Source organism: Cynocephalus volans, chromosome 7 (genome assembly GCF_027409185.1).
Source record: "Cynocephalus volans isolate mCynVol1 chromosome 7, mCynVol1.pri, whole genome shotgun sequence".
In the NCBI taxonomy this organism is placed as follows: Eukaryota; Metazoa; Chordata; class Mammalia; order Dermoptera; family Cynocephalidae; genus Cynocephalus; species Cynocephalus volans.
Window position 1 is genome coordinate 46911687 of NC_084466.1, and position 144179 is coordinate 47055865.

A 144179-nucleotide genomic window follows, 5' to 3' on the forward strand; every position below is an offset into this window, starting at 1 on the left:
CATAGCTTTAAATGCAATTCACAGACCTATGATTCAAGAATGTTTAGCATCACCCTCCAACTTCACCTCATGTTGTCAATTTCTACATCTGCCTTATCATCACTTCTACATGGATATCTAATAGGTAGGAGAAACAAAAGTCGCAGTTTTCTATGAACAGTCCCAGTTTACTCCTGTTGTCCCATGATAAATTACAGTGCTCAATTTCCTTTTCAGTGTATTCAGATTTGTCTAATAAATTATATGGTCACTCTACTAAGCTAATAGGACTTCAAAGTTTACATGTCGACAACCAAAGTCATAAAAAGATTAATGTCGTATTTATTTGTATAAAATATACAAAGATTGTGTTTCATATATAGGTAGATAAAATATATTTATTTTAATGAAAAATAATTAAACACTTATGAACCTGTTATGTCAGTGATGAATTAAAACATTACCAGTACCTTTGAATTCACCTACATGAAGTTGACAGAACTCAATCTTCTCTATTCTTTCTGAGATGTAACTAATATTCTGAATATGCATATGTCATTCTCCTGCTTTTCTTTAAGGTTTACTGTTGAGACTCTGAAAAGTCATTAGTTTTGCCTGAGTTTGAGATTATGCTAATGGAATTATGTTTTATTAAGTTGTAGAATAGCACAATTTGCTAATAGTAGATTTTTATCATTCATTCTGGCTGGTGCAGTTATATCATTTTCACCTATCTACAGTATCTCAATGTATACTTATACATACATATAGGTGTATAAGTATGGGTATTTCATTAATGTTAATCATTTGAATTATTTCTAGTTTTTATGCTATCATGAACCTAATACAACAACATATTGTAAATGTCTCAGAGTGTCTGTTTTCAATTTTTTTAGATCATATACCTAGGAGTAGAAATGCTGTGTTTTATAGGCTATTCTTGTTCACCTTTATAAAGCAATGCCAAACCATTGTAGGAAATAATTGTAGCAATGTATTCTCTTACCAGCAGTACTTTATTTTTTTTCTTTCAGAAACTCATGTGCATCAAAAATGTGGGGTGGGGGGCACAAATAGAGAGAGAGAGAGAGAGAGAGAGAGAGAGAGAGAGAGATTTTCCAATCAGGATGAGTGAAATTGTGTTTTAGATAGTACATTTGCATTTTCTTAATCAAAAAAAATGGTCAAGTTTCCTCTGTGACATGGTATATTTATTTTACTGACTTTTATATTGAAGAGTGTTTTCTTCCTTATAAATAATCAAACTTCATTTTTTTTTCCTAAATAATAAACCATATCAGGTATGTACGTTGCAAGTGTCTTCCAGTTTTGTTTGTTTTTCCCTTCTTTTCACTATATTTCGATGAACAGGAATTGCTCATTTTAATACAGTTGTTTTAGCCACGTTTTACTTTGTAGTTTTGGCTGCTGAAAAATATTTAAGGGCAGAGCTTGGGAAGTTGGGGAAAGGGGACTCAGAGAATAAACAGTTACTTATCAGTGACCCCATTCCTGACATTTGTACCGGAAAGAATAAAGAGATCTCCATATTATTGCCAGCTCTCAGACTCATAGAGACATTAACAATACACAAATCTGACAACATACTTGCATCTGCAAAACATTTGATTCCATGTGAATCAATAATAATAATACAAAACCCAAATAAAGATGGGCAAAATCTCACAAGAGCACATAGCAAAGGTTTGAATATGAATAGCTAGTACATATGTGCATATATGCAATGAACATTTGGAAATGAAATTTATAAAAAGTACCATTTAAAATAATACAAAAATTAAAATATTATACTCGAATCTTACAAAATATGTGAAAGATCTGAAACATAAAACTAAAAAACACTGATGAAGGAAAGCAAAATATTCCTGAATAAATGGAAAGACAAATTGGAGGACTAAGCCCTGTAAAAACTGTCATATCTCCCCAAAGGTGTCTACAGATGCAATGCAATTCTAATCAAAATTCCAGGATTTGCTGTTTTTACAGATAAGCTGATTCTAAAATCTATTTTGAAAGGTAAATCAACTAGAATAGCCAAATTAATTTTATAAATGAAGAGCTAAGTTGAAGGACTTGCACTGCTTGACTTCTATACCTACTATAAAAAGTACTACAAAAGGTACTGTATTCAAGACAGTGTGGTATAAAAAAATAAAGCTATATAATGAAAGGAACAAAAGAAAAAATCTACAAATGTGCAAACAAATATACGCTCAATTTATTTTTGGTGAAATTTACAGTAATTCTAATAAAAAAGTTATATTTGACAAATGGTGATGGAAAAATTGTATAGTTGTATGCATAAAATGAACTTTATGCATACTTCATACTTATACAAAATGTAACCTTATATAGATTACATATCTATATATAGTATATGTTATCTGAATATAAACATGACCTTATAAAAGTTACAGAAAAAATATGGGAAAAAATTTTGTGACATTAAATCATGCAAAGATTTCTTAGATTTGGCACCAAAAATATAAGCACTGATTAATTCGTATTCATCAAAATTAAAAACTTCTAAAACTGGAAACACCATGCTAAGAGAATAAGATTAGACAAAAACTGTGAGAAAATATTTGGAAATTACTAATTTGATAGGAGACTTTTACTTAGAATATGGAGTAAGTTCTGAAAACTCAGTAATAAGAAAACAAATAATCCACTTAAATAATTGGGTAGAAGATCTGAACAGACATTTAACCAAAGAAGAAATATGGATGACAAATAAATACATAAATACCTGAATATACTTAGGAAAGTTCTAGTTTAAAGCACTAGTTTCAGTTACAAGTTCTAGTGAAATACCAATGCAAACATATTAGATTGCCTAAATTAAATGAGCAATCAAATAAAAACTCACAATACCAAGTGGTCTTGAATATGCAAAGAAACTGAAACTCTTCCACTTTTGTTGTGGATGCTAAATTTTATAGTTACTTTGGAAAACATTAACATTTTCGTTTTAAGGTAAATGCACACTTATCATAAGACCCATCGATTACATTCCTACGTGTTTACTCAAGTAAACTGAAGACCTATGTTCACAGAAAAACGTGCATAAATGTTTATATCAGCTTTGTGCCTAAGGTTCTCAAATTGGAAATAATCCTAATGTCCCATAAATAATAAACTGTCGAACAACATATAGTGGATGACTACTAAGCTATAAAAAGAATAAACTGTTGTTACATGCAACAGCATGGGTGACTATTGAATGCATTATGCTAAATGAAAGTTGCTGAATTTGAAAGCCTACCTAGTTTCTTATTCCATCTTTATGTCATTATTTCAAATACAAAATTATAAGTACGAAAAACAGAAAAATGGTTACCAGGGACCAGGGGTGGAGCTAGGGCTTGACTATAAAGAAGCATGGAATAATTTGGAAGTATTTTTCCTTTTCTGTGTCAATATTTTTAATAAGTTTAATGGAGACATAATTTACATACAGAAAAACTTACTATTTTTTATTTAGATACTTCGATAAGCTTTAACGAATCTATAAAGTAGTATAAACAGCAACACAATTGAGATGTAGAACATCCCCATCATCCCAACAAGGTTTTTTCTTTTGTGCAATCAAATTCCCTCCCTCAACACTAGGTGTTCCTGACCACTGATCATTATTCTATTCCTGTCATTTGCTTTTTTCAGAAAGTCGTATAAATGGAATCATAAGTATGCACCATTTGCATCTGGCATCTTTCCCTTTTCATAATGCTTTTGAGATTTATTCTTTTTTCCCCCAGCTCTATTGAACTATAACTAAAAAATTAAAATTATATATTTAAGATGTACAATGTGATGTTTTCATATATACATATGTATTATGAAATGATTACTACACCAAGCTAATTAACATATCTATCAATTCTTTTTTTGTGGTAAGAACACTTAAGATCTACTCGTTTAACACATTTCAAACATATAATACATTATTATTAACTATAGTCACCATACTGTACATTAAAGTTTTCTGTATCTTGATTGTGATGATGGTTACATGACTGCATATGTCCTTGTTTTTGAAAAAGATGCAAAAATTTCTGATTTTGTAAACATCTACGTAATTTGAGAAAAAGAGATAAAGAAGGAAATTTATTTTTCTACTTTTTTTTCAGACAGGAATTTATTATTTATTTATTTATTTTTTAATTGAAACATAATTTATTGTACATACCTGTGGGGTCCTACATTAAAAATACTTGTGTTCAATATGTGATACTCAAATTAGGATAAATAGTATACTCAGCATTGGACAATGTAATTATTTTGTGTGTCCCTTTGCCAGTTTCTTGCTAGCCCTCCCTCCTCATTTTCCATCTCTGATAACCTCAGTTCTGTTCTCTCTTTTTGAAAGATCAACAATTACTGTGATTGTTACATTTTTACTTCTTTTTTATGTATTTAATTATTTTTTACCTCCCACTTATGAGTGAAGATATCCAGTATTTCTCTTTCTGTCATTGGCTTATTTCACTTAATTTTCTATCAATAAATCCATGTTGCTGCTAATGGCAGATTTCATTCTTTTTTATGGAAGAGTAAGTAATATTCCATCGAGTATATACACCACATTTTCCTTATCCAGTCATCTGTTGATGGACATTAGAATGGCTCCTACTCCTGGATATTGTAAATAGATCTGCAATAAACATCGGAGTGCCAGTATCCCTTCAACATGATGAAGGGTATATACCCAGAAGTGGAATATATTCCATTCCTTTGGGTATATACCCAGAAGTGGGATTTCTGGGTTGTATGCCAATTCCATATGTATCTATTTAAGGCAATTCCATACTGTTTTCCATAATGGCCACACTAATGTACAGTTACAATGGCAGTACAGGAGGGTTCTCCTTTCTCCAAATCCTTGCCAGAATTTGTTACTCTCTGTTTTTTGGATAATAGCGAGTCTAACTGGGATAAGATGATATCTCAAAAGATTTGCACTCAAACTACCAAGACTGAACAAAGAAGACATAGAAAACCTTACCAGACCAATAACAAGTAATGAGATTGAAGCAATAATCAGCAGTCTCCGATCAAAAAATGCCCAGGAACAAATGGCTTTAACTTTCAATTCTACCAAACCTTTAAAGAGCAATTAATATCAATTCTCTTCAAACTATTAAAAAAAATAATTGAAACTCTCCCAAACTCATTCTATGAGGTCAGCATCACCCTGATACCAAAACCAGACAGAGATACAAAAAGAAAAGAAAACTACAGGCCAATATATTTCAGGAACATAGACATAAAAATCCTCACCAAAATATTAGCAAACAGAATACAGCAACACAACAAAAAAATTATACACTGTGACAGAGTGCAATTCATCCTATAGATGCAAGGATGTTCAACATACACAACTCAATAAATAAATACACTGCATCAACAAAATCAAGAACAAACACCGTGTGATTATTTCACTAGACACAGATAAAGCATCTGACATAATTTAACATTGCTTCATGATAAAGACTCTCAGAAAATAAGGTACAGAAGGAAAGTATCTCAACACTATAAAAGCCATATATGACAAAACCACTGCTAATATCATCCTGAATGGGGACAAGGTGAAAGCTTTTCCCGTAGGAACAGGAACAAGACAAATATGCCCTCCCACCACTACTATATAACAGTATTGGAAGTACTAGGCAGAGAAATCAGGTGAGAGAAAGAAATAAAGGCCATCCAGACTGGAAAAGATGAGTCAAATTGTCCCTGTTTGCAGATGACATAATCATATATAGAAAAACATAAAGAATCTACCAAAAAAAATTCTTAGAGCTGATAAATTAGTTCAATAAATTTCTGGATACAAAATCAACATGCAAAAATCAGTACTGTTTTTATACTCTGTATCAGTTCCTTTATGTTGCTTATAATGAAGTACATGGAACTGGCTGATTTATAAAGAGAAAGAAATTTATTGCTACAGTTTCTGAGGCTGAGAAGTCCACAGCCCATCTGGTGATGGTGAAAGTGACTCAGGAGTCTCACATTGCAAGATGGTGGAAGCAGAGAGAGCAGAAAGAGAGAGAGAAAGACAGAATCCCCTCTTCTTTTAAAGCCCAAAGAACCACACAACTGACTACCATTTTTAATCCATTCACTACTACATGGCCCTACAATCCAATCACCTCTTTAAAGCTCCACCTTTCAACTACCATTATAAGAATTTTGGCCCTCTTAACAGTCACAGTGGGAGCTGTTTCTAATACATAAAACTTGGAGGACACAATTCAAGCTCCAAGGAATTTTGGGGGACATAATTCAATCCACTACATACTCCAACAACAAACTAGCAGAAAAATAGATAAATAAGGCAAGCTCATTTACAATAGTCACCAAAAAAATAAAATACCCAAGGATAAATTTAACCAGGAAGTGAAAGATTTCTACAACAGGAACTACCAATCACTGCTGAAAGAAATTAAGAAGGATACAAAAAGTTGGAAAGGCATTCCATGCGCTTGGATTGGAAGAATTAACATTGTGAAAATATTCATACTACCTAAGGTGATCACAGATTCAACACAATCCACATCAAAATTTCAAGGACATTCTTCACAGAAATAGAAAAAATCAATCTTAATATTCACATGAAACAACAAAATACCCCAAATAGCCAAAGCAATCCTGAGCAAAAATAATAAAGCTGGAAGCATTATACTACCTGACTTCAAATTATACTGCAAAGCTATAGTAATCAAAACAGCACGATATTTTCATAAAAATAGACACTCAGATCAAGGGAACAGAGTAGATAACACAGAAATCAGCCCACATCTTATAGGCAGCTGACCTTCAACAAAGGCACCAAGAATACACATTTGAGAAAACACTGCCTCTTCAATAAATGGTGCTGGGAAAATTGGACATCCATATGTAGAAGAATGAAACTAGACCCTTATCTATTGCCTTATACCAAAATCAACTCAAAATGGATTAAAGACTTAAATATAAGACCTGAAACTATAAAACTCCTAAAAGAAAACATAGGGGAAGCACTTCAGGTAGTAGAATTGCACAAAGAATTTATGAATATGACCCCAAAAGCACAGGCAACAAAAGAAAAAATAAACAAATGGGATAATATCAAACTAAAAAACTTCTGCACACAAGAGAAACAATTAACAGAATAAAAAGACAACCTACAGAATGAGAGAAAATATTTGCAAACTGAATTAATATCCAGAATATACAGGAAGTCAAACAAGTGAACAGTAAAAACCAAACCAAAACAAAACAAAAACAACTAATCTGATTAGAAATGGCAGAAGAGCTGAATAGGCATTTCTCGAAGGAAGGTATATAAATGGCCAAGAGACACAAAAATACTCAATATCACTAAGCATCTGGGAAATCAAAACAAGGAGATTCCAATCAGTATTATAACTTAATTTAAACTTACAATATTCACTTTTTTTCCTAAAGAGTCATTATAGAGAATTTGGAAAGTTATTAAAAAATTTCCTTGAAATGAAAATCTCCCATCGTCTCATCTTTCATTAAGAATCACAGTAAAAGTATATTCTGTTTTTTCAAGTTTTTTTTATCTCCCTGTGTGTGTATCTAACTATGCAAAAACAATACATACATAAGTATTACTTATATATGTATTACTTATACATATATTACATATGTATATATAAATAATGTTGCATATTACATGTAAATTATATAATACAAGATGTCTGGTAAGTAATATATATGTCATATCACTCCCCAAACCCGCTCTCTCCCTTCCCCCCCATCTCCAGTATCTTTAGGTTTGTTCTCTCCTGAAAGTTCAACATATTGTTGGGATCTTTTATTTTATTCTTCCTCTCTTCCTTCCTTTCTCTCTTTCTGTCTTTCTTTCTCCCTTTCTTTCTGTTAACATAATTTTCTCCAGACTCATCCATGTTGCTGCAAATGGCAGAATTTCATTCTTTTTCATGGCTTAGTAGTATTCCACTGTGTATATATATCACATTTTCCTTATCCAGTCATCTGTTGATGAACACTTAGGTTGGTTCTATATTTTGGCTATTGTAAATAGAGCTGTTATGAACATGGGAGGGCAGGTATTCCTTTGACATGATTATTTCCATTCCTTTGGGTATATACCCAGTAGTGGGATTACTGGATCATATGGTAGCTCTATCTGTAGTTGTTTCAGAAACCTCCATACTATTTTCCGTAATGGCTTGCTAATTTAAAGTCCTACCAACAGTGTAGAAGAGTTCCCCTTTCCCTGCATACGTATCAGCATTTGTTATTCTTGGCCTTTTTAGTAAAGGCCAGTTTAACTGAGGTGAGATAATATCTCAATGTGGTTTTGATTTGCATTTCTTTGATGATCAGTGATGCTGAGCATTTTTCCAGGTACCTGTTGGCCATTTATATATCTTCCTTTGAAAAATGTCTATTCATTTCCTTTGCCCATTTTTAATTTGATTATTTGGGTTTGTTTGTTTGTTTGTTTGTTTGTTTTTTGACTGTGTAGTTGTTTGAGTTCTTATTCTGGATGTTAATCCCTTGTAAGATGTATAGTTTGCAAATATTTTCAACCATTCCATAGGTTGTCTTTCCACTCTGTTGATTGTTTACTTTGCTATGCAGAAGGTTTTAGTTTAATTAATCCCATTTGTTTATTTTTTCTTTTGTTGCTTGTGCTTTTGGAGTCTTATATATACAGTCTTTGCCCAGTCCTACTTCCTGGAATAATTCCCCTATGTTTTCCTTTACTAATTTTGTGGTTTGGGTCTTATATTTAAGTTGTTAATCCATTTTGAGTTGATTTTGGTACATGGTGAGAGGTACATATACAAATTTTGGTTTTAAAAAAATTTTATTTGTATGGGGACAAATAAAACCAAATTAATCAGTTTTTAAAAAGAGACATGTTTAAGCATCTTCTAGAAGTGCGTCAAATAATGTTTATTTTAAAATTTTCTATCATTTGTTTGTGAACAGAATTATAAGATTGTTTTGTAAATAACTAAATTCTGTTACAGCTTTATAATTAGTACTGCTTTCTGGTGAAGAACTAAATTTTGCAGCTTGTTTTCTTTCCTGCTATGTAGAATTTTTTAATGGCCACAATAACAAAAAAAATTCAAAAAGTTATATTTGTAAATCTTTAAAAATAGGCCTATAGTAATGCTACTTTGAAAAGTAAGAAATGGAATTTAAATTAAGTAAATATATGCTTATGTAATTACATTTTAAAGGTATTTTCCATCTTTTATTTTGCCAAAAGAACTACCTGGAAAATAGCTAGTTCCAAGTGGTTTAAATAAAGTTTAATGCATCAGCCCTCCAAAGAAACATTTAATTTGTAGATGCTAAGAATACAAATAAAGACTTTGCAAATAAATGCACACACACACACACACACAAAGAAGTCAACATGATTTTCTTTTTTATTTATTAAAAGATATGGTAATGATTATTTAAACGCATGTTTATGTTGAAAGGAGTCACATTATAAATCAATATGCTTTTTGTTTCAATATTAAAAAAATTGTACTGGCATTTCTGAGTCTGTTCAGCCTGAGAATTCCAACAACACTGCATTTCAATCTTCAAGTTTTCAAGGTAAACTCTAACGAAAGAGACAAAAACAGACAAATACTGCTTCTTAAAGTGACTTTTAGTTATTCACTTCTGTATTAGAGGGCAACTGGATAGACAGAAAGTTAACAAATCAACAAAAAATGTAGTGAGTTCATGCATTTCAGTTTCCATAACAGCCAAGCCCTAGAGAACCTGATTAGATCAATGTATAATCATTTCCATTCACATGAGTGCCTACATAACTAGAATGTTCATTTTGTGGTCCAGTAATTTTGGTTGACTTAATGACATAAGTAGAACAACTATGAGTAACTACGCAGCATCCAATTAATTTCTTGGTGATAGATTTTCAAAGAGTCAATCTAGTCAACTGAGTAGCACCAGATACTTCCAGATTAGTCCCGCTTAATCTAGAGAAATTTATTGCAAGAAATATTTACAGCAGATATTTTGTCTTGTTTGCAGACATATTTATTTATATGTGAGCTCCGTGAAATCACTTTTATATAAATTAAATTACTAGTTTCATTTACCTAGTGACATTAATTATGCTTATTTAGAGAGATCGATCCATATTTAATTTGCTGATGAAAATAGCAATAGTATTAAAACTAAATATATTGGTGGATGCAGAAAGAAACATGGCATAGAAGTCTTGAAAATCTGTGGAACAAATCGGTGTAAGCTGACATTCTTATTGTTATTATTAAAAGAATTGAAGTCTTTGTCCACAGACAAAACCTTCCAAACTTAGGTATAATGTTTAAGAAGACATGAGATATTATTAATTTAATAACATTACATATTTAGAAAGATATTCCTGTGGAGGATTCACTACCCTAGGCATTGATGACATAAGATAAAAATATTAAGTATTTTATTTCCCTTTCAATCTACTGGAATGTAGCACTGACCTACATTAACGTGTGAGAACGGGTAATGAGATTAGCTAATTCTTACCAATATCCTCTAAGTCCTTAACAAAATGGAACATGAAACAGAATATATTTTTAATTGATGGAAGAGGATTTGGAGAATGATAAAGCTTTAAGTTCAAACTATAAAGGGCGGATTGGGTGGAAAGAGACAAAAGGCAAATATGATACAGCAGGGTAAGACAGGAAGGAGTCTGAGTAATTCACAAAATTTATATTGTTGCTATCAGTCATCTTTAAAATATTAATCCTATAAAATAATGATAATCTTATTTACATACTTTAGATGTAATATTCCTTTGAAGGATCTTTGAAGATACGGTAATGTTCACATTATTTTCTCTCTGGAAAAGTTACAAAACAAGGAATAAAGAAATAATTTTAAAATCTACTTTTCTCTAAGAATGTAAACATCTATTGGAAAAAAAGCCAAACATCAGATTGGCTTAATATTAAAGATAACATAGTGATATAAAATAATTATACCACTGTAGTTATTATACTGTATCTAAATTTCTTATGTTGAAAATAACAAATAAAATTATTTTATGCAATTTAAATCATGCAGTGTTCAATTTCATCCTTTATTTCTTCTAAATATAACATTGTTTTATTCTAAATAGAACCATGTTTTAAATGTAAGATGACTGAGTAAGTTTTATTGGAATGCACACTTTTAAGGCAATCAATTACTTTTGATGAAATATGACATTGGAAACCAACCACTCTGTTGATATTTTATCAAAAATCAAGACAGCTCACAATCCATAATTCACCATTTTTACTTTGATCTGCTTAGGAAATAAAGCAAAAGAAAATAGCTTTGTCTATGTTTTACACCTTAGAAATCAATATTAATAAATCAATGTCAATAATATTATATTGCAAAGTCTATCATATTACTCAGATATGTGACCTGAACATGTGGCATGTATTTCATTCTTTGTGGTAGGAAATGTAAAAGTGAGGTTTGTGAGACATCTTTCATTACAGGCCACTGTTTCCAGTCAATCACACTTTTTTTTATAGATATCATTTAGGTTGAAATTTTTATTCTTAGATATAGCCTGCAGGTTAATTTTTTTTTTTTTTTTAGTTGAAGAACATTATTTTCAGTTGTTCCTGAGTTATTAACAGAGTAGAAAAGTACCCTTTTCCATTTGTAAAGTTTCGAAGATGACAACTCCCACATTCATCTTTTAACCAAAAAGAAATTCCAGTCTGAAAAGTATGGACTGGTGGACTGGAGCACATAGGCATATGATATCTGTCTTCTAGAATTTTAGAATAAAAAAAAACACATTGTTGTGAGCAAATATGCCAGGTTTCTGAGATGTAAAGCCCGTAGCATTATCATAATTTATTTCATCAGTGGCACTCACGTAGATAATATACATGTGGGTGTGAACTGATGATTTCCTGCTTCTGATCTCTCCTTTTGCCCTCATTGAGTGAAGGACAGACTTACAATAAATGAAAAGAATAGCACGGTTTGATTAGAATTTTATGGGGGAAATTTAAAAATACAAGAAGCAAGGGATAATTCCAGACTGTGTAATGTATAAGAATGGTAAATTTAAAATCTGGAGAAGTAAAATAGAAGCAGAGATATGAGATTAAAAAATCTCCATTAGCAATGATTTTCTCTTTCCATATCTAGAATGACAACTTTATAATGTCAATTTCTATCTATCTATCAACTAGTATCCATTTTTCCCTTGAGCCTAGAATATAGCTTCAGTAAATATTTGCTGAATAAATGAATGAGAAGAAAATGCTATAGAAGATATTGCATGTCATGAAAAGATACAATTGAAGATACGTAAAAGTTAAGACATTAAATATTCTATTATTTTATTAGCTTCTAAATTAAAAGCTATAGGTAAATCCATTTTAATTATCCATCCCAAATACTTTTTCTGCTTAAAGCATTTTAAGTTCTTCTCCATATCAACACCCATTATCTAGTTGTTTATTTAACACAATTCATATCGCACACAGCCTTGTCACTGTCTTCATTTGATGGCTTGTCTATATGATCCACTGGACTGTGCATGAGGACCCTTGTCATTTTCACCATTGTTTAAAACTATATCGCACATATAACTACATCTAGAGCTACAAATGCCAACTTTAATTTATTTGACAGCTAAGGATACAAGCAGATTGAAGAGATTCAGGTATTCTAGTGACTCTGTACTCCTTACGAATGATTATTTTATTATTTTCACAATAGTATATTATAGTATTCTTTCCTGAATACCTCAGCTTTAGGTTGCATAAAGGAATTCCACCAAATGGCTTGGCAGACTTTTATTAATTAGCAAAATTGTACACTATTTCTAATTAATTCATATGGTTATAACTTTTATTTTACAAAAAAATCACTCTGAGCATATTATTCTTATACAGTAATTACATGAATGCATAATTGCAGACCTGTATTGTAGCATCACTCTGTATCTTCAAATATCCCAGACAAGAATGAAAGCTCTCAGTTACAAGTAGACCTCAGTACATCAAATACAGCAGTAGGTGACACCACAACTAAAGTAATTAGAAGAAAGCTTGGAAATGAGTAATATGTAAATAAATGTAAATAGTAAAATTTTAAAATAAATTAAGTTGTCAATTAAATTTAGTCAATATAAAATGCAATATTATAAAGATGAAAATGATATTTGCAAGAAATTATGAAAACATGTTTATAATACAATATTTATTTAAAATTACAGATTATAATATTATATATGGTAAAATTTCAATTATATTGTACTGTATAATTGAACTATATTATAGATAACATATAGTTATCTGGAGGTGAGAGGATTATGAAGATGTACAGAAAGAGATATCTGCTTAGTGATTAACATAAGATTAAATCAAAATAAATATCATTGTGATCACAGATTTTGTAGCAAGATCATGTGAACATTGTATTTGATTGGTTATAATTTTCATTTTCTTTTTATTTTATTTATTTATTTATTTATTTATTTATTTATTTTTACATTTAAAAAAAATATTTTATTTTAATTTTTCAATATACATTGTTGTTGATTTTCCACTTACCTGGCAGAAGAGATACCATGATCACTTTCTTTTCAAATATAATTTTATTTCCATAATTAAAATATTTTATTTGCTTGATCAAATATATACAAAAGTGTTAAATATTTAGAGAATAAAAAATTATCTGAGGAAATTAAAGTGTAAGTTAAGAGTACATAAGATTAAATTGAGGCATGTGGTGACTACTTTTCTTTAAAGTATTAGGGGAAAATGAGAAAAGAAAAATGGAGAGCTACAACAAACATTTTGTTATAAAACTTGGCATTTTTATGAAAATAATATATTGACAACTTTGTATATGAGCAATATTTAACTACAGTAATAACTGGATTCTGAAATTCGTCTGATATCCCTTTCAAATCAATATAATTTCTAGCAGTAATTTTTCATGACTTCTCTAAGCAGGTTTGAGGAGAAAATATGCCAATAAGTAATAAGCCTCTGCCTGGTGTATACGATGATGTCAAGTAGCTTTAACATTTTTGAGTATAAGGTGGAATGAATGTAGTTGACATGTATCTTTCATGTTATGATGATGTGCTGAATTCCCTTCACATTGTCTGGACAAAAGCCTTTGCAAGTACCCAGAAACCTCAAGTCACAGTTGAGGAAGAGTCGGTAGTGTCACCTCTGCCTCTACTCACCTGCCTCTCTGTGACTATACAGGTCTTTGAGAGTCAGGGTGAAGTCAACTCTTAGGGACCTTTTTTTTTTTTCATTTACTACACACAAATAAAGAGGCATCTTTTTGTTTCTGTTTTGTTTCTTCATCTTTCTTTCCTTTTCTTTCTTTCTTTCTTTCTTTTTTTTTTTTTTTTTTTTTTTTTCACCTGGCAGTTAGGGCTCAATTTGATTAGTCTTTGCAGGTAATTTTGTGCTGAGCTACCTCTTTCATTCTTTAAATTATCTGGCTAATTCTTAGTATTCATCCAGAGGATTATCCTCAAAATATACTTGGCAGATAGGATTCAAAATATTGAATATTTTAAAGAGAAAGAGTTGAACTGAAATAAGGCAAATTTCACATCTAAAATAGTAAGTGGATGATAGTGACTTTGCCAAGTCAAAAACACATGACTCGAATGAGGGTTTTGTTAACCTGCTAATATCTGAGATAAATCCAAAGCATATACACTGACTCTCAATTTTAATAAGCCGTAGTTGGAAATATTGCTAATACCTAAAATTTGAGGAATTTATTTTTTATTGGATAGAATTAAAACTATAGATTTTCCCATTATTATTCACCTGTAAATAAACACTATATTCACATAAGTGTTGAATAAATGGATAATAAAACTATTTTCACAATTAAATCTCCATTCATGTGATCCAAGACATGGATACACATGCCCAGGCAAATTCAAATATTAGAGCTTTTAAATGAAAATCAGTTCAACAGATATTTATGGAATGCTTATTACATATAGATATAGGCTAAATAATGCTACATTTATACCATATAGTGGTGCTATCATTACAATGAACTTGTCCATAGTGAAAGCAAAAATTGCACTGGACAAAGTTAAATATGCAAGGAAGGCTTTTTTCAAGGCTATTATAATAGGCTCCTACTCTGCCATGGAAACTGGGAGATAAATGTAATCTCAACAATTGTATTGGACAAAGTTAAATATGCAAGGAAGGCTTTTTTCTAGGCTGTTATAATAGGCTCCTACACTCCAATCCAAGAGAATAGGGACATTCTCTTGATTGATAGTTACATTTTTAAAGGGATGCCTACCAAACCTTGAGAAAGTCATTCCTGAGTTTTAAAATTGGCGAGAAGCTTTGTAAAAATATTTACATACCGAAGGGGAAAATAATAAATTTACAATGGCAAGTTTTCTAAAGTAAATGCTCTAAGAAAAGGAGGGACTGGGGCCTAGAGTCAAAAGAAGCATCTCTAAAGTTTAGTCAGCCCGAGAAGACCATTAATGCTGTCTTGGTCACCATACACCATAAAACACCTTGAGAAGTCACTACTGCAAGCTATTTTGAAGAAAGGGAGAGAAACGGAATTCTTCATTGACTCCAGAACAACTTGCACGTGAAACAGCCAATGAAGAACCCAAAATTTTATATAACAAATAATTCAGATTTGAATCAGACTCACAAGAATTAGAACTTTTACAGAATATCAGACCGTATTGCTAACTCAAATAATTTGAGCAATTGTGGGATGTATTTGAAGCATGGAGAAGTCTGAAACTGCCAGTGTACTTCCCCTAGATCCTCCCTTATCACATTATGGTGGATTTTGGTATACATTTAACACACGTAATGCTTGCAGGATATAATCTGTGCTAAAAAAAAAATCTACCTGGTCTTGAATTACCTCTATTTTGTACTCATTATTACATAGATTGCATGACACATTTTAAGAGTCATAGTTCTAAGTTTATTTATGATAAGCAATTTACATAGATGTTGTGGTCTGAATGCATCCCTACAAAATACTTATGTTGAAATCCTAACCCTCAAGGCGATGGTATTAGGAGGTAGAACCTTTAGGACCCCTTAAAAATGGAGTTAATGCCCTTACAAAATAAGTCCCAGGGAGCTCATTTACCCCTTCCACTACATGAGGACACAGGGAAAAGATGCTTTCTGTGAACCAGGGAGATGGGCCCTCACCAGGCTTTGAACCTGCCCTCACTTTGATCTTGGACTTCCCGGCCTCCAGAATTGTGAGAAATAAACTTCTGTTTTTAACCTCCCCACTATATGATACAGCAGCTCAAATGGACTAAGACCAAAAATGCACTAATCCCTTCCCCAGAAGAGGAGGTAATGTCCTTGAATGATGTTTACTCTTCTCCTGGGATCCCGTAACTTGAGTAAAGTAGTCAGCCCCATATCAGCAGTTTCATTTTCCATGCTTTCAGTTACCTGCAGTCAACAGTAATCTGAAAATATTAAGTGTAAAATTCCAAAAATAGACATTTAACAAGTTTTAAATTGCACACTCTTATGAGTAGAATGATAAAATCTTGTGCCATCCCACTCCATCCATTCCTGGGTATGAATCATTCCTTTGTGCAACATATCCACACTATATATACTATCTGCCCATTACTGTATAGGAAAACAAACAGACAAACAAAAAACTGTGTGTACAGGGTTTGGTAACATCCACAGTTTCAGGCATTCACTGCGGGTCTTGGAATATATCCCCTGCAGATAAGGAGGGATTATAGTACCATACTGTAAAATTAGCAGTACTTAAATACTAATACAATATCAATATGTCCTATGTCACATGGTTAAGGAATAGGAGAGAAAAAATAAAGACATTTGTTAAATATATGTATATGTATATATGTATACATACACAAATATAGTCACACCAAAAGAAGAAAGAAATACTCATCATAATTTCAGTCCTCATTTCTGTAACGGATCATGTGGTCATAGCTGCTATTTATTACTACCTTCTCCTACTACCCATTTTGCATTCTCTTTGCCTTTAGCAAGCACCTCAGCTGGTTGTGGTACTTTACCTGATGGGATAACCCAAATCTTTGTTCCTAAAGGCTGTAGGCTATTTGTAGTTCTTCCTGAACTGAGGTCTTATGGTTTTTCATTGACCTTAGTCATAGGTCATAGTAATATGAGGGTGCTTCAAAAAATCCATGAAAAGATTTGTATTATCTTTAATTCTATTTTTCCACAAACTTTCTAAAGCACCCTCTCACTAAAAGATGCCCTGAGGTATCTACTCTATTCCAGACATACTCTTCCTTACCCTCATTACAGAGTCATTTCCTCTTGGTAGTCTAAATAAGTCACTTCAGCAAACACAAGAACTTCTTTCTTCTCCTGTAGATTCAGAGGCATGAGAAACCTAAAATGACCAGGTAGCAATCTTCACATCAAGTTCAATGGGATCACTGTTGTATCTCCTGGTGACAGCATTTCTTTCTCTGGAGTTAAGATTTGTAAGCTAGCAGAGCATAAAGTTTCATGAACAGAAAGCAAAAATTTTGCTAGTGGGTCACTAGGGATAGTGATGAGTGGTGCCACTCCTTTTCCACCCCTTGATTCTTAGATCTATGAATCCTGGATATTGGAGCAACTGCATCACATATTGGACACTAATTTAGAAAATACATAACCTTTGGGAGAACTCTGCCCCAGCACTCCAAAGTATTGCCACCTAGCGGACACTGTAGCTAAGTCTTCCAAAAGCTATTACACCATTTTATTAAGCCAGCTGCTTCAGGATGCTGAAGAAAATGGTAAAACCATTTAATTCTATTAGCAAAGGTCCATTGCTTCACTTCTTTGGCTGTGAAGTGAGTTCCTTGGTCAGAAGCAATGCTGTGTGAAATACCATGACAGTAGACGAGGCATTCTTTTAGTCTACAAATGGTAGTTTTGGCAAAAGCATTGCATGAGTCAAAGACAAAAACACTTTCTGAGTAAGTGTTCGTTACCTCTTCCATGATGAAAGCAGTCCATTATAATCAATTTGCCACCAGGTAGCTGACTGATCATCCCAGGGAATGGTGTCATACTAGGGATTCAAAGTTAATCTCTGCTGCTAGCAGGTTGGACAATTACCTGTAGGGGCCTGTCAAAGGCCCCAAATAGCATTCCTATCTGCCACTGACAGTTCAGCACAATTGAATCTGCTGGCTTCTTTGGGTCAAGTGGCAGAACAGCTTGCACAATAGCATGGTCCAGTTGTAGGACTTTCATCTTTTCTGGGCCCCACTCAAACAACATCTTTTTAGGTCACTCAGTATATGAGCATGTAACATGTCATATGTTGCCTCCAAAATTCAAGTAGGCCCACAAGAGTTTGTGACTCTTTCCTGGTTGTAGGAGTGGCCAGATGCAACAGCTTCTCCTTCACCTTAGAAGGAATATCTCAACACACCCCTTACTGGACTGCTAGTAATTTTACTAACGTATAAAGCTCCTGACTTTTAGTGGTATTTATATTCCATCTCCTGCCATGCAAATATCTTATCAATAAGTCTAGAGTAATTGCTACTTCTTGCTCACTAAGTTTAAATGGCATAATGTTCAAAATGTAATGGACCAGTGAGATATCTGTGGAAGCAAAAGGCAACCAATATCTCCGTGAACTAAATTGTGATATAGGACTGGAGAGTTGGTTACCCATGAGGTAGGACAGTGAAGGTGCATTGCTGGCCTTGCCAGCTAAGAGCAAACTGCTTCTGGTGGACAAGTATAGTGAAAAGGGCATTCTCCAGATCAATGACGGCATACCAGGTATCACAGAATGTGTTAATTTTCTTAAGCAATGAAACCACATCTGCTACAACAGCTGCAATTAGTGTCACCACAAAATTCTTTGACATGCGATACTCTTAAAAGTGTGAAACGTAGCATGTCTCATATTAATATCTTCATTAACTTCCTGATATACAATCTTACCTTAGCATTTATTAAACACAGACTCTTATTTTTTTTTTTTTTTTTTTTTTTTTTAAATTTTATTTTGTCGATATACATTGTAGCTGATTAATGCTCCCCATCACCAAAACCTCCCTCCCTTCTCCCTCCCCCCCTCCCCCCCAACCATGTCCTTTCTGTTTGTTTGTTGTATCAACTTCAAATAATTGTGGTTGTTATATCTTCTTCCCCCCCCCCCGGTTTGTGTGTGTATGTGTGTATGTGTGTGTGTGAATTTATATATTAATTTTTAGCTCCCACCAATAAGTGAGAACATGTGGTATTTCTCTTTCTGTGCCTGACTTGTTTCACTTAATATAATTCTCTCAAGGTCCATCCATGTTGTTGCAAATGGCAGTATTTCATTCGTTTTTATAGCTGAGTAGTATTCCATTGTGTAGATGTACCACATTTTCCGTATCCACTCATCTGATGATGGGCATTTGGGCTGGTTCCAACTCTTGGCTATTGTAAAGAGAAACACAGACTCTTATACTTAAAAATTCAACCTACCAAATCTACTCCTGAACCCTTGCACAGTGTCTCTTGCAACTCCAAATTAATTCATAAGCAAATTATTTTATGTAGTCATGCATTGTTCAGTAGCATGTTCACTGAGTTTTTCCCTTATGCTTTCTTCTAAGAATTTTCTAGTTTTAGGTCTTATGTTTAGGATTTTAATCCATTTTGTATAGGGTATAAGATAAGAGTCCAAGTTCATTCTTTTGCATTTGTGTACCCAGTTTTCTGACCATCATGTCTTGAAAAGATATGCCTTTTCCCACTGAGTAGTTTTGGCATTACATAGACTTTTGTAAAGCTTAAAAACCAAACCACACTAATAATGCAGAATTAAGTGGTGTTGCAGAAGCTAGTACTACAACTAGAACAGTAAAGACAAAAAAAGATTGGGAGAATGTTTTTCTTTTCTTTCTTTTTTCTTGCAAGTCTAACAATGTATGCCATTTGCAACTTGCTCTAGCAAAACAAAAGAAAAACTTACTATTGGGTAAAAATATTCTAAAAGATAATAAAGTGGACATATTAAGAAATGTCTTATAGTAAAGGTATAGTAAATTTGATTAGATTTTTTTCTCGAATACAAAATATTGAAATAAATTAATTAACTTAAAATCAGAATTAAAGGTCCAAGAAATAATTTCAAACAGTTTTAAGAGATTCTGAGCTTATATCTATCCAGCTATATAATGGACTTGGATTCTTACAAACATACATGCATGCACATACATACATGTATGCACACATACTTTAGTTGGAGACATGGTAAGTTGTCATTTTAGTAACAGAAATTTTGTTATCAAATTGTGAAAAATGTAATAAAAATGATATGTTAGAAAAAGAGAAGTATCATAAATTTTCACCAAATACTTGCTCCTCAAAAACATGACCTTCCTAAAATGAAAATTTAATTAATTTAAAATTTGAAAAACATTTTTATTTAGCTTTATGACTTATGTGATAAAAGATGCTATAATTAATAATTTGTGTTTTGTATCAAAGGACTTACAAATTTATTAAGAAACATATATTTGTAGCCTCAAAAATTAAACTAATTACATTAAAATATATTTTACATCTGTCAAAGAAGAACTTTAATCTGATATATTAAAAACAAATATTTTCTGTCCTGATGTGCAATGCTCCAGCTATGGTAAATCAAACATCCAGATTTACTGAAATTTTAAGACAAGTGCCCAATGTTTTGATATTCTCCTTATTGCTGCTTTCAGTATAAAACATCTTGAGAACATTTTTCCTCCTTTTTATAAAGTGATATCAGTGAAAAGTATCATGCATATATTTGTTATAACCTTTCAGCCCATTTGTATAAATACTATAAATTACTTCCAGTTTAAAGTTGTTGCTCAATTTATGAAATGCCTCTTTGAGTTTAATGCTTATATTTTTGAGATTAAATAACATATATGCTTTTCCTCCAAAGTCAAACCAATTCTTGCAAATAGATGAAACAACTGTGTATGGATAGAAATGAATACTAAAGAAAAAATTCTGATAGCTGATTTGGTGATTGGAATATTTTTGAATATTTAGAATGATTTTGGCATGTAAATCTACTCTTTCAACTTTAAAGATTATAAAACCAAAGTATAGATCAAGTATTTGTGATACAAATTTATTGTCTCAATTGAGATGTGTTATGAGTATAAAATATACCAAGGATTTTGGAGAGTTTGTATGACTAAGAAAATGTAAATTGTTTTATAGCTTTTCTATAGATTGAATATTGAAATAATATGTTGACATATTTTTAATATTGTATTCTTAAACTTAATTTCATCTGTTTCCTTTTCTTTTTTTAAATGTGGCTACTAGGAATTGCAAAATAACATATGTGGCTCACATTACATTTCTATTGGACCTCAATAATCTAGACTTTGTTGTCACCAAAAACTGCCCAACCCCTGATGTCTTGTTTTCCACATTCTGCTGTAAAAATACACCCTCAATTCCACTTTTCGCCTTATATTCTTTTGTGCACCACTGTTACATGACCTTCTTGAGCACTCAAATTCAATGATCCCAAAACTGTCTCCAATTAAGTATGAGTCTTCACCGTCCTTCTTATCCAACAAGTACATGGAATAGTTTGTTTATAGCAATTAACTTTCAGATAACCAAAACTCTTCTCTTTCCTTCCCTTTTTGCTCTCTTCTCTCCTTCCCTCCATTTCCCTCACCTACTCTTCCCTCCCCTCCCCTTCTCTTCTCTCCTCTCCTCTTATCCCTTTTTCTTACTTTCTATTCCTTCACTTCCAATTACTTTACCTGGATAATCTTCAATGTCAGTTGAAGCTATTTGTATACCTGCTCCATGTGTTATCAAAAAAAATTATAACCTAGATGACTACTTCACACTTACAACATTTTCTAGAAAGTTCTTTAGCTTTTTTTCCTGTGATGACTACTTTTCATTCTTTCTTTCCTCTACACTTACACAAAACCCCATATTATCAATTGCACTTGATAAATCTTTACATTCATACTCACACAAAAAGACGTCACCAGATTGGAACCCATTCTTCTTCCCATTACCAGGAGCAAAATTACATTAATGTTTACATCCAGCTTCAAAGGTACATGTTCCACTTTTGCTTTTGATCTCATCTACTCTCCCCTTCAGGAACGCTACTCCTTTAGTTATCTCCAGATTCATGTCACCAAATTCTTCTCCCTACTTGAAAGAGATATTTACACTCTACAACTCTTACTACAACTCATAATCCTTAACAAACAACAAATTTATTTTTTGTTTTTGTTTTTTGGGGGCCTAACTTTCCATTGAAATTATACTTTCCTAAGCTGCCACTTCTCTTCCTATAATAAATTCATAGATACATTTTTCACTTTAATTAACATTTCCCCCTTTTGATTCCTTAAAATCACACTCTATGGGTTCTCCTAGATTTTCTTTCCTGATTCCTCTTCTACTACACAGCTCTAAATATAAGACCTCCTTTGGTTTAGAGCTGTGATCTCTTTTGCTAACCATGCTCCCAAAGAGGCATTATTATTTTTACTGCTTTTTATATCTTCTCCATTTAGAAAGTTCTGATTTCTGAGCTCAAGTGCTTGATTTGAGCTCCGATTCAAATTTTCAACTACTTTATTTAGCATAACCTCTTTGATGTCTTATAGACATTTTAAAATTGAAGTATTTATTAGAATTTGGAATTTTCCACTTTTCATGTGTGCATGTGCAGACACACACACACACACACACACACACACACACACACACACACACACACGCACGCACTTCCAGGTATCACAGTTCAATTATTAGTGACCATCTTCACCATTTACCACATCCAGAAACCTAAAGGCCTATTGATTCTTCCTCTAAAATATAACTCAAATATGTCCACTTATCTGAAAATAAAGGACCTACATACTAGCACAAGCCTATATCTTTGCTTGACTACACTGATTTAGATACCTAATTAGAATTACTGACCCCTCACGTGTCCCTACTTTAGCCCTCTTTCAAACTAGCAGCCAGGGAGAATATGTTTTTCTAAGATGGAGTTGCAATACAAAATTCTCTGCCTTTTTCCTTGAAAAGAGATATCTGTACATTTCTGAAACATTTCAGAAGGCTTACAAAAGCTATTTCTATTTCAATATCTTCTAAGTTGAACCACAAGTATGCAATCTACTTCTTTCTTATATAAACGGAGTCAAAGATGTTAAAATGTTGACCAAACTGAAGTTAAATTCATTAATCTTAGGACAAAAAAAAATGCAATTGGAGTTTAATTCAGACGCTTGAAGAATTATTGTGTTTCTTGAGAAAGAGTTATCCTTGCCTTGATTAAAAATAAATAAAATTCTAGAAGTTTTAATTCTATTTGCAAATATATATATAAGTATGCATGTATATATATCATATCTATGTTAACTTTTTATTAAGGTATATTTTACATAAGGTGGAATTACAGATCTTCAGTGAACAAATTTCATGAATTTTGACAATGTATGTACTTTTGTAACCACCCAATTAATAAAGATATAAAATATTTTCAGCACCATGGAAAGTTCCCTTATACTTCTGAGTTAATTTCTCTGTCCCATAGCCAACCACTGTTCTGATACCACCACAGAGTAGTTTTGACTGTTCTTGAACTTTATATAAATGAATCACTGGATAAATACTCTTCTGTGTCTAGCTTCATTTGTACAATATTATGTTTTGAGATGATTGTGAATAAAGCTGCTATGAACATTCAAAAAACAAACAAACAGAAAAGCAAAACAGCAGCGAAACTAAACTTTTAAAAGCACAAATCAGATAAGGAAACTCAAGACAAATATATATGTTTAACAATTTTTTTATATGTTGGAAGACAAAGAAAAAAAACATGCACCAAAAGCCCCACATAAATATGATTCTGCCTCTCGATAAGCCTTATCTCAGCATACTCCACTTCATAACTTGTCCTATATATTAAATATTAACTTTACATATATTTCTTCAATCTCTTACACAACCACTTGGAAATCTGGTCTGGCTAAAGTAGTGTCTACCAAAAGTATATATATTAATATTTGAAAGATGTTTCTGACAACAGTGCTTGCCAAGAACAATACAATGAATCATGATGATATGGAAACTTCATCACTTAAGCAGCAAAGCCAATATATTTTCAAGAATACCTGTTATTTTTTCTGCAAGTAGAGTTGCAAAACTGCTATCCCAATCACATTTTTGCTCAACAAATATTTCCCCCAATTTTAAATGTCAAAATCTTTATACTTCCAAAAATTGCTAAAAAATGGAAATAATTTTTTAGTACCAAAATTCATATAAAATTGAAAACCAGAAAGTGAATGTGAATAAAGTTATCAACTATTTTTTGTTAGTCACTACAAATACATCTTCCAACATTACATGTTATGCAATATCAATTGAATGTTAGCAATTTTACATTGGGTGTCATTAAACAGAGAATCTTCTTCGACATTTTTTTTTCTTTTGCAAGTCAAGTCATAAATAAGCTCAGATAGTTTTAGCATAGATGGTTTCTATAATAATCCTCCAATAGGATTTAGGCAAATAAACAATTCACAATTTATTTTCAGAATGCAATTTATACAGTATAGGGCATATAGCTGCTGCTCAATAAATATTTTGTAAATAAAGAACTGATCATCTAAATGTCTTCAATTGTCTATCAAAAATATGTTGCAGAAAACAAAACTAATGGTCTCATTCATAGTTGTCAAATCACCCTTAATAAATGATGTCTACAATACTAATTACAGAACATAATTTAGTTACTAACTAACATAATATTAGTTACTATTAATAAGAAACTATTATTGAAAAAACAACAATAAGTTATAGATTAACAATAACTGTTTAAAAGCAATAACAGTTACAGATTTCCTAACCATATTAAGTAGTATTCTATGCCCTGTAGAACTCACGTGTCTTTATCCAGTCATCGTAATTTTACTGAGTAGCAGAAACATGTTGAGGTGCTAAGGGAAAGAAGTTAATATGTAAATATATTTCTCATAGAAATCTTACAGTAAAACAATGTATTGATAACATAATTTGCAACAAAATGTATTTTGCATTGTCAAATTTTTAAGGGCTTATGAAAGAAATAAAAAGCACAAATGTGTTTCACCCATCAGAAAAATGTTTTAGAGCTAAAAGTGGTATTTAAGCATTGGGAGGGAATTCGATATAGAAAACCTTTAATACCCTTTGAAATTATGCTATTATATTATTTCATTGCTCCTCTTTTAGCAACCAATAGGTAAATGTAATTTAGTACATGTAAAAAATAAATTAACCATGTGCTTTATTAAATTGATAACAACATTCCATTGAATGCATTTGGGAAAAAGAACAACACTTGCTTTTTGGATTATCACAGATAATTTCAGGTTAATTCAATGTCATATATTTATGATTATATTTTAATATTTTAATAAAATTATTCATAATAGATTATTTAGATTTACTCCTTCATAGGAATTTTTTAAATTGTAAAAGGAAAGAGAACCCAAATAAATATTCTGCTCAAATAAAGTGCACATTATATAACACATCTCTCTGCTATAGCAACTAGTAGCAAATCCCAGCACCATACCTTTTCTCTGTAATGTTTTCTATTTCCCTTTCTTTCTGCTTATTTACAATGAGATCAGTTCTGCATAATACTGAAAAAAAACCTAAAATGTCCAATTTTATAGGAAAGGAGATATCTTCAATGAGTATTTTGTAATATTTTCTTTTCAAGATTATTCATTTGATAAAAATTTACTAATTTATTTCATATAGTATTTAAAGAAATTTAAACATTATATAATTTTAAAAATCAGTTAGTTAATAATACCACAAATTATACTAATAACAGAACAATTCTTTTTTAGTATATTCGCCTACTACATTCCTCTTAGATAGCTTATAGAAGTTTTACTCTGCTATCCATCTACTTTAATATCCTACATTTTATGTCATATGCTTTGCCTCAGTGATGACAAATTTTTTCTCATAGTTCACTGGTTAAAATTTTAATAAAAATTCATATAATCACCCATGTCTTGGGTTTGTTTCATGGAGCTTAGAGGTGCTATTGAAATGCATTCAAAGTTCAAAGCAAGATACATATTTAATAACAGCTTACAAAATGGAGAAGTAAAATCTTCTGGATTTTTAACAAATGGTTAGTAAAATTTAAAAGCAGTAGTATAAAGCTTTTGAGGCCTACTTTTTAAGGTGAGATGCTTCCCTGTTTCAGCCAACAGCCAGAAAAATAAATAAGTAGTGAGATACTGATGGATCCTTTGTTACGGCACATTTAACTAATAGTAAGGAAACTGAAAAAATACCACTTATTATGAAATATAAAAGATCGTTTTAAAAATAAGAGTGAAAGTTTGTGGATAGCAAACCAAGTACTTAAATAAGATTACAGTGCAAAATATGAAATTAAATCATTAGCTGACAAATTTGGGAGTATGGATTGGGGAAAGCAATGTGGGTGGGAAAGGAGGGTCATTAATATTCTCCTTTCATGGAATTAACAGATACTGTCAAACCGATAGATCTCCAAATAGGAGCTAATAATAATATTGTAAGATTGAAATACGTCTAGTAAATAAAAAAAGATATTTGAGATATTTGTTGTAAAATATTGGAATAGGTGAGAGAGAAACAAAATCAAGGAAAGCATAAGAACACTGAACACTCTTTTTCTGTTTCTTTTTTTTTTTGCCTTCTGGGAAAAAATATACATAGTGTAATGTTTACAGATAAGTACATTAAAGAATAAATACACAACTTAAAGTTTGGGGGATCACTTTATGAATCTAAACAAGAATTTTTTAAAAGTATTTGTATCTTCTAAATGTGTCTATAAGGCAGGGGAGGTGGTTGAGATTAGTATGTTCTGTACTATTTAATTTTGTTTCAAATACTTTGATTTTTTATGAATTCAAAGAACCTTATTTCTCCAGATAATTAAATAATACAAAGTCATACTCTTTGGCTTTGTGGTACAAAAAACATCTAAGTACTAGAGTTTTATTTTAAGAAATTCCTTCGATTGCGTAGTGCGATTCAAAACGAGTAACCAGAGACAATTCATTATTCTTGAGCCATGATGGGAATGTCATCAGAAGGCTCACAGTAATCTTAAACAAACTAAACGAAAGAGATAATGTATAAAAATTATGATCTGTAATTTTAAAGACACATATTTAGCTTAATTTGCCTTTGAATTAGAGAAAGCAACTATATTTCATTTCTCCTACATAAATAACAATTCATGTCAAGGATATATATGCCATTTTGGCATTACCTGTTCACAAAATTTTAATAATAATTTTACTATTAAATACTCCATGAGTATTTTTTTTCTTGTTTAAAATGGCATTTAAAAGTTTTGTATACATTTAGAGTGCTCTCTTAAATGTTTCCTTATTACGAGAGATTATAAAATCGAGTCCATTATTAGAAAGAAAAGAAAATGTCAGTGAAAATGACAGTAGAGCAAATAATGGTTCAGCATGACAAAATTAAAAATTGAATATGAAATATATTGCAACATAAAACACAAGTAGATATTTCCATTATTAAATTTAATATTGATAAACAATTTTAACAAGAGCACGTTAATTTAAAAATAAATAAATGCTGTGAATTATTTAACTGGTTTTATAGTTTATTGCATTAAGTTTGTAAGTTTTACTTTTAAAGTTCTATTTATAAGCCTAAGGAGGATGTTAAACATTTATTTTATTTCCACATGATTTATTAGTATCACATAATTATTGATATTAACAATAGTGTTGCAATAACTATGTTTATTTTTTCATTTTATAACTGATCTCAAGTTTGAGAATCATTGAATAAATTTTTAATAATCTCTAAAAAAAAGGAAAATTAAAGATAATCTGGGACTAGAATATTGTGAAATATAAAAAAGTAATTTTTACTGTACAAAAATAATTAACATTTATACCTTTCGTAGTATTGGCATTAAGCTTTTTGAGAATAACTTGAACATAATTGGAATTTGGAATATAATGTTTTCATTATATACCAGCAGAATTATACATAATTCTTATTGCAAATACAAACTAATTTAGCCTACCTCAATGAAGTCAACTTTCTGGTTGTATAGCCATGAGTTAAATAGCATATACATAGTGTATATACAGTATGCCAAGATAAATCATATATATGTGTGTATTATATATATATACATACATTTCAGGTCTAGACAATTTTACTATTGTCATCAAGGATCTACTGTTCAAAAACATAATCTGGTAGGAAATGTACCTTACTTTATGCTTCCTGGATACATTATATGTACAAAATTATTCTTGTCACAGCATTATAGTAAGAAGATTAAAAGAAAATGGCACATATTAACATTTTCTGTGTATAAATTTAAACTAATTTACACAAAATTCTCAATTGTTTGAATATTTGTTGCTTTGTTGTTTTGAGATGGGCTGTGAGTGTTTTTTCCTTTTAAGCACTAAAAGCAGAAATTTATTTCTGGCTAACATCACTAACAAAGGGAACTTCAGTTGAGGTCTATACTATCTACACTTCTGAAATTAACAGAACGGTCTGGTCTTAGGATGCACCACCACCTGGAGGCTGATCAACCAACCTTATAGTTAACCCTGTGGATTTCATGCTGAACTAGTGCTTATTTTATGGAGAGGTGGAAACATTGTCATGCCCTTCTTGTCATAATCACCATCTGTTTCTCCTATTCCCCAAATGCCACTTGCTCTTCTGCCATCAAGCAATCCAGATTCTCCTTCCTATGACATTTCCTTCCACACCATTAGCATGTAAGGGCTTGCAACTTGGAGTTGAGAAATGGAAGGGGTCAATTAGAAAAAGTGCACCACTTCTTACTGGACTAAAGTGTAGGAAAAGAAAAAAAATAGACAATAGGCAAATTGTGAAGCTAGGATGATATGATTATTCTTGGAGGTCATAATTTTCTCCGTAAATTAAGTGGAAGCAAGAGAAAGCTCAAGTGTATTAATGAGAATTTAATGAGTATACTTTGTAATACTCTAAAGATTCGGAGAGAAAATAGATAAGCAGCAGAGAGACCTGAATTTAGCCATAAGAAACTATAAAAATTAAGTGTGTTGATTGTTAGAGAATTAAATAAAACAATGGCAGTTGGTTGAAATAAAATAGCCATGGGGGGATCTGGTTATGGAGTGCTTTATCATATGGAGAATTTACAGTTCATCTGGAAGATAATATTTAAAACTTCTGAAGATTCAAGTGCAAGAGACATACACAATAGCAGAGAGCATAAAAATAACCAAAAAGAAAAAAAGAAACTAAAGTAATTTTGGTCATGGATTTTACTACAACCGTAACATTAAGTATATATTATTTTTCTCAGCAGTTATTCAGGATTAGCGTCAGAGTTTGTTAAGGCTTTTTTTTAACAGCAGTCCTTGACTGAACATTTTTGGATTTGAGCAATCAAAATGCACCATGATATGATTTTGACAGAACAAGTCTACTAAAGGATGATTACAATTTCAAATAAAGAAATATGAAACACAGAGCACTGAAAGCTTACTCTATGGATGTATATAACTCCAGTTTTACATTCAGCTCAGAAAGGATGGCTTATTTGCTCTTTTATAATCTACTGAAAGCACAACTGTCAAATTCAAGGAAAATTATGACATACCCACACAAACCCTAAAAGGATAGCTATAAAAGTGACATTAAAGTTGTGTTACTCTCACATGTGATTATATATTCCCTGTATTTACCTAATACATTAGAGTTGAAACACCCCTACTGAAAGCACCATACTTGAAATACATATGTAGTTAAATAATTTTTAGGAAAACTATTTACCATTGCTTTTCAACAACAGAAAAAAAGAGAAAGAAATAAAGCAAGACAACCTTTCCTTTTTAATCCTCTAGTTTTCCAAAAACATTGAAAGAATTTCCAATGAGTCATCTTAGTGCATTTTCAACAAAAGCAGCTCTGGGGACAGCCTGTTTACATTTTTATACTATAAAGGGGCATCACTAAGTATCTTAAAAGATCAACTGAACTGGAATATACAAATTGGTATATGTGTTTTCTTGCACTGGATAATTATGTTTGAAAAATCGGAATGAAAGAATACTATTTAGTTGAAAGTAAAAGGGCATAGCAAAACAAGAATGTACACATGAAAAATAATTAATAACTAACATCAATGCTCACACACATCCCAAATTAATCTAACATGTTAAGAAGAAAATTTCTTCATATCAGAAATTTCTTTTTTTTATATGTAAGAATTATATATAATGGAAATAAATTTGAATGCCTCAGAATCAATAGCATGCTGGCTGTTAAAATTATGTGTGTCTATACATATTATTATTTTTTGGATATAAAAGAGTTGAGACACAATTTCCAGAAGATAATAAAATACTGTATGCAATAGTATTTACTGTGAATTTCACTGAATAGATTCTCTCTCGTAGAAGGTTTTTATTATTTTTTTGATAAACACTTCCCAAATTATGGATGTGATTCAGGAATGAGTATAGTTCCAACATAAATAGTGGTTAATAACTTTCTTTAATACTAAAGAATAAGACAAAAGTGAAACAACGAAGACGCACACTTGAACTACATTTATTTTTCAATGGTGCTAGCCTCTTCTTTTTCAAATTGGTTAATAGTTTTCAAGAACTGGAAGACTAGCTTCTAAATTTTTTTGTGCACTCACAAATGTAACAGCTACAAAGGTGACACATTTTTAAGTTACATTTGTTTGTTAGTATTTTATTTTTATTCTCTTACCTATAGACAAGACAAAAATAAAAGATTTTAAAAACCCTGAATTTGTAGTTTTTTCTAATTTTTATGGTTTAAAGATTCTTACCATGGACAATTGAAGCTACCAATGCAATCATTAAAAACAGAGTCTGGAAGAAATGTGACACAGAACACCATCATATAATAAAATGTGACACAGAACACCATCATATAATATTTCCACCCAACAGACACATGATGGTAATAACCTCGAGACTATATATAATGGTAAACTTTTTGAAATAATTAGGAAGTGATAAGTTTTTAGTATTTGTTTCCTCTGTTTTAATATAATTTATTTGGCTTTAAACTATATAATTTACTTTTTAGTAATGGTTGTTTAACAACTGCTAATTAAATTTCTGAAAATTTAACAATTGGCTGTTTGGGGCTAGTTGGAGCCAGCAGCAGCATACCACTGGTCAGTGATATATTGGTATATTTTTGGTGGAGAATTTAGGGTTTTCTCCTGCTGGATAAACTAAAAAAAGGCAAATGACAGCTGAGATCTACACATGTGTGGATCTTTCACAAAATGTCCCTGACTCTTATTGGAATTTTGTCACTCATTGGCTTCAGATATGCCCACAATTTATACAAGGGTGAGCTCAATATCATATATATATGAAATACTATTATGATGCTGTCTTTTTAAAGCATTTTTGTTTTCATGTTAACAATCTGCATATTTCTTAGAGCAAGGCATCCAGATTCTTTCCTACCACAGGGACTGGCTTGGAGTCAGGCGGAGAGAAGGTAATCTCAACACAATAAAAGCCATATGTGGCAAACCCATAGCTAACATCATCCTGAACAGAGAAAGTTGAAATATTTTCCTCTAAGAACAGAACAAGACAAGGATGTCCACACTCACCACTCTTTAACGTATTAGTGGAAGTTCTAGCCAGAGAAATTAGGCAAGATAGAAGAACAAAGGGTATCCAAATTGGAAAAGAGGAAGTCAAATTGTCCCTATTTGCAGATGACCCTGTCTTATGTAGAGAAAAACCTAGACTCTACCAAAAAATGCTTAGAACTGATAAACAAACTTGGTAAAGTTGCAGTATACAAAGAGCAGAAGCATTTCTATATACCAACAATGAACTAGCAGAAAAAAAAAATCAAGAAAGCAACCTCATTTACAAAAGCCACCAAAAAAATAAATAAATAAAAGTACCTAGGAATAAATTTGAACAAGGAGGCAAAAGGTCTTTGCAATGACAACTACAAAATACTGATGAAAGATATTAAAGAAAACACCAAAAGATGGAAAGACATTCCATGATCCTGGATTAGTAGAATTAATGTTGTGAAAATGACCATACTACCCAAAGCAATCTGCAGATTCAATGCAATTCCTACCAAAATACCAATGACATTCTTCACAGAAATAAAAAACAATTTTAGCATTCATATGGAACTTCAAATAGCCAAAGCAATCATGAGCCAAAAGAATAAATCTGGCAGCATTACACTACATGGCTTCAAAATATACCACAAAGCCATAGTAAGGAAAATAGCATCATACTGGCATAAAAGCAGACACAGCACAGCAAAGGAAATAATTAACAGGGCCAAGAGACAACCTGCAAAATGGGAGAAAATACTTGCAAAATATGCATCTGACAAGGACTAATATCCAGAATATACAAGGAATTCAACAACTCAATAATAAAGAAAAACAAATAACCCAATTTAAAAATGGGCAAGAGAAAATTGCACCCTTATACATTGTTGATGGGACTGTAATTAGTACAGCCATTATGAAAAACAGTATGGAGGTTTCTCAAACAACTACAGATAGAATTGCCATATGATGGGCCGAGCCCGTGCACGGCGACGCTCCCACCGCGGGTTCGGATCCTATATGGGACTGACCGGTGCACTCACTGGCTGAGTGCCAGTCACGAGAAAAAAAAAAAAAAAAAAAAGACAAAAAAGACGGATCCTATATAGGAATGACCAGTGCACTCACTGGCTGAGTGCCGGTCACGAAAAAATGACAAAAAAAAAAAAAAGAATTGCCATATGACTCAGCAATCCCACTACTGGATTTACACCCAAAGGAATGGAAATCATCATGTCAAAGGGATACATGCACTCCCATGTTTACTACAGCTCTATCCACACTAGCCAACATATGGGAACAACCAAAAAGTATATTGACAAAGAAAATGTGATATATATACACAAAGAAATACTACTTAGCCATAAAAAAGAATGAAAGTCTGCCATTTGTAGAACATAGATGAATTTGGAAAAAATTATGTTAAGTGAAATAAGCCAGCGTCAGAGAGAGAAATAACACATGTTCTCACTCATATATGGAAGGTAAGACAAAACAAAAACAAAAACAAAAACAAACTAAATAAATAATAATTTGAAATTTTAAAAGGAGAGAGAAGAACTGAAGTTACTAGAGGCAGGAAAGGGAAGTGGTAGGAGAAATAGTGAGAGGCTAGTTAATGGATGCAAAATTACAGTTAGATAGAAAAAATAAGTTTCATTGCTGTATAGTCAACCCAGGAATTTATAATTAATAATGATTTACTGCATGTTATCAAATTACTAGAAAAGAGGAGATCAAATTTTCACAATGATGAATATGCTAATCACCAATTAGAACATCACACATTTTGTACATGTATTGATATATAACTCTGTACTCCATAAGTATGTACAATCAATGTTTCAATAAAAAATTAATTAAAAAACTCCATATTTCTGAGTTTTTAGAAGAGTTTGTGCATGAGCTGTGCATGATTTTCCTTTTGCATCATTACTTAGTAGTACTCTTAAAATATTAATAGCACAAAAACTAATGGTGTGTCTTCGAATCAAAGGCTCTTCTATTCAATGACAAAGACAAGAGCAAAACGTGTTGCTATACTGTCTGTTTTATTTGCACTTTTCACACATTTACTTTCCACTCTTTCCATTTCCCTGTGCTGCTCTGTTTGATGGCAGGTATGTCTACAGTGGCCCTCATTTAAAGTAGACCCTTTTCTACTGGGAAGGAAAAAAACTTTCCAGTTTATTTCTGGGAAGGGGATCTGCTTTGTGGTATTTAAGAAACATTGACCCGCTGTATTCACCAGCCTACTTCTATCATATAGTATCAAAGTCAAATCTGCTGGTTTGTGGTGCTCACTACCACAAACTTTATTAGGAGCATGCATGAGTTTTAATGAATGAGTAAACCTGTAAACAAATTTCTATTTGCATCCCACAATTGATATATGTACTTTTTAATTTCTATTCATTGATAAATATTTTATAATTCTTCATTTACTCATGAATTATTAAGATTGTATTTTATTGGTTTGACATGTAAGAATTTCTTAAAGTGATAGCTACTTACTTTTAAAAGACAAATTCTAATCTCTTTACATTGATGATAATTAGCAACATATTTGATATATTTCTACCATTTTGACTTGAGTTTTCTATTTGGCTTATTTTGTCTTTACTTTTTTCTTTTCTCTCTTATCCTGACATATGCTGGATTTACATAAAATTTCTTTATTCAAATCCCCTTCTTATACTGGATTGGAAGACCTAGATGCTATTTCTTTTGTTCTTTTATTTTCATTTTGTATTTCAGATCAAAAACTTCAGTAAACATTAGACGTTGTTATTGTGATTGTGTTGGTGTTTAAATTTGCATAAATAGAAAAGCTCTTCATATTTCATATTGATACATAAGCTCAGTTTAAGAAATTGAGTGAATTGCTCTTCAAATTGCCAGGTTGTTCTTCACTATTTCTAATCTAATTAAGAATTTCATCTCTTCTTTTTTTTTACATCTAAGCAAATATTAAGTAACTAACAACTTTATTGTTATAGCAGTTATTATGGTTATAAAGTTTTGTATTTATAAATATAAAATATAGATATGAAAATATAAATTTTGTATTCATGTTAATCTGATGACTAGAGATATTTTCTTTTCTTTATATACTGTTTATTCACTTGTAATACCCCTTCTGTTACACGCATATTTATTCATACATTTTTCCTATTTTCAAAGCAATGTTTGTTTATATGGTTGGTGGTGATAGTATTGATGGTGAATTTTCCTGTGTATTCTACCACCTTTCCCATACAATGTTTAGTTATTGATAAAAACTATTTGCAGTGCACCACCTGTGTATTCATTCCGTCCATAATATCTTTATCTCAGTACGAATACCAATTTTTCTTAATTTCAAGAAACAAATTGAGAATTTCCTCATAAGTTTTCCTTCTTAGGCTTTATTTTTAGAATAATTATTTTCAAATATATAATTTACTACATATATATAGCTAGGATCTTTATATTTGGAATTTTAATCCACTGTAGTGCATACACCTTTGCATTTTGTATAAAGAAGGAATACACTATAAATTACTGATCAATATTTTCCAAATCATCTACTTAATGATGCATAATTTCTCCAAGGGTTTCTGACTCTAAATTTGTTTCTGAGTGTCCATTTAGTAATTAGTTTGTTCCTACAACATTGAATGAGCTTTTTTTCTTTTTTAGGAAAAGGTATTTTATTTATTAAAAAAGTCATCTGTGAATTACTGTAGTTAATTTAGTATGTTTGACATTAACACTTGGGATTGAAACATGCCTTCTTTCAAATAACAAGTGGACTCTACAAGCAAATGCCAAAGGGTCACCTCAAACAGCACTCCAAGAGCCCAAAGGAACATACTGGGGAGAAGACGACCATCATCTTCCCAGTGCAACAACCACATTTTTGTAAATACCTGTCAGATGCTAAAAATGCGGCCTTACAAACGACAATCACAGAAGTTTATAAGCAATAAGGTCAGAATGTGGACAGCCTCAGTGCCTCTGACCATCTAGGGCTGAAGCGCTGAAAGTGCATTTCCACGTGGGGTCTCCTCTGGCCCATTCCTGGGGAGGCTGCTGCCCAGTGGGACAGTGCCACCTACATGCAGTTCAGAGTCTGGAAAATTCTAGAAATCTGCGGTTTAACCGGCCGGTTTCTGGTTCGTTCATCCACTGGGTGCTGTTCAGTGGGTTCTCCAGCATGTGGGGTTGGTGAGGCCCAGCTGCACCTCCGGGTTATGCAGGACGGCCTAGACCCTGAGAGGGCTGCTAGGGTCGATGCCACCACTTCCTTCTCGTCGAAGCCCATCTCCATCAGGGGAACCACAGCCTCAGCGTCAGCCCGGAATTCCCTTTCCCTCAGAGTCTCCTGAAGATTTCCACGAGCTCGTTTCTGGCGTCCTCGTCCTCTGCGCTAGTTCCAGCAGCAGCCTAGGGGGCGGCCTGAGGCAGCGACAGGTGCTTCCCCTGAGGGCCTCGACAGGTCTGGTCTCAGGGTAGCCCCTCACTGTGAGCTGCTGCAGAGCCACTTTGTCCACGTGCTCGTCCCCGTGCTCGTCCTCCTCCTCGTCCAACACAGCGTTTGACTTCTTAAACCATTCCTCTGTGCGGGGTTCAGCGCTAACAACGCTTGCACCCCCTTAATGAGAAAGACCGGATTCTCCGGAGTTGTGTCTGGAGGTTGCTCAGGTGGGTCTGGCAGGGCAGGAGGTTCGCTGTTGCTGGCATATAGGGCCTCTGTCTGGGGCTTTCTGCTCGTGTTTTTTTCTTTTCTTCTGCGACATCGGCCATCTTAAGGAGATGGAGCAGGCTTTTTTTCTATTTTTAATCAATAACAGGACATCTGTGTCCTGGATGTTCTCTTCTGAGACTGTTTTGGCGTCACTCAGCACCCTCTCCAAAGCCACGTGTATTAATTTGTGGTGGGTTCCAATGTGGGCATCTTCTAAGCTCCCATGAGCACAGTGCTTGACGCAGGGTCCTTCAGCTGCTCCACTGAGGTGTCCTCGGTCACCTCCTCGGCCACTTGATGCTGCACGGGGGCAGGTGGGCAGAGGCGGGGCCAGACCACCCACGTGCTCCCCTGCAGGGCTGCTGCCGCCCCGCCCCCATCCTGCCGCTGTGACACGGCCTAACTGTCGCCTCACTCCAACTGCCACAGCCGCGGGGTAGGGCAAGGGACGGGGACGTCTGAGCTATTTTTCTTAACTATGACTTTGGAAAATGCTTTAAATTTGTATGCCTAAGGCTTCTCTTTACCATTATTGGTTAAAGTTATATAATTCTTATTAGAAATTTAAACCATATTCTAATATAACTTTTAGAATCTGAAGCACACAGTAGAGATTTAAATTAGAATTGTGCTAGATTCATTATTAATATTGGCATATATTATATTTTATAATATTGTGCCATTTCAGTCATTAACATAATACGAACCTTCATTTATTTGGCCACTTAAATTTTTTCTAATTGCAATTTAATATTTTTCATAAAATTACTGATCTTTCTTTTCAGATCAGTTCTTAAATACTTCATGGTGATTATTTCTATTGTGAATGGATTATTTTTTCATTATACTTGTTACTGTGATAGAAAACACTAGTGTTTTTATATTGACCATATATGTGTGTGTATATCCTGCATCTATGTTGAGCTCTTTTATTAAAAAAGTTTTGATTACATTGCTATTTCGATGTATAATAATATGACATCTGCAAAGAGAAATAAATTTCTCTCTCCTGTTACAAAACTTCTCCCTCTTGTTTCTGTTCACCTTTATTGCATTTGTTATAATCTCTAGTACTGTAGTGAACAGTAACAGTAATAAGCTCCATGTCTTGCTACTGAATAATTAATAAAATAAATCCAGCCTTTCGCTATTGAATATATTTTTAAAAATGTATTCAACGATACTCCTTATAAATGAGCAAGTTTCTTATTATCCCTATTTGGATGAATTTTTTCATACAAAAGATGCTGAAAACTATCATATTGTATATCAACTTATTGTTAAGATAATTTTACGTTTTTTTTCTTTAGTACTTCAACATGGTGAATTTGCATTTACAGATTTAATGATGGTAAGCCATCTTTGAATACCTGAGATAAAATCTCCATGTGAATGTGTAGCATCAGTTTCATATTTATTATTTGTAGACATGTTTTCTTTTGGCTGTTTTTAAGGTTTTCTCCTTAATTTCTGTATTTTGCAGTTTTATTCCAACAGGTCAAATTTGGATTTTTAATCTTTTGTGTGATTCTAAGTATTTGTGGCTTCCATAGATTGTAGAAAATACCTATTTAAGTATTGATTATCCTGTATTGCTTATTTCCTTTTTCTACAAATAAAGCATATATCAAAACTTCTCACTCTATCTTTGATGAATCTTTATAATCTTTCATAACATTTCATCTATTTTTCTGTTATACATGTAATTTTTAAACTTTATTTTAAGATTTATCTAATCAATTAAACTATTCTATTGAGGTCTTGTTAAAACCACTGCTATTCTTCATTAATAAAAGTTTCATTTATTTTTCTTCGATCAGTTTCTGGTCACTTTGATAATCTATAATTCATTTGTTTTATCTTAGAATATTCTATACCTATATATACTCAAATATTTGACATTTGTGTTGCTAAATTTTTATATTGTTCTATAGGCTGTTGTACTTGTGATTTTCTTTTTTCTATAGAGACTTATATTTTTGGAGCTTTTTCTGTGGGAATTCTTTGAGGTTTCTTCCTCCCCCCACCACCCACCACCGTGTATCACACACCCAATTTTCCCTATAATAATATCTTAAATTAATATAGTACACTTGTGACAATTAATGAACAAATAATGATGCATTTTTATTAACTAATGTTTATATTTTATTTATATTTCCTTAATGTTTACTTAATGTCTTTTTTCTGTCTATAATCCTCTCCAGTGTACCATATTATATTTTGGCATTTGCTATGACAGTTTCTCAGACTTCCTTTAAATATCTGTAAACGCTCACTTTAACATTCAAAACCCTTGTTCAAACTATCCACCATCCTTGAACCTGTGCATTAATTTTCAATGTACATGTATAATATCAGAATTGTTAACCATAACTCCTGTGTGAGACTTTATCAACTAGAATACTGTGCTTACATAAAGTTTGTAATTGCCATTAGTCTTAGAGATTCTACTCACTTACAGTTACTTAGGCCAGCACCTATTTTCCCCACCACCTTCAGTTACATACAGTTACACTGACTTGTAAAATTCTACATTATATCCTGTGTTCCCCAAACTTTCTAAATAATTTTTAAATAGAATACACCGGTTCACTCTTTTTGCTCTAAAGTTTCATCAATTTTGATAATCATGTGTTTTTTGTCCTTGATTTTGTTGATGTGATATTATCACATTCATTGACTAGTGTACGTTCAACCATCTTTGCATCCCTGGGATGAATCCCACTTGATCATAGTGTATAATTTTTTTTATGTGTTGCCATATTCTGATTGCTAATACTTTGTTGAGGACTTTTGCATCCATGTTCATCAAGGATATTGGCCTGTAATTTCCTTTTTTGTGTGGCTTTGTCTGGTTTTGGTATCATAAACTAGATGGTGGCCTCATAGAATGAATTTGGGAGAATGGCTTCTGTTTCAACTTTTTGGAATAGCATGAAGAGAATTGGTATTAATTACTCTTTAAAGGTTTGATAGAATTCAGCTGTAAGGCCATCTAGTTCTGGGCTTTTCTTTGTTGGAAAATAGTCGATTACTGTTTCAATCTCACTGCTTGTGATTGTTCTGTTCAGGTTTTCTCTTTTTTCTTGGTTTAGTCTGGTAGTTTGTATGTATCCAGAAATCTATCCATTTCCTCCAAGTTTTAATTTTTATTGGCATATAGTTGTTTATAATAATCATTAATGTTTCTTTGTATTTCATGGTATCAGTTGTAATGTCTCCCTTTTCATTTCTGATTTTTGTTATTTGGGTCTTCAGTCTTTTCTCCTTTTTCTTTCTTTCTTTTTCTTTTCTTTTCTTTCTTTTTTTTTTTTTTTTTTTTGGCTAACCTAGTTAATGGCTTGTCTATTTTATTTATCTTCTCAAAGAATAACTTTTGTTTCCTTGATCTTTTGTAGCCTTTTCTGAGTTTCTATTTTATTTAGTTCTGCTTTAATCTTGATTATTTCTTTCCATCAACTAATTTTGAGACTGGATTATTCTTGTTGTTCTAGTTCTCAGAGGTGTAGCATTAGGTTGTTTATTTGAATCTTTCTGATCTTTTGAATAAGCATATATTTCAGTGAACTTCCCTCTTAGAACTGCTTTGTACAAGTTTTGGTCTGATGTGTCTTTATTTACATTAGTTTTGAGAAATTTTTTGATTTCCTGTTTAATATCTTCTTGGACCCACATGTATCTCAGGAGCATGTTGTTTAATTTCCTTGTGTTTGTATAGTTTCCAGAGTTTGGTTTGTTATTGATTTCTAGTTTTAATTTGTTGTGGCCTAAGAAGATACATAAAATAATTTCAGTTTTTAAAAATTTGTTGAGATTGATTTTTGACCTAACAGGTGGTCTACCCTGGAGAATATTTCATGTGCTGATGAGAAGAATGTATATTTTGTAGTTGTTGGATAAAATGTTCTGTAGATATCTGCGAGTCCAGTTGTTCTTAAGTTTGGTTTAAATACTGTGTTTCTCTGTTGATTTGTTGCCTATATGATCTGACCAATGTTGAGAGAGGGGTATTAGTTCCCCAACTTTTAAACAATATAATTTTAAAGTGAATAAATTGTTTTTTTTCATGCTTACAGTATGTTCATTATATACTCTGTAAAATAGTATCAACAAGGTATAAATTGGTGGTTAATTGTAACTTGATTCTGAACTATTAAATAGATTTTAATCTAATTCAAGCCAACTATATTGACCACATAATGTAAAATAATGCCAAGGGCTTTCCAATTATATATTAAATTACTTTGGTGACACAGAGATATTACTTAGCAGAGATGAATATCATCCTGTTGTGCACCTAGTAATTTTTTTCTTTTTACCAAAATAAACTAATTGCCAGGAATTATATGCTATAATGTGTCAGTAATTGTTTAAGATTAGTTCATTATTGAGAAACAGGAAGTAGATTTTCTAAATGAGAAAAACTGTATGTTAATTCTGTACACATTCTCCAAGCATTAAAAAATTGACAGGGATAGATAAGTATCTGGCAACATGCCCAATGCTTCACACATTTCTACATAGCCTGTACATCAGGTGGATTCAGAAGGTATGACTAAAATGTTTATGCTGGGATTCCAAACCACTGTGATACTTAATAATTAATTGGAGTTAAAAAAAACGGGTGTCAAAAAAACAAAAAACAAAAGAAAATCTTTTGTTTAAATCCCAGTCCCATTAAATCTTTCAGACAGGACTTCCTCTGTGGAAAATTTATAAATCCCATGTTCCCCTTTAAAACGGTAGGTGTCCCTTATATGAGCCATAACTCTTGCATAATTGGGTGTTTTAGGACTCTTTCCAAATTTCCCACAACAGACATAATTTTTCAAGAACAGATCTGCCATAAGTTAGAAACAAATCCTGGAACAATTAACCAAGAGAACAAAATCGTGGTTTATTCAGTGAAAATAATTTTATTACAGAATCTTTGACACATAGTGTGTGTTGATGGGTAGAGGTGGTGGTGTTGATTCATTTTTCATTTTCTCCATTTTTGAAAATAATGAATATGGGACAATTTCTAACCTTTTTTTTCATTTATTTATGTAAATTTACTCATGTTGACATAGAAAGTTCTGAATATAAACTCTGAACAGTATAAATTCACTGCTCTTGATACAGTTTAAAACAATCACTTTTTAAAATTTAGCTAGTAAGAAAGCTATAATGCAAACACTATGAAAAGTAGCATATACCTCATGGTATTGCATCATTCCCTGCTTACTATTATCCTCCCATCATTATTATGTTGTTTTAATTATTATTTTTGGACTTGCATTTTCCCACAAAAGTGTGGTTTCAAGAAAAAAATACTTATTCCCAAGTCACTGTTCAGAAATTAAGTAATGTTGATCAAATTTCAAGTATTTGAAAGAAATGAAGCATTATTTACTTCCTCATTATTCAAACATTTGTTAAACTGCTGCTATAGAACAACCATAGGAGTAAACGAGTCTTTTTATTTACACAATAAAAGAAGGTTAGAGGCTGAAAAGTCCAAAGTCCAAAGAACACATCTGGTGAGGGTCTTCTTTGGTGGTGGCTCATATGGCAGCAATGCAGGGGTCTCATATGGCAGAAAATGGTGGAGCAGAGAAATAGTTCCTCATGCTCTTCTTTTAAAATCCTCAGAACCATTCCCCCGACCACTGTCATTCATTCACTATAACATAGTCCTACAATCTAAGCACTTTTCAAGGCCCCACTTTTCAACTACCACAATAGCACTTCCTACCCTCTCAACACTGTCACAGTGGGGACCAAGTTTCCAATACCTGGAACTTGGAGGGCACAATTTAAGCTTCAATGTGTTTGGGGAGCACCAGGCAACATATTAAGATATTCTATTATATGGGATTATATAAAAAATATACGAATGATTAAGAGAAGTCACAGATAATATTAGTAGCAAAGAAGTTAACATTTCAGATACAATAAAAGAAAATAATAAAGTACGAAGATACAATAAAGTGCTTTACACAATAAATTTTTAGAATTTGTAGATTGTGGTTACTAGAGATTAGGAAGGGGAGGGGGAATAGGGAGAAGTTGTTTAGTGTTCACAAAATTACAGCTATATAGAAAAAATACTACTAGTGATGTACAGTAGACCTAGGCATCTATAATTAACAATAATTTATGTTATCAAATGGCTAGAAGAAAGGAAATCAACTGTTCTCACCACAAAGAAATTATTGTTTTTCAATGATGAGTATGCTAATTACCTTGATTTGATCATCACACATTGTATACATGTATTTAAATATAACTCCATACTCCATAAATATGTATAAACAATGTTTCAATAAAATAAAGTAAAAAAGTTCAACCTTACAAAAAAACTGAAAAAAAATCCAAAAAAATAAATTAATAAAATTGTCCTGCTGAAATAGAAATCCAAAGTACTCTAATATACTTTCAAGTAGTTCAAGAATAAACCAACATTTCCCCTCCTAAAAAAAAAATAACAAAAAAACCACAAAAACCCAAAACCAAAAATCACATCTTTCTATATTATCAGCAAAAACAATCAAAAAAATGTATGAACAATAAATAGTTGCAATAATGCACATATTTTTACATCATTTAAAAAAAGGAGCATTTCATTAAGACTAATGTGAAATTAAAACAAAAAAAAACAGGCAAGGAATCTATGGAACAGAAAAATTACAGGTCAATCTCCTTCATGAACATAAATGTAAAGATCTTAATCTAAATAGGAAGAAAGGTAATTCTACCATCTCTCCTACACACGCGCGCGCGCGCACACACACGCACGGGTGACGAATCATATATATCTTCATTGCCTAAAAAAATGTAAGGCAGGCACTCATGAAAGAAAAAAATGTCATCTACAGAAGCTGGCTTCCTCCCAAGAAGACTTAATTTGTTCTTTGTTAAGGTATTTACCTGGAAACTATCATAAAATATCTACCCTGGAGCAGACCAAAACAGTATCACAGAAGTCAGCTGAAGTTATTTATGGGATTTCCAAGAAACCTTTTGATTTCAGCTTTTTCTGAACCTGGTATGTTTACATCTGGGTAAGAAGTACTGTTGTATTTCTTCTGGAATCCCCCACTTAATTAAGCCAGGGCTGCCCCATTGTTCTTAGTATAATTCCTGAATTTCAACTCACTCCCAGAGGCACCATATTGTCTTTAATGGTTTGAGTCTTTTGTTGAAGCAGTGCTACCAGTTGACTATCAACTTATAGTCACAACTATGTGGCAACTCTTAAACATCTGTTATCAGATAGTGAAAGAAGGCAAAAAGAAAAAGGATGAAAAAGCACCAAGGAAATAAGAAATAATTAGAAACATTTTGTATTCAGTTTCCAGTTGTATTGGGCCTAATCAAGACAATAATCCTAAATACAATTATACAGTGATTTTTCTCCCTTGATTAATTTTTCCACTTCATTGTTATGTTAAAGCAGAGACTATTTATTATACATACTTTCCTTTGGTTAGCCAATGCACATTCAAGGGCAATTCAATTATTTAAATGTATTTTAATCATTAAATTCATGCTGTTATCTAAGTGTCTGAAACATGGATTGTTTTACTTCCTATTTGAGACATAGTCATGTATAAACAGTAGGTCAGTATATTAATACAGGATAGAAATCATTCTATAAGACATGAAATCCAATGTCTTCAATCACATATGGTACCTTGCCATATATTTCTTCATAAAATATGAGCTAGTGAAGGATTTGTTTTGAATCCTTGGAAAGGCTGGGTGACCATGACAAAAGGGAATGTATGATAAAAAATTTGTTTTTAATTTAATTGGTTTCATCTTGGAGGCAAACATTGTCTGTAATTTTAAGAAAAATCATGAAGTGATGTCTGCGTAGCTTTATGAGAAAAGATTTGGCCCATATCTTGAGCCATTAATCTTAGGGCTTTTTATTGTTGTTGTTTCTGACAACCCTTGAGTTCCTCTGAAGTTTTAGGATATATGAGAAATACCAGAATATTTTTTAGGACCTTATACCTATTTCAGGCATGAAGATGAGCTGGGTATAATCTATACTAGAGGGTTTATTGTCAAATGACAAATTCAGTAGTTACAATATTAGAACTGCGGATGTTGTATGTCTAAGGCAAATCAAGAAGATTAAATTAAAGGCTTTCAGAAAAACAAAGGAGCAAACGAAAAGGTCCAAAAAAAAAAAGACTAGCAAAGGCATTTTAACAGTTAAATATTATGAGCTAATATAAAGAAAATAAGTAAGGATTAAGAAAAAGAGAGAAAGATGAATGACAAAATATAATTTTTTTTCCCCAACTGTGGGTCATGTGCCAAAGACCTTCAGAGGAATCTACGTACACCTGATCTCACATCTTCGACCTGTGAATTATAGGAAAAGGTATATTTTAATTTTATCTATTTATTCATGAAAAATAAAACACACACACACACACACACACACACACACACACACACACACACACACACACACACACACACAGATGTATTCTAACTTATTTATTGCTTCTGGAGTTCTTTCATTTAGCCTCACAGTTAAAACTCCAATGTGCCTGGACATTTAAATGATCTTTTCTTTACACTGGGTAACGTAAATCTATGAGTGCACACATCTATGGTTTAAAAATTGTGTTGCCTAAAAAGAACTGATTTAGCCCTTTCCAATCAGATGCAAAGATTGATTTTTGTTGATATCTTTTCTAGTCCACCCAGTCTTGGTTACGCATGTTTGTCACAGTGCTATTCAATAGCCAAGAGATTGAGTCAACCTAAATGTACATCTATGAAAAAATGGATCAAAAAACTGTGGTATATACACACAATGGAATACTATTTAGCTATAAGAACAAATGATATCTGATTGTTGAAATAACATGGATGAAACTGGAAACCATCATGTTAAAGTGAAGTAAGTCAGGCACAGAAAGACAGATACCACATGATCTCACTCATATGTGGAATCTTAAAAGAAAAAAAAAAAGAAGAAAAGTGGTTCTCACAGAAGTAAAGAGTAGAATAATGGTTACCAGAGGCTGGGAGGGAATGGGGCTGGGGGAGAGGAAAAGGGGTGGACTAACCTGTACAAACTATGCTATATGCTCTAAGTGAATCACTGAGCAGTATATGCATGTTTTAAAACACACTTTACCCCACAAATGTGTACAGGTCAATGTTAAAATTTTAAGAAGTAGTTAAAAAAAGAGACTGCAAATAGACTCTTAAAAAAATAATGATTAGTTAAGCTAAACAACAACAACAAAAAGAACTGACTGAGAAAATCCATCCTTACATAAAAAATACTACCTTAAAATCCAAAGGTACCAAATGTATCTAAATATTTTATACATACGCACATACACAAAGCTAGTTTAAAGGAATGACATTTTAAAAAATAACAGCAATTAACAATATCCAATTGTTAGTAGACTCTAGGGCATTGATTTTAGCTTAAAACTTATTTTATTATACTTATATAGGCTCTAATATTAACAGTTGTGTTATTGGATTGAATTGAGTATTAGACACATTAGCTTTGCTAGAAATTAAGAACATTTATGAAAATATATTTGAGCATAGAAAAAGGCACAAAAGTAAACTCAAAAGCCAATAATATGTTTAACTATTATTTTATTATTTACAGACTTTTGTTAATATTCCTTTACATAAACACGAGCAATTAAAAATCACAAACACATCTATGTTATGGTGTTTATAATATAGTTAACAATCATGGATAACACAGTTAATAGATTTGTAGCTTTTACTATAAAATATAATTACCTTATCAGCATATGTTGGGAAAATAGAATGGTTTGATCAGGGTACCTAGCCTTGGGTCTGGTTGGGAGTGGTGCAGCACATTCATTGTAAGCAAGTTGTGTTTGTGTGGAGTTAGTGCACATGGGTGGTGCCACCAACTAGGCTGGCATCTGCCTTAGGTGTGTGCTCTGTGTGTGGGCTTGAGGGATCTGTGAGCTCCAGACCCAGCCCTAGATCAACAATTGGCCTAGTTTGTGCAGAATTACAGGCAGGTAAAAGAGTGTGACAACTGTCAACTTCAGCAAGATTCCGACATTAGCCTAGTGCTACAGCATATTATGTAAGAAAATGCACTATCTTGAGTTTACTATTTTAAGAAAACTGTTATATGTTTATATTTTTTTCTATATACCAATTATTTAAAACTTTAAATTTTGTTAAAAGTAGAGATGCTTTTTAAGCATTTTCTTCTACTGTTTGGCTGCCTGACTTGAATTTTGTCACTTCTCATTTTGTAACTTATCGACCAAGGTCAATTAATGTATAGCTGTGTGTGTGTCTGTGTATATACATACATACACACATATATATACATATATACTTATATATAAATATATTTTTTGAGTTAGAGCTTCAGCAATGGCTTGAAAATTTTTTTAGTGCACTATCATTTTTAAAAACTAATCTTAGTGAAGTTAATCTTTTTTATTCCTGAAAATACTATAATTTCATATATATATAATTTTTAGGCTTTGTCATTCAGAAATGAATTATTTTAAAGTTAAGGTATAATTATTTGGAGATGGACAGATTTATACCTATCATTTTGTTTAGAAAATATTTCACACTCACAAAGCAGAACAAATATATAAACCTCATTACCTATTGAGGCAAATAGGTAATAATGTTGGATTTTACAGCTATTACATTATACACTGTCTATAATACTCATCTAATCAGATGGTGATTGCTGCCGGTGGCTGAAGTTTAGTGTTTGCTAACACCATGTTCGTGTCACACAGAGTTTTTCCTCTCTTATTGACTAGGTCCATTTGAGTGTATTTCTATGAGATTTTTGTTTGTTTGTTTGTTTTTCCTGAGAAAAGGAAGAAAAAAAACCCAAAAGGCATGGGAGAGTTCTACTTCTGATTTTGGGGGATGTCAAGAGTTTCTAGTCTGCAATGAATCTACAGTGACATATCACTTCACATCCACTAGGCTGGCTATCATAAAATGGATAGAAAATAACAGGAGTCGACAAGGATGTGAAGAAACTGGAACCTTTGTGCATTGCTGGTAGACATGTAAAGTGATGTAGATACTTTGGAAAACAGTCTGGCAGTTCCATAAACAGTTAAATATAGAGCTATTATATGATCTAGCAATTACACTCCTATGTATATACTCTAAGGAAATGAAAACATATTTTCATACTTGTACATTAATATTCATAGCAGCCTTATTCATAATAGCGAAATGTGAAAACAACCCAAATATCCATCAACTAATAAATGTATAAAAATATGTTTTATTGATGTAATAAAATAGCTGGCAATTAAAACAAATGCTACAACATGGATGAATCTTGAAAACATTATGTAAATTTAAAGAAGCCAGTCACAAAGGACCACATATTTTATAATTCCGTTTGTATGTAATATGCAGAACAGATAAATCTATAGAGCAGAAAGTAGATTAGTGGTTGCCTAGGACTGGGAAGATGGGGAAATCGAAGGATTAGGCAGTTGTTTCTGGAGGATTCACTGAGGTCTGGGGCTTTCTTTGGGGTAATTAAAGTGTTCTAAAAGTGATTGTGGTGATGGGGACGCATAATTCTCTAAATATACTGAATGCCATTAACTTGTGTAGCCTAAATGGATGAATCGTATGGTATATGCATTATATCTTGACAAAGCTATTTTCTTAAAAAGTTAAGCCAGCAGCAATCCTTTCAATTCTAACTGTATTCTCATTCCAACAGATGTTTAAACCTTCATATTTGTAACACAAATAATTGAAGTTCTCTTGTTTCCAAGTTTTACAAAATCAATTCCAATTTTTATTAACTAATTTCCCTACCTTTTGATAGAGAACATATTTGACTAAGATATCCCTAGAGTATGTACATTTGATAAATTTTTACAGTCAATTAATTTACAAAAGCAGTATATCAGTTGTCAAGAGGATTATATTAATTGTCAAGATAATATCACAGGAAATGATATGAACAAATTCTTAACGCCAGAACTGAAAAAGGCTACCAACCCAACCTAGCCCCATTGTCTTGTAACCCAGTAGCCTGACAATGTGTAATTCAGTTCTAGTAATTCTTAAGACAGAAAGGCAAAAGCGACCAAAAAAACCAAACCAAACCAAAACAAAAAAACAGATTATGAGTTGATTGACATATTACAGAGAATTGTTTCCCTGTCCTACTCCTTGGATAGTCACATTATAAAAATTAGCTTATGATCTTCACTGTCATCACATGGGCAATACGTGCAGCTATATAAATAGCAGACATGGACAAAACCAGAATCAGCACATGAAAGCCAAAGAGCTTTTTTGCCACAAAAACAGGCTCAACAGTAGGGTCAAATTGTGGATGAACTGTACACACTAGCTGTTTTTTCTGTGACTCTGATGGAGAGAGTCATTCAGGCAGACCTTAGTGAAGCCTCCAGAAAACAACTGCCAGAAAGTAACACAGATATACTAGTTAGGTAAGGATAAAGCTCGGATTTACTTGGATATGAATGAGGTTAATCATTTGTGACTGTCACCCAACAGAAACAAAAAGTGGATTGAAAAGATAATATGAATCTTTTCATGAACTTATCGAAGACGCCTGGTAGGATTCAAACTTTATTATTCTTGTAAATACTGGAATAAATTGCTTAAACTCTTATAGCTAGTAATTTTTGGAGTAGGGATTAAGCACTGGATATTTTGCTTACTAAGACATATTATTTCTACTAAACTACATTTATCCTTATCTCTCAATTTTGTATCACCAATGCCTCCTCTTCACTGCTGCCACCTGCTTGTATAGATCTAGATAAGCCATATCAATAATAGTCAAAGTATATCAATAAATTAAATATCCAAATACATATTTCAACCAAACATTATGAATTTTACAAATCTTGACTAGGAAAAGGTAGCATACCCAAATCTGTAACTTTTCTTACAGACATAACCATGAAAGATAGGGTTTGACTTTACCAAGCATTTCAGGAAAGCAGTCATTATATTGTTGTCTATCTACTCAAAGATATGAGACCATAGCATGAATCTTTTATGAAAGTTGGCTTCCTCCAGAGTTTCTGTTGAAGATTACGAGTTGCTATGATTTTTAAAAGATCGTAATTATTTTCTAGTTGCTAAGACATTGTGTTGGCTGATACTGAGTTGACCATAGAAACAATGAGAATGCCATACAACACAATCTGAATACATTTAATATATTTATTTTTAGTTCTATTATTATAAAATTATGAAAAGATCATTGTTCATCAATACTGGAAACTTAAAAAATTGTTTGCAGTGTAGTAGTGAAGTTGTATAAGAATTATAGGAAGTAAAGAAATAATTTTCATACTCATTTAGAACCTGAATGTGTCAAAAATAGCCATTGTTACTGCTTATTCTTTCATTTCAAAATAAAATAATTAAAAAGTGTAATCAAGTATTATGCAAGACCATTTTAATAAATTTAAGATATCTTGAATCTGTTGAAGGACCTTGCAAACAAATGAATCCAGAAGGCCTGCTTGTAATAAAAATGTCGTATATGTCAGTTGCCAGGTGTCAAAATTATTGCCCTTTAACGTTCTCTGAGACACATTATTGTAATACCATTAGTGTATATTTAAATATACACACTCTGGAAATGACACAATTGCAATGTACTGACTTTCATAGTATGGATATATTTGAAGAATGATTTTTTTTTTAATGTTCCATGGAGATTGGAAAATCCTCAAGCTGATGGTATTGTGTACATTTAAAAAAAAATACTACCTTTTGCTGTATCAAAATGAGCATATTTTCATAATATAATCAATCATAGTCTGACCTATATATTGAGTTATTACACGAATCAGTATACTATTTCCCTTATACCCATTTATTTGCTACCACATATAATAACAACCACCAAGTAAACAAGCAAAAATAAAACCTTTTCTAAAAATAATATTCTCCCTTCAGCTTGCTTAATATAAAGTGGAAGGTAGAATTATTTGATATTTCTAAATTTTTACTAAAGTTTAAAATTCCTCATGAAGATTTAAAAATTTTAGTAAGGTTAGGACTGAAGGACTAATGTTTCTTTTTAAAGAACAGAAAAACACAAGCATAATTTCCATTAGGAAAAGTGGTTTATAAGACTACTTTGGTAGAAATAGGGGGCAAAAAAAATTTCCAATGCAGTTTTATTTTTCTTTATTTTCTAGAAGATGAAATTGTACAATATCACTCCCCTGGTCAATTTTTGCCATTTCTCATTACTATTGCATGTATTCTGAGTGTTATTTCAAAGTAACGATTTACTGTCTCCTCTTCACTGTTAAGTTTATAATTATTTATGAACACATGACAAGAATATCACTAAGAAAACTCACAAAACATAAACTACATGATGTTTTAAATAATTTTCCAAGCCAATCACTTCATATTTTTTAAATCAGTGAACACATCAGGATTAAAAATCATTATTTTTTCCTGAACAACTAGGGAACATACACTAAAATAAATAAATAAAAAGCACAAATTCAGGAGTATAAGAACTGAATACTTATTTTTGTTTTTTGCTTCCAGGATTTTCATGCATTGTTGATTTTCATATGTGTGTTTCAAAAGTGAAGTGTTTCAGGACCTAAGATTTTCTCTAAATATAAAAGAATTCTTCCCAAGTTACAAGTATACTTCAAGACAACTTTTCCTAAGCCTGGATTTTGTTCTATTATGGGGATAACCTCAAAAATGATTATTTGTAATTCATCAATAGGTAATAGTGTAAGTGACAATAACCTAGACTCTGAAGTCAGCCTGATAGGGTTTTAACTCTGGTCTACTACTTTTTAGCTGTACAAATTACAGCAAGTTAGATAACATCCCTTTGTCTCAGTTTTCACATCTGCAAAATGAGGATTGCATTATAGTATCCACCTCATTGGTTATTGTGATGATTAAATGAGTGTTCATATGTAAAATACTTAATGAGGCACTTGTTGTTTGCTATTATTATTTATAAAGAATATTAAAAATAATCAATTATAAAGTAGAAAAACACAAGTGGAATTAAAATTCTTAAGTTTTAGGACTAGTAAAATTCGGTTAATTGTACATTTTCATTAAACATCTGAAAATATTTTAGTTTGTCATATTTTTCATTATTAAATAATGTTAGCATAGACATCCTAGCAATCATAAATATTTTTCATAAAGCATATACACATTTTTAATTATGTCATACTGAATATATTAATAATGTAATGATTGTTAATGCAGATGCTATGAAGTGTCACTATAGAACTATAATGTTCTTGAATTTGACTTCTCAAATACTCTTTTATCTTTATTCAGATATAATTGACAAGTAAAAATTGTATATATTTATAATGTTCAATGTGATGTTTTGATATGGATACATATTGTAAAATGATTACCACAATCAAGCTAATTAACATATCTATCACTTCACATAGTTATCATGTGTGTGTGTATAGGAAGAACATTCAAGGGGAAAACAATTTATTAAATTTAAGAATATCTTATGAAATTATTTAGAAAGTAAATTAATGCACATGTTATTATGCCAACCAAAATAAAATTTTTTTTACTCTTAAAATTTGTCAAGGGTTTACTTACATAAAACAATTCATTGCCTTAATCCTTGAAGTTGTTCACACTATACACAAAAATTAAAATGATGATGTCCACATTTGTCAATAGTTAAACCAAAGACATGTATACAATAAAGGATATTTGAAACTGTTAATTTATCAAGATTTTTATTTTCTAGATTACCTGTTTTAATGCACTTTTTCTGTCATATTTAAACCTTCTTTGTCTCTTAAGCTTTATTTTTTCCCCCAATACTGTAATGAGATGAGATAAATTTGTTAGGTTCTTCTTTCACTGAAGCATCTTTCCAGATAATACTTATAAATCCAAATGAATTGATAATTATAATTATCTTTATAAATGTTTATGCATGAATCTCACAATCAAGACAGACCATATTCTTTCAAATCTTGTAGAAAATTATGGCCTAGGGCTAGTCTACTTGAGTTTTCTTTGCTCATTCATAATTGTCTACCGTCTGGATTTTGATGTCTTCCTGGCTAAAGAGAAATTCTAACACAAAATCAGTTATTTCTTGGACAATAAGGACAACTATACACCTAAGTGTTCGAAATAAAGATTCTTGTTATTTGAGTTGGAAACTATTTACAGATAATTGATTGGAAAAACAGCACCAGGCTAATACAGTGAGTTTGTATTATCTCCCTCTTTCTATATAGGGATCTATAATGTTTATCTACCTATGTATCCATCTATCTATTTTCCTATCTGTATATTCATACTAACATCTATAGGCCTATCAACACATACCAAAAAAAGTTTATATAATGTTGCATTAATCCTTGCAGGATCTTAAAATAATAGACATTATTATGCCCATTTTATCCAGAAAGAAATTGTTTGGATGTTTATTATGCCCAGATTTCAGTCTATACAGGCAGATTCATAATTCAAACAGTTCTTTTAACTTCAAAGCCATAACACATTCAACTAGTTATTCAGAAACCTTAAAATCAAACAATATATTGATACTCAAAATATATTGATATCCAAAAAATAAATATATATTAGTCTTTCTCAGTTCTTCTGGGTATCCAGTTGTCAGTATTTCAAATGCATCAAAAAATTGAATGTGAATAGTCTACATCTCTAAAGAATCCATGAGAATGTCCATGAGATGAAGAAATAGTGTGAGAAAAGACAGTGCCAGTTTATGATAATGCATGACAACTGAAACACATCCTCTGCCTTTAAGTCTCTCCCTTCCTCAAATAGTACTTGCCCACCAAAATGGAATAATGCAACCTATGCACTTGGTAATCTATTTTCTCTTAATGATAACATACGCGGTCATCTACTGAAAATAAATACCCATTTTTTAACACTAATTGTAATCACTTCATAGTATCACAGTGTGTAAATTTACCACTGTAAATTTACCAATAACATTGGTCAGTGTTCCCAGGAAACAGAGTTGCATGATAGAGGTATATTCTTTCTGGAAATTCCTTTGCTCATATCCATTTCTATCTTCTGTTTTACTAAAAATTTTGCCAATACATAACATGGGTCACCACTGTCCTATTCTCACACACTAGTCTCCTTGCTCTTTTTCCAGGCTTCTGAACTTTTAACAATTTTTGATCTTTGTACAATAATAGTCTCTTCATCTGCCGACCTTTCTTCCTCTCCCTCAAATCTACATATTTTATGTTTTGCTGCCATAGCACATCATCATTGATAGCAATACACACACACACACACACACACACACACACACACACACACACACACACATATAATAACACACTTCATGAAGAACCTCAAAGACAAATGATAACACCTCAGTAAAATTGTTAAAACTTTTTAATTCACAAATCTGCTGATCAGCCATTTAGGCAGAGCCCTGTTGAGTAGATTTTCCTTGTCTCAGCTGGGCTTGCTCGTGTTTAGTGAGATTGATTATTGATTAGTTAGGTTGGTTTCAGGTAGAAGAACTTCTGCCCCTTGGTTTTTCTCCACATGTCTCTCATCCTCCAGCAGGCTAGCCCAGGCACAGTCTTTCGGTGATTTCAGATCGCAAAAGTTAAAACAGAAACATAAAAATGCTTTTATGAGCCTTTGCTTTGCCACATCATTTAAGAACAGGTTGGCCAAAGCAATTCAAGGTTGGACCCACTTTTGGAGTGCCAGGCCCCTATGAAGTTACATGACAAAGGACAGGGATACAGGAAGGAACAGAGAATTCGGAACAGTGAAGCAACAACTCTACCAAATGTAAATGTGGATGCTTTAAAAAATATATTTAGTACATCATAAAATCTCATATTTTTCAGAAGCTTCATGTAAATTTTTCTAGATGAACTATGAAATCGTTTAGTCAAGTTACAAACACAAAGACTGGTTGAATAGATTTGAGGACTGTATTTATTTAATATACTAACTCATATCTTCATACTATTGATTTTTATTTTCCATTCAAGACCATAAATTAAAATGCCTATTTATTTAAAACTTTCTTTTCCTCTCTATAGTTTCACAACATTCTTCAGAGATACAACACATTTTGTTTTTATTTCTCATTTTACTTTTGTCATTATTGTTGCTATTAAAATTATACTATTTCCCCCACTATATGCTCCTTCTATTCTAAAAGGCTTTGTTTAATTTTATAAATGGCTATTAAATTTTATAAGTATTATTTCCTAATATTGAGCCATCGGTGTATCAGAACAGCCAATTTGGGAAGCTGTGACTAGGTTACAAAAAGCCTATGTGATGGATCAGGAAAGTAAGTACTACTAGCCACTGCAAATTAAAAAACATAAATTTTAGCTTGATTCAAGTCAAAATCCACAGATGAGAAAGTGCATAGTAGCAGATTGGAGTACTGTAGTGCATCATCTCAGGAAATAAAAGAAATCTAAAATCCAAAGCTTGGCATATGATGAACTGAAAGCTCTGACATACTTTTTGTTTGATACTAAAAATAATATATAACTTTTATTAGACATGTGCTATGTTAAAAGTGTTTCTTGCAAATCTCTCTCAATTTAATTCTGGTAATATCTGCCACAAACTACTATTACTATAGTGATTTTTCAAATTAAGAAATTGTAGCCCAGAGAATTTAAAGGACTTAGCCAAAATCACACTGTTACTCTGAACCTAGAAAATGTGTCTTCTATACTTCCTTACGAGAAATTATCCCTTTCAGAAGGCAGTGCAACAATTACATATTCTTGTGATAAGCAAAGGCAACAAGTGATAATAAGGAAACTGTGTTAAACATCTAATTGTCTCCCACAGGGATATCCAATATGAAATCATAAACTCTTTTAGATCTCGCCAGCAGGTGAAGCTCTGATTTCTGATCTTCTGTATATTTAGTTGAATTTATGTCATTCTTTTACCTTTACACTGAGAACTTCTCCTGAGGAGGTGGAGGAAGTGTGTGTGTGCGTGCGTGCGTGCGTGCGTGCGTGTGTGTGTGTGTGTGTGTACCAAGAAAACTGACTTTCTCTAAGAAAATCAGATACTTTCACAACTCATTCCCTTTATACTTATTTTTCCAACTTTCTCAGATATTGTATCAAACTTTTCTTTCCTTGAAAACCTCTAACTCATTTTTCAGACTCTGGTCAAATAGCACCTCCTCCTTAAAATTTTCCCTAGGTTATTAAGGAAAAATAAGCTGATCATCTGTAAACCCATAATGATCAAACTATAACTTGTTGCTTAACTACGTTATGTTTTAACTTTTCTTTGAAGTTATCCTCTCTACGAGTTTCCTCTTTTCCCAATCTCTATATCAACGTTGTAAAGTGAATGTTCCTTTACCTTGAGGTCACCACAATATTTGAATTTTTATCTCCAGGACTGAGAATAGTTTATGATAAATATAAGACACTGAATAAACAAAGGGTAAATCAGTTTATGAGGGAGCTGAGAAATTGCTCCTGCAGAGAAAAAGCCAGTGACTACAGAAAAAGGTTAAGTGAAGGAAACTATCACCATAAAAATATCTTCAAAACTATGCTTTTATACTTTCTCATTATTTTTCATTTTATTTTCAACTCAGTACACAGTTCAAAGTTAACTACCAAAAACAAAATGGTGGCGGATGGGAGGAGGGCAGATATTAATAAATTAACCTTTATTTTGCATGCCATCTTATCATTTTCAGAAATTAGTGAATTACATTAATTGTAATTACGCAAAGAGAAAATAATTCTGCCTTACAACTGCCATATTGATTACAAATTCGTATTCTAAAGAATCATATTCACATATGGTATTTTTTGAAAATACAGAAATATGATAAAATGTTAATACTACCTCATATCAAGGGAAATTTTTTCTATTCACTTCATCAATAGGATTACCAGCAGAAATAGCAGCTTCTGAACAACTCTTTTCTGTTTGATACTTCTTAATTAATTAATTTCTGAATGTGTGAAGAATACATTTTCAAACAATATTAATTACTTTCAAAAATGTTTTTGTATTCAACACTTATTTACTTATTCATCTTGCATATTTAGGCAGTCACAGGCATTTGCAGAAACAGATGTTCATAGGAGTGTATCAGCATACAGACATCAATGTTATGCTTATCTCATATCTGGAGCCTTAGTTTCTAAACTAGTACTTAAATCAGCATCACAGAATGTTGCAGTGATTTATATAGTCCTTCATTTCAGTAAACTAGAAAAATGGTCCTCAAAAGCAGCCGTCCATATACCAGACCTAGGGGTGCAGAAAAACTACCAATGGATTTTGCCAAAGACCCAGATGCTGTCTTTGGAAGAAAATTTCCCAGCTTGGCATAAGGAGCTTACAATGTCATCCAAATGATTTCTCCACACTTTGGGAGACAATATTTTCATATAACTTAAGCACACAAAAAACAATTTGAATAGCACTAACGCTAAAGTATAATTAGTCTTTGTGAACTAGATGAAGGTATACATATTAACCTAAATCACTGTTTTTTTTTTTAAATTTAGAATTGAAAAATAACTTTTTACATATGTCTTAAATGAAATGGTAAGGATATGTGTTTAGAAAAAAACAAGTGTGTGCTCATAAAAATCTTCAAAGTATAAAAAAATATTTTACAAACCTGTTACGCCTGTGGGACATAACAAAATCAAAGTGGTATCTTTTGCTCTGGACAAGCCTGTGTGTGCGTGTTTTCTTTTATGTTTTGTATTGTTTTTGTTGTATAATCATTATTTCAAAACAGAATAAAATCAATAAAACTCTGTTTACTATTTAAAAATAAGAAAATAGAAAATACAAAAGGAATACATAGCACAAAAGAAAATATAAGCCTAAACAAAAATATTAGGTGAAGGTTCTATTTATTCTGAGTACAAAACCAGATAGTTAAGTATTTAAGAACATATTAATTGTCCTGAATTGGCCCAGTAATATTGACCATCCATTTTGCATCTTGTTCAGCATTGAGAAATTTTGATAAATAGGTTTATATAGCTCCCAGCAGCTTACACATAATCTTGAATTCAACCAAAAATTTTTAAAAACTTTGTTAATTTACATATCATTAAAATTTTTACTAAATTAAGCACAGTCTAAAAAAATAATGGGTAAATATTTTTATATTTATATGAGTACTTCTAAAATTTTATGGAAAGATTAGTTTTATCTTTAAATTCTATTTTTCTACAAACTTTTTAAATACCCTCGAATATCTGTGTAAATGTATTTTAAAAATTTTTTACTGTATGAGGATCATTTGGATCTTCAGAGTATATTAAAACATCTCTATATCATCTGATCAAGTTGATTGAGCAAAATTTGGAATATATATCCTGTATCTCCAAAAGTGATATATATGATTTTCTGATAATGAAAAGAAATTCTGTTAAAATTTAATTGCCTGGTATTCAAGTACTTTATTAAGGAATTATAGATAATTTCCTAATACTGAAATAAATTTGGTTTATAGTAATTTATTTTTGAAGCAATGTGAAATACAAATTATCCAAAGATACAGAACATTGATTTGAGATTTTCCTAGGAAAGGATGCTTTGTATTCATTCTTCACTCCCACGTGGAAAATGTCAATGTTTTTCTTTAGGGTGGTATTCATAAAATTGGGACAATTTCCTGTGGATGTAGGTCATTCAGGGCAACAGTAAAGGTGCAGTCCCAGGAACAAGACTTTTCAAATGGTGTATCAATGCCTGATTTCCTGGGCAGGTCACCAGAGCCTGCTATACAGATATTAGCATAGTTAGCAGTGGAGTCAACAGACCTAACAGACCCATCCAAGCATCAGATTAAGAAAGCAGCCAAGAGCTTTGCACAGACACAGATGTTAATGCTAAAAAATTTATTCAAGACTTTGGCATCTGTGTTCTTTATCTGTCAAACATGTCCTTTGTGTGGCTCAGCTGCTGGCTATGTAGAGAAACATAAAGAGGCAGTGTGGAAAAGAATATTACTTACATTAATTTTATTCTGTATAACAGTATCAGAGTTCAGTAGTTTTTTTTATATATCTTGCTAAATAACGGGAGACAGAGGCACTTTATAATTTACATTATGTATGAATTAAGAACTTCTGTATTGAAGGAAAAAAATCTGATTTTTAGATACAGCATACGAACAAATCAAAGATACACATTACTGACATCATTAAAATGTAGTTACAAATATTATTTTGTTTGCAACCAGCTCTCTAAGAAGTGGGGGGAAAAGACTATCACTTTCATGTTTATAAAATTGAAATATGGTCTTTAGAGAATGAATATAGATATTTTTTCACTGAAAATGTCATAATACTGAAGTATAAAAGGTAAGTGTATTTATATCACAAAATAACATTAACATAGCAATTAAATTGCATATAAATATATTATTTTGGCAAATAGAGTGATTTCTTACTTGGTATTACATTTTTTTTCAAGTACCACTATTGTTTTTAATACCACATTTCTTAGATTCACTGTTCCCTATTCATTCCTAAGGTTACCATGGCAGCCTCTCCTCAGCCAGATAGCAGTGAAAGTAGTTGATAAAGAAAACATCCTCAATAACCCTTCCTTAAGTTAAAATTACCTAGGACAAACTCATTTATAATTATTATAATTTATACTTATAGGGACATGAAGAAAAATTGCAAACAGGAACCAAAAGGAACTGAAATATCCTTTCCCCTCGTAGCAACAATCATCTGCAAAGAAGTGTTATAGTTAATATATAAGGGGACATTTGCAGCAGTTACTAGATGTAACTATTGACTGTCAGATAATTAGTGTTCCATTCACTCCACTTCTTCACATCACTTAAATTGTTCCCGTGCATAACCATAATGAAACAAAATTTAAAAAATAAAAATAAATAAGTAAAGCAACCAGAGTAAATGTGAGAAGAGTGAAAGAAAATTATTAATTGTATTCAGCCCTTACTACATGGCAGACACTGACCTAAGAAAGTTACATATCTTATGTATTGAATCCTAAAATCAGCTTTTATAATAGTCTTTTTACAGTAAGGAACTCTTCTATAAAGTCTCCAGGGAACTAGAGAGGCCCTTTTTGCCCTTCAGACTTTTCTGCCTGTTAAAAACACAGCATTCATCCTTTCTAGAGGACTTAGCAGAAAGTTTCCATCTTGGAAGCAGACACCAAATATCTGCTGGCACCTTGATCTTGAACTTCTCTGTCTCCCAAAGTAAGAGAAATAAATGCCTAATGTTTATAAATTACCCAGTCAGTGCAGCATAAAGGGACTAAGATGGGTACTTACTAAACTGTCTGTACCATCCTTTTTACATGTTTCAGAGTCATTTGATTTATGGATAACAACTCAAATAAGTTATGTATAAAAATTCTCAACATATGGTAATTATATGCATATTATAAAGGAAAAAAATTCCAAGGAATCTCTGAGTTATAAATATCTCAGTGTATTGACTATTACATACAGTTATGTACTAATTACATTAACAATTTTTAAATAAGGAGTTTCATAACTAAACATTTATTTTATCTGAACTTGTAATGGAAAGGTATTTTTGACAGACTGTGGCTTTAAACTTTGTCTAATTTATACACACCTCAATAGCAATATATTCTTTACTTTTTCCATGTGCCTATACATCCCCAGTCGCCCTCCTGAAGTCATTAAATTTTAATAATATATGTGTAATCTTCCAAAAGTTCATGCATCTGATGACACACTCAATCTCTTCAAAGTGAAATCTTCCTATATATCCTATCTGGGAACTTCATACTGTAATGTAACAATCTATTTTGGAGAAACTGTCACATAAGTTTTTGGAGTCTTCTATTGAATAGATGGACTCCAAATCATTTATCCAGTTCTTTACTGAAGTGTATGAAGGTCATTTCCTGGGTTTTGTTATTGCAAACAAAGTTGTTTTGTTGAATCTTACACCTATAACTTTTAGCAAGTATATTCAGACGATAAATCTCTATTAGCTGGATTGCTGGGCCAATGAAATTAAACCTTTAAACTTTGATATATGTTACCTAATTGTTCACCAAAACATTTGCATCAAATACATAACTCTGATCCTTGATCCATTGTGCCTAAATTCTAATGCAAATTCTGCTCCTTACAAGTTGAAAACTTTGGACCACAGTTTTCCTTGTAAAATGAGGATGGTAACTGAAAAAAAATTTATGGGTTGTTGCAAGAATTAAGTGTATTACTAAAATTAAAAAAAAAAAAAAAAAAGAGTTGTATGGTACCCAGCACATGACATGGGCTATTTTCATGACAATTACAGGAGTATTCTATAACAATTATTTCTTACTATGGTCCCATAAAAAAAAAATCATGAAAAATCACTGCTCTAGTACATAAGCCCTTCTCGATAAAATAGAGTATATTATAAAGCAGATCACTGGTGCTACCAAAGACTATTAGGAAAGCTCGACACAGTCCAAAAATATGCCAGGAGGAAAGTAAAAGTTGCTGAGTGTAGTAGACTGAATTACGTCCCCCCAAAACTCACTGAAGCTTGAATTGTGTCCCCCAAGTTTTATGTATTGGAAACCTGACCCCCACTGTGACTATTAGGAGGGTGGGAGATCCTATTATGGTAATTGAAAGGTGGAGACTTGAAGAGATGATTGGATTATAGGACTGTGTAGTAGTGAATGGACTAAAAATGGTCATCAGGGTGTAGTTCTGAGGGCTTTAAAAGAAGAAGAGAGTTTCTCTCTCTCTCTCTCTCTCTCTCTCTCTCTCTCTCTCTCTCTCTCTCTCTCTCTCTGTTCTCTCTGCTTCCACCATCTTATAATCTGAGACCCCTGGGTCACTGTCACCACCACCAGATGGACTATAGACTTCCCAGCCTCAGAAACTGTAAACAAATAAGTTTCATTTTCTTTATAAATCACCCAATTTCATGTGTTTTCTAGTACAACATAAATGCAACATAAATGGACTAATACACTGAGGATCTCTCACAATCAAGAGGAGCCCAAGTAGATCTGATGACTAAATGTTACATAACATCATAAATGGTAAACTGAAACACAAAAGGTCACTAGGGAAAAACTAAAGAATAAATTATGAACTTTAGATAATAACAATAATTAATAGTAATAATAATAATAATGTTTCTTAATTTTTACAAATGTACCATACTAATGTATGATGTTAATAATAGGGATATGGGCATATAAGAGCTCTCTGTACTATATTCACTACTTTTATAATTGTAAATTAAAAGGTTTATTAAAAAGAAAGCAGAATGGAGAAAAAAAGTTCTTTGACCAAAAAAAGGTATTAAAGTTGTTAAGAAAACTGTACTTAAATAAGTCCCAGAGAAGCATAAACTGCCAGACAGGAGCAAATATTCTGCTGTGACTTTTTTCTTCCTCAACATCTATTGATTGTGGGTAAGACACAAAAATGTGAAGATATAGATGAGGAGCCAGACAGAAGAGCCATCCTGAGCACAGAGAAATGGGGAAACAAATTTTGGTAGTCCCACAGAGCTAAAATTAGATGATTGATTGATAGATAGATAGATAGATAGATAGATAGATAGATAGATAGATAGATAGATGGGTAGACAGCTAGATAGAAAGCTAGATAGATAATTTAAATATTTAAATCATGGTGAAAAAAGGAGTGGAACATGGGGTTCTGTACCCCAGAAACAGGCAGTCCAATGCAGCACAGGTGCTACAGTCAGGATGGCCGAAAGGGGATTGGTGCACACATTTTACAGAGTCAAAAAACTGCCTAATCAGAGTGTCTACCCAATGCTGGCAACACCCCTTTTTTAGTGTAGTGCCCTTGCAATTTGTGCAGCCATGAAGAGGTAGAGAAGGACTTGCACGACTCTCTTGGGCACAGACACACTCCCACAGCACCAGTGAGCCCACCCAGCACTGCCTGCCCCAGCAACAGGGTTTCAGAGGGATCCAGCATCTGTTTTGGGGGCACAGCAACCCCCTCACAGCCACAGCAACTTTGTAAACAGTAGTAGGACTTGGAAGAGACATAATTAAATACCTGAAAATCAATCATTTGGCTGGTAATAGAAGGAATTTACATAGACTGATTAACATAATCTAGAAAGTAAGAATAAAAAAGACATATAAAAAAAGGTGGAGCTTTAAATCAGAAAAGTGCAATGTATAAAAAAAAGATTGAAATGGGAATTCTAAGACTAAAAAACACAATGACTGAAATTGATAACTAGGTTTAGCAGCAGATTATTCGTAGAAAAAAGTGTAGGACAGTTTGATAGAAAATATCTTGACCGCAGGAATGAAAAACCAAAAAACATTTAAAGAATAATGTAAATGCATTTAGGATCCAGCACAAATATCTATACATATGTAATTTGAATCCTGAAAGAAGTGAGAGATGGGGCAGAAGTAGTGTTTTAAGAGATAATTGCTGAAAATTGTCCATGATGAAAAATACAGATTCACAGAAATAAAGAGCTCTGAAACTCCACACAATATGAGTTGGGTGGTGGGGGGGGGAGAGAAGAAACAAATAAAAGAAAGAAGGAAGAGAGCAAGGAAAGAAGAAAGAAAAAAAATTAAAAAGGAAAGAAGGAAAGAAGAAAAAAATCCACCTATGCATATTAGAGCAAAAGTGCTGCATAAAAATAAAAGAAAAGAAAAGAAAAGAAAAGAAAAAAGTCTAAGAGGAATCAGGAAAAAACAAAAACAAAAAAAACATAACCTGCAAAGGAACAATAACAAGACTGACAACTGACATTTTAACGGAGGCAAGGGAAGTGAAAAGATGATAGAATGAACTACTTAAAGATGTGAAAGAAAAATTGTGGCATAATTCTCTGCCTAGTGAAAATAGTTATGAAGAATTGAGAAATAAATATTTGCAAAAAAAAAATTTAGAGAATTTGTCTGTTTGAAATATTGAAGATACCTTTTCAGGCAGAAGGAAAGAGAATCCAGATAGAAAGAAGCACAGAAAGGCAGGCAGGCTGCAAGAGCAATGAAGATAATAGCTAAGAGTCTATGGACTCAGGTCCTTGTTTTCCACTATGATGATATGCATCTTACCTTTATTGCACTTACATGACAAATTGTCTGTCTGGCTCATAGGCCTATAATCTCTATTAACACAGGGGCTGTCCATGTTTTGCTTTCTCCATAGTAATTTGTGTAACCAGTCGGTAATCTTTGTTTGTAATTTAGATGTTAATGTTCTTTATCACAGCTTTCCTTATTTTATGCCATGTTATGGCAAACAGTTAAAGCTTACCAAATAGCCACGTGTTTCTCTCCATTTGTCAGCCTCTCTTGAGATGGAATGTAAGTCATACAACTAATGATGGTCAGTGAAATATGTTCCAAATTCTGGCCCGAGACAGCCAATAGCATGTTTGCCATCTTTACAACTCTTAGCTGGCTGGAATTCTGAAGGCTGTTGATTCCAGATGACATAAATCTAAGATGGATGAGGGCTATGCAGCCCCCATCAGAATTCACTTGGGTGAGAAATAAAACTTAAGTATGTTAAACCACAAAGATTTGGCATTTGTTAGTTACACAGCATAACCTAACATAGATATATAGAAGTAGGTACTGGCTCTCTCCCTCTCTCCCTTTTTCTGAAATGTCACTTCAAAGACATAAGTAATGGCACCTGGAATACCTTCTGAACATAAAAGGAATGTTTTCCTCAAACTAACAAAGTGTATTATTTTTATATTCTATATATTTTGAAGTAATAACCATAAACAAACTGAAGAGTCATTGGATATCATCCTGAGATTTTGAGATATAGGTCTCTGCTCTTAAAGTTTATTGTGTGTCAACACATTTTCAACTGCAATCATTTTGTGCTAAACAAATAGAAAAACATTGTATTACACAGTGTTGAAAATCTCTACAGCACAAGAGGATGAAGATAATTTATCTACTGTGAGATTAGTAGGTGATGACATTTTAGTCATATAAAATAAATAAAGTATGAATGAATGTTATGTACAAATTCCACATGATGGTTTAAGAGGTATGGCTATACTGTAATGGTATTGATTTTACATATTGCTGTAGAAGCAAAGATAATGATTATTAATTATGTTGCCATCTATCTATCTATTTGTATATACATATCTAAGTATAAATATGTTAATTTTTATAATCAACCAAATATCAATATTATGTATTATTATACTAGGCATACTTACAACTTATTAGAAAAGATAGGGAGAAATTTCACCAAGTGTAGAAAGAGTAAATACTTATTGAGTGATACAAATGTTGAATCCTGCAACAACAAATAGGCCCAACAACCCTCTACCATCAATAAAAGTGAAGTAATTCAATGGTGATAAAATAGTGTCATCACATGATGTCATAAAGCATAGATAAGCTGTGAGGTCATTACTGCTAGAAAGTTCAAATGCTATTTATTTAGAATTCTTTTTTCCCAATAATATGCTAATGGTTCCCCTGAATACTGAAGAAGCTAAAAATTAAGCAGAAAATGTCATCTCTATAATAAAATAAAATAAAATATCAAGAATACAAGATACAGAAAAATACGAATAGCTTTTATTCTAACTTTTAAAAAGTATGATTATAAGAAAATTATGGATGTGCACAAAGTAAAAGGGTTTTTCTCCCCTGACTGACATTCCATCCCAGTGCCCAGAAGTAAACAGTTTATAGTTTTACACCTTTTCAGATATTTTGCAATGTTTTTGAAGCATAATCAGGCACATGGTTAATTAGACAATTCTACACTGAATGCTGTATATTATTATTCTTTCTAAAATATATCATGAACATTCTTTTTCCATTCTAGAAAATACTAAACTACTTTGTGTTTCATAAATACTGCATATTATTCCATATCCTGGGATCATTATAATTTAAGGTTTCCCCAGTTGCCCAGTTGATGGACATTTAAAATCCTACAATTTGTCTCTTTGGCAAATAATGCAGTGATTTATACAGTTATATTCATTTTCCTGGGTATTTGTGTGTTTCTGAAGAGTAGTTTTTGAAAACAAAATAATGTGGATTTTAAGTTTTGCTGTATACTGAGAAACACCTTCCAAAAGGTTTCAACAATATATAGGTCCTCCTTAGGATCTTACAGCAGTCCTTTTACCTATATGTAGGATTCTTTCATCTATAAACCAGTACTACCTTATATTACTTACCTAAGCAATTTGTAACACTTGGTATCTTTCAGGGAAGTCCTTGTTGTTGTTTTTATTTTTCAAAATATTTTTCTTATCAAATTTTACAATAAGCTTGTCAATATCCATAAAACTTTCTCATTTGGTATACCAGTTCCAAAATAATTATCTAACAAAATTAAAAATTCCCTTTTCCTTCATTATCTGCTCTCACTGGCTCTGGGTTAAAAGTTGTTCTGCTGTACCATGACACTTTTTTTTTCTATTGGTTATGAATATTCATGAGATACAAAGCTGATTGTCACCCCTGTGCTCAAGATGTAAAGACCAGATCCATAGTGGCAGCATGCCCATTACTACAAATTGCGATTGTAGCCCATGTTTCCCAACCAATTATCCCTGACCTCCTTCCCCCACTCCACTTTGTATCCCTAAGTATGTTCTCTCCCTCTGCAAGTCCAGCACACCACTGTGGTCTTTCTTTCCTTCTTTCTTTCTCTCTTAGCTCCTACTTATGAATGAGTAGATGTGGTATTTTCCCCTCTGTGCTTTCCTAATTTCACTCAACATAAGTTTTCTCCAAGCTCATCTATGTTGTTGAAAATGGGAGAATTTCATTCTTTTTTATGACAGAGTAGTATTCCATGGTGCATATATATATATATCACAGTTTCCTTATCAAATCATCCTTCTACGGACATTTATGTTGGTTTCATATCTTGGCTATTGTAAGTAGAGATGTGATGAACGTAGGAGTGTAGGTATCCCTTCCACTTGATGATTTCCATTCCTCTGGGTATATACCCAGAAGTGGGATTGCTGGATCATATGGAAGATCTATCTGTAGTTGTCTGAGAAACCTCCATACTGTTTCCCATAGTGGTTGTAGTAATTTACAGTCCCATCAACAGTGCAGGAGCATTCCCTTCTCTTCATACCCTTGCCAGCGTTTGTTATTCACCATCTTTTTTATTATAGCTGGTCTAACAGGGGTGAGGTGATATCTCAATGTGTTTTTTTTCTTCTTTTTTTATTATGAATATTCATGAGATACAAAGCTAATTGTCACCCCTCATGCCCATGATGTGAGGGCCTGATTCATACTGGCAGCAAACCCATTACCAGAAATTGCATTTGTTACGCGTGTTCACCACCCAATTATCCCCAACCTCCCTTCCCCTCCCCCTTATAGCACATTATAAATTAGGCATATTTCTTCTCATTATGTTGAAAGGGACCTTAGCCAGAAAAACAACCATCTTTGGCGTAACTAAGACCAAGCAAAACGTTTCGGTCAGCCCTTAACTTGGGAACTGATAATCATCAGTTCCTTGAGGTTAGCAGAATTGGGAGACTGCCCAGAGATGAAATTACCCCCTCCCATGCTGATTTACTTCAGAGGTTGTGCACCTACAATTAAGGACTGAAACTAAGTTTCTTATTTTTCTTACTTCTCTAATCAGTTGCAAACAAGAGGAGATATAAGAGAGCTGCAAGACAACCTACCTGGTTGTAAACTCCTCCTCTTACTTAAAGAAAAACTGCATCCATGTTACTTACACAAGTCAGGTATTTTTATGATGTTTGACTAAGATTATTATCCTTGAGCTCTCCCTAGGAGATTAGGATTCTGACCCCGAAGTAATATCAAAGAATTGAAGCTGAACACAGACTCTGTGACGCTGAAGTTCCCAATCCATCATGGGACCCTGACATTTGACTCAGACCATCTGCTGCCCCCAGACTCTCCCCACCCCCATCCCCTGGCTTTTTTCTTCAGAACAAAGACCCTTACCTCATCTTCCCACCTCTTCCTCTTTATAAACCCCAGAACAGGCATCAGAAGGTGGAATGATTTTAGCCTGGTCATCTCCCAGTTGCCAGTTATCTGAATAAACCTTCTAATCCTTGCACCAACTCCTGGACTTTCAAGTCATTTATTTAATGTGAGAGGGCAAGCCAAGCCTGGTCTGTCAGTAACAGTATCTCTGATGTAACAGAAACTCAGAGACAAATATTTTGTTCAATTTCACAAAGTCAACTAAGGAGAGAGTTTAGATTTCAATCTAAATGCAAAGTGTGTTTCTGTTTACCAGTAGTCCCTGAAATATTTTTCCCCCATAAATACAAAGCGTAATAGAGAAAATGCTTTATAGAGTATTAAAAAGGGAGAAAAAAGAAAAAGAAAAATGCTGAATGCTTTATTCCCTCAAAAATAAATGGCATAGTTTGTTTTAATGTTCAATAAAATAGAACATATTGCATTAAAAAGGGTTTCAAAAGCATGACATTAACAGAAAGCATTACTAACTCTTCCTTTGTTTTAGAACTTTATAGTAGATAACTTTTGTAAATTTTTATAATATTCTTTTTTGATGATTGTACAAGGGTAAACTCATTTCTTTAAAATTTAATGTTAATGTTATTCATTTACTATTTAATTAGACAAACATTTATCATCTGCTATGTCTCACGAATCATTCCAAATGCTGGGGAGCACCGCAATGAACGAAGCACATACTAGTAGGGAAGACATACTTTGAACAAGTAAGCGAAAAAATCAAAAAGTTATAAATACTAATGAGAAGATGAAGCAAGATGCGGAGATGATACATGACCAATATCAGAAATGTCCTATACAGCAATTTCCAGCTGTTTTTGCCATTGGTTATAGTACAGCAGATATAAATGCTTGCATTTTCTGAGACTGGTTTTCTCTCTTTCTCTCTCTCTTCAACAAGGATTAGGCATATGATATCTATATGGTAAGTGAGTAATAGAAACAGAATTGGTCTTTAAACTTGATCTCCCCAGTATTCCTAACTTTGGCATGGGCATTCTACCTAAAGACAGAATAGACAGCTTGTGCACATAATGTGGACAAACCTGATGATGAAGGTCAATATGTTAAAAAGGATGAGAAGAAAAATAGAAAAATTATGTGTCCCTGATGGTATCACTGAGCAGCTGAACTCACCCAGAAACAATTTACTATCAGAAATCTCTTTACATGAGAAAAATGTTCCCTGCCCTCTCTTTAAGTCTCCGATAACTGAGTGTGTGTGTGTTTTTTAATTTGTAATTAAACAGTTTCTTAACTGATAACATGGTAAGAAAATAACTCTCCAAGGTGGTAGAATTTGAGCTGGCAACTTGAATAAGTGACAGAGTAAGATATGCATATATCTGAGAAAGAGCTGTTCGGGCAGAGGCCAGATACAAAAACTCTGAGCAAGAACATAGCGTCTTTAGCAGCTTCACATCAAGAAGTCCTTTGGGAGTGAAGAGGAGTAATCGAGGAGGTATGTGGCAAGGATGAGATAGGGAATAGCAACATCATGTAGCCATGGCAGGTAGCTTACAAGGCTCTGGGATGGTGAGGAATTGATCAGATTTTCATGCTTACAATTATATTGTTGCTTCTCTGATGAGAGCATGCTGAGGGATATAGAAATAGAAATAGGAGACCAGTTTAGCAGGCTCTTTTTTTTTTTTTTTTTTTTTAGTAATCTGTAAGAGAAATAATGATGCCTAGGTCTGGGTTACTGTTGCAGTACTAAGAAGTGATTGAGTTTAGAGTATATTCTCCAAGCTGTTATTAATAGGACCAGATGACAAGCTAGGATAAGAGGTGTATTAGTCCACTTCTGTTGCTTACAACAAAATATCCGGAAGTGGGTAATTTGTAAGAAAACAGAATTTATTGCTTACAGTTTCAAATCTTGGGAAGTCCAAAGTTGAGGGAACACATCTGGTAAGAGTATTCTTTGGTGGTGGCTTAAAGCAATGCAGGGGTCTCACATAGCAGAAAATGGCAGAGCAGAGAGAGAGAACTTCTCATGGTTTCTCCTTTTAAAGCCTTCAGAACCATGCCCATCACCACCATTAAACCATTCATTATGGCAGTATCCTCACGATCTAACCACCTCTTCAAGGCCCCACTTTTCAAACACCATTATAGGAGTTCCCACTCTCAACAGTTAGACAGTGGGGATTAAGCTTCAGTGACTTTGGGGGAAGGCATTTAATCCACTGCAAGATGTATGACTAAAAGAGGGGGTTGCACTATGACTCTAGAATTTTGGTTCAAATATCTAAATAAATGGTGAGAAAAAAATGGGGAAATGTGTTTGGGGGTAAAATAAGGAATTGTGAAGTTTGCAAAAACACAGATGAAGTTTGAGGTATCTATTTGATACTCAAGTGAATATAATGAGTAGGTGGTTGGATATATGAGTCTGGAATTGAGGAGAAAAATTATTTAAAGCCATGCATCTTAGGTATATCACACAGAGGGGTTAGACACAGAATAGAAACAAACAGATCCCAGAAGATAATCATCATTTAAAGGTCAGAGAGAGATACAAAAAGAGAGAATATTAATTAAGGAGAAGGACAAAAAGCAATCATGTATCCAGAAAAATTAAAATGTATTCAATTAAAAAAAACCTCTTTAAATAAAATTTACCAATATGTACAAACACACAATAATAAACAAGAACAAAACATGATAATGAAGTTCTCCAGTTATTAATTACATATTAGAACATTTCAACTATTTAATTATATAAACTGAAGGCAACATACCAATTTAGTGCCTTCATAAACTGTTCAACATCAGACTGTAATGAAACTAGAGCTACAGGAGTATGAACCAAATATTTTCTTTCAAAAAAAAAGGAATTCTGGAGGTTTATAAGCAGTCAATATTACAAAGGGTCACATCTAAAACAGCTCAATCCACCATCAATCAAAACCCAAAGTTTCCCAAACAGAGTTTCCAAATGTTGAGACTGAAACATTTGTCTACCTCTCAGGCTGTGTCAGAGCAGTGATAGGGTGAACATTCCCTTGTGTTTCTGTAGTTCAAGGCCATGCTCTCCTCCCATAAATACTACCCTATTCCAATGGAATAATGAGTGGTATAAGAAGGGTCTTGGGATTTGATTGATGGGATAGTCAAAAAAAATGACAAATATCCTCCACAATCATTCAGGCAGAAGAGAGAGAAATATACACTCCAGTGTCCTTCAGGAAGGGCTAGGTGATCATGCAGTTCCAACAGCAACAAAGTCTGAGTCTTTAAACAACAGTTTTATTTCTTGTTCATTGTTTCTACAATTGTTTTCCTTCAAGGACTTATGATTTTAGAGTGTTCACCACATGACATTACCAGTCAATTTGGAAGAGAGTGTGTTTACTATAAATATTAATAGTAGTAAAAGCACGTAATATTTTATTTTTGTAAATATTGGATAATAAGGAATCTTGTAAATCCTTTCTTCCTTCCACTAATGTCTTCAAAAAATAAATGCAAATTCTTAAAATTCAACATTACAAAGGAAATAAAGATCACTGTGTCAATTTTATCTCTCTATTGTGATATTTTATAACAGCAACATTCTAAGTTGGAGAATGTTGAAATTCAGCTGGGAAAATAGGAAATTGCTAATGATTTTTTAAAATCAATTTGATAGCCATGTTTCTTATGGTGTGACACATAGATCAGCTGCCTCACAATTACCTTTCATCATTTAAACATGTATATTCATGAGCCTAACCTTAAAACTGGTTAGTCATAATCTCCTTAGAAAAACTGCATTTTTAATAAGCTGTCCGGATAATTCTTGAACTGACTGAAATGGAGGAATCCCTTTAGGTGGCTCATTTAATTAAAAAAATTGGTAATATGAGTTATGGAGTATTTATACATTCCAATTAAAGAGGAATCACAAAACGATATTTGTTACCAATACCATCATGTTTTTTATGAACAACAGATGTCTGTGGAGGTGGGGTGTGGGCTGCCTGAATATTAGATCTATGTGCTCTGGCAAGAAGAGCCATGGTGTAATTGTTAGGAGTCCAGATCAGTAGTCACAATAACTCGGTTATTGTTCAAAACTTGGTTCCCGTACCTACTAACTTATTACCTTGGAAAATTTATTTACATTCTTTGTGCCTTGGGTTTTCATCTGCAAAATGCCGAAAATATTAATATTTTATCTTACATCATTAGAAAACTATCCATAACATCTCATGGATTTGTTAATGTCATTTGTTATTATCATTATCAAATTTTTTTTTTTTTTTTTAAAGATGAGCGGTAAGGGGATCTCAACCCTTGGCTTGGTGTTGTCAGCACCACGCTCAGCCAGTGAGCAAACCGGCCATCCCTATATAGGATCCGAACCCGTGGCCTTGGTGTTATCAGCACCACACTCTACTGAGTGAGCCACGGGCCGGCCTAATCATTATCAAATTTTTTAAAAATAAAATATAGCTGCATACTAGTTAAATATAACCTCTACCTTTATGGCAAGGGTTTTCATACTTTAACACTGGCCTGAATGCCGAGAGTGGACATTTGTGATTATTTAAGATAAAATAAACCTGTTGCCTACTCTGTGTTGGAGTTAGTCCTTCACATCCATCATTTCTGCTGTTATTTTATTATTTTACACTTTAAATATGTATCTCCAGCAGATCAAGCTTTTACCTTTCAACTGCTTATTTCCCACATAAACTGGAGATTATTCTCTGTTGAAATTATTTCTAACACAGCTGTGTAATACATTTCTTAATGCACACAACTTTAAAGGGATTAATTATCATTATGTCACCAACTGTATGATGTTGCTGATGAGATTTAGTACAATTATTAAAAAAAACTAATTCTAACTGCATGTTGAATCAGAAGATTAAAAACTCATGACAATATGTGTTGGCAACTCTTTCCACTTATTGCCTTCATTTGAAAGAAAACAACATATTTGAACTTTTAGACAAGTTTTTAAGCTCATATTTTAATAGATGCTAAATTCAAAGTCATTTTATTAACATGAGTTCAGGAGAAAATTTAGAATTTATTTTAGTAGGGAAATACTTTTTACTTAATCATAGGAAATATTTTAGAATATACAATCATTGAGAATATAAGTTATTTAAACCGTTTGAATCCTTTCATTTTCTGTTATCTGGGCTATTAAACAAAACTATTATGAATTCTATCATATTAAATAATTTTGACATAATTTGCAATTTGATGAATTCACTTTAACAGATATAAGTGACCTGCCCCCACATATATATTACAGTTGTCATGTTGCTGTATTGCACAGTGAAATATGAAGGACTTCTGTACTTCCAAGGCTACTTTATCATATATGTTGACAATTATGTGCAACAAAGTAGTATAGTAAACAATGACATAGAGTTCACAGATGCTTATCACTCCAAACAAGACAGATTTTATGGCAACAGGCCCCATAGAAGCCAACAAAAACCATTTGAAGTGTCAAATGTCTGTATTGTTCAATAATGAAATACTCTTTTGCAATCACTATGTGAAAGAAATCCTTAGGAAGGCAACATTTTAAACAGCAACCTACAATTATGGAGGAGTGAAGCTGCTTCAGCTGAGATATATATGATATTTAGAGGATTTAATTGTAACTGAGGGGCATATGTCTAGTAGACCACAATCCCCAACTACTTCCATATTGTGTGGTTAGACCTCCTAGGTCAAGCCATAATAAAGCATATATTTTCCATAGGCAGCACTCCCTGCAGGTTATCCCAGCAATATCTCTTTGTTTCTGAATTTTTTTTTAACTGTGTATTTTTAGAACTGAGTTCAAATAGTTCATTCTTGATCAGTTGCTGCTTCCCCAGGGGTAAATTGATAGCCATTCTATTGTACAGAAATGAATTTGCACCTCAGTGAGGATTCACACCTGGTTAGGTAGTCAGGCCAGGTTAAATGGATTTTGCCTCAGGGAAGAAAAGAGTGTTATCACCCTATTCAATCAGTTCTCACTGTTTGAATCTAAATCTGAATCAGGGAACTAATAAGGGGCAACTGGGAGTATAGGAGAAATAACCTACTTAGATCCTTTTACTGCATATGCTTATGCTGGCATTTAAAATAAGCATTGATACCTTAGAATGTATTTAATATAGAACAATTCTGGCCATAATATTTTTCAAATAAAACCGTATTTACAGAAAAGTTTTTCTTTTCTTTCCCTCTTCTCACAATATTAATCTAAGTTGTCAACAACATTTCTAATGGGTAAGAGCCTACATGTAAAGTTAATTTATAAACATAAATGTCCTAATAAGTATTTTCTGCTTTTCCCATGTCAAATAAAAACAAACCCAGACTTAGGTAAGGAGAGACTTTACTCAAAAGTATTATTTTAAAAAGGGGAGATGGGCTATTTCAATAGTGGAAGTGTTACTGGCAGCCAGGCTCAGCTTGCCCTCTCACACTAAACAAATGACCCAAAAGTCCAAAAGTTGGTGCAAATACTGGAAGCTCCCGGCATCAGGGAGATGACCAGGCTAAAATCACTCTGCCTGCTGATGCCTGTTCTGGGGTATATAAAGGGAAAGAGGCAGGAAGGTGAAGTAAGGGTTTTGTCCTGCAGGAAAATGGGAGGCTGGTTATGAGATCAGCAGAGGGTCTGAGTCAGATGTCAGGGTCTCGTGATTAACTGGGTGCTTTCACGTCATGGAGTCTGCAGTCTATAGACTGATCAGCTTCAAGCCCTTGATGTTATTTCAGGGTTGTAATTTTTATCTCCTAGGGAGAGCTCAAAGACAATAATCTAAGTCAAGTATCACTGGAACATAAAAATACCTCACTTGTACCTCTAACTAATGTAGATGCAACTTTCCTTTAAGTAAGAAGGTGTGTTAATAATCAGCTAAGATGCTTTGCCTTTCTCTTGGATTTCCTCCATTTGCAGTTGATTAGGAAAGATGAGAAAAACAAGAAAATTTACTTCCATTTCTTCCTTGTAGGTGCACAACATCTAAAGTAAATCAACATAAGAGGGTTTAATGGGAGATAAACAGAAATAAACTTTTGAGAAGGATCCTTTGGGGGCATGATTTTATCTCTCAGCAGTTTTGGCCATATGATCAATTTCTCATTTCCTCTGCTAACCTCGAGGAATTGATGATTACCAGTTCCTAAATTAATGACCAACTGAAATTTTCTGTTTGGTCTCAAAGATGGCTGTCCTCTAGCTAAGGCCCCTTTCAGAAGGGATGCTGTGACAATAGAACACCCTTGATCATAAGATCTGTAATTATCTTGAAGGTCAGGAAGAGAAGGGCTTTTCTTTTACAGGGAGAAGTAAACAAAGCTAGAAAAAACAAGTACGAGACCATTGGTCATGTCCGTCTTTGTGTCTTCCTATTCTAGAGAGGGCCCATTAAGGAGGGGTTAATTGTCCCATATGACCTGCTTGCTCAGACTGAGCCAGGTCCAGAATTCAGGGAAATGAGATGAAGAAGAAAAGCCTGAAGAAAGTTTGCTCAAGTCATGTTAGTGGGCATTTTTTTTCTTGATGGGTCAGTGGGAACAACTGTTCAGTGAACCACTTATAAGGCAAAAAAATTGGAAATTTGAAAGGCCTGTGTCTGGCTTGATAGGGAGGCATCCATTAGTCTTATCTAAGTCATATGGAAAAAGGTAATTCTTTCCAGTAAGCCATTTTCTAGAACATGAAAGGATAGAGAAATTTCTTAACACTTGCTGTATTCCAGGAGCTCAGGGTTTGATTAAAGTTTAACATTGTCACCCACACCTGCCAGTGTTCCATGGTTTCCAATCATAGTTTGTTCTCTGATTCTGTGTATAGTATTTTTAATATAACTTTCTTCTTTAAAAAATACAATTAGCCTATATTTTCTAAAAATGTTTTTATGAGCACTAGTAAAATGCTTAAATCTGCTGCTTAACTTTCTTCAGTGCTGTCTTCCTCTTTGTCCCTCCCCTTGGTGTCAATTCTCTCACCTGGCTTACTGCAATGGTTTCTTGATTGTTTTTTCCTGTCCCTAATCCTTTTCAGGACATGCTTCCTATTAGAGATAGGAAATATCAAAGTGTTTTTTCTTTTCACACCCCACTCAACAAATATTTCTGACACCAGATGTGTGCTGGCTTTTTCCCACCAACAACCAATTCTCTGTTCTCTAGCAGACACCAATTGGGTGTCCTATAATTGAACTCAATTCTCATACTATGTGTCTGAAGTTAGCATTGAATCCCGCAGGTTAAGAACTCAGTTCCACAAGACTGCCGCACTTCAGATGTCAATCACAAGCCCCATGTAGTAATCTGCGTTTCGGACTAATCGGCTATAAATTGGAGTTCCCAGGACTTACTTCTGAAGTTTGATTAATTTGCAAGGATGGCTGACACAACTCAGGGAAATACTAATGTTTACCAGTTTATTACAAAGGAGATTACAAAAAAAATACAGATGAACAGCCAGATGGAAGAGATGCATAAAACAAGGTAAGTGGGAAGGAGTGTGAATCTTCTGTACCTCTCTGGGCACACCATCCTCCAGGCACCTCCATGTGCTCAGTAATCTGGAAGCTCCTTGAGTCTTTCTCAGTAGTTGTTATAGAACTTAATTTCCAGCCCCCACTCTACCCCCTGCTCAGAGGTCAGGGAGTGGGGCTGAATGTTCCAACCTTCTAGTCACGTTGTTGGTTCCTTTGGTAACCAGCCCCATCCTAAGGCTATCCAAGAGCCCACCTGAAGGGTCATCTCAGAAAAAAGATGCTCCTATCACCCATGAATTTCCAAGGGATTTAGTAGTTCTGTGTCAGAAGCTCCTATTACTCAGGAAATTACAAAGGTCTTATGATCTCTGCATCAGGAACTGGGGGCAAAGACCAAATATTACAATAAAAGATTCTCCTTGGTGCCTCTATCTACAAAAGTTTTAGGAGTTCCGTACCAGGAACTGGGTCAGAAACCAAATACCTATTTCATATTATTATCCCCAAATCACACTTCCCAAGGTTAAAGTTATGTTTCTAAAATGCAAGATATTGACTTTTCCAGATATGGCCCTCAGGCTTTCCAGGCTCCTTTTCATTATTACCTGCTGCCTGCATTTTGAGTGTCACTATAATAAAATACTACAAGCAACCTTTGAACATGCCAACCTCTTCTGTCACTTTTGAATTAGTGGTAACTTGCTCTATAATAATTTCCTCTCTTATGGAAAATTCCTATGCTTTTTTAAAAGTTGACTTCAGTTTCACCTCATTTGCAAAGACTTTTTTTTCTGAAGAGTTCAATGATATTTAGAAGCTCCTTCTGTTCTCTCACTACATTTTGAGACAGACTATCATTAAACCAACTATCATATTGTACATGTATACATATCCAACAAACCGCAAGCACCATAATATCAGAAGCCATGTCTTTTTATTTATCCTCACATCCTAAGAGAATTGTTGGTAAATAACTGAAAATTAATTAGGATTTTTTTAAATAAATGAAAGATATTAACCTCTTAAACAGGCATAAATAAAGGACATCAGGAAGCAATGTCATTTTTTTTTCCTGAATATTACCAGAAACACTTTATAGCTTTCCCCAAAATAGCATTTTTATAATGAAGAAACCAAAAGAAAAAATAAACTGAATTATGTTCAACCATGTTATTTCTTTGTTTAATTTCCTGTTGTTCACTTACATGAAAATGGAGAATGGCTACAGAGAATACTCATTTAAAAAAATACAATAAATTAGTGTTGGGTGTCATTAAATGTACTAAAACCTAAATGCAGCACATTTGTGTGCCTTTGACTAATAAAGAATGATTCAGAGAGATTAATGTCAAAGCTTTGAAATGTCACAAAGGTCATAATTTTTTCAGGGCTAAGTATAATTGTGTTCACAATATTATTTTTACCCATGTTTCAAGTTCATTGCTATTCTACTTTGACTAGTTTTTTTTTTTTGTCATATCTTATATTTTTCTCCTGAAATTTATCAGTTTTCATTTGTCATATTAAAGTTGCATACTGACAAGTACTTTTTCATGAAATTTACTTTATAAATATGAAATTCATTTTGTGACGCAGATTCTAATCAACCTTACTTTTCAAGCATTTACAAATTTGAGAAAATATTCTAATTTTCATGAAATATAATAAAGAGAACAGGCCCTGATTATTAATTAAAAAATCACAAATAAAAGTCCCTTATACGTAACACTGTTTTAATCATGATTCATATTAGTACAGCATTGCATAGCTTAACAACAAGAATACATTCGTACGTGTCCTTACGTGATTTTGTTGTGTGTGAACATCATATAATATACCTATGAAAACCTAGATAGTATAACGTACTTCACACCTAGGCTATGTGGTATAACCTATTGCTATCATATACATTGTCTGTCATTGACTGAAACATCGTTATGCAGTGCATGACTGTATTGAAAATGTGACATTATGAAATTTGTTCGGGGCGGTGGGCCCCGAACCTCCCAGTAGCTCCTTAGCCCCCCACCACGGGATGAGCAAGAGAGGGAACCGGTAGGATTACTCCTGCCACCCTAGTGGCCAGGAGAGCCTGGGAGGAAGGTGAGGATGCCGCCCGCCTATTCAGCCCCACAGAGAGACACTCAGACGTGGCAGGGGTTCCGTCAAGCAGTTCCGTTTATTTTCACACAAGCACCTGCTTTTGTAAGCATATGGCAAGGGGATTTCCTAACTTCAGCCTATCATCTTAAAGGTCAAGTGAACATGCATCTTGCTCTAATGCTTTGCTATTGCAGTCACTCGGTGAGCACGGGTGTGGAAATATCTTTTATCCAATAATTTTAAACTATGTCTTTCCTTGGCCACTCCCTGGTGGCTTCCATCAGGTGCCATCTTTATCTCTCCTGTCCAGGCAAATGTTTTCAACAGATTGCATACGCGTATGTGGGTGGGGTCGTGGCTAGTTCTCTGTGTGGCCTCAATGCCGCAACCGAAATTGATGAAAACATCATGTGGATTAGTCTCACAGACTTATTTAAAGTTATGTTATTTCTTCTATAACATGGATTTATGGATACATAAACTTAGTTTGATGTAATATGTAAATTTTCATGCTAATATTTAGAGGAGAATTCAAGCCATTAAAACTTGTTTTCTATTGATAACTTACATCTTTGGATGAAGAATAGTAACTGGTAGCATAAAAAGTATTTATCTTCTCTGTTTTTCATTTGTCTTATACTGATAATGAGGACATTTTGTCATTATTTATATAAGAAGCATTTGAATGTCCATACAGGTCTCTAGTACTAAGTATTAAATATAAATATATATTTAAAATTAATGTTATAGTATGAATGCTTCCTCTACATATTTTGAAACTGTTCTAAAAATATATGTATGACAAAGAATAAGTTGTTTAGATTTAGTGTGTTTTCAGAAATAATAAACATTTTGACATTGTGAAAAGATTGAAATAAATATTTATAAAAGAAATGCTATGTTCTGTATCTGAAAGTAGTCAAAATTACAGAACGTGTTTTTTCACTCTTGCAGTGTCATTTATTTTATTTTGCATTACTTTCAACAGAGATTGGCAAGTATTTTCCTATGAACAAGTTTGAACAACAGGTGTATGAAAACAGTAGCTGTAAGTTGCTTTTTTTTTAAATAGCAGCATATGTGACATACACAAAAGATAAGAATAAATCAAGGACGTAAACCATTCAATCCTATTGTTATGTATTCAACATACGTTTATTGTGTACCTTCTATATTCTGAGTAGTGTGCTGGATAGCAGGCATAAAAGTTGAATAATGCAAGGAATTATGCACACAAGTTGTTATGGTAACATAAAACAAATATGCTACCCTATTGGGAACAGGATTTCTTCATAATAGGGTAGAGAAAAGTTTACAGAAACAGTGTTTTTTCAACTCAGTTATGGAGTATCAGAAGGAGACAGCTATATATAGAGGATAGAAAATCATTCAAAGCAGAGAGAACAGAATGTACAAACTCTTGATAATATGAAATATACTGACACAGTCTGGTAAATCAGTTGTTCCCTATCACAGAAGTGCAGTTTTAAAAAACAAGGCAAATTATAGCTAAGGACCAGAATATAAAAAACACTAATTGCTAAACTAAGATATTCAATTTTTTTTTCTTAAAGTTATTAGTGGATTTTAAGCAAACTAATCTCAGGAATTAACATTTTACAAGAACCATGTGCCATTATTTAGAAGATAAACTTAAGAGAAAATAAATTGAAGGTAGGGAGATACTTTAGGAATCTATTGTAATAACACATGCGAGAACAAACGTGCACATAAAGTGTTATCTATGGGAGGAGGTGATATTAAAGTGGTAAAATCTATGAAACTTGACATGTTAGGGGATTTGTGATGAGAGAGAAAATCATATTTGTAATGGCTTCTAATTTTCTGAAGGTGGTGACTGGGCAAATGGATGTGTTATTCACAAGGGCATAAAACAAAGAAAATAGATAATGATTTTAGATTGAAGTACTTTTGGTACATCTGGTCTAATTACTCTTGATCATACGTAAGTCCACCATATTGCTAGGTAGAGATATGATGAGTCACATATTATCAATTTGAACTTAAGATGTAAAAAACACACAAATGAGTTAACATTTTTATTAAATGTGGTTTTAAGCAAAATGTCACACATGTTTGAAAATGTGTGAATTCCATGTACTTTACCCATGAGAGAGCACAAATTTTAAAAAAAAAGTATATATATACATATATATATATGTATATATATATAAAATCTTAGGGTAAAAGTTGTTAACAAAAACTAAAGAATTTTTACCCAGTCATAATTAGCAGCATTAAGTAGTCACATTTCCAATTAAATTTGGGAAAATGAGAGGTAATTATTACCTTTTATTTGACCTAGAAAAGCCATAATTATTTTGAATCAAAAGTTTCATAGGGTATAATTTACCCATTATGTTGGTCAGTTGATGCTTGAACTAAGCATTGAAAATGTCTCTGAAAAATTTACTCCTTTAATGCTTCTAACTCCAGAGTTATGGATGGAACTTGTAGAATCAGAAGCAATGCCTAATACCATTACATTTTGGGAAAAGAAAGAATGATTTCATAACATACTCAAGGATAATTTGCCTGTAAATAACTGAATACATAAATACATATGGCTTGGATGAAAACATAATGTATTTTATTTAATAGGAATTCTGGACACTATTTAACTTTTCAGCTGTCTGCTCTTTTATCCTCAGAATCTTGACTTTTGTCCTCAGATTAAGCTCTCTGAATTTAAGATGGCTACCCCAAGTCATTTAAGATGGCTTCGAGTTGTATGAGTCCAAAGACATCAAGAAAGGGGTCTTTTTCTTCATATGTCCCTCTGTTGGTGTTACAGATAAAACCTTTTGTCTGAAGCTCCCACAGCATTATCTTCCTGTCCCATTTTCCAGGCTAGGTTCAAATGCATATCATTAAAGTTATTTCTCTCAAAGAGAAGTAGACTTTGCATTAGAGATTGGAGGGACTGATATTTCCATGTAGCACTAAACATAAACAAATCCTGAGTTCTTTTATTGATAAAATAAGTAAAATGACTGTTGGGTTGTCAGCAAAATGTGTCTACCACAATTTGCTATAGTAAAATGTATTTTTGGATGTGTATATTGATAACTATATACTGTTGTTTGGACAATAGTTCTTTGAATACAGTATAAATCCCCAGAAGGAACACTTAAATTATCTTAGTTTTAGTTTCTCCAGAATATAACAGAGGACATGGCTCAAAACAAGTACTAAGAGCTTTTTGATAAAGTGAATAAATATATTTTTCTTAGCTTCCTCCTCAGTGATGTATGAATATTTTACAAGAGCTTTTATATTACACCCTATCTACTAAAATCAATAAAATACCCAGAAACTCTTTATTAAAAATAATCACAGCGTTTCTGAAAACGCTATTGCAAACATACTACTCTGAAACTTCAACCTCCTAAAACTTTAAACTTAACATAGACCATTTAAGAAAGTATTTGAAACTCTTTCTTGTTAAGATAGAAGAACTGAATTTATTTTTCACCTGAACAACTAAAAAAAAAAAAAAACAAACAAACCCAGAAATAACATAAACATCAGTAGTTTATTGGACATCAGACAACAAAGAAAAATGATTTCTGAGAGATGGGCACCAAACAAGGTGGGCTGTGCTACTAGTTAAATGGAATAGTGTCTCTAATACCACAATCTTATCTTCTTTATTGACCCCCCATTTATTTTCAATTCTGTACATATCTAGGTGGAACTCCATGAGCCAACACTTTTAGAATTTCTTCGCACATGTCCTCAACTCACCTTCTCCTCTCTATTCTACTTTCTACAGCTACAAATACATAGTCCTGGTGTTACAGGTTGAATTATGCCCCCTCCCCTGATTCATATATTGAAGTCCTCAAATCAGTATCTCAGAGTATAACATTATTTCAAAATATGGTCACTGAAGAAGCAATTGGCAAAGTTCATTAGGGTGGACCCTAATCTAATATGACTGGTGTCCTTATAAAAAGGGGAAATTTGGAAATAGGCACAGAATAAGGGATAGAGCAAGATGGCTAACTAGAAGATTCTATAGCTGTCTCTCCCACAAAGACAGACAAAACAATGAATACACAACTACACTTGGATAAAAATAACTAAAGGAGAATGCTGGAGCACATCAAAGAAGTAACAGAAATGCTACTGAGCACAGAAATTCAGGATAGCTACATAAAAAAAATGGAAGAAAATTCCAAGCCTCCACCACTCCACCAACCAGGCAGGAGTGGCAGAGACCCAGCAGGAATTTCTGTCTGCAGGGGATAGGTATGTGAAAACTGCACCATGGATGACTGTAATCCAAGCTACAAGGGAGATGTGCTGCCCAGACAGGCTGTAAGCCCAGTGTGGGGAGCTGCTGGGAGCCCATGCAACTGCATTAATACAGGGAGGTAGTTCATGCTAAGCCCCCCCACTTCTGGGGGTGCTTCTGCAGCAGTCACCATATTGGAATCAGAGCCAACACTGAAGTGCATCTTGCCCTGGGGCCCAATAGCCCTGGCATCTCTACAGCCCCGAGGCTTCCTCATCACACTGGGTCTCTAATAACCTGAGCTCATGCAGTGTCCTGGACTCTGAAAACAGTTGATCCAATGCAGTGTGGAGGCTGCCCTAGGACAGTGGAAGTAAGTGTGTGCACTTTCCAGAGCCAGAGAGCTTACTAATCATAGTCTTCTACTACTGCTGGTGGAACTGCTCCTTTTAGTGGAGCATGCATGTACCTACTGTGGGAACAGTGAGTCCTGCTTAGGCTCCAGCAAATCAGACCCATGCATTCCAGCCAGGAAACTGTGGAGTGCCTGCACACCTTTCTAGGGAACAGGGAACCCCATTGGCAGCTTGATACTGAGATATCATCTCATCCCATTTAGATTGGCTATTATCAAAAAGATAGAAAGTAACAAATGCTAGTGAGTATGTGAAAAAAGGAGAACCCTTATACATTGTTGGTCGAATTGTACATTAGTACAGCCATTATGGAAAACAGTATGGAGGTTTCTCAAACTACAGATAGAACTACCATATGATCCAGCAATCCCACTATTGGATATACACACAAGAGAAAGAAATCAACATGTCAAAGGGATATCTGCATTCCCATGTTTATCCCAGCTCTATTCACAATAGCCGAGATTTGGAACCATCCTAAATGTCCACCAACAGATGATTGCATAAAGAAAATGTGGTATATATATATATATATATATATATATATATATATGTACACACATGTATATATATATATGTATATATATATGTATGTATGTATATATATATATGTAATGGAATACTACTCAGCCATGAAAAAGAATTCTGTCATTCACAGCAGCATCTATGAACATGGACAAAATTATGTTAAACAAAATAAACCAGGCACCAAAAGAGAAATACTCTATGTTCTCACTCACATGGAAAATAATAATAATAATAATAATAATAATAATAATAATAATAATAATAATAATAATGAAATGTTGAACTTCAGTTAGTAAAGAATGTGATTACTAGAAGCAGGAAAAGGGAGGGGGAAGAGAGATAATGAGAAGTTGTATATGAACACACAATTATAGCTGGACAGAAAAAATAAGTTCTAGTGGTGTATGGTAGCACTGGACATTTGTAATTAACAATAATTTATTATATGTTGTCAAATGGTTAAAAGAAGAGCTGAAGTGTCACGTCACAAACAAATGATACATTTTTGTGATGATGAATTGTTAACTACCCTGATTTGATCTCTATACATTGTCCACTGTCGGGCCTTAAAAACTAACGCCACCTTAAGTGACATTACAAGTGGCGCCATTATGGGCCCACAAGGGTGTATTAACGTGGCAGCCTAAGGCAGCGCCGGGAGGAAGTAGGATGGGAGTGTCTGCGGGAACCTTGCCTTAGCCCTTATTGGCCAAATACGCGCTTCTGCGCTCGTGAACACTGCATAATTGCAATAGCTAGGCATTGAGAAAGGATGCATGCTCTTGACCTTTAAGCTGATAGGATTATGTTAAAACCTCCCCTCCCCATCTGCCAGTGGTGGACCCAACAATATATATATTGTTAATTGGTATGATCATCAAACTTTATTAATTTATCAATAAGAATGGTATTATTTCCGTGTTTCTAAAATCATTAAGTCCTACCTTCCTCAACAGTTATTTTATACTTTCCTACTTTCCCAGTTGCTCCCATTGTCTCTATTTCCTTATGTTTAGCTACTCTACTCATAGAATGCAAACTATTTTTTTTCAATTTAACAAATACTAACTCACTTCCTAATAAATGCTAGACCTATGAGAGCTGATGAAAAAATATAATAAATGCAATTTCACTGAGCATATATTCTAGAAGGGTTGTTGAGAACTGACAAATAAATGGATGAGTAAAATAATAAGTTATTTTAAAAATTAAGGAATGGGATGATATAGAGAATAATGGAGAAATACATAACTATTACAGATAAGGTGTTAGGGAAGTCAGTCTGAAAAATTGATATTTAATTTTAGACCTAAAGGATGAATATTGTGAAAGTGTAGGTGAAAGAACATTTAAAAACAAATAATGTCTGAAAGCTCAAGGATGAAAATTTCTTTAAAATTTATAGAAAACTTAACATCAAGGTCGAGGATTCAGACCCCTGTATTGGCCAGCCACCAAAAAAACAAACAAACAAACTAAGCCTTAAAGAAAATCTATGAATCTGTGCCACTAAAAGAGAAAAATTGGGTCAGGGGAGAATGATTAGATGGTAGAATGACTAAATATTTGATAGAAGTAGGAAAATTTTATTAAAAGGCTTTGTAAATCAGAGAAAGGGGTTTTCTTTCTACTGCAATAGTAAGCTGTTGAAGAGCTTTAGCATTAACATGGCTTGATATATTTTATATTTTTTTGGTTACTTTTGATGGTACATGGGAATATTTATAGTCAGTAAAGATGGAAGAAAGCAAAGTTTGGATGGCTTTTGATAAAGTAGAATAAAGATGAGGACAGCTTGTACTAAGGTGATGAAAATGGAGATGAGGAAAATGAAAAATTCAAACTTATTTTGGAAGTAATATTGACAGGGCTTGCTTTTGGATTATATGCGGGACATGAAAAATGAACAAATGAAGACTATTTTTAAGTTTTGAATTGAGCAACATGGGGGAATCTTATAGCATGTGAAAAATTGGGGAAACACATTTGAGTCATGACAAATATACGATAGTATTCATGTATTTATGCAAAAATATTAAAAGCAATATTTGAAATGTAAGTCCGTAGTTAAGACAGATTTCTTAAATTCAGGGACTACTGGATGCAAACTATTTCCTTTCCTGGCCATCATATTTTCTGTCTGAATCTTCATCCATCTTTCTTTTCTTATCTATGGTTGCCTTCTTACATCTTGTCGCTTCTCAAGGGAAGCATTTTTCATTTTATAAAACATCAATTATTATGTGTTTTATATTCTAATGCAGCGTGTTTTCTTATGGGTTGATACCTATTTATGTTATGTTAGCTTTCTTCTCATGTACTGGATCACTCCCTTTTACATTAAATCTTTAGTCTCTTCTCTACTGGATCATTTTCAACAACGTTAATCATTCTCTAATTCAGGGCTTCATACTGACATTGTTGGTTTTTTTCTCTTTTTACATTGATTATTTGCTGTCTCCCCATACACATATATAGCAATCATATGCCATTTATTCTCAAATCCATGTTTCCACACAAGATATCACAATTGCCTAGTTAAAATTACCATTTCAGCTATGCACAGAGCACCTTTAACTTAGAGCTAAAATAGTGATTTCCTTAAATATTTTTTCTAATATTCTGTGTCAAAGTGTGAGAATATCATCTGCAAATGAATTAGTTAAATTTGTTACCCATCCATGCCAATATTCAAAGCCATACCCTGACTTGACCAATTAGGAGACACATAATTCATAGATTTGCTATGCAGAACTTGGTAAGGAATTTATGAAATTATAAGTATGACCAGAAGATAATTATCAATACTTAGATCTGTGTTTTACCATTGGGCACCATACTTATAGTATGCTAAATTAAAAAATTTCTATTGATATTATAATCTCCAATTCTCAATAGTTTACAAAATACAAAGATTTATTTATCATGTACTTTGTTGTATCATCTAGAGTTGGCCAGCTCTGCTTGATATCTTTTTATTCTGCAAAGTCTGTAGCAGAAGTGTGTGTGAGGAAATACTGTTCTCAAGGTAGAAGGGAAATAGTGATTACAGAATTTTAAATTGGCTTTTAAATTGCTCAAAGTGAAACACATTAATTTTCATATTTAATTGCCAAAAAATGTCGTACCTGAAAGTACTGAGTTCATATCAATAACTGCCCTCAGATATAAGCTTGGGAGTGAGGGTGCCATAGAAAAATGAAGTTTTTCTTTATTATATAAATTTTTAAACACTCAGGGAAGGGAAGGGAATTTTACAGTGAACTCCCATATGCCCAATTGTATTAGTCTGTTTTCTGTTGCTTGTAACAGACTATCCAAAATGTGGTAATTTATGAAAAAAAAACTTAAAAAAAATTTATTTCTTGCAGTTTCAGAAGCTGAAAAGTCCATGGTCCAGGGGATGCATCTGGTGGGGGCCTTCTTCTAAGTGGGAACTCTCTAAAGAGCCCAGTAGTGACACAAACAATCACATGGCAAGGATAGCAAGTGTCCTTAACATGCTCGCTTGCTCTCTTTATAAAGACATGAGTGTCACTTTTGTGATAATACACTAAACCATTAACCCATTACTGTATGAATGGATTTATCCATTTACAATCAACTCTTAAAGGCCCCACCTTTCAACACTGCTATAGTCTGATTTCCCACCCTCTTAACACTGTTATAATGGGGGTCAAGTTTCAGTAAGTTTGGGGGAAGCATTCAATCCACAGCATTCTGTACATGGCCTGTATGTCCTTTTCACATACAAATAAATTCATTTCATCCCTATATTCCCAAAATCTTAACTTGTTCCAGTACCAACCCAAAAAGTCCAAAGTCTTTTCTGTGAAATCAAACAAGTTATCTACTTCCAAGATATAATGAGAAGTTAAGCATAAGACAGAAATTATCACTTCAAAACAGAGATCGTCTCCACTAGAGAAATGCCAAGTGGAAATGTGGCTCAGAGATGCCACAGAGAACCCCCACCAGGGCCATGCCTAGTGGAGCCATGGGAGGGGGACCACAATTGTGACTCCAGAACTGTAGAGCTACCAGCATGAAATGCCAACATGGGAGAGCTGAAGTGTAGGCTGAGTCCAGGAAAGCCAAAAGGGTGGGGCTGCCTGAGGACTTGGGGGGCCAGACCCCACACCAGTGTGCTGAGGATGCCAGACATGGAGTCAAAGGAGATTATTCTCCAGCTTCAGGATTTGGTGCCTGCCCTGCTAGGTTTTTTTTGGCTTCCTCCTCCCTTTTTGAATGGGAATATGTACCCTTGTCCCACAAATGTGTTTATTTATTATATCAAAAAGAGAATATATCACCTAAAATAAAGAGATATGTAGTTTTAGATTTCACAATAGGGTACTGAATTCTGGATAACAACTGCAAGTGTTAAGCACTTGAGAGTACAAAGTTTTTCTTTTTAATTCCAAAATAATTTTTTTATAAGAGTGTTTGCAAAACTTGAAAACAAATCATAGATTCTACACTGCAGTGTATGGTAAAATATATAATACAATAAATTTAACCTTAATTAAATACAAGTGCAACACAAATAAGCAAAAGAGATTAAGCTACTATAACTAGAATTTAGAACAATTGTTTTCAAAAAGTGGGTGATTACTCTTTCCTAGATCACATTTTGGATGAAATGGCATAGTATCCATATTATGAAATCTAGTGATTAAATACAGTGATCCAGTGATTCATCATCCATACTGATAAAATTCTTTATCATAATGGTAACAGTGTTCCGGATGTTTAGTGCATGGGAGGTAGTATTTCCAGACATGCTGTAATGTGAATGACATTCCTTCCAAATAAAAAGCCATCTTTATTTCTTTACAATATTCATTTAATTTTGTAAAACTATGTATAAGTGACTGAGCATAAGAACTAACTTATCTTCCATTATAATCATAAAATACTTCTGCAACCATTTAATAGGCAATGAACAGTCTATAATTCAACTGCAACATAAATTAAGAGCAATATACTGTAATTAGTTTCATTCTGAAATTTACTAAGAGTTGTTCATCATTTAGGAAAATCACTTCATCAACAAAGGTGCCACTCATTGCTAATGTCCTTTAAGACAATACTTGAAGAAAATTTTCAGTAACCTGTGCTGTAGATTCCACATTTATTATGTATCTTCATTTGTTTAACACATACAGAATTATTTATTCCTCATTACATTATTCTACTTATAAAAAACAAAAAATCAGCTATAAAGTTAAATATATAAAATTGAAATTTCTAGATTTATCTTGAACTAAACAGTTACATTATGCCTACCCTGCCCCTGCCTCTTTTTTTTTCCTAATTAAGTAATACACTGTTAACGTAAACTGGACTTTTTAAAAGAACATTATGATAAGATTAATAAAGATAATTATAGAAATTCAAGTAAAATTTTGAAAATATTAATACTATCAATGGGTGTTCTAAAATTAATGTAATCAAAAGGAGGTCTAATTATTTTCAATAGAATACAAAAATAATTGTAAAAATGTAGTAAGCCATTTAATATTGGAGAAAAATTAATATTAATTTTTATACAAGAGATTATTAGAACATTGATGGCAAGAAACCTAAATGAAATAATTTCTTATATTTCTTTGAGATATGTGACTGTTTCTATAGGAATCAATGGATGAAGATGTGTAAATTCATCTGTGGACTAAGATAAAAATAAGTACATTTTCATCATAAGTATATGAAATCATTACATTTAATATTGAACTTTATGTCTAACTTAGATGGGTCTCATATGAAGTAATGTCACTAAAGAAAATACCATTTCAGTTACTAACAATGAATGTAAAGTTTTTCTCCCTATTTGAAATCCGTAAACAATATTTCACACAGAAACATATTATTTTTCCATTGCCATTTCTCTTGTTACGTATGTAGCAAAAGTTACTTTGGCTGTAGTAATGTATATAGCAACCTGCAAAGTATAGTACATTAGTGTAAGTGAATTCATTATTTCATTGTCCATGTAGTCTAAATAAAACTATCAAAAATCCAAATACACTCAGTAAATCTCCAACTATAGGAATAAATTGAAATTGGAAATATTTTCTAAATTCTAAAATATGTATGATCTTAACAAATATTGGACCACTCAGACTAAGAATGTTACACTAAAAACTTGCCAAATAATTCTTTAATAAAAATTATTAAACAGTATATTTAATGCAATTCAAAGAACACCACCAACCTTCACAACATAAATTTGACTTTAAAACGTAAAATCATTCAGAAGATAGGATGCATGCATTAGTTAAAATATCTTACATAAAATACATATTGTGTAAGAAATCATTTTTAATAGAGTGGTCATTAAAATTAATCAAAAGATTATTCTCTCTAAAATTATTTTGAGTATATTTTTCTTACTGACCAAGTGAAAAGAATTAAAGAAAAGTTGGTGAAAGAGTTTGGGTATGTTGTCCCCCAGAAGCTCATGTTGAAATCTGATTCCCAACGTGGCAGGGTTGAGTGCTCTTAGTGTCACAGGGGTGGATCATTCATGAATTGGGGGTAGTGAGTGAGCTCTGCTTGTTTAAAGGACCCTGGCGCCTACCCTCTCTCTTCTGCTTCCTCTCACCATTTGATCTTGCACCTGCCTGCTGCCTGCTGCTTTCCGCCATGAACAGAAGCAACCTCAGGCCCACATTAGACGCAGCTGTGCCAGAATCGTGAGCCATATAAACCTCTTTTCTTTATAAATACCCAGTTTCAGATATTCTATTATAGCAAAAGAAAAACAAACTAATACCGTCAGATATATGTTATGTAAAAAAATCCACATTTATTTCTGATTCATTTTGCATTATTACATCTTCTCTTACTATTTCCCAAATCCATCTTCCCTTCTCTTCTGCTATAGAAGTGATCAAAGTAAAACTAGTCAATCTGAGACAATTATATTTCTTCAACATAGAATTTTTTTGTTTATAACTGAAATTTCTGACATAAATGGTATATTAATTTTACCTAAATGCTAAAACTGCTTTCACAGTCTCTTCCTAAATTATTAAATACTCATAAACATAACACTATTACTATGCGGAGGTACTTTGCTCAAGTACCATCTATATACATACACATACATACACATACATATACCCCCAATATATATTTTTTATTGTAACAGGGACACTTAACATGAGATGTGCCCTCTTAACACAGTTTTAAGTGCACAATACAGTATTTTTAATTATAGGCACATTGTACATCAGATCTTTAGAAACTATTCATCTTATATAACTGAAACTTTATACCCACTGAACAGCAACTCATCATTTCCACTTCCCAAGTCCCAGACAACCGAAATTTTCTTTCTGTTTCTATCAATTGACTAATTTAGATGACTCATGTAACTGGAATCATGCAGTATTTATCCTTCAGTGACTGGTATATTTTACTTAGAACAATAGCCTTCAGGTTAATGTTGGAAATGATTATAACTCCTTGAAATTTCCATAGGAGATACATTTTATCCTCAATTCCAGTTTTGAAAATATGTGGACTGAATGAGTTAGAATATGAATCTCATTATAAGAATATGATCAAATTAAACCAGGAGAGAGTTTATCTAATAAAGTACAAAACATCAATTGCATTAATGTTTTCTGTTTGAGTGAAGAGCCTGTTTGAATTTTAAGAATTTAATGTCTGATGAAAATCATTAAATGAAAGTAAAACTTTTAATGTAGTGGTAAGTGTATTTTTATAACTCTATATTAGAAGACATTATAAAATAATAAAAAGACGAATACCTACTTTTAGTAAAAACAATAGCATCAAGAAAAATGACATAAAAATATTAATAAATAAAACTGTTGCAGAAATTAGAAAATGTTCTTTTATAAATCTCATGATAACATTTCTCATTTCATTTTAATGAGAACATAATAATTTAATTTATTTTAATGAAATATTAGAGAATAAATTAAGCAAAATCAGACTTATAATGAGTAAATTAAGGAGGTAATACAGAGAACATTGTAATGAATTACTAAATGCTGAGAATGTAATTATTGAAATTGATGCATAATAGGTGTAAATTTCAGCACAAAACTAGAGATGTTACAAGAAACAAAAGCACGTCTGAAAGTTTTCTCATTTGTCAAGACTAACACACATTTGTCATTGAATAGTGTTCTTCCTTTCTCAATGGGTAAGTCCTACTGAATTCCCCTAATCTGAGTTTAACTACCTCTCAGATCCACCCACTCTGTCTCACCAAACACTTCTTGTTGTATGTCAAGGTTTGAAAGACTGAAAAGAGTTCAGATGAGTTGACACAACTCTTTGTTAGGAAGTATCTCCATATGGGGGAATAGAAACCAAACAAAACAACAAAAACAGGAGTCATTTGTCCTGTTCATTTTACTCCAGTTGTGGCATTAATGCGTGTTACACCCTTTACCAAACAATACAAAATGTTTTGATTATCCCATTGAATAAGATAACAAATATGCTAAGAATACCGATAAGTATGAATGTTGAAGAAAAACAAAATCAGGGTACAAAAATTCTCTTTTTAAAAGGTTTGAACTGAATTGTTGAAAGAGAGGAGATTAAATCAGTTTGGCTATCATACTTTTTTTATACATTGTATTGGCCATATGAATTTAAGCAAAAAATAAAATTCTAAATTTAGTAATTATATATTTTGCAAAAAAAAAAAAAAAGCTGGGAAGCATATTATTTCTAATTTTACCTGCTGTATCACTGCATAGGAAGCATATAGATGTGTCTGGGATCATCATTCTCCATTTTTTAGACATAAATCACTAATGATGCCACAAATTTTTGAGTGATTTAGACAATTCACAAAGGCAAAGACCACAACTATTATTTTTAACTATGCTTCTTTAGTGCTGGTAATTGTGTCCCTTATAGAGTGAATACACAATTACAACTCTATAAATAAAGGAATGAGTGAATTTTCTAACCCATTGGATTGGGATACAATGTGAGGAAATGAGGCATTAAAGTGAGATTTTTTAGCAGTGAAGCCATAGGTAAATCTTTTACTTTTTCATAAAAAAATAAAACTTTTTACTGTGTAATTTTAGACTTATTGTCCTATCTTATTTCTCCTTTATACACAACGTGTCTCTTATTTTCTCATCATTCACTTGCTTTTGAAACTATTAAAGTATATTTTATTTATGAACTTCTCAATTAAAAAAAATTGTCAAAGTCACCAATAAACATGTATTAACTCAAGAAAAATTTTTTGAGATGTATTAATTACTACCTCCATACCAAATCATTTTCTTCCCCATCCTCTGGCCACTCCTCTGTTCTCTTTATAGGAAATGCACTCTTTTGCATATACCTTTAATGTTCTTTGCAGAATTTGGCCCAACTTCTCTCATTCCATGCTTTCACTGGGTGATCCCATACATTTCCAAAGATTCAATGGTCATATATCTTTCTGAATATATCTTTCAAATAACTTCTTCTTAAACCTGTCGAACTTTGGAAAAATATATTAACCTTATGCCAAATAGAAATATGTCCAAAACTTTTCAGAAATTGCTCCAAGAGTGCATATTTTGGAAAAAGCCACTATCGTTTATTGTTTTCCTTTTAGAAAAATAAAAGTCACCCTATCTCTTCACTCTATTTACACCTCAGATGTAACCAAACTCATCAAAACTTCATTACAAACATTATTGACTATGTGCCCACGACTACTAAAATGTTAATTTATTGCGTCATCCTCTGGTGCATGGTCTAAACACACAGCTTCCTTTGAAACCAGAAATGACTGATAGATCTTCAAAAGGCATATTTTTTTTTCTGCCAAACACAATGTAAGTGTTAATGAGCAAGTTAAGATCAGTTAGAGAAAATAATCAGAGTAGTAGTGTGCAAATTTTAAGCTTCCTATAAATGACAAAATGAATATTATAACTATCTAGCAGTCAGCAAAATATAATTTTCCTTAATAATAATTGGGAACATTTATAAGGCAAATAACCTGGCATCTAAATCAATAATAACACATAACACAAATAATGAAGGTAGAACCAGACTAAAATATAATCATCATAAGATACAATAATATAGAAAATACCTGTAACTAGTGAACTAGACAATGTGAATGAAAATGTAGTTGGTAAGAGCAATATGTACATATATTATCTATATGTACCATATATATCCATATATTTACATATGTTCACCAACATTTTATAGGATGTACTATTTTAAAAATAGATATTATTTATAAATATATATATATCGCAATCTCCGTATCTATCACTCTAGCTTAAGCCAATAGCTTGTTTTCCTATTTTACTTTATCACTGAAGCAAGTGGTTGGCAAACTCATGTATGAAGAAACAAGTAGTAAGCATTTTAGGCTTTGCTGGTAAGAAGGCAAAATTGAAAATATTATGTCGGTATAGTCGATTTTTATGATTTGTAGTAGTTATGTTCTATACAGTCTTCATGAAAATTGAATTAGCAAATATTGAACCATTTCTCCTAGGGGGAATACAAGGTTAGATTCCTGTGAGCCTCTTGTCACAACATTTTCATCAACCAATCAATACATAATCTTGTTTTATGTACGTTTCTGTTTAAAGACACCTTATTTATGGTATACTGTTGACTCTTTAACATTGAACTCATGGTCGACAGCACTATAACTCATACTAAAAGAAACTTATACAACACATGTATTTTCTCCGTAAGGCACATTACAGCTTTCTGTGCTTAGAAACACTAGACAGCATTTCAGCATTAGTCTTATGGTCATTTTAAACAGTGAAATCACCAAAGGAAAAAAAAAAAAAAGCACAGAAATTGAAAAATGTGGCACTAACTAGACCTGGAAAAAGACACTTGTTTACAGTATAACATCTGAAACAGGAAGGCAGAATGTTGGAACATGCCCTTCAGGCCACTCAAATCTGCTGCTTCTCTGTGCATGTATATATCTGCTAATGATCATGAAACTGCCCTGTGTGGGGAGCTGCCCACGTTACACCGTAATCACCATTACAAGATGGCGCCGGCCGACACTGACAATCGGCAAAAACAAGTCTAGAGCGCATGTGCTGGGAATTTCCCCACCTCTAGTCTCTGCCTCTCCCGTGGCGTCATCTGGGCTGATGCACGACCGCCAATCAGATGGGAACACGTCCTAGGCGAGGGACTGTCTCTATATAAGGGGCGCGGCTCCCCTCGCTCGGGGTCTCCATTTCTTAGCAAGCTTATGCTCTTCCTCTCAAGAGGCATTAAAGCTTATCTGCAGAAGGATCCTTTGTGTGCCGCGTCGTTCTTGCTGGCGAGACGGTAGCGCGGGACATCTGGTGCCGAAACCCGGGAAAACTTGTGACATCGTCAGCACCTTCGGAGACCCCCTGGTGACAGGGAGGATTCAGAACTGCAGGAGGGTAAGTTCAGAGAGGTGTGTCTGTTCTTGGTCTGGGGTGAATTCGGTTAGATTACAAGGTTTTAGACTCGTCCCTTGGTGTGGTCAGACTGACGTAGATAAGCAGCTGCACCTGAGACCCGTGTGAGCCTCTCGTACATAAGGGAGCGGTGTGTCTCACAGCGCCTCCTAAAGCAGGGCGCGTTATGGGTTCTACGCAGTCTATGGTTACCGCGTTAGAGGCTGTGCTGAGACAACGTGAGATCAAAGTAGGGGGCCGTGTACTCAGAAATTTTGTGAAAGAGGTAGATCGTGTGGCGCCATGGTATGCCTGTTCCGGCTCCCTAACCTTGAGCTCTTGGAACAAATTGGGCAAAGACCTTGACCGCAAGTACGCAGAGGGAGACCTACGTCAGGGCACCAAGACCATTTGGAAGTTCATTAAAAATTGTTTAGAGGATGAAGGCTGTAAACCGGTAGTGACAAAAGGACAAAATATATTAGAGGAAGTCCAAGACAGCATGTCAGAAACTGAACGGAGTGAGAGGATGGGTACCCACAAGAGGAGAGACGTCTCCTGTAGAAAAAAGTGCCCTCCCGGTAAGTCTACGGACGAGGGAGAGATTCTAAACCATCAAAGTGATGTTCCCGGAAAATCTGCCGGGGAGGAAGGGGTTTTAAACCCCCACCAAAAGAGAAAAAACAAAAGAGAGCTTTACCCTGTAGGAGAGCTGAGGGCCATAGACCAAGGGTTGGAGGACTTAAATCTACATGAACCCGACTCTGACTCCCTCAGCCCTAGCGAGGAGTCCGATTTAAAGGAGGAAGCTGGGGGCATGCCACCTTTGAGTGGAATACGTCCGAGACTTTTGAGTCTTCTGTTTCTGTCCAAAGGTACGGACAAAATACGTCTGTACCATCGACACCAGTCTGCCTTTTCCCCCCTTTCGTGTTTATTTTAGTTCAGGATGCAGTACAGGAAAATCAGATTACTTGCACCAATGAATCCTGCTTTTATGCACAGTGTTGGAATGCTACTGGGTTTAAATTGGCTGTGATTGCGCGAATGCCTAGGTGGGTTCTCGTTCCTGTGGAGGCCCCTAATGCTATGTCCTTATTCAGGCAAAAGAGGGATTTTGGTTTCACCGCAGCAATTGTTACCGCTGTCTCCTTGGCGGCAGCTGCAGCTACAGCTGCGGCTGTGTCTTTGGGTACCACGGTTCAGACTGCCTCCACATTAAATAATTTGTCCTCTTCTGTTGCTTAGGCCCTGAACACACAAGCTGCGATAAATGCTCAGTTAAAGGGAGGATTAATGGTGGTTAACCAGCGGGTAGATCTAGTACAGGAACAAGTAGATGTTTTGTGGCAAGTAGCACAGTTGGGGTGTCAGTGGAAATATTCAGGATTATGTGTAACCAGCATCCAATATGAAAATTTTACCAGGGCGGCAAATTTGTCTCATCAATTGTCTAAGTATCTTTTAGGAAACTGGACAGGGAACTTTGACGACCTGATGCAAGAACTGCGCTATGCCATCGTGTCTGTGAATTCAACAAGAGTGGATGCCTCCTTTTCAGCTGGACTGTCCTCCTGGATCACAACTGCCATGTCACATTTCAAGGAATGGGTGGGGGTGGGGTTGTTTGGAGCGGCCCTCTGCTGTGGACTAGTGTTCCTTCTTTGGCTGGTCTGTAGGCTGAAAGCCCAAACACAAAAAGACAAGGTGGTCATTGCCCAAGCACTTGTGGCTCTGGAGCAAGGAGCCAATCCCGATATTTGGCTATCTATGCTCAAAGACTAGTCCCCCCCCCTCTTTTCGGCTGGCCTCCCTGAAAACTGATCAGTGGGGTTCGCCCTGGCTCGTGCTGGCCCACAATTCACAATTCAGAGTCCGCTCCAGTAGATCCAGAGATGGGCAACTTCCCCCCAGACGTGTGCCGACCTAAGACATGGTGCCTGGTGGCGATAGGGTTAACCTTTGACGGGTAAGGTCACGGCCTGAGGTGGGTCGACCTAAGACAGGACTACTGGCTAGACATGTTGTGGCCAATGAGCTTGCTCCAGCCTCTTAATATAATAAGAAAGGGGGAGATGTGGGGAGCTGCCCACGTTACACCGTAATCGCCATTACAAGATGGCGCCGGCCGACACTGACAATCGGCAAAAACAAGTCTAGAGCGCATGTGCTGGGAATTTCCCCACCTCTAGTCTCTGCCTCTCCCGTGGCGTCATCTGGGCTGATGCACGACCGCCAATCAGATGGGAACATGTCCTAGGCGAGGGACTGTCTCTATATAAGGGGCGCGGCTCCCCTCGCTCGGGGTCTCCATTTCTTAGCAAGCTTATGCTCTTCCTCTCAAGAAGCATTAAAGCTTATCTGCAGAAGGATCCTTTGTGTGCCGCGTCATTCTTGCTGGCGAGACGGTAGCGCGGGACAGCCCTGAGTACTGGTTTTGAGGGTTACAACTACATTTTAGTGAGTAGGCGAATTCACAAATACAGAATCTGTGAATAATGAGGATCAACTGTACTTAAATAACAGCCATTGTAAAATGCAAAAACAATCCTTATCTTATGGACTGTGCAAAAACAGGCTGGGCTTTAGTTGATCAGTTGGCCATAGTCTGCCAGCACGTTTTAGACAATTCATGGGATCTCCCTTTATTCATGCTGCGCTTTCCAGAATTTATAGTCATATAACAGTTATCTCTTTCCAATACAAAACAACTTATACATTTTTTTTTCAAATTTATAGGAAGAATTTCTATTATTTCTATAATAAAATCCACGCTTATTACTGTGTCCCTCAAATTACCTGCAAGTCATTAGAATTAGGCCCTCCATTTGTTCAAACTATTCTAGTCAAACTGGCTTCTTGATGTTATTGGAATACACCAAACGTGCTTCTAGTCCAAGGCCTTTGCACATGCTTTTCTCCAGCACAGAACAATCATACTTTAGTTCTTTCCAAAAAAAGTGCCTTATGTTGTGCAAATGTCTGCATTCTGTCACCTGCAAAGAAAAGTCTTCACTCTAAAACAGCTACCCTGTTACTTTCTTCTATTTATGTCTGTATGTATGTATTTATTTATATTGGTGGCTGGCCGGTACACAGATCCAAACCCTTGATTTGGTGTTATGAGCACCATGCTCTAACTAAGTGAGCATCTTTCTTTTATTATATGTTGATTTTTTTTCAGTATCATTTATTACTACCTAATATTACATTACATATTCACTTATTTACTCACTTGTTTTCATCCACTTTTTCTTCATGAGGACAGGAATATCATATCTAGATGATCTTGAAACTTAGAAGATCTTCAATAAACATTTGCTCAATGAATGAAGGCTGAAAGATTACACTTACTTTGCTACTGTGTCATTTCTACCCACTGAATTGTGAGGCCATGTACACATATTTTAAGAAATAAAAAGAGCTACATTTTTGTTACACCTCATCCAGATCTTGCCTTTGAATTTTTAAGTCCTCCTTAAAATTATACAGAAATTGATCAAATCCTATAAACCTTCAAAATGTTCATTGGGTGTGTATCCTTCTTTGCTGCAGCGAGCTAAATAAACTCAACTTTGACTCTAGGCTAGCTCCTGGTGGCTACACTCAATTGGTCTTTGACATTACCGTGCTGTCTAGTATATTTTAAATCATTTTCCTTCATTTATCCTTAAATATTGATATTCTTAATCTCTCAGCTTTGTAAATCACTAAATAATTTGTAATTTAATAACATCTACTATCTTGCTACTCAGTGTGTGGCCCACAGACAAGCAGCTTCAACATCATATTAGAAATGCAGAACAGCAGTCTATATCCTAGAAGTACTGAATCAGAATCTGGATTTTTATAAGATTGCCAGGTGATTTATACGCCTTTTAAATTCGAGAAGCACTGCTCTGCTGTTTATCTGAAAGTGGGCTAAGATGGTGAGATCCTCATCTGAAAACTAATGGAATGTTTCTTAAGTGTTTACTCAACCCAATTGAAGAGATACATAAGTAAAATTATTTTAAAAAATAATTATTATTCTAGGAATGCGCAGAGAGTACTGCCCTTTTACCACTCTGGACGATCACAAATCCCTCCAGAGAAAGTCAAAGAAGCCTTCCAAAGAAGTGGCTACTGAGTAAAGAGAATGCAATTAGTATTAAGTAAATTTTTGATACATGAAAGATGTGGCATTCTTCTAAAGAACAGGTGTCAGATCATATTCATCTTTTATTACTAATAATTCCTGGTCCTTAGAAACTGTTTATTGATTGAATAAATAAATGGATGAATGAATTCACCATTTATTCTCACCATGATTATCTTCACCATTAAATCTTTGCTTAGACAGTTGCCCCTTAAATGTGAAAAATTACCTCCTTTACCAATATACAACATATTTTTTATGTGGAAAGGGCAGTTTTCTCTCATCTTCAAATCTTTTCTTAATTTCCAGACTAACAAATTTCTCATTTGAAGAGTTATTTTCCTAATATTAGAATGATAATTAAACATTAGAATGTTTTTCAATGGTTATATATATATTCGTATGCTAGCTGGTTCTTTTTGTGCTAACCTTTTCCAGGTTGTTATCGTATTTGCACCGCTGGAAAAGATACATGATTTAGTATTTCGATTTAGTGGGTTGGTCCACTTAGGCATGGGTAAAATAGGAAAAAAGAGACTGAAAAGTTATAGCAAGATGCCCAAATCTGCACTGTCTACTCATTATATCTCTGATTCTGTAAATTATAGAAAGTGTTTTAATTATTAAAAATTCTCAACTATAAATGAATGTTTATCTCAATAATTTGCACTGCTTTAGAGCCACATATATGCATAATAATTAATGCTTTATTACTCATTTACATTTAAACAAATGTTTCCCTCTTTTAATTTTTTGAAACATTTTTGAAACATTTTTCATATCACCCTTGTTAACTAAATGTAATAATAGTAATTCAGTAGAAATCACTTGAAGTTATAAAAAGAGTAGCTGCATTTCTTACTCAAATATTTCTCTTTTAAAATTCATGATATTGAAATTATTTTATTACAACACTGAGAGTGGAGGTTCTTCTAGATTTAATGCCATTTTTAATCTGTTGAGTATATTCTATGTCTAAAGAAGTCAAAATTAGAAAAAATTGCCTGTATGAATTATAGCAATACACTAGCTAGCAGAAACTGGTTATTTGTGGATTGACCTAGGTATGCTATGCTCTGTGATATAAATTGCCTTGGTTTTCATAAACTTTATGTGCCAAAGTTCATTCTTACTGAACACATACAAAAAGATTTTCTGCCTCATTTTAAACTATCTTTAATACGTCAAGTATAACAATGTCTGGGAATCAATGCTACTTCCAATTTCATTAATCATATTAAATCGCTTTAGCAAATTACAGCTAGCAAGTTCACTTAGAAAAAAATAACTATTTGTACTATATTTGGGGCAAGAGTTTCTTTCCTACAAGCTGTAATCTTTACCAATATTTCAAAATCAATACTTATTAGAGAAAAGGGCCTATAACAAGTAGAGTGTTACAATTTTTACTGGGTTTTCCTTGCACTATCATCAGGCTTGCAAGTAACAATTCAGGCTTCAAGCCCACATTTGAGGAAAGATTTTGATATATACTCATGTCAAATACATGGCTGCAGTTTATATTTTTCACCTTGAAAATAGATTGCAGTTTTGAAAATTTTTTTCTTTCCTTATTACTTCTATTGCTTCTCCCCTACTTAAATTAGAGTTATCTATATGTATTGATGCCATCGTTCCAATTTTAGTATATGTGCTGCCGAAGCGAGCACTTGATGCCATCACAAGTGCTTTACCTGCAATAAGTTATAACATAAAATTAATGGAATATTCAGATGTTTCAAAACTTTATAATGCACGAGAGTGGCTTTGTAATATTTTAAATGCTATTTTCTATCTAGTTGATCATTTATTTTCTGTTTATCAGTGATTTTATTTTTGAATTATCAAGGGATGTTTTCTCTTTTCCTTGAGTCTTACATATGCATAACAAGCATGTTTCATTACTAGTTGACATTTAAAGCACAATTCTGAGCCCTTTTTTTAATGCCTGAAAAAATTGTTAGCTAATATGGTAACAGATATTTTTTTCAATCTCAACATTGTTAAATTTTATTGGGTATATACAGAAACTGTAAAAAAATGAAAGTAAGAAAAATAGCACTCAGCAGATTGCAGGATAAGAGGTGAGAAACGTATTCACAGATAAGATATAATATTTTTAAATACCTTTGGTTTAAAAACTATCAGTTCTTGGCTTTTTCCTGAATTATATGATTCTCTAAATAGTTTAAAGTTACAATTAGAAATGAATTATATCAACTTTGCAAATATTATTCTGTATTCCCATCATAAATTTCAAGTGAAATTGAGTAAATACACTAAAAAGAAATAAAAGAAAAGCATGTATCTGCAGTTACTCTTATTTAAGAGGAAAAGATCTAAGATAACTTTAAAATGGAAACTTTTAATTGCATTCATTGCTTGCAAAGTAAGAAAAATAATATGAAACACTGATGGTGTTAATAATAACATCTGCAACTAACATCTTCTAATGCTGAATTACATTGCTTGAGAAATGATGATACTAATAAGTATATATGTGAGGCTATTCAAATTCTTTTAAAATTTTTATACAGAAAATTGATTGAAGTTGCTGTCTGTGAATTGATTACAAAGTAAGCAAAACAAACAAACAAACAAACAAACAAAAAACATGAAATGTTGACCAGAATCAAGAAACAGCAAAACCATAGTTTACTGGTAACGTAAGGAAAGCCAGATGAGATGAAGAGGAAAAGCGGATGGTCCTATTGTTCTAAAGATCCATACCAAGGTTTTCATACTTTTAGGTTTGTTCGCTGAGAGGGAGCTCATTTCAGAAGACTTGTAGAGCAAGACGGCAATCTGTACATATAGTCTACTCTTTTTGCTTTTAGTGCACTAAAAAGAAAGTATAATGTCAGCTAAGCTTTCTTTTTTGTTGTTTTTTTTTCTTTTCCTTTGTAAACACTATGTTCTGTCTATATGAAAGCTTATAAGTGTGTGTATATATATATATATTTTTTTAATTAATACTTACAGTATTATTTACAGGTGAGTAAGTAAGGATACTTAAGGGTGAATTTTCTTTTTCTTGATATTCTGAAATGGAATTCTGTGGACTCCTAAACTGCCAACTCAGGTCCCTAGCTCAAGAAAATTTGCTTTCATTGGTTTAATTACTACTTTCCTCCAAAAGTATTGTACCTTCCTTCAAAAGGATGATAACTTATATGGATCTCTCTATTCATAAAATCCACAGATCGCTAACACTGAAACTTACCTAGAAACTCATGCATTTTTAATTCTCTCTCCAGTGCTTGAACTTGGTTCTCCAGGTTCTTACTCATCCCACGGAGAAAATCTTGAACTGATTTTCTCTGCAAAGGCACTAGCAAACTATTAGACTTCAGTTAATCAGGTGACCAAAGACATATGGGGGAAATTTAGAAACTTAGTTGAAAATTAAGAGGATAACAAAAAAAAAAAAATTATTGTTGTTTGTGGGTCGGAGCAGGAAGAAAATGTTAAGGTATTAAGATATGAATTCCAGTCTTTTTTTTTTTTTTTTTTTTTTGCCTACAAGTCTTGCTGTTTCACAGTTACAACTGTAATATTCAAGGCAGAACTACTGCCTCAAACTAGCTAAATTTCTTACCTGATGCAAGGTAGGCTGGTCATTCTGATTTTTAATAGCAAGAGAATAGAGCAAATTATAGATGATGTGATGTTTCTAACTTTCCTATTTCCAAAGGGAGGTTTTCTCTCCTTTCTTTCTCCCCTACCTCTTTTCTTCTCTTTTTCCTTCTCTCTGTTTCTCTACCTTTCATCCTTTCTTTTTATGAAATGTATACAATGAATTAGAAAACCTGCTAGGAAAAACTTCATAGGATCAATTAAAGCTATAAATTCAAATGTTACTATTTCAATGTCTTCTTTAATTTGTAGAATTCAAATTGTTTGCTTCACTTTTGGTCTTCTCACTGACTAACTTAATTGTGTAAGTAATTATTTACATTTCCCACAGTGGTTTAAAAACTATAGACACTGACTGGACAGCCAATGTCCAGCAATGGTTTTATAGTAAGGAAGAAAGCTACAAACTTTTGGTGTTTAGTTTCCTCTTCCACATCAAGAAAGCACTATGGCATACTTGATATATTAAGATTTAATTAAAGGACAATAAAAACAAAAGATTCAAGCTACATTTCTCATTATTTTTAACTAACTTGATCTTTTCATTAAGTATATCTTTGTAAGGGTGCTTATAGGTTATTGGTCTTTTACAAACTTGATATGTCTTGGATATAACATTGAAAATTGTGATCTTGATTGAACTTTTAAAATTTGGGATGGCAGTCTTATTGATTGCTATTTACATTTTGTAAAACCAGAAGGAGGGCATATTTCATCTGCTTCATTTCTTTTATTTTCAAAGGATATAGTCTGAATACATTTTTTAACTTGCTTATTCAAACATACTATCTATTTGGCTCCTATGGAAAGCAAGTAAAATGCCCATTTTCAGCATTATATATAGGATTTAAAAACTTGCAAGATACTCAGCTTGCACAGTAAAGTTATTCCAGACCTTTCTATCTTTACCAATGCCACTAGAAAGCATAATACATTTTTAAGTGTCCTGACATATAATCCTTAAGCAAGCTATGTGAGTTCTATGACATGCAGAGAAATGCCAAGACTTAAACTTAGTTTTTTTCCAAGTATTCATTTATCTTCTGATTGATTTATTGTGACATTTATTTCAACCTTAGCATATCATTTGAAAACATGTTGCATACATGCTACCACTTCACTATCCTGGTTCTATTGTAAGCAACATTAAGTTACAGCAATCGTTCTTATGGAGCATGACCATTATTTCACATTCCTTTCAAATTATGTTTTCACTTCATTCTTCGGTTCATTAGCTCATATTATTTCACCCCCCCCCAGCACACACCCTATCCAATGGTTCATTTTTCCATCTTTGTTAATAATTTCACAAATGTTTTTAGTAAGCATGATTTTCTAGAAAATATGTATTTATTAGTAAAGGTACAAAATAGACTAATGTATTTTTTTAAATGTTATAGTGTACATAAAAGTTACTTTTCATTCATGTAAGCTAGAGGAAAGAATTCCTGGGCTTCAGTTCAGTTTGATTGTACAAGGTTATCCAGGGAATCAAGCTGGAAAGTTCACTCTGGTTTTCCCAACATTTTGCTTCTTTCTCAGAGTTCTAGCCAGCAGTCTTGCCATGTCTTAACTAGCAAGAATCAGAGAAAACTCAATCCAGGGTGTGTGCCTTCATCTTTAAGGAGATGACCCTATTGTTTTATATATTCTGTAAAAGAGAATGGTAAACTCTTCTGTAGGTGGGCAACAATGTGCCCAAATAAACCTAGGAATTATATTACTAAGAATAATAAAAAAATCAGTGGATGGTGTGGATAATTAAACTTATATGCCCCATGTATGAAATACTGGATTGATTATGATTATCATGAAATAAAAGGTTTTTCATACAATTAATCTTCATTATCAAGTTCTTTTCTATATATATAGATATGGATAAACTTAAAACAGGGGAGTCATGTCAATTCTCTTAATATCCTAGGTTTATTTATTTTTTTCCACTTTAGTAAGGGGCAATTACATCCATCCAGTTGTTCAGAAAAAAAAAAAAAAAAAAAGCAAAACTAAAACCCAGCAGTTGTTCGTGTTTCTTCTATTTTCCTCTTCCTCCAAATCTAACTCCTTGAAAAATGCTTTGATATCTATTTCCAAAAAAATTCTGAATTTACTAACTTTTTATAATACAGTTCAAATGATGTTAGCAATTGTTTAAGCAATAATCTTTTAACCAGCCACTTTGGTTTTCTTATTACCTTTTTCTAATGATTCCACATTAAGAACCAATATTGATCTTTTAAAAATATAAATCATATATCGTCACTGTACTTCCGATATCTTTCGAATAGCTTTTCCTTTACAATTTGAGGGTTACCCAAACTTCTCATCATGAAGATCTTCTCAATTAGATCCACATATTTATCTCCAATTCCATCTAGATCCATAACCTCACCTGCTCAAAATATTCTACACAAGCTGTTCTTTGTTTTGGCTGCCCTGACAAACTCATTCTAGCCTCAGGGCTTTTGTAATTGTGATTCCTTCTTCCCGCATCAAGCTTCCCTGGGAAATTTTGGGTGGGCTATGCTTATTTTTCAGAATTCAACAAAACTGTCACCTTTTAGAGAATATTTTCTTCCTGACCATTATTTTTACTATAATACCTACCTTACCATGACTCCCTTAAGTTCATGTAGAACTAATAGCTATGTAAAGCTTGTCTCGTTTATTAATTTTTACACTCACAGAATGTAACTCTTATAAGAGAATAGTAATATCTATTTTTTTTTTTTTTATATTTCCCCAGTATTTATAATACTGGCTTGGAACTTGGCTTGAAACATGATAGATTTTCATTACATTTTCTTGATTAAATGACTTGATATATACACTTCAGTATCTCCTATTTTGTGTGAATAACTCTATAATGCTTATCAACATTTTCAGAACCCAAGTTTCATTTTCTCATCTGAAAGTTTAACTAGGAGTAGCAGTTAGTGTCAGCTAGCCAGTGACCCCAGTTTGTGATAATTCATAATTTACTTCTTGTTTCCTCTCATCAAAAGTAGCATGCTATTTATTTCTCTTCCTCAGTAATATTTTTGAGTGCACAAGTTTATTTGGGAAAATATTCCATAAACATTATCATTGTGTTAATTCTTCCACATACTGCAATATAAGAGCATATTTAGGTGTAACATGAAAGAATGACTAATGACTAATATATTTAATATTTTCCATACCAATTTATCCATGTTCATTAAATATAACCTAACTTATTATTACCCTAATAAGTTGGCTCACTAACCTGGCTACAGAAAAATATTTAGGTCAGCTCTTCTCAGTAGGAAGGCATTTCTTTAACATCCTCATTGTGGATAATTTTATTGTCAGTATTTTCTTTATTTTTCCAATTAAAAAATCATTATTAATGTTAAGAGGTTTTAAATTTTTATCCTGAGAAAGAGACCCTATCCCATATATTCACGAGGTTTTAGGAATAGTAGAAAACAGTCTGTTTCTTGGGATTTATTGGACTTCAACAAAAATATAGTTACATAAACATATCATATTAGAGGACTTTGGTCACCAGTAACAAAATCCCCAACTCAGACTTGTTTAAACAATAGGAAATTTGCTTACTTACATGCAAAGTCATTGAGAAGAAAGGTCAGCTCTAGAAATGATATATCAAAGTCCTCACACTCTTTGCTACAACTTCTCATCCTGACTTCTCACAACAAGCTAGCTTCATCCTAGAATTGATAAAGAGATAGGTATAGCAGTTTGGCCATACATTACATTCATTTTTTAAAGTGTCCAGACAAAGCAACATTATCATCTATTTATTTGTCTTTTATTGATGAGCAAGAAATCCATTGCCAGAAATTTTTCAGAAGACTTCATTGTGGTCTCATTTACCAGAAGGATGCCAATAGCTAGCAAGGTAAGTAGAATTTATATCCTATGCTTGGCTTAGACAAACCACTTATGGGGAAATAGATCATATGGAATAAATAGTGTATCTTATGGTATTTACATATTCAACAAATACAGTTTAACAATATATATGATATGAGAATAAACAGAGAATAACACTAAAGTGTAAGATTATCATTTAGGATCTTTAGGATCTATAACACAATTAGGATACCTATGTCCCAGTGGTTCTCAGCTAGGATTAGAATTGCTCTGCTAAGGGCATTTGGAAATATTGGGGGGTGGAGGTATTTTTAATTGTCATTGTACCTTAAGGGTGACATTGGCATACAGTGGTCACAAACCAGGGATGATAAACATTCAACAATACCTGGGTTAGTCTCTAGTAATTGGATATGTTAAAAAAACAAACAAAAAACACTGATTAGATCATACTTATGTAGAAAGAACATAAAAAAGCATTATCAATATCAGATGAATACATAAAGATACAGGTATAAATGTAGATTTATCTGTATTAGTTTTACATTAAATATTACATTAAACAAACATAACAAACATGCATTCTATTATTCATTTTGGCAATGTTAAACTTTATATAAGCCCCCCTGTGTTCCTGGACACCAACAATGGTTAAAAAATTCCCCCAGATGATTAGTGATGTAGAACATTTTTTCATGTACCTGTTGGCTATTTAAATGCCTTCTTTACAAAAATGTCTGTTAAGGTCTTTTGACCATTTTAAATAAGAATATTTGTTTTTGCTATTGAGTTAATTTCCTTAAATATTCTATGTATTAACCCCCATCAGATGTATAATTTGCAAATAATTTTTTCCCGTTGTGTAGGCTGTCTTTTCACTCTGTTAATTGTTCCCTTAGCTTTGCAAAAGATTTTCCGTTTGATGTAATTCCATTGGTCTATTTTTGCTTTTGTTGCCTGTGCTTTTGAGGTCCTATTTAAGAAATCCTTGCCCAGACCAATGTTGTGAAGTGTTTTTCTCTATGTTTTCCTTTAGTCGTTTTATAGTTTCAACATCACTAGTCATCAGGGAAATGCAAGTTAAAACCACAATGAGATACCACCTCACTCCAGCTAGAATGGCTATTACAAAAAGACAAAAGCCAACAACTGTCTGCAAGGATGTGGAGAAAAAGGAACATTCACACACTGTGGGTGGGATTGAAAATTAGTACAGCCTTACAGAAAACAGTATAGAGGTTCCTCAAAAACCTTAAAATAGAACTACCGGATAACCCATCAATCCCCCTGTTGGGTATTTATTTAAAGGAAAGAAAATAGCATACCAAGTAAATATCTAAATGCACATGTTTGTTGCAGCACTGTTTACAATAGCCAAGATATGGAACCAACCTTGGTGTCCATCAACAGATGAATGGATAAAGAAAATGTGGTATATATACCCAATGGAATACTATTCAGCCTTAAAAAAAATAATAAAATCCTGTCATTTGAAACAACATGGATGAACCTCAAGGACATCACCTTATATGAAATAAGCCAAACACAGAAAGACAAATACTGTAGGATCTCACTCATATGTGGAAGCTAAAAGAGACAGAAACAGAGCCAATATCATCCAAGTGAAGAAGTACAGTGGTTGCCAGAGACTGGGAGGTGGGGGTGGAGGGGAGGATGAGGTGACGTTGTCAAAGGGTGGGAACACAATTAGAGAGGAGGATTAAGTTTCAGTGTTCTTTTCCACAGTAGGGTGACTATAGTTAATAGTAAGGTAATGTATATTACAAAACAGCTAGAACAGAGGCTTTTGAATGTCCTCATCATAAAGGAAGGATAAATGCATGAGGTCATGGACACACTAAATACTCTGATTTGATCATTATAGAACACATATGTATTCAAACAACAAATTGTACCCCATGAATATGTACAATTATAATGTATCGATTTAAAATAATTTTTTTAATTAAAAGAAAAAAGTGAAAAACAAAGTCCCTCAGGAAGGGAAATGGATTACTGCAAAGATCTACCTTTATCTAATCCAAGTTAGATAAGATTCAGGAATGCCTCCCCCATTTACCTATGACAAGGTCAGATACATACTTACAAAATTCCCATTCTGTACCTCAAGAAGGATTAGCTGTTTGTACCCACTGACCAATCTGCTCAAAATACCTATTAACTTGACCAAACTTTAGTTAATTTTCTCTCCTTCTCCCATGGCCTAGAACTGTGAATCACCCTACACTTGTGCTAGTGTGTGGGAATATGGGACAATCCCTCATTAATGGCCCCTTCTGAGAGACTGGTAACCTTGGGGAAAGACACTCTCTGTACAACTGCTCCATCAAGACACCATTCACCCCACTGCCCAGTAACCAGAACTTACTGTCTTCTTTGTCCCTCCTTATAAAAGAAAATTCCCTCTGCCTGATCTATGAGATGCTTGCAGATCTTATGGTTTGAGGGTCTCCTCTACTGCACTAGTCTTTTTGAATAAAGTCTTTTCTTACCTATGTCCAGATTTATTTTTGAAAATTTATTTGCTCACATCAATAAATGTCTATTGAGTATCTATCATGTGCTAGACACTAAGTACACAAGATTTATCAACTGCCTTTGCAAGCCCTGTGTTAAACAAATGGGGGTAGAACTGTTTTAAATCAAATGGCTCAGGGGGATTCCTCTGAGAAAGTAACATTACAATTTGGTCTTAAGACAGAAACAGGAGCCAGTTTTGCAATAGTGGCATGAAGTGTTCCAGATAGAGGGAACAAAAGGAGTAAAGTCTCTAAGGTAGAAAACAATGACGTGTTCACTTTAAAATTCAATTCAATATAGCTATTTAAATAAGTCCTTCCAAATAATTGCATATTATTTAAATGTTGTTAACAGTTTCAAATATAAATCATCACTTAAAATCAGCAGAGAGAGTTTTGCAGTAGTGGTTGAGGTTAAAGCTTGTCTGAAAACAAATCACAGTTACGCCCATTTTTGACTATGTGCTTTCTTTTTTCTGTGAAAAAAATTGATTAAATAATGGGTTTCTGAACTGACATCTTAATGTAGGAAAGTTTCAGAAACATTGTTCTGTCTCACAAACAATACCAAAATTAGGCTAGACACTCAACTAGCTATGAGAGCAAAGTGCAAACTTCTTGTGCCATAATCTTGTTCAGATCTTTTTTTTATTCCTTTGATGATATAAACCTAGTTTCTTATGTAACATTTGTAATGTATTGAAATTAGCATGTCAAATATTTATTTGACTATTTAATGACATTGCATTATTAGTATTCTTTGGATAGCTGTGATTTTCACTGTAAAATTGAATCCAGTATTGCTATTAGGCCACCTTCACCTCCTTTCTCCTTCTCTAATGTAATGTCGGTCTGCTCATAAAGAAGCTGTAAAATCTGTAAGTTCAAATACTGCTGGTAGGTAGAGGTTTTATTTTCCCTAGGTAAAATATGCCAAATCTTCAATAATATGCCACATATTCATTAAAAATTAGATAATTTAAATAACAATGTATTTTAACATTGACAGAAACATTTAAATTCCCTTTTAAAATATATACCCATTCTAAGCATTAAGGAAGTTCAGCTACTCCATGTGCAGGCTTTATAGATTATAACAGATTTATTATGAAAACTCAAAATGCCCTTTTTTAATAAACATGTTAATATTGAATGTGATATCCATCAATTTTGATCACGTCTTGTGGCTTCCACAATCAATGTTTTTCTTTCCTTTCATTCACAACAGATGATATGCAGTGGCATATGTATCTACTTGTCCATAAACACTTAATACAATTGAGTGATTACAACATATGAAGCTATTTTTAACAAAGTAGCTTTGATATATTTTATTATTCTATCCCTCCTAGAATCATCCTTAAGACCGGGCTTTCTATGTTCTAGAAACAAGCACCATCCTTCCCATCTCTCTCCATTGGAGCATTGCAAATTGGAGGTGGAAAAACCAAAATGAAACCTAAATGCCCTGCTATTCTTGTGCCTGAATTTAGATTCTTCACCTTTCTGTCCTTAAAGCTTCAAGTTGTTAGAGAATGAGACAGAGAACATAAAAAAGAGCTCAGTAGACTTGACAGACCCACAGGGCACAACTAAAAAGTGTGCTGCTTTTATCGCCTCATCTTTCCTACCAAATGAACGTTTTTTTCTCTGCTATTTTAGTTTTCTGCAGCTTGCACATGAAAGAGATAGTGTCTCCTTCCATTTAACACACAGTTGTTAGATACTATTAACTTTGGAAAATACCTTTCTGTTCTAATTAAATTTTTAAAATATTATTCTAACACTTTAGTGTTTCTATATATGATCTTTAACTCTGCACAGTTCTTTATCCTTTCCTGGGCTCCTTCATTAGGATAATGAATTTGCCTAAGTATGACATAAAGTCAATAAATTAAATACTTTGAAAAAATATCCTTCTGATATAAAAGGGAAATGAAATTTAAAATGTAGTAATTGTAATCACTAAAAAGTTATATAATTAGCAATTTATGTGATTAATTTATCATACGACATATTCCCACAGAAAATACTCCAGAAAGACAGTACAGCCTAAATCAAGATTTTAAAATATGCTCAGAGTGCTAAATGGGCTATCAGTATTTATAGATCTAAGATTTCAGGCCATTGTCTTGAAAAACATTGATTGATTTTTAACCTTAAATCTTTCCTTGAGTAAAGCAGGCTATGTATAAATAAAATAAATAGATTAAAAACCCTCCAATTATGTAGTGAAAAATTTATTTACTTTTTAACAAAAGTCAATTTATAATAGAAGTAAATTACAGTGATCATGATCTAAGAGAAAAAAGTTAAAAAGAATGCCTGTTGTAATAATTAATGAAGTAATACTAGGGTGTGAATATGTAAAAATCTGTTCATCTGTATGTATATCTCCTCTTCCCTTTTGGGGGGAGAAAGTGGCAAAATAGGAATAAATTTCTTTATTCTACCATACTAACACTCCCTTAAAGCTTACTGTCCAATAAGTGCATGTTCAGTGCATTAAACAAAAGTGAAATGTAATTTAACACAATACCTTTGTATGAAATACTTTGATTTAATGATCATGATACTTCAAAGTTATTTATGTTATTCCAGGGAGAGTAACTTAGCATCTATTAGGATTGAAGAACAAATAAAAATAACTGTTAACCTAACCATACGTGTTAAGAGAATAAATGATTAGAAGAATAGAAGACCGAAAAGATACATTCAACATGCTTATTGTTACCAGTGAATAAATATTGGAGTTACTATATAATTGCAGTACCATAAGCCTACGGATCAAGTGGGTACATATATCTAATTTTAATATTTCATTTTTTCCTTACAATAAAGCTGACGTGATTTCTTGCTTAATTATAATGGCAAACCCATAACAATTTATTATTGCTTTTCTTTTCAGTGGTCACCTTATATTAAACAAAACTTTAAGAATAAAATACAATTTAAAGTCTACAATTCAAAAGAGCAAAAACAAAATGTTTGCCCAAAGTGCCTACTTTAAACAAAACTATATATATGAAAGAACCAATCTAAATTACCTTTAGTTGATACTTTCGCATGCACATTTATCTGTCATCAGACTGATTCATGTTACCTCGCTTTATCTCAAAGATCTACTGACCTGTTTGATTCACTTATTCACTAGTTCCAAAAATGTTCACTGAATACTATGAACAAAAAAATTCTAAAATACACTAATTCTTTTCAATCTAGATTTAAAGATAATTTTATAATTGTTAACACAGAAGGCCAATCTTTCTTTCCTGCCTATCACTATTATTTGTTCCTTTGATTCCCTAATAATATTATTGAACTAATACCTATCCAAATTCTGGTGATTGAATGATAAAATCAATGGGCTGTATTTTTCAAATTTGTAGTTGTGTTATTTTACCAGAGGAACTGATGTATAATCTGTGTTTCTACAGCCTCCAATTATTATACCTATTATTTGATGGAAAATGAAAAAGATCAATTACAGAGGAGAATGGAATAGAAAAGTAAAACAGTGCTAGACAGGTGTCATATGTAAGTTATATCTGGAATTGATCAGACCACAGTTCACTAACTTAAGCCAGTGATCACAGATTGGGAGATATTTCCAAGCACTCTAGATTCGCAAACCACATAGTTGACGAGCTTTGAAATTTTTTGTGTTCTCTATCGATTTCCAATGGAATTGCTATCTAAATTGATGAATGTTTACTTACACTAAGGAAAGATGTTCTTTGTTTGTCTGCCCCTCCAAGGTGAATCTAATAACAGAAACTTGCTCCAAAAACATAGGTCAAAAAAGAAGAGGAGAAAATTGTCTTTGAAATTAAATGCAATAAAGTTAATGAAATAAAATGAGGTAACCAATTATATATAGGATGGTTACAGCAACAGCAACAAAAGAGCTTACAGCCCTTAATACAGATTCATGGCAAATTCTTGCTTCATAATAACTTCAAATTTCATGTGGATGTTTAAGAAGATTTGTATCCACATTTACTAATTAGATACACTTTTTGTAAAAATGTTTGCAAAAACAGATATGGCTGCTCATATTAGAAAAGAAAATATTTAAGAAAATAGCTTTGGAGGACTGACATATGAAAATACTTATCTTTTTATTTTATTTTATTTTATACTTTTTGGTGACTTAACAAATACAGGACTAAACCCTGGACCTTGGTGTTATCAGCACCATGCTGTAATGAACTAAGCTAACTAGCCAGCTTCATTTTAATATCCTTAATCCGACAATGTCTGTAATTTAAACCTGCTTCATGGATATAAAAAAATTGGAAATATTTTGCATAAACCCATGGGTTCCCAACTTTTTGAAATCGTGTGATGGGGCAGAGAGCAAGAGAGATGGAAAGACAAGAACAATAAAAAGCCCAGAAGTGTCCATCAAGTCGCAGAATATTTCATTGGTCAGGAAATATATATATTTGCTATGAAGATAACTGAGTGTTAAACAAATAGAATGCTTTGTTCATGATTTTACTGACACCCTATGATAAAAACTGACTGAGAAATTACTTTCATGTGAAATATACCAAGTTAATTTGCATAGTAAACAATACTTCTCTAAATGCATTTTCATAGAAATATTTTATCTTAACCTTCTGTATATCGACATGAGAAAGAATCTATTTCAAAATGGTACAAAGAGTTGTCCAGGCAATTTGGAATAGCGGAAAGTTTGAAGAATGTAGATTTGAATATACTTTAATTTTGATTGGTCCCCTGTAGGGATGGCTTTATGCGCATAAGACCTACAAGCAGTTGTAAAGGGCTCCGTGCTTTGAAGATTTCTGCTGTTGGTTTAGTGCTATCCTGTCACCTTCTTCGAATTCTTAATAATTTTATCTTTGAACTTTTGTGTCGTAAGTCCAATTGGACAATGGAGTATGTGCATGAGCAGAAGAAATACACACATTATGTGTCTGTCACTGTTTTTTGCTGCCCCATTTACGTATAGCATGTGAGACAGCATATTCAACGTCTCATGACCACAGAATTCCAGTGATCTCACGATGTGTGAGGGTTCAATGAAACTAAGTTCCAAGAGAAAGGAAGCATGTTATGTGTACAATTGACTATTGCTTAATTGGTGGCACTGACAGCCCTGAGAGGCTGCACTTCCGTTTCAAACAAATACTTGCTTCAAAATGCAGAAAAACCCATTGGTATTCTAAGAAACATGAAAACTCAAGGAACCCTATCATATCATTTATGGTTTGTGTTATTCCCTGTATTAGCCAGTCACACAGAAAATGATGACAAAGAATGACAATAAAATAGCAAAGAGATTATACTATAGTATAGTATATACTATATAAATATAGTATTTACATCAACTAAACTCTGAAAACCAAGAAGTACAGATAGCATAGCAAAAGTAAAAAAATTTATTCCATGAACACAATCTTTAACAATCTAGGAGTCGGAATATCCCCTGTCCCCCAACACACACAAAAAAACAGAGTGAAAACAAGTATGGCAAAACCTTAACCAGCAGCAGGACCTGCCAAAAAATCAATAGCTGTGCAGTGGGAGAAGCTAAAAGAGGAGGAAAACAGAACAAAACAAAAGAGAAATATAAAAGCAGACCAGGTTTTCTTTTCAGTCATTTTTTACCCATCAATAAGCCAAATTAGAGACTGTTGATAGAATGTGCATGAGTCAAGAAGTAAAAATCAATCAAGTTAGTTTTGTCAGTGTTACCACCATTCTGGTAAGAATAAAATACAAACACACATACAGACGGTCCTATATTCACCAGGTTCGATTTACAATTTTTCAACTCTACAATGGTACAAAAGCAATAGACATTTAGTATATATTTTGATTTACAATATTTCCAATTTACGATGGGCTTATATGGAGGTAACCCCATATAAGTCAAGGAGCATCTGTACAAGATACAAAATACAAATTGCATAATTTCTGTGATTTCACATATGATTTATTTATTTATTCATTCATTCATTTATTTATATTGGTTATGAATATTCATGAGATACAAAGCTGATTGTCACCCCTCATGCCCAAGTGGTGAAGGCCAGATCCATACTGGCAGTATGCCCATTACCACAAATTTTGATTGCACCCTGCGTCTCCCACCCAATTATTCTCAACCTCCTCCTCCTCTGCCTTCCCCTTTCCCCCACACTGCACTTTGTACCCAAGGTATGTTCTCTCCCTCTGCAAGTTCAATGCACCACTGTTGTCTTTTTTTCCTTTCTTCTTTCTCTCTTAGCTCCCATTTATGAGTGAGTACATGCTATGTTTATCCCTCAGTGCTTTGCTTATTTCATTCAACATAAGTTTCTCCAGGATCATCCATGTTGTTGCAAATGGGAGAATTTCTATCTTTTATATATCCATAGTGTATATATAGCACAGTTTCCTTATCCAATCATCCATTGATGGACATTTAGGGTGGTTCCATGTCTTGGCTATTGTAAACAGATCTGTGATGAACACGGGAGTGTGAGTATCTCTTCGACATGATGACTTCCATTCCTCTGGGTATATATCCAGAAGTGGGATTGCTGGATTGTATGCAAGATCTGTCTGCAGTTGTTTGAGAAATGTCCATAATATACAAGGAACTCAAGCAATTACACAGTAAAAAAAAACAAATAACCCAATTAAAAAATGGGGAACGGAGCTGAATTTACATTTTTAAATGGAAGACACACAAATGGCCAACAGGTACGTGAAAAAAAGTTCAACATCACTAGTCATCAGGGAAATGCAAATTAAAACTACATTGAGATACCACCTCGCCTCAATTAGACTGGCTATAATCAAAAAGATGGCGAATAACAAATGTTGGTGAGGGTGTGGAGAGAATGGAACACTTCTGCATTGTTGGTGGGATTGTAAAATAGTACAACCACTATGGAAAACAGTATGGAGGTTTCTCACATATGATTTAAATGCTCTTATATTTGCATTTTAAACTGGCATTGCACATCATAAAGATTTATAGCAATTTTCATGCAAAATTATTTAAAATTTTAATTTTTCTTTTATGAGGATATTAAACAACAAATAAAACCCATCATGTCTAGTTGTGAAAGAGACACATGGAAGAAAGAAAAAGGTTTCAAATTGTATTACCTTCAACAGTAATTTTTATTCCTCTTTTCTGAATAGGGAGTCCAGCATTTTCATTTTGCACTGGTTCTTACAAATTGTGTAGCCAGCACTTATCACCTGGTCAGTTTGCATGTGCTTGTCAGGGGTTAAGTGGGAATCCCACACGCTTGGAGAAAGACGGGTCTTCCCTGGCTTCCATGCTTTCTGCGACTGACCCAAGAGAGATACTAGTCTTTGAAATGAGAAAGAAGTGAAAAACAAACCACCAGTCATCTGGACTCCATGCATCCAGGCTAAGTGTTTCACCAGCCTCATAAAACTTCCCCTCCTTGAATTTCTGCAAGTCCTCTCCCCTTACTAGTACTAACAAATTTACCTGGTACTAAGGGATTTCCCAGCACTATTTGCCTGGTGGCCATTAGTAGTATTGTCCTTTTGGTCATAGTCCATGTTTAAAGTTGTTTTCAGGCTCCTTTCTCGTCTTACAGATTCTAGTTCCCATAGCAAACTGTATAATCTCTTGTCTAATCCCCTTTCATAACTACTGAAACTGTGCACTGGAATTCATGTTCAGTCACTGAAAAATTCTCTCCTTTCTCAAAATCTCCTCTCAATATTCCCTTCACTTTCTTGCTCTGAAAACTGGATCTTTTCTAAAGACACTAATTTCATTAATCCCTTTAAGTGGTAGCTTCTTTAATTTCCTTAACTTTTATACCAATAGGTCTGTAAGTGGAATAGATAGTCTTCCTCTCCACTCAAAACTGCTTCCAGACCATTCTCTTGTCTTCCCTCCTGCCCCAGCATATACTTAGACTTAACCAACCACTGTTCCTCCTCCTTACAGTAATCTATACATCTCATTCATGTATATTTTTTTGAAGATTTTAGGTCTGGTATCATTTTCACTATCTCTATCACAATGTCACTCCTGTGCTAATTGTTGGTGATTTTATCCATGTTGTTGGTAAGACCCCCTTCAATTAGGCTTGTTCTCCTTCCACTTTTTGTCACTCAGCTTTTCTATGACCATTTGCTAGGCATTGTCATTATAAGTAATTTAAATTCCTATATAGTATCAATTTAAAGAATCTCACTCTAAAACCACTGCCTCCTATCTTTTAAGTTTACTCAACTGTAGAAATGCTTTCAGTAATCCTTGGTCTCCACCAGGACCCACGATCTACTGATCTAACCACATTTGCCTGCTCACCCACCTCTTTACTCAGCCTAAATTCCCTACTTAATTATTAACTCCCTTGCATAATTCCTGGACTTCCTTGATTCTCATTTCCTTGGGAAACACAATCTTGTTAAAATCTAGTTATCTGCCTACTCTAATTCTCATTTCTGCTGTTGAACATGACTAGATCAAACTCATAACTATTCTTACTGGAATAATTTTAAATATATGATTCCAAACCTCAAGAAGGTAAAAAATGCTTACCAGCAGTCGTAAATGTTGCCCTAGTTCATTCACTTTCCTGTTCTCCTACATGACTATTTCTTAACATTCCCTATCTCTTTGGACTTCCAATTCCCTGATTCCAACCTCACTCTCATATGATGTCTATTTCTGTATCTCACTTAAAAAAAAAAATAGAACTAATCGTAGTATCACTGCCACAAGCTTCCAACATCTGTTATCTACCTACCTGTATCTATTGCCATATACACAGTTTCCTTTTGGTGCTTCAGATGAATTTTTCATTCCTGTTTAGCAAAGACTAACCCTTCTTATCACCTTCTCTCAATTACTCCAGGACATAGATCCAGGATTTTCTTTCATTCTCTCATGAATCGTATTCTCCGTTTTTCCTGGATAATTTCTAATAGAACATACATATAATGATTAACACCATATTTAAATACAATTCCCATCATGAATTTATAACCCTCTCACATTATCACCCCATTTCTTTACTTTTATTTATACCAAATACTTACAATTGCTGCCTATTCTCACTCTTTATTTCTCCTCTGTTTTCTGTAGAACATAAATTAGGATAATGTCCTTACCCTTATTGTGGTGGCACTGTATAGCATCAACTAGCTAAACTGGAATTGCTTTCCAGAATCCAAGTCCCTATATGATCTTGGTTTAGGGTTAGTCACAGGTGAAATTTGTGCGGTGTTGAGAAAGTGCAATTAGTACCTATTTTTATACTTTGAATTTTGTTGTAGGGTATGGCGCTGTGGCACCTCCTGTGTGTGGTTGCTGATCTGCTAACACCTGTTGATATGATGTAGTATTCAGGCCCACAGCTCTTTCCAACTCGAGAAAAATTTTCTCTTTCAGCTTCTGTGAGTCCTGGGCCAGGTGTGTGTGCAGACCTGTGGTAAAGAGTGCCAAGTCCCCTGCAGGTCAGCTTGCCAGCAGACCTGGAGGTAGTGAGGCAGAGATGAGTGCTCCAGTTTTGCCACTTTATAAGATATGCTTAACCAATCAACATGTAATCCATGAGCAGATAGCATATGATTGCAGTTACATCATTTGTCTATGCCCAATTTAAAAGGAAAATTAGTATTCTTGTGTATGGAATCATTTTTTTAAAAAGAAGAAACTAGTAAGGTGTCTGTATGTATGTACGTGTGTGTGTGTGCTTCGTGTGTGTGTGTGGGTGTGTGTGTATGTGTCTGTATATGGCTGTGTTTGTGTCCAGGGCAATATTTCTGTTTTGATAGAACTTAAGGCAAATTTAGGCTAGCAGAACGACATTATTCCTTATTCTACTCATACCATGACTTCACCTAATCTTTAGATATCTATTCTATTCTCCTTAATAAAGGGTAGAAAAAATTCAGCAAAGTGTATATGTACTTCTGGGCATTTAGAGACAGATGCACCATTGTTAGTAATCATGCCCTGTTACCATTGAGAAAGTAATATGTTTTTGTGCATTTCTAAAACTGAATCAGTGATAATACAGTTTGTTATTGTTATTTCTAATATTGTGATCTGACACTTTTTGCTGAAAACTACAGCTCTAAATATTTGTGTATTATTTTTACAGTATTACATGTCTCGGAGATATTAATTCATTTTATTTTGAATCAATAAATGTATACAATCAAATTATTTTCAACATAAAAATTTATGCTTTAATGTTTTTGAAAGCTATGGAGAGAGTGAATATGCAGAATTTAGTTCTAAATTGGAACATTTAAAAATTTTTATGAAATTAATATTCAGATTACATCAAGGGAAGATTTTTATAGATAAAATCAATTAAATGAAATAATCTTTAAAGATAGATTATGGAGAAAATGTGCATGTTCAACTATAAGAATATCATTTGGAATTCTTTGGTAACTTAGGAAAATTTACATATTTTACCTTCCAATTTAGTGGCATACATATAGTCAAGCCTAAGGCCATGATCTCCTTAGCAGCTCATTCCACTCAGTGCAGCAAGAAAACAGACTGCTCGTTCTCTTCTATGTCTCTTGTACAGACTGGAGCAGCTGCTACTGTGACAGGCTGTCTATCCTGTCATTTCTTTATGTGTTCATTTTTACAGCTGCAAACAGTCTATTCCTCTGAGTAAGAATTTGCATAGAAATTCCATCTTAATAAAGCAGGTTCCAAACATTTATATTAGTTTATATGTGAATATAAACCTTTTATTTTTTACCAATTCGAAGTAAGTTTATTAATTTTCATTTTTTCAAATTCATTTTAATTGACATAAATTATATGTATTTATCATGTGTAACATGATGTTTTACAGTATATATAAATTGTGTAACAGTTAAATCTAGCTAATTAACATATTCATTACCTCACATAGTTATCATTTTTTTTGTGGGGAGAACACTTATCCACTCTCTTAGCATTTTTAAGAATCTGATATATTGGCAGTAACTATAGCTACCACCTTGTAAAATAGATCTCTTGAACTTATTTTTCCCTTCTAACTGCGACTTTTATATTATTTTCTTTTAAAAGAAGTGGGTTTTTTGGTTTTGTTTTGTTTTGTGAAAATGTATTATTTTATGGAGTGATCTCAGGCAGTGCAAATTAAGAAAACTTATGAGTTATGAAATATCTAGAAAAATTAACTGAATAAGAAGTATTAAGGAATGCATGGTACTTTAAAAAGTATGTATAAAAATATATATATTATATATTAAACATAGTGCTGTTAGAAAGTACAATTCTAAACTTGATTTTACCTTATTAAAAGAACACGGAAAAGGCACAGTAGATCACTAATAAAAAATATTTTTGATTATCAAAAAAAATTAAAGACATGGTAACTTTGTTAAGGTGTTCTCTCAGAGAAATATTTCCATTAGTGTTATAAATATCTTGTGATACCCCATTAAATATCTTGATAATAGCTTGAATTCAATAAAAACAGATATGCTCACTATTCAGTGGTGCTATGTTGTAAGAACAAATTTGTCAAGAATATATAACTTTGGTAAACCCCATCAAAATTAGACAGTATTTACTTAAAAAAAAAAAAGATCCCATTAAAATGCATGTAAATGCAAAATGCTGCTGTGACAAAAGTGCAACTTAAATGCAAACTGCAGCTTCATTTGGTCAGTTCAGCATGCTGTGAGAAGTGTACTCTAATCCAAAGATCATCTGATTTCAAATCAGCAGACAAATGTGTTACCATGAACTTTAGGCCTAAAAATTTGAATCTGAAAAAGTTACATGGTGTTATTACCTTTTACAGTCACTTTGAAAATAAATAGTATATTTTTTCATATAGTAATTTGCATTTTACTGTGCAATATTAAATTTTAGAACAGTAAGAGAAAAACAGGGATCCTTTAATCCCTTTATTTTAATAAGAAGAAATTGTATATTAGTTAAACAATTAGATGGATGGAGACTGGAAGAGAAAGGGAGGGAAAGAGGGAAGGACAGAGTTCAGGAAGGATAGAGTTCAAGAATGATCAACCATAACCTAGAGACCTCTCAATTTTATACGTTTTTTTATTATTACCCTCTGGAATGTAGAAGTTACTCTCTGCAATTAAAAATGCAATGATTACAAACTGATAATTCACAGAGAATGACCTATAACCAGTAAACAAATTCATTAGTTAAGACTTGCAAATTAAACTCTGAATGAATTATAAAATTACAAAATTTGGCAATAATTATGATATCCAAGACCTGACAAGTTATGATGAAATAAATAACCATTCTGATTGATTAATGGTTGTATGTAAAATAGTGAAGCAGATTTGGAAAATAATTTAGTAACTTTTTTCAAATATCTCAGCACACTCATGATAATGAGAATGAGTTGATGGGATTTAATAATCTTACAATTGTAAAGATAGGGCCCATACATGAGAGATATATACAGCAAACCTTTGAACAACATGGATTTCAACAACACAGATCCACTTCCAAGAGGATTTTTTTTGTTAAATATATTGGAAAATTTGGGGGTAGGTATATCATAAATTCATGACATACCTAACCAAACAGTTAAGTAGCCTATTTAACAAGAGGTTATTAGCAGGCTATTCATAATTCAGTAGTTAACTACTACTCAAGTAATGGTGAAGTGCTCTCCCTTCGGCTCAGGGTGGCCATGTACTCAAGCAGTAGTTAAGCAGTTAAGTCGTTAAGTTTTGGGAGTAAAAGTTGTATGTGGTTCACTGTGCAGGGAGAGGGGAAGTTGGAGCACCTAATCCCTGAGCTGTTCAAGGGCCAACTGTATTCAAAATCAAAAATCATCCATGAAAAACTAAAAGACTGTAGGAGGAACCAATAAATACATAGAAGAAACTTTCTGAAAAAAAATAACCTTGAAATTTCTGTGAAGTGTCTATTGTCAAACATTGTGTAATGATTCAAAACAGATTTAATATACAAATGCAACTTCCGTGAATTCCAGGTAATATTTCTTTTTTAGAAATATTATATTATAGTTTAGGATGTGTACAAAAAGGTATATGGGAATATATTTTTAATAGGAATTTTGATTAGGTCAGTGATTCTAGGGATTACTTCTTCAGCCTGTGATGGTAGAGTAAGAGTCTGCCAGGTTTTAATATATTCAGATGTCAAGCTGTTTGATGGGATTGCATTGCCTGTCCTCCTTGTCCCACAGGTTCATTTGTCAAGTAAGCTCTTACATTCCTTTAAGATGTCTCATTTTATACAATTCAGTGACTATCAAAGGGAGATAACTACTATTAGTATTTTCTACCACTTAAAACAGATAATGCGTCTATGAATTTAAGCTGAGGAAAATTTCCAAAACTAAAAAAGAGAATAAAATAAAAATAAAAAGAAGAAAAGAAAGAAGGAAAGGAATAAGAAAAAGAGAGAAAATATATATGTAAAATGTAATTTCAACAATATGTCCCTAGGGAAATTGGAAAGAACCCCATTCTGAACTCAGTGGAATGGAGAAGTAACTTGTAATTTCTTTAGAGTGAAATATGATGCAGCTTTTAAAAAATCCATTATTGAACGTCACGCAACAATATTGCAAATGTTTGCTTTAAAAAGAGTGGATGTAGTTTTGCTCATTCAAGATCCCCAATTCACAACTTTCTTCTTCCCCCAACTGCTAGAATTGTTGAGTGCCCACAGATCACAGGGGAGTCCCTTTCCAGGAATTTCCTCTGTTTGAGGGAAGCTGCTAACTCATGGTTTAATACTATTTGGAGAGCAGCCTGATTCCAATGACTGGTAGATGGGGAAAAAATCCTAGTACCCTTGCCTCAATTCATCATGTCACTGAAGGGTAACTCCAGTTTCTGAACTCATTGAGAGATCAAATGAGGCCTCTCTGGCAACTGCTTTGCAGTTTAACTTCTCCTGTACCCAACCCCTGACTTCCATATTCCCTTCCCAAGTGTTCCTCACCTATCTCCTGTGTAGTTTCTGTCAGAGTCTGTTTCCTAGGTAATCAGTAACAGGAAAGGTAAATAAATAAATCAGGATATCAGACTGAATATCGGCTAACATTATAGCTGTGCAAAATGGAAATGGAAAGATAGAAGCATACTTCTTACAATGGAGCCCACTGACAGTGATTTTTCCTATTGATTTTTATTATTGTAAGCATCTTTAAATCATATAAATCACATAATTTAAAAACATTACAAATTATTTTAGGTAAATTTAATCCATTTTTCTTGGCACAAAATAAAGCAGCAGAGGATTGCAAATAATATTTATAATACTGAATTATTTTAATAATTGATGTTATGATTTTGAGTTTTTTGATGTCATCAGAATCTATTTAAAAGGTACAATTTCTATTAATTGCCAAAGTCAAATTTTATGTATGATATTTGTTGTTGTTTTGCCCTGCTTGGGTTGTTTCTTCTTGCCTGTGCCCTGTATAGTCATATACTTTTTATCATTATTTTAAATTTTCTTTTTTCCTCCAATATAAAGTTATTTTTAGCTTTTCCTGCAATCTACTTCAGTCATTTGTTTAAATAGAGATTACTGGATCAAAACGCTGGGGATTATACCCAAGCTGAACTAACTAGATATTATTTGATATAAAAACATCTGAGTAGCAGCATAAATGTTACAATAAGGACAGAACACGTTTTCATTTCTACCTAGTAAAATAAAGACTTTCTAGTTTGAAGACTAAAAGGAATTATATCTATTTAATACATAGAAACACAGTATGCTCCTGAAATCAACTTAAGTCTAATGAAAATACAGGAGTTTTTTTTTTTTTTTTTTTTTTTTTAAAGATAGTTACAGGATTTTTGTAACTATCTTGAGGTAATTTTAGCTAATATAATGAAAGTCTTTAATTCCTGGAGATGGGGATTCAAAGATGCATAAGAACTAAACTGGTTGATCCTTGCTGCCAGAATTACCAATTAATTTTAACTATATGTTATGATTCTACCCATAACTATAAAATTATTTTTTCTTTTTTCATTAATTCATTTTTTACAGGCTTGGGAGACCTACTCTGTTCTAATTTCTTGTTCCAAAAATTATTATTTCTGCATTGTCTAGCACTAGCCATATCCAAAAGGCTATATGCCAAGAAGTTAGTTTTGGCCTCAGGTCAAATATTTTCTGCATGTAAAATGATTCAGCTTTTAGAAAAAAGATAGCATGCTCTTAGACCCAGTTCTAAATGCCTAAGGTGAATTCCTTTATACTCTGCATAAAAATTGCTGCCTACATTAGAAGAAATGGATTGGTATCAGGGCATATTAAGAGAAGTCTTGTTTCCCCTCCACTGGAATGCAAGATGGTGACATAAATAAGAATGAAGAAAAGGAAAAATAAAATTTTAAGTTATTTCTAGGTACTACAGTGTCACAGATTATTTAAATTTAATATTTAATTTAGTTCTCAAAGTAACAATATAAGATTGTAATTAAAATCATTGTTGATAGAAAAATCTAAGGCCCACAGAACTTGTGAAATTTGTCTGAGGTGACACAACTGGTATATGTTATATTAAAATAATGATACTAAATATTATTTGAAAAAAACAGGTATAATACGATACTAAGATATTATTAAGTAAAATGAAATATAATACTAGGTATAAATCTGATACTGATACATAATTAGCCCATATCTTCCTAAGTGTAATGAAACAAATTTGATATATTCACATACTATCTTAATCTAAGATTGGTTTTCAGTGTTTCTATATGTGAACAAAATAACTATAAGATAACCTCTGAATTATTTGTTATGGTCAATAATTCACTAAAAATTTGCATTCACTTGAAGGAAAATTAGGAAGACATATTTCTTAAGTACTGTATGTTTCAGTATTAAACATTTATTATATTTTGAGTAGGTATCAACTTATAATGTATTTCAGAAAATCTAAGGATTAACTCAATTAGCTATGATATATACACAGGTTTCTTTTGCTTGCACTTGATCATCCAAAGAGTGAAGAGCAAGTAGAGGTTGCCCAAGTTGTGTTCTGCACAAGGATGGCCAGCCAAAGGGATTAGTAGTATTTCTGCTTGTGAAATTATGTGGTGCTGCATTCACAAAAAAGGGCAAAGTGCAAAAAAGGACACCTTTTTTTTGTTTAACCATTTAGAAAAGATTACCTCTTCTTTCAAAGATGTGTCCCTATTAGGCTAGAGCTTTAAAAAGAGATTAATTGGTTTCTTTTCTCTAATTTTAATGAGGTATCACAGGAACTAGAAACAAAACCAGTGAAAAATAGCATTGTGGTTGAATTCTTTATATGAGAACTGGAGAGTTGTAGTATCTGAAAACATCGGAACTTTCTTTGCAAATCATTTTATGTATGCAACAGATGCCACTAATATCCATCTTATATTAGGCCCCTGAGTATACCTTTCATTAAATAACAAAAAGAACTGAGAAAATGGATTGTAAGAAACCCACAGGGCCAAATATGAAGTGAAAGTGTTACTGGAGAAAGGCAAACAAAGACTCAAAACAGTGTTGGCCCTGGAGGCAGACACTAGGCCTGGTGCTACTGAGAGCCCATTTCGACGAAAAAAGACAATATTTATTGCTAACTTAGGCAATCTGAAGAAATTCCTGGTATAAAGTTGGGACTTAATAGACCATCATCTGAGAATGACCAGAATAGAAAGAAACTTGTGAGTTTCATTCAACTTTGTTGCTTGGTAAGGGAGGAAAAAAAGAAAGAAAGAAAAACACCACTTCCAATATAATTTAAATGACATCGAACTGAAATTTATTTTCAGTAATTTCCAGTTACATGGCTGAAACCACTGAGAATCTTCTCTGCGGTATGTACTTTCAGCTCAGATAACGTTTCAAGTAAAATAAATTACAATACAAAGATTAAAAGGAAGAATTCAAAGGGAAGGAAGACAAGAGAGAATGCAATCATAGCCCATGTTTTTTTGGTGTTGAAATAATCAGAAACAGAATATCATATAAATGTTTAATATGTGTATTAGTCTGTTTCTGTTGCTTATTGAAAAAATACCTGGAACTGGGTAATTTGTAGGAAAATGATATTTATTCTTTACAGTTTCAGAGGCTGGGAAGTCCAAAGGCTGGGGAACACATCTAGTGATGCAGGGGTCTCACATGGGAGAATGACAGAGCAGAGTGAGATAGTTCCTCAAGTTTTCTCCTTTTAAAGACCTCAGAACCACACCCCCCATTAAGCCATCAACTTAATCCATTTACTAGTGCATGGTCCTCACAATTTAATCACCTCTTCAAGGCCACACCTTTCAGTTACCATAATAGGATTTCCACCCTCTTAACACTATCACAGTGGGGGTTAAGTTTCTAACACATGGACTTTAGGGTACACAATTCAGTCCTCTGCAATGTGTTTAAATATATTTAAAGAAATAAAAAGGAATGGAAAATAAATAAGGAGACAGACACTAAAAATTAGTAGCAGGTCTCAAAAGAGAATGAAATAGAACTTCTAGAAATATGGTACTGAAATTAAATACTCAGATCATGGGTAAAACATTATCTTACACTTAGAGGGATTAAAGAATAATGAGCTAGTAATTAGAAAAAATAAAATTATTCAAAATGCAACAGAGACCAGTATAAGACAGGAGATCATAAGAGACACAAAGAGCAGATGAGAGGATCTAAGAAATATTTAAGTGGATTTCTAGAAATCAATAAGTATTTCTTCAAATTGATGAAAGACTTTAATCTTCATATTCAGGAAAGCCAATGACACTGAGGCAGGAAAATTAGAAGGCATTCACACTTCCAATGAAATTGGAGGCCAGAGATTACAATAAAACTCAGAGAGCAAAGAAAATATTTCCTGTGGAGAAGCAATGATTTTATTAGGAGTTGTTTTCTCAACATCAACAATGGAAGCTATAAGACAATGGAATAATTCTTCAATTTTCAAAGAACATAGCTATCAACTAAGGATCATATGTGATGCTCAAATATCTTTTAAAAATAATGACAAAATAAAAACACTTTTAGAAAACAATGTTTTTAACCACAGGCCACCACTGAGAGAAATTCTAAAAGATGTGATTTAGATAGGAGGAAATTGATCTTAGAAGGAAGGTCTGCATTGCAAGGAAAAATTTTTTTAAAAAGCAAAACAAAAAATATTTAGAAATTGTATTATTGACTAAATGTAAAATAACAACAATAATAATACTATTTAAATTGGATGTTCAACATAATAAGATTTAAAAAATAATACCTGACCTAATATAATCTACATTGGAAGCAAGTCAAATGAAATTATGTTATTTTACTATTTGAAAAGAAGGAAGAAATTTTAATCATTCTCGAATGTACACTAATTTTTTAAATGTAATCACAAAAAAATAGAAAAAGTATATATAAATGCAAACTTATAGGAGAAAAAAACAGAATGAGAAAAAAGAAAAATAGGATAACCCAGGAAAAAACAAATCTAGACTATAGTGACAGAAATCATCAGCAGGGAACTCAAACAACTTTACAAGAAGAAAACAAGCAACCCAATTAAAAAATGGGCAAAAGAGCTAAGTAGGCATTTCTCTAAGGAAGATATCCAAATGGCCAACAGACATATGAAAAAATGCTCAACATCACTCAGCATCCGGGAAATGCAAATCAAAACCACATTGAGATACCATCTAACCCCAGTTAGGATGGCTAAAATCCAAAAGACTATGAACGATAAATGCTGGCAAGGCTGCGGAGAAAAAGGAACTCTCATACATTGTTGCTGGGACTGCAAAATGGTGCAGCCTCTATGGAAAATGGTATGGAGGTTCCTCAAACAATTGCAGATAGATCTACCATACGACCCAGCTATCCCACTGTTGGGAATATACCCAGAGGAATGGAAATCATCAAGTCGAAGGTATACCTGTTCCCCAATGTTCATCGCAGCACTCTTTACAATAGCCAAGAGTTGGAACCAGCCCAAATGCCCATCATCAGATGAGTGGATACGGAAAATGTGGTACATCTGCACAATGGAATACTACTCAGCTATAAAAACGAATGAAATACTGCCATTTGCAACAACATGGATGGACCTTGAGAGAATTATATTAAGTGAAACAAGTCAGGCACAGAAAGAGAAATACCACATGTTTTCACTTATTGGAGGGAGCTAAAAATTAATATATAAATTCACACACACACATACACACACACACACACAAACCGGGGGGGGGGGGGGGGAAGAAGATATAACAACCACAATTATTTGAAGTTGATACAACAAGCAAACAGAAAGGACATTGTTGGGGGGGAGGGGGGAGGGAGAAGGGAGGGAGGTTTTGGTGATGGGGAGCATTAATCAGCTACAATGTATATCGACAAAATAAAATTAAAAAAAAAAAAAGAAATCATCAGCAGCATTTGCTTAGATGTAGTGGGTAGTGGGGGTTGACTATATACTTAAAATGGGTAAACTTTATTGTTCATAAATTACATTTTGATCTAATTAATTTTAAAAGTCCGCTAAAGAAGCTGACAAGCTGAGTGGACAATGTTGAGAATTATATATATTAATTAAAAAAAACAAAGCAGTTTTTGAGATCTCTCAGAACAAAATACTGAAAGGCTGTAAACACCATCCTATCCCTCCTGCATATCTCTCTCATGAAAACATAGCAGCAGTAAATAGCTGAATAAGCACTCAGAGATATTGGGTCATGAACAAATCCCAACTATAGTAATAAAAATAAATATCACTGTCCTAATATTACTTCTTCTATGGCCAATAGAAATATGGTAGTTCAGTCCTAGCATTTCTTTGTGCAGAGGTTTCATCTTCCCCAAGGTGGCTCTTTCCAATTGGATCCAAAATGACTCTACACTGGCAGCCTTCAGTTTGTGTATCTCTCTTATAATAGATGGAACTAAATCAATCATTCATTGACTAACTATTGTTGCTCATGCAGCTACTTCCCAAAGGCAGCTGCTGTGGTTTGAATGTACCCCCAAAACTCATTGCAGCTTGATCTCCATTGTTAAGAGGGTGGGAAATTTGACTACAGTATTTGAAAGGAGGGCCTTTAAGAGGTAATTGGATCAGGAGTTCTACACCCTCATCAATTGATTAACTCATTCATGGATTAATGAATTAATGTTTAATGGATTATTAGGGACTAAGCTAGTGACTCTCTAAGGAGAGCAAGTGAGAATGTAAAAGCTTTCTTGCCATCCTCACCATGAGGTAATGTGCATCTCCTAGGGACACTGTAGTGGGTTCCCACCAGTAAGAAGGGCCTCACCAGATGCACCCCCTTGATCTTGGACTTTCCAGCCTCCAATACTGTAATAAATAAGTTCCATTTTCTTATAAATTACTCAGATTCAAGTATTCTGTTGTCAGCAACAGAAGAAAGGTTAATACAGCAGCCCTCTATTCTCTCATTAATTATTTTTTACCACAGTTATTTTAGCTTTCCCTTGCATCTGACAGACATCAGCCCAAAGTATTCCTAAACTTGGAAACACACATCAAACTCTCCAAGAATGAATCTGACCATCCCTAAATTTAATGTTGAAGGAGTTAATATCTAATACAGCTTATCCCTGGCCCACTTTGGAGGAAAGAGCTGAGACTCCCAGCATGTATTTATTCTCAAAGCAAACAAACCAACCAAAAATAAAAATAATTAATAATAATAATAATTTTTTAAAAAACTCTACAAATCTTTCCTCTCTCTCATAGCTCTCAGAGATTGGAGTGTCTTGAAATGGTTCTAGGACATGTTCTTTGTCAATTTTGCTTAAAGTGCTCTGTCACATACTTTGTAGTTATTATGTTGACCAAAATTCAAAGTGAGGCAGGCAGATTCGTAAGGATAAAATTGAGTCTATTCCATTAATCAGTAAGTCAAGAATACATTTCTTCCTTATGTACAGAGTGCTCTTATATCATAAGAGAAAAGAGCAACTAATGGTTCCTCGAGGATTGGGAAAAGTTTCCCAGAGAAGGATATATTTCAAATACACCTTGGAAGAAAACAGTGTTTCAAGCAGAAGTGGGAGTGAATATCCCAGAACAAAATAAAATTTAAAAAATGGAATTTGTAACACAAACATTTGAACAGGATGAGATCTTGAAGTGTGTTTATGGCTATTCTCAAAATTTTAGAATATGTCATATAAAAAATAAAGGTTCATAGACAACTCATCAGTGACACTTAGAATATTGGCTGTCATTTTGTAAGTACTCAAATATATGAGATTTATTGTGATGATAACTATTATTAAAACTTTTAAATCACCACATTCCAACTTTGAATGTGTATTTTGAAACATAATGACAGCAGTGTGAAATATGAATTGAGGAAACCAGAGACAGAGATGTCAGAAAATCATCTGAATGGATTATCAGAAATGACAAGAGCATAAATTAGGGCTGTGGTCAAAAATAAGGAGAAAGGATGAATTAAATGACATGAGCACAAATGTGGGGAGGGGGAGATTTGGAACACAAGGATGGCACATATCCTTTGTGGGGAATTTGCTGAAAGGCAGAGCCCACAGGCACGGTCCATTGTCTTTACCTTGTGAAAAGATAATAGTGTGAAAAGACAGGAACAGTGAATTAAGAGAGTTAAAGGACTATGCCCAGTTTCATGTACAGACAAGCTTGGTATGGCAAAAATACACATGTTGCCTATGGCCAAGAAGAAATTATTGTACAAATGGTGGAAACATACATGAGTAGGTTATCAGCCCTGACAAGAGCCCTCCCCTGAAAGCTAAGCGACCACCCCAATTCAAAATAACTTTTGTGGAGTGGATCTGATTCTGGAAGAGGAAAAAAGCCATTTTTCTTTGTGGCATTGTACATGGAAAGAAACTATGGAGCACACAGAGCCCACAGAACAGCCTAATGCAGTGTCCCTTAGGCTTATGTTGATTCCTATACATGTGAGGATAACATGCATGGGCTAGACGACCAACAAGCCCAACAGTTCTGCAGGGTCTTCCATAGAACAAAAAAAGAGAATGATCTCACCCTCTACAAGTCTGCTGGGCAGTAATTATTATTAACCTTTTCTTTCTATATTTTTGCTATCTTGCCACAGGTATGTGACAACTCTGTGAAAATAGAAGGACATGGAGGACAGGAAGGAAAAAGTATTCACAAGGAGTACTCCTGGAGAGAGTGTTGCAAAGACTGACTGACCTGCAATATGTTTTCCAAATGCATGTATTTCTATATGTACATGCACACATGAATATATAAGTATATACTTACGTGTGTTTCATACACATTAACACACTCATGTATATATAAGAATACACTTAAATATATTATATACACCCACACATAAATATGTATAAAAAATCTATACACATAATTTTCTACTACCCAAAATGAGAACTTGTAAGAGTATATGCATATAAGCACACAAGTGGATGGCTGATATAAGACGTAAAGAATTAAAACTCATTATTCATTCACAGTTCTGAATTTGTGAATTGATTTGTTTTTCCGAAATGAATACTTGCTGCACTTCTGCAGTCATTCATAGTTGCAGAGAACCAGGAAAACTTTGAGATGCCTGAAGTGCACATATCTGCCTGATGTCAAAAAAGGTCAGGTTCTGCTTCTTGTTTCAGCTGTCATATAAAGATGACCTTAGGATGGGGACAGTAGGGGAAGTGCAGTATGGTATAAGAAGTGCCAGTTCTGGGGAGAGTTGGATAGAATTTGAGTCTCATTTTCTTTCTTACAAAATAAAGAAAATCGATTCTACAAGGTGAGTTGTTTTCAGGATAGAAGACTATATTCTAAGTGGGACAGAAGGTGGGATGATAAAATGTTTGATTTTAAGTATGAGACTAATTAAGTATTGCACATCTGATTTAAGACTGAAACTATTTGCATTGAGCATAGACTACCCTTTCTAGATGATTAATGATGAAGACAAAGAAATAGGGTAAACCTCTGAAGGAAAGAAAGGATTCAGGGATGAAATGAGTAAACTGAAATTCTGCATGAAATATGGAAATTGGGGGATGGTCGGAAATTAAACATTCAGGAAGGTGACCCAGGGCTTGGTGGAGGTGTTAAAAAAACTCACTCCTGCATGTTTTTATTTTCCACATCCATTATGAAGTAAACTGTCTATTAAAATGTGGCCAGTTAGTCAAGTAGGAAATGAACATGAGGTATTTCACACCAACTGCTGCACTGAAAGAAGGCTACATTGGGATAAGTAATATAATTGGTGAGCTGTATTGAAGTTCCCATTAGTCTGGAGTTAGAAACAATGACTATAGTTTGGTACTACTCAGAGCAGTTATGTAATTTTCTTCATGTCCCAGGAGCTTGGGGGGCAAATGCAGAGAAAACAGATGTCTTTATTCACTACCTGAAGGGTTTTAACAAATTATGTATTGCAGTGGACGATGAGATATCTAAGGGAAATAATGGTGCTGATGAGAGTACATTCAAAATAATTTATCAAGAAGTTGAGGCTGGATAGAAAACAAAGTGAAGTCAGAAATCTGGGAAAATAAGGAGGAATCAATGAAAGAAACCCATGTTTCATAATAGAATAGTATTTTTGGAGATAGTGATCAAGTAATTAGCTATCAAAATGGATTCCAAATCAGTGGAGCTAGAAAAATTCCAGTAAAAATATATATTAATGTACTTTTGCCAAAGTGGAGCTATGAGAGAAGAAAAACAAAAAAGAAAAATATATGTTACTTGGTCAATCATATTATGTTAAAGTTTTCAGTAGTTACCAGGAATCATTGTTGAGGGTAAAGTAGCTGGTGGTTGTGTCTTCAGTAGATGTGAGGAGAGATAAGAAAACCTATATATTAGATACATAATTCCATTTACACTTCCCTTACTTTTCATAAAGTTTTGAGTTTGTCTGTCATTTTTGTTTTAATTTACCATGTTTACCAGATATGATGTACCATAATACTAACATTTCTATAGTTACTGATAGAAGGTAATTTTATGAACTCTGAACTCCTGGTGTTTTTTTTTCCCCCAGCGAATTTCCAGTATGCCCAGTCTTATACAATAAATGTTTCAATAAAGATTGTATTTGTTTAACTATATTCAAATTTCCTTCTCTGAGTTTGCTACTCCTGATATATCAATACCTATGAGATAATCTGGTTTTTGTCCTACACAGCTTGTGACTGTAGTGTATCATAGTCTGCCCTATCCTTGTGAATAATATTTGATTTGAGCCCACAGGTAGCCTCTTCCTTTCCCTGTGAAGTTTACTGGCTTGAGCAATTTTGAGAAGATATTGGCATACTTCCCTTTATCACTCCTGAGTTTTATTGTGCATCTCTATGGTGTTATTTCACCTATTAAGTACCTCTTGGAATTTGTACGTAGGTCCACCCTGGATTCAGAAGACTTTCCTCCATGAAGAACTCGGCTTTACTGAGAATAAAAAATTGGTCTTTGACCAATTCTTCCCACCTCATCACTCTGTCAATAATCCATTGTACATATCTGTGAAAAAGTCTTCTCCATACTGTACCTGAGCAATAGATGACCAGTTTCTGCCACAATATCTGATCATTATTTTCAAACATTTTACAATATCTCAAACCATGTTATACATATAACCTGTGAACTCGGACAAGTTGTTTAGCCTCAGTTTTTTCATCCATAAGTGAGGATGACAATACTCAATTTATAGAGTATTTTAAGTATTAAAAATATGTGTAATATATGTTAAATGAAAATTATAGGAAGCCATTGTTTTGGACTAAGTTTCTGCACCAGGCCCCCAAAGACCAGGGCAACAATCACACTGTGGTCACTCCTCCTAAATTTCCAGTCACCAAAATAATATCTGACCTGCCCAGAAATCAGGAGAGAGATAACAGCCAATTTCCCAAACAGATCAGTTTAAATCCTTAATAGACGTGCAATGAAGCTCCCTCTCCTTTAATCCTTACACAAAAGAGCCTGAAGTACCTGATGTAACCTAGTCAGCTATTTTTCTATTGTTCTGTCTCCCTGTCCCCACCTTACAAGGAAAGTAACTTTGAAGTGACCAATCCAATTTTTGTTCTTTATTCCTGCTTTCTTCCGTCTTTTCTGTCTATAAAGCCAAGCTCCTCTGCTCAGCTCATGAGAACACTTATTCTATTTTATGAAATGACGTGTTGCCAGATTCCAGAATTGCAATAAAGCCAATTGAGGTCTTTAACTAAATTTGTTGTAATTTTATTCTTTGAGATATATTTTGAACTGTATCACAAGATAAATGTTATTTTAAACATAGCTATTATAAATAGCATTATTATTATGAAAATAAATCTTAAAAGCATGAAAATATGCAAATTATAATGACTATAGTTGAAATGTGAAATGAGGCCAGGAGCCTGGCACAGTGGAGTTCAAAGGACATGATAAAAAATATTTTTGAGTAGAAGATGACCATGGTGCTTTCCAATGGTCTTTTTTGATACTTACCTTCAAGGATGAGTGTATCATTTTATGTTGGGAAGTAATTTGTGTTTTGTAGCATGCTCTAGGAAGCAGTGCACCAGCCAAACCTCCGGAATTGAAAATATCTTTTCCCTTTACAATTGGTCTCTACTAAACATTCGTAAAAACTATTTTTTTAGTAAAATAGCCAACCGCAGTAACCATGCTTTTGTTACTGTATTTTATCCCAATCATAGTGATTAATTTTTTTAATCATTGTAGTAATGTTTCATTGTATAACTTCTTAAATCCACAAATGTAATTCAAACCCTCACTCTGAAGACCTAATCATCCATTGTACATAAAATACCATAACTTACTCATTAAATAAGCCTACATTGTGACGTGCTCTACACAAAAGCATGTCTTTTAAAAAATCAGTATTGTCTCCATTTTGTACATAGATAACTTGAAATAACATCATTTCTACACCTACCAAATGGTATACGCTCTGCAAATTTATAAGTTATCTTTAACTTAACAGGGAAGTAGATCACTGGTAAACCAACTGATCAAAATTTAATGAAAGAAAGTAACTTTCATGGAAAACCAGTTGTAAGTAGTTTCTCTCTTAGGGAAGGTATGCTGGAAAAAAATAATTTAGCTAAAATTTTAATGATTTGCTAAAAGAAAAGTGTGAGCTAGTGAGAGAATATAGGGACTCTGGGAGATCGAGACACAAACTGCAAATTGTACAGGTTCTTCTTTACAGACCTAACCAAGTGCTCACAAAAAAATAATGGGGGAAGGGTAGTAGTACTAAGAAAGCAATGCTCATTGTGCAGACCTGGGGAAGGGGAATATCAGCCTCTGCTTGAAGCCCATCTTGAAAATTTCTCTCCTATCATGCTTAGTGGGAAAAAGCCTTAAACTACTGCAGAAAGGACAAGAAACTCTTTTGCTCTTATGTCATTGGTGAAAACCAATTGTACCTAGAGAAAAAAGAAGAGGGTTGGTGGGGGGAACAGAACAACACAAAACAAAAAAACCTCTACACCCATAAAAGAGGAGCAGAGATATACCCTGTAACCATCTGTATACATGAAGAAATAAAAGATTCACAGAGAAGGTGCCACACTTCAGAGCCAGGGACACAGTGCCTGTCTGAGACTTAAGATGACTGAGAACACAGCAGAGAGTACTTTCTCTCGCCCCTTCTGCATCACCAGAGTGGAAAACATAAAGTATCAAGAAATGACAATGTACTTCTGGAAGATGGGAAAGATTTAACATGCCAACTTAAGAAACTGGGAGAAGAATATCAAATTAAAGCAAAAATGAATAGAAGAGATAAGAAGAGAAATCAATAACATTAAGAATAAAAACAAAAACGAAGAAAAAAAAGACAATCAATAAAAAAAATCGCTGGTTCTTTGAAAAAAAATCAACAAAATTCATGAACTTTTAGAGACTGACCAAAATAATTTAAAAAGAAGATAAAAAAATAAGTGTAACAAAAATAAAATAAGTGATGCCATAGAACATACAGATTGAAAAGAATATTAATGAAAAACTTCAAACATGAAAAATTTACATTCATAAGTGCAACAACTTCTATGAAATGGAAAAATTCTTTAAAATACACAAACTACTACAGCTCAACTCCAGAAAAATCAAATGACCTAATATCTTATCTTTTAAGATATTAAATTTATAGCTAATACCTTTCCAATAAAGAGAACTCCGAACTCAGATGGCTTACTTGATGAATGAACCAATCACTCGAAGAAAACATAATACCAATTTCACACAAATTCTTCCAGAATATGGAGTAAGAGAGACTGTATACTAGTTTATTTTACAGTACAGAAATTACACTGATACTAAGGCCAAGCGAAGACAATACAAAATACCAAAATGCCAAGCAAAAAACTTCATGATATAGCTGAAAAAATTCCAAAAGGAAAAAAAAAAAAAGGAAAACAATCCATTAATATTTGCTTTTAATATTAAAAATATTAATATATTATCTCCTAGTGGGGTTTACCTTGGGAATGCAAAACTGATTCAGCACTAGAAAATCAATGGAATTAACCTTGTTAACAGAATAAAGGAGAAATACATTAGCATTTTAGTAGATGCAGAAGAAAAAAAAACTGACACAAAAGTCAACACATTTATGTTAAAGCGCTCAGTACACTAGCAATAGAATGACATTCCTACATACTGCTAAAGGGCATAGAGAAAATATCATACTTAACGGTGAAAAACTGAATTATTTTCCCACTTATCATTGTCTACTTCTGAGCACAGACTTGAAAATTTGCCCCCTCAACCCCTGCAGGCCAAAAACCAGAGAAAATGTTCTCCCTGATTTCCAAAGCTAAATTCTCAGGAAACGAACAACACTTGTAGTAAGCACAACGCAAAACCATAGCACAAGAGACAACAAGAAGAAGATACCCAATGGCTCTCTGTAACAAGAGTCACACTATCCAAACTAGTTCTAACCAAAAGTTTTTTACTGTAAATTGAAATGTTAAAAAATATCTTTTCTAAATATCTTTAGAAAAGATAAGGCAAGGTTTTTACTGCCTTGGGAGTCTGAGCGGTAAAAAGTTTACCTTTATGGTGAGGAGAGAGTTCCAACAATTCCATCCTCCCATCTTCTCTGCCAAAACTCTTGGGAGGAAAATTTTTCCTCTTACAACCTGGGTCCAGTGTTTGGGGGTCTGTAAATTAAATGGAAATAGACAGATTAACAGAAGAAAAGACAGGTTTATTTATATATGCAGGGGCATACATGCAGGGGTTCTTAGTAGTGAGTAACTTGCTGGATAATCAGAAACAAAAAGCTTATAAACTACACTCAATCAAATAAATGGGAGAGTTTAGGGCTGCTTTTGATGCTAATGGGCAGCTAAATTTGCACTTCCCCATGCTAAGGGTCCATCTTTTTCCAATGAGGAAAAAATAGAGGGATCAATGGCAGTTGTGTTTTTTGGAGGCTGTGCATAAGTTTACATAATATTTATTTCTATGGCTGCCGATTAAGATATTATCCATTCGATGTAATTTTTATCTCATCAGTAGGGTATTAATCCCTTTAAAAGCAAGGAAGTTCATTCTCACTGCTCATACTTTTCATCTTACTAAGGATAAAGCCAGGATGATAAGCATACAAATTGGAGAGAAAGATAGAAAATTGTCTCTTTATTTAGACTCCATGAATATCTACATAAAATCACAAAAAAGAATCTACAAAAGTCTTACACAGCTAAAAAATAAATTTAGCAAACTTGCAAAACACAAAGCCACTGCATAAAAATCAATCATGTATCTATATTATAGTAATAAAGAATTGAAAATTAAATTGCAGTACAGTTGACAAGGGAAAATGATGTCAGTTTAGTCAAGACACCTAAAATGAAGCCAGGAGGCCATCTCAGCTTGAGCTTCAGGCACATCTTAACTGTGAACACTCTGAAACTTTACACTCAGCTGAAAAGCAAAGGTTTTGACTTCCTTGATGAACTGCCATGAATTGGCTGATCACTGTTTTCTGCTAGTCCTGCAAAACTGAAATGTTTCTGACTAAAGACTGCGTCAAAAAACTTACAACTGAGCTCTTATAAACAAAGCTGCTTGACATATGATAGCACCAATCACAATTTTTGTAACTTTTCATGTCTTTTTCCTTTAAATATTTCTGTTTTGTCCTTTGTCCTTTGGCTATTTTGAACATAAGCACATATTTGGGACAACATGTGTCTGTGTTTCTTAGGCTACAGACTTCAAATTTGGCTAAAATAATTTTTTTCTTTTATATTTTTGCCTGAATTTCCTGTTTTAGGTGAACATGATATTATATTAATAGCATCAAAAACATAAAATATTTAATTATAAGACAACATATAAGAAACATCTATCTGTACAATGAAAAATGCAAAACACAAATGAAAAAATCACAGATAACCAAAATAAATTGGGAGGTATAGAATATTTATGAATTATAATACATCATATTATTAAGATTCTAATGTTATAAAAGCAGATTTACAGATTAAAAACAGTTCTAATCAATATCCCAGTATTTTTTTTCCCTACAAATTGACAAGCTGATTAAAAAATTTAGATGAAAAAGAAACAAAATGAGAAAGTCAAAAGAAGAACTACCAGAACAAAGTCGAAGACTCAAACTTTGTGATTTTCAGACACATTAAAAAACTGTATTAGTCAAGACAGTGTGGTTTGGGATAAAGGAAAGATATATAGATCAATGGAACAGAATGAAGTTCAGAAATAGAGCCATACAGATATGATTGATTTACATGGAAAATGAAAAAGTTCATTCAGTGGAGAACAGCCTTTTTAACAGATGGTGCTGAAACAATTCAATATGCATATATATACATATATATAAAACCCTCAATTTTTATTCCATACAGTATACTAAAGTTAACTTTTAAACTTAAGTCGAAAACTAAAACTACAAAACTTATAGAAGAAAATATATGAGAAAATCTTTATAATATATAAGAAATCTTGGCCTACTCCAGAATTATATAAATATATATATATATGCATATTCACTAAAGATAACTCATATAGATGGCAAATATGCATATGCAAGCATACATAAATAATTTTTAGGGAAATTCAAATTAAAATAACAATGGTATACCACTGAATAGATAAAAGTCTTGATAATAGTAAATGCTGATAAAGAGACAGTATGGGAAACCTCATAAATGTTGATACTAATGCAAAAATTATATATCCATCTGAAAAAGAATTTTTTTGTTTATTATGAAGTTAAATAAAAATTTATCATACAACCCAGCAGACCAACTCTCAGGTATTTACTCAAGTGAATTACAAAAGTACATTCACACAAAAAACAATACATGAATGCTCATAGAGACTTTATTTTTAATTTCTTAGATACCTGATCTCTAGCCAAAACAGGGAAGAAAAGAGATAGACAGCTCTGCCTGGTCTGTTAGTAGGAGAAAGGAGGCAAAGAGAAGTGTAGAACTAATGGTTTCAATGGTGTTCCATTCATACAGTGACTGCATTCGTTAGATACCCAACTATACAAATGTTTGACTCTTACTAGTCAGAACGATCATTTCTCTTTCCTTGTTGAAGAATGAGTAAAAGGATAGAGTAACCAGAAGTTTACATACAAAACTCTGTGGGAGAGATGCAGAATATGAATATTCCTTTCTCCACTGCCTGTATGTTATATGACATAATACAGTACATATAGAAAATAAATTAAGAATTTTTAAAATTATTTTTTCCAATTGAACATACAAATGGACTCTTGGTATTCACAATGGCCGCAGCCCTAAAAAAATTTAAATTTGTAAACATGGTTCTTGCTCATACTTTCCTCCACAATATGCATATGTGACAAGGACAAAAACAGCTGAGAAGATGATGATAGGTGGTTGGCTAGGCTTATTCACAAGAACATTATTTTCTTGAGCTTTAGAAATGCCTTAGAAAAACTGTAAATCACCCATATATCAAACATCTCCAGGTCTCCCCAAAATACATAAGCCTTTAAATTTTAAACTATGAAATGTGAGTGGTCTAACTTCAGAAAATGTATACTTCCAATATTATACCTGGATGCACATTTTTTTAAATGAAGGCAATTTCAAATATAAAAAAATTCAATTTAGGTGAATGTGAAAATATTTTGTCAACCTGACTCTTAATTTGATGAAAGACTTATTATATTAAAAAAACATTTTATGTTGTTAGAATCCAATTGCATTATTTTAATTTGATTTATAGCTTCACATGTTATTTATTAATGTTTCTCTTGATAGTGAAAAAATAATTTCCAAAAAATGATAAACATACTTCTAACAGAAGAAAGGATGCACACACTATGGTACATTCATATAATGCGCTACCATGCTGATAATAAGTAACAAACTATTGATATATGCCACAATAGGATTAATTACACCAGCATTGTCAAAATGAATAAAACCAGACTCAACAGCTACATATTTTTTGATTCTATATATACAACGCTCTTGAAAAGATTAAATTAGACAAAAAGAAAACAGATCAGTTGCTGCTGGGGGCTGAGTTTTAGAAAAGAATTGACAACAAGGGGCCGTGGGAAATGTTTTGCTGTCATTAAAGTATTATTTTCTTTATTGTGGTGGTAGTTACATGACTGTACTGTTAAATATTTGTCAAAACTTGCAGAACTTTACTTTAAAAATGCAAATTTGACTGATATAAATTATTTCTTTTTTTAAAAATTAGAAAAATGAATTGATGATAAGATCAATATATAAAATTCATTTTCTGATATTTAGCACCTTTAACTTAGAGCAGAGAAAAATTATCTCTTTCAATAACTTAGAGTATTGAAAAATTATCAAATACACTTAGTTCAATTATATTCTGTTGAATTTATTAGACAAGAAAATAAGGAATGCATGTCTCAGCCACAAATTTGAGTAGAGATACTCCCTTGGAAAGAAACCACAGGATGAGATGAATGATTACTGCAGGTTAACTGGTCAGGATAAATACATTAGCAAAGGAAGAAAAACATTGTACAACTTAGCATGTGAGTTTTGTAATGAGAGGTTTCAGTGTTTCTCTAATTCAGAGTATGGGTCACAGAATTGCAAGAGAGAAACCTTGAGAGTTAGGCAGGAACAAGACCATGTGTTTTTTATTTTAGCAATTTCAAGATTTTTTTTGCGGTTTTTTGGGGGGTTTTTTTGTATTTTAATCTATAGGTAATAGAAAGCCATAAAAAACATAAATATGAAATTATATGATTACATATTTGGAGAATAATTGTTTATTTATTTTCTTCCTTTTTTCTGTTCCTTTTTTCCTTCCTTTCTTTGTTTTGCATATATTTATCAGTACTGACAATACTCTACAGATACAGTACTTGACAGCATAGAACAGGCATTTTCTCTAATGGAGATTATGCTTCAGAGCAGGTGACAGAAAATATATTAGGTAATGAATAACATAATACAATGTGACATAATTTCAGGCAATGACACATACAAAACAGAATAAAGGGATAGAAGAAATAATAGGTTTTAAAGGTTTTTGTTTTGCTTTATTTTAATTAGGTGATCAGCAAAGACCTCCTTGTAATTTGACATGCGAGATGACAACAGTAAAAGAAAAATTAAACATGGGAATGTTTTGGGGAGAACATTTTAGGCAGAGAAAATAAATTCCAGAGGCACTGAGGCTAAACTGTGCTTGACCTCTTAGAGGAAGAGAAAGAACAGTAGATCAAACTGATCTAAGAGAAGAGTGATAAGAAGTTGGAAGAGCTTTTTCAGGAACCAATGTAAGGTCTTCAACTATGGTGGGCAGAATTTTATGACAGTCTCCAAGGTTCCTATCTTCTGGTGTACATGCCTTGTATAGTCTCCTCCCCTTGTGTGCGAGTAGAACCTGTAAAGATGGTAAATGTCACTCTCATAGTTGTGGTACATTATTCGGAAAAAGTGAATGGATTTTTCACAGGCTAAAAAATTGACTTTGAGTTCATCAATAGGGAGATAATTGTTGGTAGACCTGACCTAATCAGTTAAGCCTTTTTATAATGGGATCTAGAGGGAGGAAACTTGACGTAGCAGAGACCCTCTCTTGCTGGCATTGAAGCAAGCCACTGTGAGTTCTACAGCTACTAGGAAATGAATTCTACCTACAGTCATGTGAATTAGAAAAAGAACCCTGAGTCTCAGATGAGACAACAGATCTGGGCAACACCTTGATATGGCCTTGTGAGACCATGGGCAGAGTATCTCACTAAACTATATCTGGAACCCTGAATCATGCAAACTGTAAAAAAAAAAAAAAAACAGGATGTGTGTTAAATCACTAAATTTATAGTAATCTGTTATGCAGCAATAGAAAACTAATACCATGTCTAGGTCTGGTGAAAAGTCACTTCAGGGTTATAATCAGGAGTGGTATTATGAGAATTACTCTCATTTGTTAAGTATAAAGGAAGAATTAGTAAGATTTTCTGATGGCTTGATAGTGAGGAGTGAAAAATATGGGAAATCCAGGCTGACTCCAAATGAATGCTTGCTGTAAAAACTAGTACAAAAGTGAATTCTGGTTGATTTGTGAAATGGGGAATTTGGTTTTACATATGTTACATTTGATATACTAGGAAAACCAGGAATATATAGTCTCCCTGCAGAGAAGCAAAGAACGCATTTAAAGAATAAAAAGTAATCAACCCTGCCAAATTCTTCCAAATTAAATAAATTAAGACATTGAACACATCTGTGAGACTGGCAAGATGGAATTCATCAGGATGAGGTGGTAAAGTATTTGCTTCTGATTACTTTTATGTTCCCCATGAAAAATTTCTCAGTTAATCATCTAAGAGTGGGATGCCTGATGGAGTTTGGGAGACAGAAAGAAAATACGAATTAGTCAGCTTAGAAAACAGGAGAGTAAATCGACTGGGAAGAAGTAAATTATCTAAGATTGTCAAACAGTGCTATCTTAGGCTATTTCATTTTAAGGACTGAAGAAATAGAAAGTTTGGTAACAAGTTTTTTGTTTTATTTCAAGCCTTATGATTATGGGAAAACGGAACCAAGTCATTGAATCCTTTTATAATGGAGAAATTTTATTCACGGGCCATGGATCTTAGCTGTTGCTTTTCTTACGTCTAATATTTTCTTCAGTGTGAAGTGATAACTGTTAGTGTAAAACTCCTGGACTCTCTCTCCTCACCCACACACTCATCCCAAGGGGAGTAACTATGGTTAATTTAGAAGGAGAGAAAGGAAATGCTTGCTGCGCCCTTTACTTGTCTTCTCCAGTTTCTCTTGGGAACTGGCATTCCTGAAAAAGCATGTGTCTTTGATTGCCTTTGGCTATGTCATGAGCCTAAAGCTTAAGTTTTCCAGAGCTTCTAGTGTAAGTTGTGTTTTCTGTCTAATTTTGAGATTCAGTATTTTGAACTCACTTGCCTACAAATATATTATCTTTTCTCATATTTATCAGATAATTCAGGTCTCCATATTTTTTAGCCTTTAAAATTCTAAATTTATTCACAACATGGTTGAGGAAGATAGGTTAATTTACAGTATTCCCTCAAATCACAAAGTGTGAAAAGAAAAGAATAGAGCAAGCAAAAAGTGGGAGATTGAGAAGGACATTAGTGTATAAGGAATTCTTCTACAACTCAAAGATGTAGAGTGTGCTATATTCATAGGGGTGTGAATGTAGAGGTGGTGATACCAGGAGTGGTCAGTCAATAAATTTGGTTATGTTTAAAACTCTCAATTTTTAAGGGGCATCTTTCCATTTATTTCGGTCGTCTTTCATTTTTCAATAATGTTTGTTAGTTGTCAGGGTACCATTGTGCACTTTTCTGTTAAATTTATTCCTAGGCATTTTATTATTTTTTCCATTGTAATTAATGAGATTGTTTTCTTGTTTTTATATTTAGATTGTTCAATGTCAATGTACAGAAGTCGAATTGATTTCTGTGTATCAATCTTATATCTTGTTGTGGAGTAAAGAGAACCTTTGTATACTGTTGGTGGGAATGCAAATTAGTAGAGCCATTATGTCAAACAGTATGGAGGCTACTACAAACTTAAAAATAAAATTACTATACGATCCAACTATTCCACTTTGGGCATATATCCAAAAGAATCGCAATTAGTATGTTGAAGAAATATCTGCACTCCTATGTTCATTGCAGCTTTGTTCATAACAGCCAAGACATGGAATTAACTAGTGTCCATTGACAGTTGAATGGATTAAAAAAAATGTGTATGTGTACTACATTTACACATATACACTGAAA

General features: G+C 33.3%; 1 pseudogene; it reads right to left on the minus strand.

The window, feature by feature from the left end:
• Positions 1–35833: 35833 nt before the first annotated feature.
• LOC134381623 (ubiquitin-associated domain-containing protein 1-like) lies at positions 35834–102149 on the minus strand (annotated as a pseudogene).
• Between the last annotated feature and the right edge of the window lie 42030 nt (positions 102150–144179).